Source organism: Artemia sp. Qi Xiang Cuo, chromosome 11, assembly GCF_049724085.1.
Source record: "Artemia sp. Qi Xiang Cuo chromosome 11, ASM4972408v1, whole genome shotgun sequence".
Lineage (NCBI taxonomy): Eukaryota > Metazoa > Arthropoda > Branchiopoda > Anostraca > Artemiidae > Artemia > Artemia sp. Qi Xiang Cuo.
The window spans coordinates 16,284,607-16,406,650 of NC_142804.1; the positions used below are offsets into that span (position 1 = coordinate 16,284,607).

At 36.1% G+C, this 122,044-nt stretch overlaps 1 protein-coding gene across 1 annotated transcript; it reads left to right on the forward strand.

Moving 5' to 3' along the window:
* The first annotated feature begins 6,171 nt into the window (after nt 1–6,171).
* fws (Conserved oligomeric Golgi complex subunit 5 four way stop) lies at nt 6,172–78,245 on the forward strand. The gene is made up of 15 exons (XM_089096396.1): nt 6,172–6,226; nt 9,732–9,856; nt 16,358–16,556; nt 25,157–25,299; nt 33,709–33,865; nt 38,723–38,832; nt 47,815–47,971; nt 53,397–53,553; nt 56,087–56,242; nt 59,333–59,466; nt 64,730–64,967; nt 66,736–66,864; nt 69,225–69,333; nt 70,327–70,530; nt 77,972–78,245. The coding sequence occupies exons 1-15, from the start codon at nt 6,172–6,174 to the stop codon at nt 78,158–78,160; spliced, it is 2,262 nt and encodes a 753-aa protein (XP_088952522.1). The 3' UTR covers nt 78,161–78,245.
* The last annotated feature ends 43,799 nt before the right edge of the window (nt 78,246–122,044 follow it).

Below are 122,044 nucleotides of genomic sequence, written 5' to 3' on the forward strand. Positions count from 1 at the left end.
ATAGTTATAATAGGTTTCCTATGTGTTCTTCCCATACAAAACCCCTTCCCATAAGTTATAAACCCCCTTTAATAAGTTATGCCCCAGGGAATAACTTACAACGCCTACCCCTGGGCCCTGGTGGGCTGTGTCGACACCGGAGTTTTTTGTTATCAGAACTTTGAATTATTTTAACAAAATGTGTATCTCAAAATTTTTATCTGATGCAGTTAGGGCGTGGAGGAGGGAGAGAGGCTAGTTGCCCTTCAATCTCTTTTGACTCTTAAAAAGTGAACAAGAACTTTCAATTTTCAATCAAATAAGCCCTCTCTAAAGTTTATACGAGCATCCCTTCCATAAGAAATAATATGAAGGATTCGGAGAATCCTTAAATCACAACCCTTGCCCTGAGGGCTTTGGGGGAGTTGTAATCCTCAAAGACCTAATTTACAGAACTTAAAACTACGTTTAAAAAAATGGCTGTCTTAAAATTTTGATTGGATGTGTTTGGGGAAAAGGTGGGCGTGAGAGGGGGGTTAGTTGCCCTCAAATCCCTTTCGACTATTACAAAGGGCACTAGCCCTCAGAATTTCCAATCGAATGAGCTTTTTTTGAAGTTTCTACGACACTGCCTTCTATAAAAACCGTATATGCCCCCAGGGCATAACTTAAAACCCTTGCCCTGAGGGTTGTGGGGGAGTGTCCTCCTCAAAAACATATTTTCTATCCGGAAGTCAACTACGCTGAACAAACTGGCTATCTCAAAATTTTGATTGGATGTCTGTGGGGGAATGATGGGCGTGGGGGGGGGGGGCCTAGCTGCCCTCCAATCACTTTCGACTATTAAAAAGAGCACTAGCCCTTTGAATTTCCAATTGATTGAGCCTGTTTTGAAGTTTCTACGACAACGCCTTCTATAAAAATCGTATAAGCCCCCAGGGCATAACTTAAAACTCTTGCCCTGAGGGTTGTGGGGGAGTGTCCTCCTCAAAAACATATTTTCTATCTGGAAATCAACTACACTTAACAAAATGGCTATCTCAAAATTTTGATTGGATGTGTTTGGGGGAATGATGGGCGTGGGGGGGGGGGGCTAGTTGCCTTCCAATCACTTTAGACTATTAAATAGGGCACTAGCCCTTTAATTTCCAATCGAATAAGCCTGTTTTGAAGTTTTTACGACAACGCCTTCTATAAAAACCTTATATGCCCCCAGGGCATAACTTAAAACCCTTGCCCTGAGGGTTGATGGGGAGTGTCCTCCTCAAAAATATATTTTCAATCTTGAAATCAACTACGCTGAACAAAAATGGCTATCTCAAAATTTTGATTGGATATTTTTGGGGGAATGATGGGTGTAGGGGGGGGGGGGTGCTAGTAGCCCTCCAATCACTTTTGACTATTAAAAAGGGCACTAGCCCTTTGAATTTCCAATCAAATGGGCCTTTTTTGAAATTTTATGACAACGCCTTCTATAAAAACCTTATATGCCCCCAGGACATAACTTAAAACCCTTGCCCTGAGGGTTGTGGGGGATTGTCCTCCTCAAAAACATGTTTTCTATGTGAAAATTAACTACGCTGAACAAAAGAGCTATCTTAAAATTTTGATTGGATGTGTTTGGGGGAATGACGGGCGTGGGGGAGGGGGCTAGTTGCCCTCCAATCACTTTCGACTATTGAAAAGGGCACTATCCCTTTGAATTTCCTTTCGAATAAGCATTCTTTGAAGTTTCTACGACAGCGCGTTCTAGAAAAACCTTATATGCCCCCAGGGCATAACTTAAAACTCTTGCCCTGAGGGCTGTGGGGGAGTATCCTCCTCAAAAACATATTTTCTCTCTGGAAATCAACTACCCTGAACAAACTGGCTATCTCAAATTTTGATTGGATGTGTTTGGGGAAATGATGGGCGTGGGGGGGGCTAGTTGCCCTCAAATCATTGTCGACTATTAAAAAGGGCACTAGTTCTTTAATTTCCAATCGAATGAGCCTGTTTTAAAGTTTTTACGACAACGCCTTCTATAAAAACCTTGTATGCCCCCAGGGCATTACTTAAAACCATTGCCCTGAGGGTTGTGGGGGAGTGTCCTCCTCAAAAATATATTTTCAAACTGGAAATCAACTACGCTGAACAAAAATGGCTATCTCAAAATTTTGATTGGATATGTTTGGGGGAATGATGGGTGTAGGGGGGGGGGGTGCTAGTAGCCCTCCAATCACTTTTGACCATTAAAAAGAGCACTATCCCTTTGAATTTACAATCGAATGAGCCTTTTTTGAAGTTTCTACGACACCGCCTTCTACAAAAACCTTATATGCCCCCAGAGCATCACTTGAAACACTTGCCCAGACGGTTGTTGGGGATTATCCTCCTCAAAATCATGTTTTCTATCTGAAAATGAACCACGCTGAACAAAATGACTATCTAAAAATTTTTATTGGATGTGTTTTGGGAAATGTTGGGCGTGGGGGTGGGGGCTAGTTGCCCTCCAATCACTTTCGACTATTAAAAAGGGCACTATCCCTTTGAATTTCCAATCGAATGAGCCTTTTTTAAAGTTTCTACGACGTCTGGGCGTGGGGGAAGGGGCTAGTTACACTCCAAACATTTTCAAATATTAAAAAGGGCAATAACCCTTTCATTTCCAATCGAATGAGCAGGTTTTGAAGTTTCTGGGACAACGCCTTCTATAAAAACCTTATATGCCCCCAGGGCATAAATTAAAACCCTTGTCCTGAGCCTTGGGGGGAAGCGTCCTCCTCAAAAATATATTTTCTATCTGGAAATCAACTATGCTGAAAAAAATGGCTATCTCAAAATTTTGATTGGATGTGTTCGGGGGAATGATGGGCATGAGGGGGGCTAGTTGCCCTCCAATCATTTTCGGCTATTAAAAAGGGCACTAGTACTTTAATTTCCAATTGAATGAGCCTGTTTTGAAGTTTCTACGACAACACCTTCTATAAAAACTTTATATGCCCCCAGGGCATAACTTAAAAACCTTGCCCTGAGGGTTGTGGGGGAGTGTCCTCCTCAAAAATGTATTTTCTATCTGGAAATCAACTATGCTGAACAAAATGGCTATCTGAAAATTTTGATTGGATGTGTTTGGGGAAATGATGGTGTTGGGGGGGGGGGAGGGCGGCTAGTTACACTCCAATAACTTTCGACTATTAAAAAGGGCACTAGCTCTTTAATTTCCAATCGAATGAGCCTGTTTTGAAGTTTCTACGACAACACCTTCTATAAAAACCGTATATTCCCCCAGGTTATAACTTAAAACCCCTGCCCTGAGGGTTGTGGGGGAGTGTCCTCCTCAAAAATATATTTTCTGTCTGGAAATCAACTATGCTGAACAAAATGGCTATCTCAAAATTTTGATTGGATGTGTTTGGGGGAATGGTGGGCGTGGGGGGGGGGGGGGCTAGTTGCCCTCCAATCATTTTTGACTATTAAAAATGGCAATAGAACTCACGATTTCCAATTGAATGATCCCCCTTTGAAGTTTCTACGACAACCCCTTCCATATGAAGTGCCTCTGGGGAAAAAAAATAATAAATAATAATATATAATAAAACATTGGAGCCGTAAGGCCTTTACTATAGGCAACGCTACAGCGTTGCCTCTGATTGAGGGGCACATCAATTGTAACCAGAAAAAGATGCTATTTGTTCAAAATATTCTCAAACATGGGAAATATTTCCACTGGGACTTTATATTAATATGACAACGTAAATGGAGCTTATATAACAATACAAGTATATTTTACTTGGAGTAGGTCTAAATCTCTAATGAGAAAAAATGAAGTAGGGGAACCTCACAATAAAAGAAAAACAATTCATAAACCGCGTCTTGAAGAAACTCATATCTTCCTCTTAAAAAGGGAGCATTTTGAATTTATTATGGAAAGAAAGGACCCTACTGAAGGTTTTGTGATACCATCCCCTCTAACTATGCATAGACAAAATTCAAAGTAGTTTTATGATTCATATCTGTTTGACTTGATTGCTCGCTTGAATTTGTACTCATTTTAGGATTAGTTTGTTCATTTATATCAGTGTCTGTTATCTTTAAATTTTATATGATTATTTATTTTAATCTCTGTTCGTTTTGTATTTCATATACTCATTGATAGAAATTTCTGGTTATTTTAAGTTTGAATTACTACAGGACTCAATTTCTGCTGTAAGTTTTGATATGGTTCTTTACGTTTCAGTGAAAAGCTTCATGTTTTGATTTTTTTTTAACTATTTCTAAAATCACTGGCTACTTCATCTTTTTCACAAATTTTATTTATATTTTTCAGTATCATATCTCTAGCTTTGTTACCATCATCTTTTCAAAATTTATTTACCACACTATTAGCCCCTGCGGTCTTATTTGTCAGCCCATTTCAGAGCATTCTCTAGCTCCCCCTTGCAAAATAAATATTCCTTCACGTTCAAATGATAAAAAAAATCAGGCTTTTCTTGACCATTTTAATGCAACTTCATCGAAATTTAAAACGTTTTCAAAATATTGCCCCCATCACTCCTTAACACCTTCTTCATTGTTTATTAGTGCTCTGATACTCTCATGGGTGCCCATAAGCTGAATTACAGGGGGGGGGGGCAAACCTCGTCAGGGGGGGGCAAACCTCGTCAGGCGGGGGGCAAACCTCGTCTAATTGGCACTTTTAATGCTATATAAAAGAAATCTCAGAACAAAAATATAAAAATAAGGCAGCATCATTCAGCCAGGGGGGCTACGGGTGGCCCCCTGCCCCCCCTCCTTATGGGTGCTCATGGATACTCTATAGCTGGAATAACTCCAAACTGACCACTTCCTCTCGATGTCATGACGTGCCAATCAATATCATACTATTACGTAATCTACCTGCATCTTCCGCCTCCTTGATAATTTTAGCCATGTCATGATCTCTGTTTCACATTTTCAGTCACATGCATTTGATGCCATCTTGAATCACGACGCCATTTGATGGTGTATCTGCTTCTTCAATCTTCTATTATTCTTTTAAAATCTTGTTATGTTACTGTAAATCGAGAACTGCCGGGATCGATGCAGGACACTAGGGTATACAGTAATACCAGTACTGATGTGAAAAGCAAAGATCGCCATCTAGTGCCGAGATTTTATTTCATGTTTATAAGGACAGTCATAATGTTGATAGAGTCCAGGATGACGGTGTGAGGATCTTATCAGTCCTTAAGCAGCGCAGGGGTTTTGATCTCAGCTTGGTAATACGAGATCTAGAGTTCGAGCTCAGCTGTAGCAACACACTCCAGGGCTCAGAAATTTCATTCCGGTGATTAAATTATGCGAAAGTATCGCCATATTAATCTAAACAGGAAGAAGGAGCTTATCCAGACTAGCTAAATAAGAAAAATCCGATTTATCCATTGCACCTACCAAGTCAAATGTCATCCAATTCAAATGTCAAATGTCATCCAATTCAAATGTCAAATGTCATCCAATAAGCGAAAAAAGGTTAATTCAAAACTAACAGTAAATGGCATAATCATTCCAGAGGTTAATCAAATAAATTACCTAGGTCTTATACTTGACTAAAAACTTATTTTCCACCTTCATATCACAAATACAATAAAAAAATTCTATAGGAAAGTCAGAATAATAACAACTACTATCCACACCCTGGGGTTGTAATGAGAAAACTTTAATCCAATTTTATAAATGACATATAAGACCCCATATTGATTATGGGCTCATTGTTTATGGTATTTGTGCTAAGACCCAGATGCAAAAAATTGAAATAAGACAAAATGATATAATCCGTCTCTCATGGTCTTAGGAAACCAAGAAGTACTAAGCTTCTGCTTAGTGAGAGTGGATTATGAACAATAAAAGAAAGACGAAGATTCATTTTAATAAATTATTTGACAAAAATTGAAGTCAATAGCTCACATATCCTAGATAACTGGTTAAGAAATCCATCCATGTATATAGGAATTGCAAATGAATTTGCCAGTACCCAAAAGAAACTCCCAGTGCCAGCAAAGTCTATTGCACCTACATCCCACCCCTTGGAGTCGGACAATCCCCATAATAAACACTAATTTCTCAGAGTGGACTAAAGAACTTACCCTCATTGCTTTCATCCAGAAAAAAATTGCTGAATTTAATACAATTATTTATAAAAACCATTTTCTAGTTTTTGTTGACTGGTCAAAAATGAATGAGGAGGTCACATGTGGAGCTTTTCTCCCACCCCTTAGTATTGGAATGGGTGAGATGATAATGTATCTATAATATCTGCAGAGTTAAATGCCATAATTATGGCATTAGAGCACCTTATGAATAATCAACCTTTGATTCCTAATTTACAAAATATTATAGTTTATTCTGACTCTGTCAAGCCTAGAGCTGCTGTACTCAGCTTCTCAGCATCAGATGGATATAGACACATTATATTGTCTTAGCATTATTGACACTCTTGCTTCAAGAGGCATAAGAACATAGCTTCAGTATGTTCCAAGCCACTCAGGTATAAGTGGTAACCACCAGACAGACAAAATTGCAAATATTGACCAGCCGAGTGGGAGACCAATCCCCATTAGAGACATTTATCGCTGGAGATTATCGGAAGTAATATTAAATAAGAACAAATCAAATTTATCTCCCTTCTCCAATAAGCACCTTTCTAAAATTTGTCATAGAATTCGGTCTGGCTCAAATGGGCTAACTTCTCAGGCGTCTTTGTATCAGTTTCCTAATTCAAGTGACTAAATTACCTCATCCCCTCTTTGCAGACATTGCAGTATAAAAGATTAAACAGTTGACCATTGCCTATTTGAATATAGTACGCTGTCGTCTGCACATTATACCCTGCAATGTAAACTATTAAAGTGCTTCAAAAACCAAAAAATCTCACTATCAGCTAAGAGTCTAGCAGACCATACCTGCACACAGAGCGCAGAACTTAGTGTATATCCTCTGATAAATAAACTCCTAGAATAAAAAGATTTCAAGATATCTAAGCAGATTCAAGATAAATAAGGAGCAACCATTGCAGTAGCTCATTTCAACTCTCAGTGAGTCAAAAGTAAAAGGGCTAAATAGTTTCGACTGAAAAGCTTACGTTTGCTGAAATAGAAGAAGAAACAGGAAAGTTTAGTGGATGGAATAATTTTAGGAAAATAGTTTGCAAAGTTGGAGAAGATATCATAGGGAGAAAATTAGAAAAGCAGATAAGAATATTAAGCCTCTTCTTGATTGACATCGTTCACCCTGCGAGCAGCAGGGCTGGCTTCGACTGGGCAGCCAATCATAGCCGTCGGAATATTTGAAGGCTGTCCAGTCGTATCAATTGTCCAATCATTGCCACCTCTTTAAAAATGATCCACGCACAAAAAATGCGGCTGGCGATGTAAGTTATACCCTGGGGGTAAATATGGGTCTTGTGGAAGGGAGGCTCGTATAAACTTCAGATAGGGCTATTTTGCTTGTAAAGTGAAAGTTCTAGTTCACTTTTTAAAAGTCATAAAATAAAAGTTCAAAATATTGATAAAATCCTTTTTAATAGACAGTGTATAATAAATTTCACAAAAAATACCAGATATTTCGGTCACATATACAGTGACCGTCATCAGTAGTAAAACTCTGACCGAAATATCTGGTATTTTTTGTGAAATTTATTATACACTGTCTATTAAAAAGGATTTTATCCCAATTTTGAACTTTTATTTTATCGTCATGGAAAGGCAGTGTGGTCTACGAAATTATTTAAGAGTCATAAGAGATTGGAGGGCAACTAGCTCCCCCCCTCCACGCCTTTTTTCCTCAAATGCATCAGATAAAATTTTTTGAGATATCCATGTTGTTAAATATAGGTAAAAGGTCAGATAACAAAAACTCTGGTGTTGACACAACCACCCAGGGACCGGGGGTAGGCGTTGTAAATTATGCCATGGGGGCTTATATGGTTCTTATGGAAGGGATGCTCTTATAAACTTCAGAGAGGGCTCACTTGTTTGGAAAATGAAAGTTCTAGTTCACTTTTTAAGAGTCAAAATAGATCGAAGTGCAATTAGCCCCCCCCCCCCAACCCATGTGCGGATTGGGGTTTTGCGAGTTGCTTATTGTTATGTTGATACTTTGTTTACTTTGATACTTTGTTAACTTTGATCATTTCTTTACTTTGATTCTTTGGTACTTTGATATTGTTACTTTGATACTAGTTTTGATACTCTAATAAAAGTTTGATGTTGAAAAAAACTCTTATTTTGAAATAAGAAGTTTTTGAAAAACTTGAAAATTTTTGCAATCAAAAAACGAACAAAACTAATTAAAAAAAACTTTCCGGAACTTTTCCCCCAATTTTTTCTGAAAGAATTGGGGTTATGTACTAATGCATGGTGTCTTCACTACAAACAAGAGTATGGCTACTTCTTGTTTCCCAAACGGTAAAATTATCATTCTCTTACTTGGACAACGGATTTTTTTACTTTGTACTGTTCTTTTCTTACTTAAGTGTACTCAGAGTCTTAACGTATTATTTTATCCTTTCTTTATTATAATAACTGGAAGAACAAAATTAGAGAACAAAAACAGGCGAGAATAGGATTAAGGATTGGTTGGTAGACCGCGGTCGTTTTTATTGAGTAGGAGTTATGTACTTCTACTGAATGGTGTCTTCACTACAAACAAGAGTATGGTTACTGTCCGTTTCGCTAACGGTAAAAGTATGAGCCTTACTGCGTATTTGGTGCTTTACTAAAAGGAATAATATTACAAATATTTTCTTTTGTTCTTATTATAACATTGAAAGTAAAATGAAAATTGCAGTGAAACCAGGCTAGGATTTACCAATAGGCCCACTAGGCCCTGCGGCTTTCACTGTTCCCGAAGTTTTGGGGAAATTCATGCAAAAACGGTGTGGCAAAATCGCTTGGGCCTAGAGGCGTCAAAGCTTTAAATCCGGCCTAGGTAAAACAAAATCTTGAGCTGGTGAGCTTTCAGCAATTAATATCATTATATATCCAATATTCAGTTTAATTTATTAGTTCTTACCAAAATTGTTAATTTATTTAGGATAAAAAAAAATTTTGAAATAGGGAATTTTGAAAAACTTCAAACTTTGGCAATAAACAACGAACGCATATTATTTAAAAAAAAACTTTCCGAAAAAGAAGTTTTCTATACAAAACTAAAGGCCATATAAAACTGAATATCAGAAGAAATAGAAACCTACAATAACTCAAACTCGAAACAACCGGAAATTATTATTAAAGTTTAACCAATCATAGCAAAAAATTAATATTAAAGATTAGATGAAACCCAAAACGAACAGAAATTAAATAAACAATCATACGAAATAAATAAGCAATAGTTACTAATATAAATGAGTAAATAAATCTTAAAACGAGTGAAACTTAAATTGAATATGCAAATCCAGCTTGAAAGGAACAAAATTCTCTACAAAGAAGAGTTTGGGTTTTGTCTCCTTCTTTCACTATAAAAGTCTAAAACCTACTGCATCATTGGTGCTTTTTGCTAACATTTTACATGAAATCTCAAATAAAACGGGCTACATTTTGCATGAAATTAAACGGGGCTTGCATTTAGTCCCGCTATACTTACCCCCTCCCCCCCCCCGTAATGTGCAAATATTTAGCTCAAATTATATATTCTGTCTATCTCTGAAGCGTTTCAATTATTTCAACCCATATACCTGCAAATTGAATCAACTTGGGTGTATTCTGAATAATTAACAAGTGCCCTTTCTTTTGTAGCATTATCTCTCGTTGAAAGTGGTATAAGCAATGAAGTTTTTTCCAATCACGATGCTCTTATTTCGGATGCTTCACGGATAGAAGGCCTTGAAGAACGATTGGAAATGTTGACCCAGTCATCTAAAGTATGTACTTATTATGTCTACCAAATTTCAATCATCCTAAGTTGGCGGGGCTATACCCGTCTATAATCCTGCAACATCGCTCAGTTCCTTTCAACGTGCCTCCAATCATCCCTCTGCTATCGGTATGCACGGAACAACGTATTATTTGAGTCACCAAAACCCCCTCCCTACCCAGTGGACTACTCATCACCACCTCTTATGGGATGTAAAGCATTATATAGAATTATATTGTTTTATTTTTCCTTAGGGAGGGGGGGATAAGATATTTATTTTAAAAGTTTTCTATCACAAGCCCCGAAGGGCTGAATTCACATTTCGGAATCATAAAACAAAACAAAAATCATAAATAAAGCAAACAACTAAAAAACTGGCAAAAGCAATACAAAAAGCAGCAATAACCATTCATTAGTCAAAAATATTAAGCGGCAAATTGTCAGAAAGTTAAAAATGTAAACCTAAAAAAAAAACTAAAAAAGAGGGAAATAAAATATACGTTAAAAAGGTTAAAAGAACATATAAAAAAGGGAACAGTACGTGGCAGGCGGTGTCTGGTTGGGGAGTGTCTTTTGGGGAAAATGTTTTCCGTGTGAAGGTTAGTATTGCATTTTTGGCGAAACGGAGGCACAACGTTCCTTTCCTAGAAAGTATTGGGCTCCAACCCAATGCCAAAAAAGCTGTATTTTATCAGACATTTCATAGTAGAAATTATAAGTTTTAAGGGGAGAAGGGGCCGAGCTCCTACTTGAAATTCGCCTGGAAGCGGTCTTGACCCCTATCAGCTAGATGAGCTGCCTCATGTAGCTGATAGTATATGTGAAATTCCCTTGTTTCACAATTTTGCCCTTTGGTCCTATTTCCACGACTTGATTTAAGAGGAATTTGAAGGACATAACAGAGTGTACACATATGACCCATGGGTCGCTGGGATGCGTTTAATTATCCATGGATTACGTTGACTCGTGACATGGATTGACATTCATTAAATTTTACGAGCGATATGGGTCTACCCTTACAGTTTATATGGTCACCAACTTATAAGGCAAGTGGTTATAAAATCATAAAGATTTATTTAGAGTAAATTTTAATTTTAATAAAATTTTAATAGAATTTAAAAATTTTAGTAACTAAAATGAGAGAATTAGATATTAAAGGAATATCTCTAGTTAGTTGGTAAAATTCACTAAATAAATATGTTTGATGCATGATCTAGTAGATGCCAGATAATGTTATTATGAGCGATCTCCATGCCTCATCTATTTGTCCATAGAATACACTTTAAACTATATTAAACAGTTCGTGGGAACGAACTGTAAGTAAGGAGTGACTCAGGCTAATAGTAACCCAAACTCTAAGAACCGGGAGTTTTGATAACATTTAACAAATCAAAAGAATTTAGTTTTTATGCTGATTCCAAATATATAACATTTATCAAAAACTACGAGTCTTAAGAAAATTTGCTTGCTTTTCGGAAAAGGGCGCGAAACACTTCGAAAAGGGCAAGTGGTCTTGACGAAAATTACACAGTCAAATTTAGCGTGTCAGAGAAACCAATTGTCAAGGTTTTGTGCTCCTATCTACAAAACTGCGGAATTTTGCATTTTTTGGATGCGTAATTGTTTGTTAGTTTATTCCAGGGGTGTCGAACCAATAATCCTAGAAAATAGGGAGAGTGCTTATTCGAACGAAAATTTGAGTTTTGGTCCCCTTTTAAGTAGCTAAAAAGACTGTGCAACAGGGAAGTGGCTTTTCTGCCACTTTGTGGCATAAAACTACAGTTTCGTCCCAAAGAGGCCAAGTTGCTATCGATGTTAATTCCTGAGACAACCAACCGATTTAAAAGTATCAAAGAGCTGTGTATTGAGCTTCTTGTGTGAGAAGGCCGTAAGGCAACACGATGCCGCATTCCTTTCTCGAAAGTCACGTAGTCCATGCGAGATAAACAGCTAAAATAAACATTTATTTTAAAGGCACTTTTATCTAAGTTGATTCACCTTGATGCTTGGTACCATTTTTTGTTGTTATGTATAATTACGCACTAGTGTGCAAGACGTAAGTTACTACACGTTTATTACCACTGGGTAACCTACCCGGTAATGGTAAGTCTTAGGTCAAGCTTACTGGTAAGTTTCACAAGTAGTAAGTTTAAGTTTTTGTTGAACAAAAATGTTCTCAATTGAAAGAAATTTATCCCTAAGAGAGCTACCACTTCACTAAAATCTGTCACAAAAAAAATTTCATTCATCAGATTCAATGAGTGAGTCATACCCCTTTGAGCTTATGCTGATGTCGCTCTGTTGGATTACCTCTTTTTCATCTGAATAAATGAGACGTTCATAGCAGAGGTCAATTTAATTTGGTGAGTTTTTGAATTTTGACTCGAATTTTTTTAACTGGCTATCTTCAACTATAGAATAAATAATCAGTGAATTATATATCCGGCTATAATGCGGATAGTAAGGCCTATTAATAAAAAATTATTTCCGTCCTGCCAATCTTTGTGCTACATGAAAGAGTCGTTGGAACCTTAGCGGTTTATGTCAATCGATAGAAGGTGTGATATAAATGAGGGTATTCAGGTGCTTTTTGATGATGTGAAACTGGATCAATTAACAGCCTGTCTGAAATTTTTGAATCCAATTTCACTTGGCTGCCACTTCTTTGTAGAAGAGGAAGCTCTTGCTTTGTGGGTCATCCCGTACTTGAATTTGCTGCTGCGGCATTTCCAGGTGTCATCCCGTACTTGAATTTGCTGCTGTGGCGTTTCCAGGCGACTCTACCGTTTTTGCCAGTCTCAAAGGCCGAGGAAAGGAAAATCCACAAGTACCTAGAAAATATGTAGGATATCTGCATATGATCCCGCCCTGGCTGCAGCAACTCTACTTGATCCGGTTTTTGGTGTAAACTCACTGACACAGGATGAGTTAACGGATGCAGTAAGTCGCATCAATGAGCTTGCTAAATTTTCCTACCAATTTTGGAAGGATGGTAATCCATTTACCGAAAGATCGAAAACTGTCTTTGTCGGGGTCTTAAACATAGAACTCTGTTGCTACATCTTCAAAAGTGGCCCATTTTTAACATCATTGTACTTTGAGACTGCAAAAGCTGTCGAATCGGCAGCTTATTGGTGTTTTTTTTTTTTTTTTTTTGCGAAGTTGGTGCTTACGGGAGTGGCTGTAAAAATCTCAACAATTTGTGTTACCCTAGCCTCCTGCGACAGACTCTGGTCAGGTTATGGACTAGTACAGACCCACCGTAGAAACCACACCAAGCATGAAACAGCGAACAAAATTCTAATGGTTCGTCAGTCACTCAATACAAAAAAAAGCATCGCTGGGCAGCTTCAAAAATGCCTAACAATCTACGTGAAACCCTTCATTTGGACTGTACCTGAAATATTGGTGATGCGGGGTGATGGCTCCCTTCTTGTTGCAGAAATGTTTTCTTTTGTAACTTAAAATATTTTATTCTTATGCTTACCAGCACAAAATTTAGAGTGTTATGGGGGGGGGGGGAGGGGTTCATCAGTGTCGTTAGCAAATTTTCCAGGAACGGGAGTTACTAGCCTGAGAAATGGGACCCTTCTTTGGAAAAGGGGGAAAACTTCCCCTAGAAGGTGAACAAATAAACTTTCTATTGGGGATAAATCCCTTTATTTAGACAGTGAAAAAATAGGTACAAAAGTCCAGATAATTCGATCACATATACAGCGACCGTCTTCAGTAGAAATACTAAAATAATAGAATTTAAACTAGCATATTTACACACAAAAAAATCAATAACTTTTCGGGTCATTCACAAAATAATGAACTTCCGGATTATTCAATAGATTATTTTCAGAGAGTAACAACACCTAACTAAAGGTGTTACGTCGAAAATACACTAAAAGGCGAGTGATCTTAATGAAAACTAGACCGTCGAATTCAGTATGCAAGATAACTCAATTTCAGAGGTTTCGATCCCATTACACAAGTGTGAAATTTTTTATTTTTCGAGAAATATGATCAAGGGTGGGTATTTTCTTCTTTTTTTCCAAGCATGATCGTATCAAAGCAATGGTCCTAAATTTTGGAAGAAGGTTCATTAGAAAAAAAATTAAACGTTCTACTGACTTTTTTAATTAGCCGGTAAGATGGAGAAAAAAAACAACATTTTCTGCCATTTTGTAGCCTAAAAGATAACTTTAGCCCAAGGTATGCCAATCATGATTGACTGTCTAGGAACCTGTTTGACGCTTGAATCAATAGAAGATTTGAATGACTCAATCATTTTGACCAAAAGCAGTGTGTTAGATCAGCTTCGGTCGAGATTGAAGGTTGATTGAAGCAAACGTCAATCGATTGACGGGAACTTTTGATCAAAATGATTGACCGTCTTGAGCCTCCTTAAAGATGCACTTAGTCCATGTAAAAAATAACCGGTTTATATAAAAAATTGTAAGGCTTCGTTATTTATTTTAGGCTTAATAAAATTATTCACAATAATGTATAATTACGTATCAGCCATTGTGGAGGACGTCCACTAGATCGTTGTGTAGGTGGAGGGAATGTGCCTAAAAAATTTGCGTTTATTCCCGAATTCCCTAATTTTCCCTGGGCCTTTAGATAAATATATAAGAAGATTCAGGGGAAGGGGGAGGTGTAGAAATTGATTTATAATCCCTCTTGATTACCAGTACCTATTCGGATTACCTATTCGGGGATGATTTGGTTCTGTTTGGCCCCCAATGGATGGGCAAAGATTTATTTTCAGATTAATTTTAGTTTATATTACTATTCTGTTATAAATTCAGTTTGTTTTAGTTTCAGTAATTTTTTTTTAATGTTTCAGTGTTTTGGCCGTTAATGACGATTGTCAAGTTTATGATTGAATATTAGTAACTTTTTTTTTAATTCTGTGTCTATATTTCGTAATAGTGGTGGTTCTAGTTGTTTTGAAAATTTTAAGATTTTGAAAACTTGTTTTGAAATTTCCAAAATTAGGAAACATATATGGCTTATAGATGTTGTCAAAATTTTGCAAAATTTATCTAATTGATGAGATAAGATAGAGAAGATATATTTCAAATATAAAACAACAGTCATTCAATAAATAAAACTTGTTTTATTTACTACATTGTTGGCCCAAATAGGGCCGTAATACAAAAAAGCAAAAATTATGAGATATCAGTTTAGAGATGAGATTGGTCTAGAATTAACGAAAAGTTTACTTAGCTTCCCATTTTCAGAGGTAATGAGAGGACTAACTTCTATGTAGTCCATGCAAAATGGACGGCTTTTATAGTCCATTAATACCAACAGCTACCATTTTAATGGTAGCTACCATTAGCTTCCCATTTTCAGAGGTAATGAGAGGACTAACTTCTATGTAGTCCATGCAAAATGGACGGCTTTTATAGTCCATTAATACCAACAGCTACACAATAGGCCTGTTTTTTTCACTCATCAATGTGCTAAGATCTTACATCTTTTGTCAGAAAACGCTTAAAAGTGAAATCTTTGAACAAAGATCTTACATCTTTGGCCGTTTTTGTGCAAACGCCTTTCATCATTCTGCTCTGATCAGTGGTCTGAGAACATTGATGAGTTGATCATCAAAGTTCTCTCATCATTATTCTATATGGCAGAACAATGGAGGCCTTTACACTTTTTGCTAAATCAGTGAGCTGTAAGATCTTAGAACAAAGATGAGTTAAAAAACGATAATCTTTGCAGAAAGATGTAAGATCTTAGATGTAAGATCTTAGTGCTAAAAAACGGGCCTAATATTGCATAGTTGTGGACCAACTACTATGTGAGGGGCTAATGAATCTTTGTGTATGTAGTGGGGGGGGGGGTGAAAATTCCCCGGACACGCTCAAATTTCGTAACTTTTCTCTAAAGATGCTTCCAGTCAGCAAGGTAGGGGAAGGAGATTACCCTCTAATTTACCTTCATTTGGAGGCTAATCACAAGAAAGGCTTCATGACCAGTAAACGAGGGGGAATGTGAAACGCACTTTTAAACGTAAAACATTTAAACACATACCATTTAGAACCTCCACTCATAAACAGAAAAAAAAGACAGAGGGATAGAAGAGAGAGAGGGAAAGGGAGATAGAAAGAGAGCGAAATTTGTCATTTAATAGAGCAAACCTACACCTGAGACCCAAAAGGCGTGTTAATTTTTCGTCTAATTTTTTTCAACAATCATTAATTTGATCAATAATAGCCTTCTTGTATGAATGTTAAAGCTAGTTTAAGATGTTAGTGTGGGAGGGGATAGGATGAGGTCTCTAGTTTCAAAGAAATGGCTTGAAAGTCTTGGGAAAGTTTGGTCACATAAATGGGGAGATGTCTGTTATATATCCTGTCTCACCCCTCCCAATTAGGCTACTTTGAAAAGTGTCTTACCTCATCTTCTTCTCTAAATGCGCCTTGTTCTCAATCTTGTTGATCTCAATCTTGTTCTAAATAATAACTAATTATTTGTATTTATTTTGAATGGTTTCCTTTTTCGCTAGAAACTTCTGGATGAAATTTCTGCTATAAGAAATCGACTGCAAGAGCCATATAATATTCTAAAAACTCAGGTGTTAACAGTGGGTCGACTTCAAGTAACATGTGATACGCTGCGTGACCTCTCTTGGTATTTAGAACTTCTCTTACAACTTGAAAACGAAACCAACTTAGTTAGGCAAGCTGAAATCTTGGCTGAAATTGGTACGTAAATTGAAACATCTAAATCGTAGATATGCGAGTATATGTATATATGTATATATGTGATATGTAGATATGTGAATATAACGCTCAAAATTTAGGACAGATGTACCAGTGTGATCTACACCAAGCCAATTCCATTCATTTATTTATTATTATAAAATCTAACTTAAATGCAATAATATACAACAGAAAACGAAAATGTAAAACAAAAAGGATAACATATACGCCATTAAAATTGCCGTTAAAAATTTGTTTTTTCTTTTTCATAAAGAAGAAAAATTCATAAAAGATTTTAAGCTGAACTGGCCAACAATCACAAAGAACAAAGAGAGAGAGAAAACTCAATGAACAAACAAACAAACGAGACTACGGGCAGTTAAAAAAAAGACAAAAAACTAAAACAAAATTTCAAGCGAAATTTCGCCTGTATAAAACGAGGCGTCTTCAGTGCAGAAGAAACAAAGACAAAAAACTAAAATCAAATAAAAACCACCACCAATATTAATAAAATACAATTGTCGCAACTGATCCACATAGGTCACTGTCACTAATAGAGTTACTTCGATGAGAACACCAAAGCAACATAAGCTTATTTTAGTTTTTTGTCTTTCTTTCTTCTACACTAAAGACGCCTCGTTTTATACAGGCGAAATATTCGCGTCGTTTGGGTTTTTTGGCTTTTCTCTACTGGCCATAGTCTCGTTTATTTGTTTCTTCATTTAGTTTTTCTCTCTTTGTTCTTTAAAAGAATTCATCAAAACAATTCACAGAAATATATGGGGCGGGGGAGAGGGGGATCTTTGAATGCATTTTCCAAAATCTAGAGGGGGATTGAGAATCAAATAAAAAAAAGAATGCAACATTTTAACTCGTGCATTTGTTCCCAAGCATATGCTAACATACATATTTTCTTGCCTCCCCCTAGATTTTAGAAAATGTTTTTCTGGGGTATTCTCATAGAAAAATGCCTTTTCGCCCCTTTCCTCCCTATATTTCGTGAATAGGCGCTGCTGACACCAATTTGAAAACAAAAAACATTTTTATTCTTTAGGGTACAAAAGCAGAATATCTCACTTTACAACCCAAATCTTCTACCCAAATATATTTTAACTTACGAAAATATAGTAATTGTGAACCAAAACGTTTTTTGCACTAATTCGCAAAGAGGAAAGAATTTAATTGATTTTGCGTACGGAAAAGCACAATTGAGATGCTTCAGTGTATAATTGGACCTCCTGTAGATATATCACCTTTTATATTTTTTATTGTTGTTTTTCTCAGATGAAGGGAAATGTTTTATAAAAGTTAAAGGACAAAGAAAAAGGAAAAGGGTTCTTGAGGAATCAAAAACTAAATATAACTCTTTACATGTAATTGGCCCACTCGTAGATACATAACCTTTTTGCTTTTTTTTTGTAAAGCAGTTTGTTGCAAATTGAATGTTCATTGCTGTAAAACGTACTTTCAAACTTCAAGCCGAAATTCAGAAAATTGCATAATTTTGTTTTTAATTTGTTTTAATTGTATTTTTGCTCACTAACTCAGACATGTTGTGTGTGATATTTAAGATATATGGGAAACATGTATATGTTTAGAGACATACGAAACAAACCAAACATAATATGTTATTACTGTGCCGTTTAAAAGTTTTACATAAATTAAGACAGTAGATGGGGTTTTGAATATTGCATTAAAAGCAGTTTTTTTAATGCATGGAAAAAGCGACGATATTTTAAGATCAACCAGAGAACACATTAGGGAAGGGGGAATACCACTTGCTTCAGCACTCCTGACAAGCGGAATTAAATATAGTACACTAGTTACTTGAAACTTAATCATGACACTGTTTTTTCTTCTTTTTTTTCCTTAATTTTTCAGTCTGGTACATTAAGCAAAGGGCTAATTATATATTATTAAGGGGGTAGAAAGGGAAGTACCCCCATCTGCAATTTTTTAAGTTTTTGTTGTTTTAAGTCTTAGTCCCTCTTCACTTGTATCTAAAAAACTTCTTTTCCTCCTTTTTTTTTTATAAAAATTCAAAAAAAGTATTGTAATTTTGAAGAACAGTTAGGACTGCCAAACTGCTTGTTGGGTTGGGGCTTCTAAAGTCTGACGACTAAGACCTACTCTGATGCTCAGGTTTGTCAAAGCATCCTAAAGGGCTGTTGAAACAGATATTTAGGGGGGCTGGAGTAATTCCCTATTCCCTATGTTTCTTGTTCCCATGTATAGTTGTAAATTGTTTTACAACTGTATCAAGTATCTCTTATGTTAACCTAATGTAAAAACATCGCCAGGAATTCCTAATTCTTCCCAGACTCTTTCCCAATTCTTATTACCATCGATTTGAGACGACTATCCCTGAAAAAAAACTACCCCTGACTATCCCTTGCCACCCCCAAACGACGCCCCAGGCAAGAGTCACTCTTTACTTACAGTCTGTTACCACAAATTATTTAATTTCAGCAATGTGAAGCATATTTGAGCTAATCTTTAAATTACAAAAGTAATCAAATGATAAATATTTTTATCCTATATACAATCTATATACAGGATAGTACATTTTCCCCAGACTCTTTCCCAATTCTTATTACCATCGGTTCGAGACGACCATCCATGAAGAGGGGTCCTTATCTGGATAGTCAAAAGGCATGGGATGTATAATATTCTTTTCTCCACATTATTTGGGGGGCAACTGACCCCCCCCCCCTTGCCACCCCCAAACGACGCCCCTGGCAAGAGTCACTCTTTACTTACAGTCTGTTACCACTAATTGTTTAATTTCAGCCATGTGAAGCATATTTGAGCTAATCTTTAAATTACAAAAGTAATCAAATGATAAATATTTTTATCCCATATACATTCTGTATACAGGATAGTACATTCTTCCCAGACTCTTTCCCAATTCTTATTTCCATCGGTTCGAGACGTCCATCCCTGAAAAAAAAAACGAAAAAAGCAAGAGTGATTGCGTAAGAAGGAAAATACAAAACATTCATTATTAGAGAGGAGGTATTGAAAAGTCAAAATGTTGAGAATTTGGGAGACGAAAAAAAGGAGTAAATAACAACGGTAAGTAATAAAAAATAAGAGTAATAACAAGAGTAATAAAAAGTAATAATATAAGAGTAAAAAACAAGAGTAAGAGTGATTGTATAAGAAGAAAAATACAAAAATTTTCGTTATTAGAGAGAAGTCGCTGAAAAGTCAGAGTATTGAGAATTTGAGACGAAAAAAAAAGAGTAAACATAAGAATGCATAATGAAACACATAATATTTTTTTTTGTTTTTTATCCCTAGAGATAAGAGATAGTAATTTTTTGAGTAGATGGAAGGAGGTCGGTTACTAGAGAGCATCCATTTTTTCAAGAGCATTTCGCTTAGTTTGGCATTTGAGTTTTTAGTACTAGTAGGTTCGGTATTGTTTATTTTTGTTCTCGTCGGTGTACAATTGTTTCATGATTTTTATTTTCTTTCTTTATCTTTTATATCCTTCCCTTGATTTTTTCTCTCGAATTTTTTATTTTGATTTTTTTTTTAATTTACTGATTGATTTTTTATTTCCTTCTCTTAATTCCAAGAAGCTTAATTTTGAAACGAAACTGTGCATCCAAATTATTGTAAAAGTTCTGTTTGACTGTCCTATAGAGCCGCGTTTTCAGGCTCAGCGGGTTCGAACACGGGTTGTTCTCGTCTAGTTTCAAGTTTTTCGTCTAGTTTCAACGGGTTCGAAGTTTCAAGCCCGTGTTTGATGCACTGATGCACAACGCTTGATGCACTAGACGAGAACAACCAGTTTTCGAACCCGGGTTGTTCTCGTCTATTGCATCAATCGTTGTGCATCAGTGCATCAAACACGGGGTTGAAACTTCGAACCCGCTGAAACTTGACGAAACTAGAAGAAAAACTAAAAACTTGAAACTAGACGAGAACAACCCGTGTTCGAACCCGCTGAGCCATGAACAACCCGTCTTCGAACGTGGGTTGTTCTCGTCTAGTGCATCAAGCGTTGTGTATCAGTGCATCTAGTGCATCAAACACGGGGTTGAAACTTCGAACCCGCTGAAACTAGACGAAAAACTAGAAACTTGAAACTAGAAGAGAATAAACCGTGTTCGAACCCGCTGAGCCCGAAAACGCGACTTAGAACTCGTGGAAGCTATAATTTCCTGAACCTGTTCTTGTGCTGTGGGATTATAACAAAATATTCCAATAATGACTATTAATTATAAAAGAATATAAAAATATTGCTTCGACTAGAAGTGTAACGTTATAATTTTACTTAAAACCCTTTTGCAAGGCCGTATCCAGGGGGGGGGTGCCCGGTTTGACCCCCCCCCCCCCCAAATTTGTGACTGAGTCGAAAATTAGTCTAAAAAGTACGTGTAAAGACAAAACCACGGGATGTTAGACAAAGTCCACGGGAAAAAATCCGGTAACCCCCCCCCTCCCCCCGAACAAAAATCCTGGATCCGCTCTTGCCCTTTTGTTTCCTTTAATGATTTTTATTTCCTTCCCCTATCTCTTATATCCTTCCCTTGATTTTTTTCCTTCTTAAATTTTTTGATTTTCTTTTATTTCCTACTTGATTTTTTATCTCTTTCGCTTAATTCCAAGAAATGTGATTTTGAAACCAAAATATACATCCAAATTGTAGTAAAACTTTGATTTGATTAGATTGTGGAACTGGTGGAAGGTATACTTTCTCGAACCTTTTTTTGTGCTCTGGGAGTGTAACGACATATTTAAGTAGCGAATATCAATTATAAAAGAATATAAAATTGTTCCTTTGGCTAGGAATTTAAAGGTATAATTTTACTTAAAACCCTTTTATCTCCTTTAAATGTTATTTATTCCCTTCCCTTGTTTTTATTCCTTCTTGATTTTTTTCATTTTCGATTTTCTTTTTATTTCCTGCTTGATTTTTTATTTCCTTTCCTTAATTCCAAGAAATTTAATTTCAAAACCAACATTTTTCATTCAAATTGTAGTAAAAATTTGTTTGACTACCTTATGGAACTCGTGGAAGGTATACTTTCGTGAATCTTTTTTTGGGCTCTGGGAGTATTACGACATTATCAAATGAATAATTATAAAAGAATATGAAAATATTATGTTGACTAGAAATTTGAATTTATAATACTACTCAAAACTTTTTTCCTTGTTGTGTATTTGGTTTTACGATTTTCTATGGAAATGAATCATGGTTAACATGTATTTTTTAGACGCGTTAAAGTATTATTATAGGTAGCGTTGTCTGCAACTCTTCAGATCAATTTTGCAAGTTAATTAAAACTATTGTGGAAGCCTTTCAATGCTTGTCGGTCATCCAAAGTATGTTTCATTTTATAAGTAATTGCGCCGCTTTCATCGATTGCTCGCGTAATTAGAATCAGCAGAAAATATAGCGAATTTTAATATGCTCCTGCAATTTATTATAATTTATTATATGTTATAATAGTCGTTGGGGTCGCGTATGGGGGAGGGAGGTGAGGGTCCCATCTCGAATGTTTTCAGCCTGTCGTAAAAAAAAATTGCGTCGGTAAAATAGAAGCGCCACTTTTTACTGGCTCCAAAAAATTTTGATTAGGGTATTTTTTTGTGTCATTTTAACTAGGGTAATTTTTTAATTATGGTAATTTTCTTATTTGCAATATCAAGTAATTTTATGATATACAATTTTTATGAACCATGTTTTGGGTCGCTTTCGTTTTAATCACGTAATACCCGAATTTGAAAACAATCTATAGCTTAATTTTGCCTCACTAAGAGGAGCAGAGGGGTGCTGCAATTTTTACGGTAAGAAGACTATATTTAGGATAAGTTTTGAATGGCAAATTCAATTATACCTCATTTTTCTTAATTCTATTGATTTTATCTCAGGATTAGCCTTAATACATGGTTAATAATTGCTCAAGTATTAGGCGTGGTGGAGGTAGACCTAGGTATTTAAACAAATCTGTAATGCATTATTGCATTACAGATTTATAATCTGTAATGCATTAATTATATCTATAATTAATGCATAATCAATGCATAATCTGTAATTAATTAATTACTAGAACATAACTGAACAGCTTATACTCAATTAATCAGTGCTGATTCAGGTTCAAGAACAAATACCTCAGATATTGTTTGTTTAGTTTTTAAATTGACAAAAAAAAGTGATGCAATTAAAAGGGATCAATCACTTACATAACGAAATACCAAATACAATCTATAAAGAAGAACTTCATCAGCAACTCAGTTCATGCAAGAAAATTGACAACAGATGACAAAGATAAACAACAATACACAATAACAATACACAAAACAATAACAATAACAACAATACACAATAACAATACACAAAACAATAACAAAAACAACAATACACAAAACAATAACAAAAACAACAATACACAATAACAATACACAAAACAATAACAATAACAAAAACAACAATACACACTAAAAATTCTGGTCTTGGAGTACCCACAGAACAAAGTGACGAGAAGTTTATTTGGGATTTCTTGCCCAAAGAATGTGCCATACAACAGGTAAGCTTTATTCACCAATATCAGCAAAATCAGTCGGTAAAAGTGGCCTACTAGTCGGTAAATTCCATTCGCCCCGCCCCTCCCCCAAGCATTTTGACTATTGACGCATCTTATAATAGCAGATATATTTTTAGTATATTTTAGTTGATTTATTATAGTTTATTTGTTATTGTGATGATTCTATTCATTATTGATAATTATATTTTCGGATAAATTGTAATTTTTCAAATGTTTTGGCAATTTATCAAATTAAATATCTTGATTATGTTCACCATTTAATTATATATTAAGAGTATTTCAGCATATAGACAATTTCATAAGTATTATAAAAAAACAACTTTAAGGTGGCACGATAAGCAACAAAAATCACTGACAGAGTGAAAATCTTCTTAATTGTGCATATACAGTTTCTTAGGCAAAGGGTGCATTCCCGGTTGTAACCTTAGTAGCTTTACACTAACTACAAAAGTATTTTAAGTTGACATCCACCAGGAAGGCGGTGAAGTAATTAAGGGTTTATTGGGCCTGTAAGAACATAAGCTTAAATAGTATCCATCTCTCTTTCTCTTTAATAATATTTTCAACATGTTTTAGTCTGATGCTAATATTGATGATAGTAATGATGCAGATTTTCTTCGCTAAAGATTTAGTACAAAAACAAATTCAAAGCTATTTTTATGTCGTTTCAGCTATTACGGCAATGTTAGCTGGAACAAACAAGTGATGTTTTAGCAACTTTTAGTTTCTATTTGTCGAACCTGGAATGCAATCAAACATATGGGCAAAGGAGCTGGGTTTTTGAAAAATTGTGGTATATTTATATATACATATATGATTTAGATTTAGCTCTGGTTTAGCTGTGGCTAGGAAATACATATTCGATGGTGTACTTATAATTGATTAAATGGATATTCGATGGTGTTTTGTTAATTAAAACATGTACTTCCCAAACCTAACATCATTGGCATGCCTCACCCGGTTTGACACCCGAAATTCCATTGTACACAGTCTGTACTGTATGTATGTCCGATCAAAAACCGAATATGCTTGTCCTGTTTTACCCGCAGGTCTAACTGTCCAAATTGAAAACCTTGAAAATATCCAGAAGTAGGCGTGAATATATTGTAGGCGTCAGATAGCCAGCAGCTATCTGAAAGGCGCTACGATCTTGCAATGCGTTTTGGGGTAAAATTTGCCTAAACTCTGACGCCCATCGTAAAATTTTACTGGATTTCCAAGAACCACAAAACAAATGGAACTTGGGAACTTGGGAGCTTGGTTGGGGAAAAAACTCGCAGATGAGCCCTTACTTTGTCATGCCAATTCCTTTGCCCTCCAAATCGAAAGACAACAAAACGGTAACTATCATCCTCTGTTCCGCTCTTTGTGAACCACTACAATGATGACGTAATACCTTAAATGATGACGTAATACCGTAAAATTTTTGACGTAATACCTTAAATTAGTATATTTTTTTTTTCATAAGACAACGCCCCCTTTCTATGACGAACAAATGAAAGTTCAAATGGCTATAAGTCCTTTTACAAAAAAAATCCGGATATTGCTACCACATACACCAGTGGTCATCATCAGCAGATAAACTAAAGTATTGCAATTAAAACAAACCTCTTTATACAGGAAAAAACTATTACTTTCCGGTCACAAATTACTTCCGGTTCATTCACTAGACCTGTCTGGGAGAATTCATTAACAGGGTTCATTCTAAGTTTTGAGTTGTAAATTTTCTTCTTTAATATTGCCTAAATACGTATAAGTTGAATTTCTAATTAAGGTGGCAGAAACTTCTTCTTCCAATTGCCAAATTTAAGATTTTATTCGTTCGTAATACTGTGTAATGTTTTGATAATTCACTTTTATATTTATTCGGTGTTATATTTTCCTATCGCATGACTTCCGCTGCTAACTGTGTGCTGTTATGGCAATAAAGAGTATTTAATTATTATTTATAAAGCTTAGCTTTAATATTATTTAGAAGTCTATTTAGTTATCTTACTGTGAAAATATTTTAGTTTAAAAATTCTATAAAGTTTATTGTTTTAGACAGTGTTTGCTCAAAGAAGACTTTAGATGATTTAAATGCTTACACAGATACTTGTCAAACTGTTGCTGCTTGGCACACTAAAACAGAACAAGAGGCAATTCAACGCCTAGAAGCAGCGTTGAAAGATGGCGCTGTTAACAAGGTAACAAAACATCAAAGTATTTTAAGACCAAGAGTGATTAATTAAGTAGAATTCATTAAAAACTAATTAGCAAATTCGTTTAGAATTGTCAGAAAATTTGTAAGGATGAAATTGAAAGAATTATTTATCAAAAAAGATTGTATAATATATAGTGGTACTTGCATGATGTAGGCCCTACCTAATGTTCTTCTAATATGTTTCTCTGACGCTCAATCCTAATGATATACCAAAGTAAGATAAAATATGATACTTTAGAAACAAATTTGAGCTATGTATTTGCACATTAGGGGGGGGGGGTAAACTATAGCGGGTCCGCATGCCTAATGTGTTAGGTACAATTATTATGCATATTATGTAGTAAGAATTGTTTTCCAGCTTCACACTGTCAAGATACTTTACCCCCACCCACCTTCCTAATGTGCAAATATATAGCCCAAATTTTATATTTTCCATCTATTCTGTCACTTCTCTTTCTCTTGTCGCATGCTAAGATGAAAGAAACTAACAAAAAAAAGGTTCTATAATGTGTCAATGAATGAACAACTTCAGCGGTAGGTCGTTTATCATACAAGTGCCTATATAGCTGTACAGGGATTCAAGGGACATATGTAAATATATGTCCCTACAGCTTTAAAATTGCTTCTACAGCTTTAAAATCAATTGTCCTATTCCAACATATATTATCTAGTACAAACCTTAGACGTTAAAATTGCATTATGGCCAAACCGCACAGTCTGCAAAATTTTCCATTTATGCTATTTTATTTCCCCCCCCTATGTTTTATAATTACAGCCACAGAAAGATTAAACAACTTTTCTGTTAGTTAAGTTTTGACATTTTAAGCAACACGAGGAGTTGAGTGAAACAGAACAATTGATGCTGCCATGTGAATTTTGGTTGCTATTTGAACTTGCAGGAAATTTTTCTTATCGTCTGACAGAGTTTATCGAAAAAAAGGCTTCTTTCATTGCCCATGCACAAGAAACCCATCTCTGAGGTTAATTCCAGCTGCCGAAGTGAAATCGGATTTCTATCACAACCTAGCTTAAACAGTCTATCGTTGAACCGTTTCCCACCGATATTCGAAACTTAAGTTGATTATTGGTATGGATTTACTTCGAGATACTATTTTTTTTCACGAGTTACACATTGTAAGTTTCATGAGTCATGAATAAAAAAAAATCCCTTTACACCTAATTTGGACCAATGTAGCCATTTTTATTATTTCTCTTTTTTATTATTTTGCTGTTTGATCCTAAAACAATTTAATTACTTTTTAGCATTTTAGTTCTTAACTAAGGATTATACTATCACTCAAGTCTCATACTTTTATAGTTGAAGAAGTTTTAACGTTGGCTTAAGTTATAGCAGCCCTAAATATCCTCTTCGAAAGTTGTCCCAACTTGGTAATATATAATGCAGAAGTGCACATAAAGCTGTTATGAAATTATTATCCCTACCTTTCAACTGCTTCTACCTCCACCTGTAGAGGTAACTGTATCTAAGCTTATAGGACTTATAGGGCTAGGAGAGTCCGTGAGTTAAATCGACTAGAAAATGCAAAAAAGATCGTCATATTTTTAATCTTTGAGTAAATTTGTTTAAGATCATAGGAAACATCTTTGACCAGGCTTTTTTCGCTGAAGAGGCCTGGTTCAAAACCTGATTGGTTCTTTTGTATGAAATTTTAAGCCAATGAAAAGAATGATAAGCTTTATATGATGGACAAGGTCTAATTCCATTGGTCTGGCTACTTAGTATTTTTTGTGTTGCTGCTTGTTGTTGTATTTTTTTTTCGTGTATCAAGTTCTCAAGAGGAGGGTAAAAAATGCTTTTACTTTTTTTGACTTGAATATGAATAAGATTAAAAAATAAAATTAAAAAAAAACTCAAAGTGAGCGTTAGTATAAGAAAAAACCTCATGACTTACCATAACTTAAGTGTTAAAACTAGAATCTTTTATTCGAGTATTTTTTTATAACTCCCGTTCTTTCTTTTTTTATATTCATTTGTATTCGTCTGACTTTACTGATTTCTGAGTATGAATTTGTCATTTGCGAAATTACTGTCTTTTGACAGTAATTGCCTTCGCAAATAATTCTTCATATTATCTCTTCATATTGACACAGCACGTACAAATATTTTTTCGGACTTTTTAGTGGATTGAATCGTTTGATAAGGTTGAAAAACTGGACATAAGACTTAAAAATAAATTTAACAAGTGTCACATGGCGCTACGTTCGTGCAGAAGTGGTTCCATGCACAATAGCCGTTTTCCCATCGGACTCTATACAGTTTCTGTTTTAAGCTCATGTATGATGAAAGTTGAGTGGCTGTGTTGGAATAATTCAACTGAGCTGTTGAAAAATGTATCTGTTAAAAAAGTCTTTCTACCCAATTTCTTGTTTTAGAAGCAGTATATGTTTTTACAGATAAAATCAGGCAATTTGTTGTGAACGGTAAAAAGTGCGTGCGCGGTAATTCCATGCATGTACAATTCATTAAGTTTAATGTCACCCGTCAAAAGTTACGAGCCTGGGGAAATTTTTTATTTTTTGAAAAATCACGGATGTGTGTTTATTTGTTTTCTTCCTCAGAGGCGATCGTATTGAACCAGTGGTCTTAGAAGATAAGTAGACTGCTTGTTCAAATGTAAATTACAAGTTCTAGTTCCTCTTTTAAGTGACCAAAAAGATCGGGGAGTAATTGAACCCCCCCCCCCGGGCCCCATTTTTCCCTAGTGGCATCTGATCGAAATTTTTGAGATAGCCATTTGGCTCAGCAAAGTTGAAAGGTCCAGTATTATGCTTCTGAGAATGACATGACCCCCACAGTCCCCGAGGAAAGAGCTGTAAGCTATGCAATTCGCCCATTGTTTGCATATACTACTTGTTATCGGGAAACATACGAAAATTTTTTGGGCGCGGTGTTTCCTGATTTTGAAAGTTTCTTTTTTTTGGACTTCATGAAAATTTCTGTTTATGGACTACAATATAAATTTCAGATACATTTCTGAAAGTGCGACTGAAATTAAAATAAAACATTTTGCCTCCCATCTTAGGTCGTTATACTTGAAAGTCATAATTTTCTAAGACTTTTTGTTTGGCTGTTTCAAAATTATAAAGCTTTTATGGTAGCATCACACTGTCGTCTGTGTTGATATGTTAAACCATCAAAATAAGTTAGCATAAGTTAAGTATTACTGCATATGGAGGTATGTTTATTCAAATTTGAATTCCTGACTTTTCTAATTTACTAAGATATATGGTTGTGTAATTTTCCACATAACGAATTCGTACAATTAGATTTTATTTCCAATGTCCTTGGTTGTTTCCACTGAAAGAATTCGGACAATTAGATTTTATTCTCACTATCCCTGGTTGTTTCCAATTCAAAAATTCGTACAATTAGATTTTATTTCTACTGCCCTTGGTTGTTTCCACTGAAAGAATTCGGACAATTAGATTTTATTTTCACTGTTCCTGTTTTTTTCCACTGAAAGAATTCGGACAATTAGATTTTATTTCCACCGTCCCTGGTTGTTTCCACTTCACAAATTCGTCCAATTAGATTTTATTTCCAATATCCTTGGTTGTTTTCACTTAACGAATTCGAACAGTTATATTTTATTTCCACTGTCCTTGGTTGTTTTCACTTAACGAATTCGAATAATTATATTTTTTTTCCACTTTTCTTGTGTTTTTTTTTTCACATAGCAAATTCGGACAATTAGATTTTATTTCCACTGTCCCTGGTTGTTTCCACTTCAAAAATTTTTTATAATTAGATTTTATTTTTACTGCCCTTGGTTGTTTCCACTGAAAGAATTTGGACAATTAGATTTTATTTTCACTGTCCCTGGTTGTTTCCACTTAACAAATTCGTCCAATTAGATTTTATTTCCACTGCCCTTGGTTGTTTTCACTTAACGAATTCGTACAATTAGATTTTATTTCTACTGTTCTTGGTTGTTTTCACTTAACGAATTCGAACAATTAAATTTTATTTCCACTGTCCTTGGTTGTTTGCACTGAAAGAATTCGGACAATTAGATTTTATTTTCACTGTCCCTGGTTGTTTCCACTTAAAATTTTTTTTATAATTAGATTTTATTTTTACTGCCCTTGGTTGTTTCCCCTGAAAGAATTTGGACAATTAGATTTTATTTTCATTGTCCCTGGTTGTTTCCACTGATTAAATTCGTCCAATTAGATTTTATTTCCACAGTCTTTGGTTGTTTTCACTTAAAGAATTCGAACAATTCGACTTTCTTTCCACTGTCCTTGGTTGTTTTCACTTAACGAATTCGAATAATTAGATTTTATTACCACTATCCTTGGTTGTTTTCATTTAACGAATTCGAACAATTAGAGTTTATTTCCACTGTCCTTGGCTGTTTCCACAGAAAGAATTTGGACAATTAGATTTTATATTCACTGTCCCTGGTTGTTTCCACTTCAAAATTTTTTTATAATTAGATTTTATTTCTACTGCCCTTGGTTGTTTCCACTGAAAGAATTTAGATTTTATTTTCATTGTCCCTGGTTGTTTCCACTTATCAAATTCGTCCAATTAGATTTTATTTCCACAGTCCTTGGTTGTTTTCACTTAACGAATTCGAACAATTCGGCTTTCTTTCCACTGTCCTTGGTTGTTTTCACTTAACGAATTCGGACAGTTAGAATTTATTTCCGATGTTCCTGGTTGTTTTCATTAAAAGAATTCTTACAATTAGATTTTATTTGTACTGCCCTACATCATTTCCACTAAAAAAAATTCGGACAATTAGATTTTATTTTCACTGTCCCTGGTTGTGTCCACTTAACAAATTCGTATAATTAGATTTTATTTGTACTGCCCTGGGTTGTTTCCGTGTTTTCACTTAACGAATTCGCACAATTAAACTTTATTTTCACTGTCCTTGGTTGTTTCCACTGAAAGGATTCGGACAATTAGATTTTATTTTCACTGTTCCTGGTTGCTTTCGCTTAACGAATTCGAACAATTAGATTTTATATCTACTGTCCTTGGTTGTTTTACTTAACGAATTCGAACAATTAGATTTTATTTGTACTGTCCTTGGTTGTTTCCACTTAGCGAATTCGGACAATTAGATTTTATTTTCACTGTCCCTGATTGTTTCCACTTAACAAATTCGTATCATTAGATTATATTTGTACTGATTTTGGTTATTTCCACTGAAAGGATTCGTCCAATTAGATTTCATTTCCACCGTCCTTGGTTGTTTTAACTTAACGAATTCGAACAATTAGATTTTATTTCCACTGTCCTTGGTTGTTTTTACTTAACGAATTCGAACAATTAGATTTTATTTCCACTATCCTTGGTTGTTTTCACTTAACGAATTCGAACAATTAGATTTTATTTCCACTGTCCTTGGTTGTTTTCACTTAACGAATTTGAACAATTTGATTTTATCTGTACTGTCCTTGGTTGTTTCCACTTAGTGAATTCGGACAATTAGATTTTATTTCCACTGCCCTTGGTTGTTTCAACTGAAAGAATTTGGACAATTAGATTTTATTTTCACTGTCCGTGGTTGTTTCCACCTAACAAATTCGTACAATTAGATTTTATTTGTACTGCCCTGGGTTGTTTCCACTTCACAAATTCGTACAATTAGATTTTATTTCCACTGTCCTTGGTTGTTTTCATTTAACGAATTCGAACAATTAGATTTTATTTCCACTTTCCTTGGTTGTTTCCACTTAACGAATTCGAACAATTAGATTTTATTTGTACTATCCTTGGTTGTATCCACTTAGCGAATTCGGACAATTAGATTTTATTTTCACTATCCCTGGTTGTTTCCACTGAACGATTTTGGACAGTTAGATTTCATTTTAATTGTTCTTGTTACTTTGACCACTATCAACAGTTCTGGATATAGTATTATCCCGATAGTTTTTCTTTTCCAATTTTAGACCATCGACTTTCTTTTTTTTTAATTCATTTTGGCTCCCATTATAAATTCTCGGGAGTTCTGCAACCTCATAAAGATCCATTTTATAAAGATGTATTTTAAGAAAACAGAACAAAAACGGTGTTACCATTAAAATAAATCCATGCACAGAATCTGCTCTATTATGGATTTTAGTGTGCATGCTTAGCCTAATTTTTCTTCTTTATTCTTATCCAAAACTTTCTATGGTAAATGACGGATGCCCTTCCAGATACCTCAATTTTTACAATTTCTTTCATAATTCCCTTTTTACAATTACCCCCTTGCTATGTTTTTTTTTTTTTAATTTGCTTCCCCCTCCTTCAAAAAACAATAAGCAAAACAATAATGAGTCATCTGAAATAAATCGCCCCTTGAAATATATTTATACTGCCTAATTTATGCTTTTAATTTGGCCACCCTAATCAGGCCTCCTGTCAGTGGTGAAATTTATACATTGTTAGACGCTGGTATGAATTGAGGAGGAGAGGGTGAGGATTAAGAGTAGTTTCTCTTTTTTGGGTCAAAATCTTTCAAGGGGAGGGATTGTTTGAGCAGTTTTCTTTCCTTGAGGTTTTAGATTTCTCTTATTTTATTTTTATCGTTTTATCGTTTTTCTGTCTGGAACTAAGATTAGACACTTATTACTATGCTAATTTTGCCAGCTACTTAATTTCAAGTAATTACTCTTATTATTATATTAAAAAATGCCAAATGTCGCGAAACCCTATATGATGCTGAGGGTTTTTCGACACTACCGCCAGTTTCCACTCTTGTAAGTTACCCATACCCTTTGCTTTAGCCCTCTATAGCTAAAGTACGGCTTTTAAAACTAACCTAGCAAGCCTGCGTCTTGATGGCCTCCATCGAAATACCTAAGAGCATTTTGTAAAATTATGTGGCAGTTTGAGACTGAAACTTGGAAACCAGGTACGTCAACTGTGGGAGGGTGAGGGTTTATTTGCTCCCCCGTCTGTTTTTCCTCCCCCTCCCTAGATTTTGATGAATACCTTTTTTAAATATTTTCTCTGATATAATCGACAAAACAACAAAATTTCTCTCTTACATTTAGATAAAAAATTTCTCTCCTACATTTAGCCCCCTCCCCTTCATTTTTTTTGGATTGACGCTCCTGTGTTACCAATATTTATAGGATTTCTAAATTGATTGGCGATTTTAGAATTTTGCCTCATGTCAGTTTGATCTCATTAAGACCAACAATTTTGTTTTAAGATAGAAAACGGTGGAAAGTAATACTTTACTTCCGTCCGATCTGCTACTCTACTTGAAAAAGCAAAAACTGCAAATTTCCGTTTGAACAAGCTTTCCTATCTTTCTAATCCTATCGGTTAAAAACCGATTTTTAAGGCCTGTCCATGGTCATAGGGCAAATAAACACTATCAGGTAACATGAAAAAAAGTGAAATTTTTATTATCCGAGAGAAGGCGTTGAATTATTGAACACCGTGGTCACCTATACATAGAATTCACTGGTTTGACTTCGATAGACATCAATTAATTATGTTGGCGTTTTCTCGCCTACACCCTTTGTCACTCCCTCGCCCTTTGTCGAAAAAGTGAACTTTCACATGCAGATTAGTTTTAGAGATAATTCCTATCTTGGTGAAAGCTATATATTTGGAATCAACCTAAAATTAGGATCTATAAAAGAGAAAAAGATTTTTAATAACCAAACAAAGTGACAACACGCAAGCCATCCTAAGAAATAAAATTTGGCTCAGGGGTTAGAAAAAATATACTAATAAATATGATAAAAAAAGTTTAGCTGATCCTTATCACATCCCTTAATCGGTGCCATAAAATGTACATTTTAACAAACTCATCAAATGTTATATGATACACCGTTAGCTGCTAATACGTCTTTGCTAATGCCTCGAAGCAGGTATGGAAACAGTTCCAAAGTAGCTGAATTTGACAGAATTCCAAAAGCTGCTGAGACTTTAGCTGCACAACTTGTGTTTTGACAGCTTTTCTTTGGGCAAAAAGTATTTTTGTATATAAAAATGGTACTTTCAGACAAAATCTGTCAACAAATTGGAAAACTGCCAAGTAGCATTGCTACTATGCTACCCCACTTTTTGCGCGGCGGTCTCGAAGAAGAAACTAAAAATCATAGTTTCTAGTTAATGTTTGTTTAATAAAATTCATAATGAAGAAAAATTCCCAATATTTTTTATATTTTGCCTTTGATGGCCCGAACCTTTGATTACCCTCTGAAGCGCAGAAAACCTCGCCCGGGCTGAAATAACCAACGTGGTTTCGAATGTTATGCAATATGAGCAATTCAAATTTAATATGTTTCAATATGTTTCTGCAATATGTTCTGCAATATGTTTCCTCCTCTTCTCTCAATTCTTGACTTTGGATTACTGTAGAACGTGGGTTGATATTTACTCGTGTGCAGCTTGATATTCTTTCTATTCTAGGGCGTAGAGTCTCTGCAAGTCTTTGATTCGCTGGGTCTTCTAAACTCGTCTGTATATGGTTTTCTTGATAGAACCAATAAATTAGTGCAAAACCGGATTAAACGTGCAACGAGTGGTGAGCGTTTATCTTCCGTACTTGCAGAGGATAGGACAAAAGGTATAATTTTTACGTTTTAGTATATTTTTTTATGCATTGCTTTTTAATTTTATAATTATAATTTATAACATATTGGAGATTTTTTTGCAAATACTAGCTGTGTGATTAGTGGAATATTTTTTTATTGTTAATTCAATCCATTTTGAGAGGCATATGAGGGAGCAGGCCCCCCCCTAGACCGGTAAACTGTACAGTGTATTTCTACCTATTATTTACTGCTAAAGTCCCAGCAATTCTCATGGGAAGCTAGGGGCTGTTCTTTTCAAAATACCGTACGCTAGTGGTAGATGCAATGCTCTGTTTGGTGTAGTTCTTGATAGTTGGATAATACGCAGCCTGTCAAAGCCATTAATCCCCCTTTAAGGGTCTTCCCCTGATTGACATTCTTCAGTGGTCCCTCTGAATGATATTTTAGGTAGAGGAACAGGTTCTCTTGACACACCTGAACCGGATCAGTTGCTGCCGGATCACTTTGGTTAGAATTATCTTTGTCAGAATTAATGTCCCCAGAGTGATAATCATCAGCTGTTAGGAGACTGCCGAAGCAGAGAACAATATGGACTTTTTCTATTTGCTCACCGTCGATTACTATAGAGGAGGCTTTAGTTGTTCTGGCATCATGTAACTACGATTTTGTTTTTATTGAATTAATCGGCCTATCAAACAGATTTGTCGCTTGACACATTCAACCTGCCTGTTTTGGAGGTTTTGGGCGGTCATAGCTATCCGATCGATATCATCAGCATATGCCAGTTTGTTGATTAGTCTCACCTGTTTTTGCCCCATGCTTGGCGAGTATCAGATAAAGGATGGTATGCAGGAATAGGTTGAAAAGGTCGGGGAAAGGTTTACATCCTCGAAGACATTGGAAGTTGTCGAGAATACATCAGAAAGATCGTAATGTCTTAGAAAACGCAACAAACCTTCCCTCCGTATAAGGTCAAAAGCCTGTCACAAATCAACGAAGTGGTGATAATGCTCTCTATTGAACTTGATTGTTTATTCCAGCAGTTGGTACATGGTAAAGATTTGGTCGATAGTTGATTATTTTAGTCAAAAGCCGGCGTGATATTCCCCACAGGAGAGGTGGTGCCTGGGATTCTGTGAAGGAGGATCTAACTCAGGGCTCTAATATAGTGGCATGTCAGGCTGCTAGGTCGGCCAGTTTTCACATTCTTTCTTCAAGATTTTTTTTGGCTGATTGGGACTATTGCTGCCTTACATCATATTAGTAGGACATATCTAAAGGACCAATTGGCTAATATAACACTAGGGTTTAGCTCAACGACATCTTGTGAGTCCATATTTATTAGCTCTGTAGTGAAACCTTCTGATACCGGGGTTTAGCTTGCTTCTTGGATTTTAAGGCCAATTTGGTCTTGAATCGCCGTGGTGATGGTGGGGTGACAATGTCTTTGAGGAAGAGGCTTATGATGCTTAGATCCATCGCTACTCATGGCAATTGAAAATAATTTTATTGATGACTGCAAGGAATAAAAGGGCAGGTAGTTTCGTTCATAGGGGACAGCCACAAGTAAGTTCGGTCCACTCAGAGCGGATATCATCGGCAAAAACGGATATACTGATTGCCGTTGCCCTCGCAGAAAATCTCTCACTAATAGCATCAAGTTTTTTCTAGCTCCCATCTCTTTTACATTTGTCAGTGCAATGAGGTGCTCTATAAGGTCGAATGCTTTCCTGTAGTCTGCCAGATAAATCGATAGTAAATCGATAACACTGTTTGGGCTGTCCAGCCACTCAACTATCAAATGGTACATCCGCACTAGGTATATTGCCGTGCTACTGCCTCGTATACAGCCATATTGGTAAGTATCTATTGAGGGTGCAATCTGCTGTAATATGGCATGGTGGATAAAACCTTCGGCCAGTTTAGCCAAGTTGGGAGTTATGGATATAGGTCTCAGCTGGTCACAGGACTGGGGTGCCTTTACTTTCGGAATGACCCACACATAGACAGTTTTCCACAATTTTGGGAACGTTTGTTCTGAGAAACACTGATTTATGGTTGATGCCATGGGTTTGGCTAGAAAAGGTGAGTACTCTTTCAGTAGCTTCATAGGGAGCTTGCCTGGGTATGTGGCACAGTTGTTACATAGTCGTTCGATTTCACGGAAGACTGATATTTCGGACGCTTCTACAATATCATCAGCACTACAACTGTTGATGATATTGCTCATCTGTTTGTCACTTATGGTGGGGTAAGAAGTGCAAATTTGTGTAAAAAACTCGTTAACATTCGAGGCTCTGATTAAACCCCCTTCTATGTTGCTGATTCGTACTTCAGTCCCTTTCTGTTTTCCAGTAAGCCTTTTTACTGCGTCGTGCCACTTGTGGGAATCTGACTTGAGGAGTGGAGCTACTTTCTCCCGTATACACCTTTTCCTAGATATGCGGAGGGCTGAAACGACTTTGTTTCTCAACTTGTTCCCCTTCGATACTTCTCCTATGGCATGGAAATTGCATCGTTTTTTGATCATTATTTTGAGCTCTGAGTTCAGTCATTGCTTATCTGTTTCACATACCAAGCGCATTTTTACAGGAAAGAATTCGCTGTATTTTTGTTGCAGAGTCGAATATAGTGTCTCGACCTTTTCATCGATGTCAGTTATAGCACAGATTGCGGCAAAATCGAAGTTCGCAATCCATCTGCCAAAGACTTGGATGGAACTTTCACTCAGTGGTCTCTACAGCATTCTAGTCTTTTTTGGTTTAGGTATATGGTTTCTGTTATTTGAATTCCAGCATAAAGAGTTGTGATCAGATCTTGCAAGTGGTCCTAAGCAAAATGGCGGTTCATAGTACGCTTCGAGATTGGTCAGTATGAGGTCCAGTATGCTTCCACTTTCATGAGTGGGAACATTGACAACTTGTTGAAGGTCCAACACGCGAGTAATCCTTTTTTTGTCGGTTAAGTTGAAGACTCCTGCTAGGATAAATGCTGGATTGCTGTACTGTTTCCGCAAACTGTCAACTTGATATTGCAGATACGTCCCTAATTCTTGCCTATTACGCGCACCTTCTGGATAGTAATCGCTGCTATTATGATGCATGAGTAAGTCCTTGGTAGCTCCTTCGGCTTGCACCAGAGCCAGATTGTCTCGTGGCACGAATCTGAGGGGATACCAAGTTTTTTGCATGGTAAGTCTTCGCGGCAATAGATTCCTACGCAACCTCCACGTCGGTTGTTCTCTCTGTCGCGTCTGGTATTAAAAAAGTTCAGATATCCTTTGATTGCACCCGTTTCGGTTGTCATATCCCAGCATTCAGTAATTACTGCTAATGGTGCTAAGTTTATGCGCAAGACAAGTTCTAATTCTTCAACCTTGTTGGTTAGGGACCGGGCGTTGCAAAGAATCAGTTTGGAAGATATATCTTGGCATTCAGCGTTACAGGTTTTAGTACGGGAGGGGAACTACTTGAGGGGAGGTGATCCACAGGATTATGAGGAGAGTAAGGTCTCAGGGTTGGCATAGGTGCTGAATACTCTGTAGTTACTACACGTGTCAAGTATCGGTTATTTCTTGGCCTTTTGATTCGACCTATGGATATCACCGGTATACAGTGGTCACCACCTTGAAGTACACAGCTCTCTCTACGTGCTTGAACTCTCCTGCCTGCGCGTTTCCCACGCCGTCTCCGCTTCGCTTTAGATTTGCTGAACGGGTGCGACATCTTCGCTAGGTTTGTAAAGTTGGTATGCCAATAAATTTTCGACGATAAATGGCGCAATCTGATATGCGATTAAATTTTCGACGATAGATGACGCCAGCGGTCCAGAACTGAAACGCTTGCTTTTCAAAAAGCTTTTCGGGCGAGCGTCGGCTTCTTTTGCTGTCATTTTTATAAATAAATATAGCACTATAGTCACTGTATAAATGGTTGAAACGATCTTCACTCAGGATGAACTATAAAACAAATGGATCAAACCATGGTGAGGCGACAAACGCCTCACGATGTGTGAAGAATCATTTATTGTGTTATCTATTCCTTTTATACATGGTAGAGGTCGATATAAGTTGAATAAGGAAGTTATGTTTGAATTTGAGGTATACCAGCAGAAATTTGACCTGCCAATTACCTTCAGCATATCGTATTTTCTATTTTAGGTGTCATAGAACATTGAATTTTCCAATGGTACATCATCCTAAGATACTTCAAATATCCTCACATATGGTCTAGTGGCTAGGATTCCTGGCTTTCTCCCAACAAGACCGGGTTTGATTCTTAAACTGATAATGTTCATTTGTGACAATGATAAAAATTAATTTTATCAGTTTAGGAATCTTTTGAATATTAGTTTTGGTTTTAATAGTATGGTTTTAGAAAGGACGCGTAGTCTTGCTAAGGCCCGTTTGCTATTAATGTTTGTAGGAGTTCTTACGGCGATCGGGATCAAATTTGTAAAAAATTTACATATAAAAATATGCAATATTAAGGAGAAAACTATAAAAAATAGTGCAGTTTTTGGAGGGGTTTCTTGCGGCCTATCTTCCCTCTTCTAAGTCCAGGGTAGTGGGCATTAATTTTTATTCCCTCACTTTACATTGTCATCGATGGTTTCTATGGTCCGTATTTGAGTGGAAGCCAAGGGCAAGGATTGCTCCCTAAATAACTGTTTCAAGTAGAAAAATATCAATATTCACAAAAAACAGGTTAACTATTTCAAATGAAAGTTTGATAATCAAATGGAATTTGCTATTGAAAGGGTTAGATAGCCTATTGGGTAACCTTGCCTCTAGGCACATAATTCTATTGTGATAAATATATACTTGGTACAAGTAAACCCCGCTTGCTCTTGCTTACCTTATTATTGATCAAATTTTGCAAATTTTATAGGTTATCCCGGTCGAACGTCTACAGTTCTTAGCAGTACGCCTGCTTTACGTTCTCTACTCTGGGACGAACTAGAAGAAACTGCAGATACTATTTGCTCCTGTTTTGACCAGGTTAGTGCTAAAATACACATACATCTAACGGACCATCAAGAACCGACGCGGCTCTTTGGCCCTCGCAAATATAACCTCGAATATTGTCCTCGCGCTTTGCTCAAGCAGTGCACGGTCCTTCCTGGATAAGTCCTTGTTTAGCTCGTGGTGTTTTCACTTCCCTGAGGTGGGGCTTTGGCTTTCAGCCCCCATACATTCTGAAGCCCTCTATCCTCGTGTCTACTATGGTATGCCCTACAAAACCCTGATTCGCATACTTCAGTTCGCCTTTTCCCCTCTTTTCACATTAGTGTTCGTGCTATCAGCTCTTGCCTGGCTGTTATCCTGATGTTACATTTCATGTCCCATTGAAGTCACTCTGCTTTTATTTAGTTTTAGTAGATATTTAAGATTGAGAAAAAAGAAAATAAAAACACAAATGAATGCTCAAAAACAATGCTATCCATCGGAACAACACACTGAAAAGTATTTTTAGAGTTTAGCTGCTTCTCATTTATTTTTCGGGTATAATCCAGAGGGCTAGTAACTCCATACCCAGACGGGTGTAAGGAGAGGGGCAAACTCCATAATGGGCAGTAAATATTATGGATATGCTAGTGACTGATCCGCATTACCCCCTTCGTTTTTATTATACCTTCATTCCCTTCACCCGGTAAAATCAGCAGGTTAGGTCGTCAGTCCTTGCAAATGTACCCTATTACGCTTGTAATCTTGCCCTCATGTTTACAGCCTTTTAAATGAAGTGAATGTTTTAATATTTAAAATTTAAGGTTATGGTTTTTAAGGGCTTCACGTTTTCCGAGTATTTATGTCTTTAGTTATCGCTTTTAATGAAACTGCAATATATAGCTAATAGACATGGAAGTAGTTCCAAAGCTGCCAGTAGTCGAATTCGACAGAATTCCAAAAGCTGCCGACACTTTAGCAGCACAACTTGTGTTTTGACAACCTTTCTTTGAGCAAAAAGTATTTTCATATATAAAAATGATATTTTCAGACTAAATCTGCCAAGAAATTTGAAAACTGCCAAGTAGCGGAAAAGAATCTGAGAAAACCCAATAAGGTAGAGAATCTGAGAAAAAACTGTTGTCAAAATTCACCTTTTTTTGGTTACTCTTTGGTTTTGGTTTTTTGGTTTTACTTTTGGTTTTTTGGTTACTTTTTTGTTTTTTTGGTTACATTTTCTTGTCTTTTCAACTTTTTGGTCGTAAATACTTACCAGAACTAAAATGTGTATATTGACTGTATAAGGAACTGGGTAAACTATAAACTAAACTGTACGGTAAGTGCCTACTTGATTAAGCCAGGACTGAACCAAACCAAACCAACAACATTATTATTGGCTCATTACATCAACAAAGCGTCAACATTAATTTCAATTAGATTGAAAAAAATTAATTCCTATATGGCTCTTATATATATAACGCATGTATCAATTGCAGGTACATATATAAGAGTTGATTTTTCCACGTAGGGAGGGGGGGTTTGGGTTAAAACACAAAAAGACAATTTTTGAAGAATATGAAAAGTTACGGGAGGAACATAAATACCCATCCCTCCTGCGTATGCACCTGATTTATTGAATACGGTATTTTTACCCACCCAAAAATAAATGAAACTCTGTAATAATCTACTAAAATTGGCCCTCACATGCCCCCTAAAATCCTAAACTTTCCCAAATATCTGGGAACGTCTTATTTACATAATCAACATTTTTTTTAGTGCTTGTCAAGTTCCCCCTACTCCTCCCAAAAAAAAATCATCCGCAGGTGTCAGATCCCTTGTTATATTAACTGGGGTTTTATACACTGGGGTTTGCATATTCCCTAATAGATAGATAGATAATGTATTTAAAAGCCAAAGGCCATATGTTCATTGAGTATTCAATCAAGTAAACAAAAATAATGAACTTCAACTAAACTATTGAAAACATAAATTTATACAAACAACTAAAAGTTTCTTCTCGTTATTTTTTAACTATACATTTTTCCTTAAATTCAAAACTTCCTCAAGGTAGCTGCAAACTGCCCCTATCACGGGTTTTGACCTCGACTGAAGAATACCAGGGAGAGAAGGAGTGTCCTTTCCAAAAAAACTCTCTCTTAGGCTTGAAAGCTCCCGGCACCATGTGAGAAGAGGGTTTATATCTTAAACACCCTGATTACAAAAGGCACAAGAGTACTCCGAATCCGTTAAACCCCTATTTCTATCAAATACTTTCCAACGACCATGCAATGGAAGGCTATTCGCTCTGAGCTGGAACCACACCCCAAGACACTTAGTTGGTAAATCTATCTGAAATAAGTTTCAAGACCAAAAACTAGTTTTATTTCTTTATAGAACCTAAGGCTCTCTGATGACTCTACAGAAGAGAACCACAGCTGTACCTCTTGGTCTTCTATAATTTTGGTAACCTGCTCCGCTATATCTGTAGGTAGGCCCGGTGCACCCAATCCTTCATTCCACAGGTAGGATAGGCTCATTTAATATACGGTGTATCTGGAAAGGCTCTTTTCCTCCCTAACTTAACTAACTCTAAATATGCTAGCTTTAGTAGTCTATCATCCGACAGCTCTAGAACCTTCCTCTAGAACCGGAACATCTGCCCTATTCTATATTTCCTTAGAGAAAATAGCCCTATGTCCCCTCTTTCTGCTTGCGTGTGAGTTGTCTGATGAACTCCGATTACTCTTTTATAATACTGAAGCTGGATACTCTCCAACTGCTTGGCAGCTTTGTAACCCCACAGCTCCGTCCCATAATGCATTACTGGCAGAACTTAAATGTTGAAAATTTCCTTATGCATTTTTATATCTTTAGCATTTATCAAAGTTTTATTCCGTAGTAGTGCTGATGAGGCAGCCTTTCCTCTCCTTATCATTTGTTTTATATGCTCTGTCCAACTTCCATTCTCCATCAGAGTTCCTCCTAGATACTTAAAACTTGATTTTTGTTGAATTTCCTTTCCTCTATAATAAAACTTCTGGTCCGTCTGACAACTCTTATTACCCTTTCCAAATACTACTATTTCTGTTTTCTTAACATTTGAAGTTATTTTGTTTTCCTCAACATAATCGCTTAGAATATCTATTAGCATCTGATGCTCACTGGGGGACTTAGCTACCAAGACCGGGTCATCAGCAAAAAGCAGTACCGATAAAGCATACGTTCCCAACGATGGCCGGCGTTTACCCCCCTCCCCCGGTGATTACCCCACGGAAAATACCCCCACCCCCTCGGAACCCCCCCACCACCGGAAAATACCCCCACCCCAGAAAATAACCCCTCCCCCGGAAAATACCCCCCCCCCTCACCCCCCGGAAAATACCCCCTCCCCCCGTGGAAAATAAGGCTTTCCAAATGTGGGAATTTTATTTGAGTTTATTTTTTTTAATTTCCGTAGGGGGAAGGAATTTGGTACTTGTGTATTATGATAAAACATAAAATCGCGCAGAAAGATTTTATGTTTTCTCATGATTAGCCTGTGTGGTCTCAGAAATTATTTGTGTATTATGCGCCACTCACTCAAGTTTTCTCTGTGTAAAATTCGAGAACACATCGGTTTTTTCGTTAGTTTCTTCGTTACTTTAGAAATAAATTTGGGCTATAGATTTTAAACACCCCCTCATTCACTATATTCATTTATGTTATTTTACTGTGTTCATGGTCGTATGTTTGTCTTCAAAATACACTTATTTATCTAACTTTCTAATGTGCAGAATAATTGTACCAAACAAATTTTGGATGCAACCCGCTATGCTTAACCCCCCCCCCCTCCTAATGTGCAAATCTATAGCCCAAATAACAACACGGGTAGGATTCATAATAAAAATTTTGTATATCCTTTAGTTGGAATCCCATCAATTCCTCGTGACGATCCCTCTTCCATTTTTTTAAGACACTACCTAACCTCTCTTTCTGATATATCCTCTAATAATTCATAATCATACTCCTTCATTGGTAGGACAACCTCTCCATCTTCTAATATCTCTCTATCTAATTCTTGTAGATCACTGCAGTTACCTTCTCTTTCCCTGAAATATGCTGGCCATGAACTAGGCTCTGGTGTTTCATGGCTAGCTAGCCTTCTGTCTTACCTTCCTCTTTCACCATCCTCTAGAATTCTTTTATTCTACTATCCTTATATGACGAGACCAATGCCTGCCTTTCCTTTTCGCTAATCACTCATTTTTTCTTCTTTCAATTAGCCTCTTATATTCTCTTCTACCTGTTCTAGATTGTAGGAAAATGTGGTCCTTCTTACTTGGGTCATTTTCTAAATTCACTAAATCTAACATATTCTGTAGTTCCACTTTCCTCTGTTGACACTCCTCATCAAAAAACCCTACTTTCTTTTTCCTCTTTTTTTCATTTACATAGATTATATACTAAGTCCCCTAAACCTTCTGCTGTATCAACCGAGCACTCCGCCTCATTTAACCTCACTAATTCCATCTGAATACTCTTCTGTGAAAATATTTCCGCTATTCCTAGGTTTTCCTCAGCACCCCATTCCCTAACAAGCTGCTTCCTAATCTTTCGGACAATATTTCCTTCCTTTTGACCACTTATTGCCTCTATCGTAGCTAGACCTAGTGGACGATTAGCTTTTAACTTAATCCCTAACTTCAGTGGCAAATGACCTGAATCCGCCCAGTTCAAAACCCTTAGACACAGCTGCTCCATCCCAAAGCGAACATCCAGCAGAGCGTAGTCGACCACACTAGGGCAGGCCCCGGAGACGCAAGTAAACTCATCCCTTTCCCTATCCTGACCAATCCTCCCATTTCCAATAAATATTTCCATCTCCGCACACAGTGTCAGCAGCCTTCGCCCATAAACATTCAACTTCCTTTTACCGTCACTGCTGTTCCGTGGCACTCCATAAGCTGGGGTTACTAAATCCTCCTCTCCTCTAGCCACCAAACTACTCAGTTCTCGTTCTTTTCCCTTAAATGTATTTAAATCACCAACTAACACAAAATAATAATCTGGGAATTTAATACGGTACTCCGATAATTCACTTTCTAATATAAACCAAGAATCTTCTTACCTATAAGAACTATTCTATGGGGGGATATAAAGGGCTCCTAAAAGTAGATTCACTTCTTTAGTAATCACTAATCTAACCCAAATAATTTTCTCTGATTTGCTTATGAGCCTAGCTATATCTTCTAAAAATACTTTCTTTTTAAGCACCAGGACCCCTCCATATGACCGATTGTTCGACGCTAAATCACGCGAAACTTCCAATATATGAAAACCCCGAAAAGTTGGTACATTTGAAGAGGAATGCCAGGTCTCTATCAACACAGATACGTCAAACTCACTTATATCCCATCGTAGATGTTCTAGTTTATTCAATATGCCCTGCACGTTCCACGAAATGAAGCGCAAGAGTTGTACTTGGCCTGACGCTTCCTATGCTGGTCTGTTTTTGTTTTCGGTTTCACTCCGCACAAATGGTTCTCGTTCAGTCTCCATTTCACGATGTCTATTCGTTCTACCCCATTCAGATGCTTTTTCCTGCTCACTTTCGTAGTTTAGCCTGTAATAACTTCTAGTCATGACGTGAGGTGGCACATCCGAGAATGTTCTCAGTTGGAACGGTGGTCCGCCTCGAATGTTGCGGTAACCAGCGCGACTTTGGTCGTTCGGTCTTATAATCCCGCTGCTTTTCCTCTTATCTGGCGCTCTGGAACTGTTTCCCCTACTGAAAAGTGATGGCGAAGCTTCGGCAACTGTATCAAGGCTATCGTCACTTTCAGTTTCGGAAACGTCTGATCGGTGCTGGTTCACAGCATGCATTTCTGCAGTTACACCTGTGCCTGCAGTCGTTCCCTGTGCACGGCTTTCGTAGCCTGGTCACACCAGATTTGGGGGGTTTAAGTGTTCATTCAGGGCCTAAATACTCCTTGAAAGCTTCACTTTAATACTCTTAACTTGCGTAGTAGCAGCAGTTATAGTAGCATTACTAGCATTATGCGCCTAGCACCTTTGGTTTCTTAAACATCCCCTTGAACACGCGCTGAAAGTTTAAACTTAGTACCACCAACCGTTCCTGAAGCATTTCTGATACGTCCTCTTGACAATCTGTATATTGTTTTTCAATTTAGGTCTATACAGTTTCAATATTTTCCAAATTTTTCGCCTTAATACCCTTAGTTTTAGTAGTAACAGTAATCGTAGTAGCAGTAGAATTAATAGTAGTAGCCTTAGCTTTAGTGGCAGCAGTAGTAGCAGAAGTAGTAATAATAGTAGCAGTGGTAGAAGCAGTAGAATTAGTATGCAAATGTTTTTTTTTGGTTAGTTCTACTTCCCCCCAACAAGCCCTGTTGTGTGAAATTTCAACTTTACACGCCAATGTGTTCCTAAGATATTGCTGTCACGCCCTTTTGATAACCTCATACAGACGGCGTGTTGTGATTAAGTTCACCTCTTCTCCCCAAAAAAACATTCCTTGAAAATATCACCTCCATACCCTTTGGCATAGTTGTAATAGTAATCACAGTAGTAATCACAGTCGCTTTGCCTCAAATTTTAGTTTTTTCATCGCTTCTCCCGTTTTTTAGAATTAGTAATATTGCGCATGTAAAAACCACATTTTTTAAATTTTGCTAAGTTCCTTTGCCGCTTTTCTAAATCTGAATTAAATAATTTTTTAATGAATGCATAAAAAATAAAAAACCCTGTTGATGTTTTGGAGAAAAAGCAAAGGAAATTTTTATCCAAATTAAATGTTTTTTCTCATAATTTATATAGAGCTGCGCACGAAGCTTAATTTATTTTATTTTATTTAATTTTCGAATGAATTGTTAATTTGTTAAGTGTTAATTTATTATCTATTGAATGAAGTGTTAATTTGTGTGGTAATTTTGATTGAAGGCCTTTGTGTATTTGTTGTTATATAGTTTAAAATAATTTTATGGCCTGTTGATTAGCGGTTATTATTTTTATTTTTTTTTTTTTTTACTCTTCGTATTCGGAGGAAATAAAAAGTTTGAATTGAATTGAATATTGTTATTGCTAGTAGTAGTATTAATAGTAACAGCGGTAGTACTAGCAGCAGCAGTAGTATTAACGTATTGCCTTTACAAGTAGTTGCAATAGAAGTAGTAGTAGTAGTAAATGTAGCAGTGATAGCAGTATTAGTAGTACCGTCCACATATTGCCTTTTGGTCAGATACTCTTCCTCTTTTAGCATTCTCTGAAAGAACCAACTTAATACCCAAATCAATTCTTGAGATATTTGACAATGTATATGCACATAGCGTCTTTTGATTTAGTTCAGATTTTCCCTCAATATTGTATATGGAGTAGTGTGGTATCAGTAGTAGTGGTAGCAGTAGTTGTGGTGGTAGTTTTAGTAGTAGTCGTAACATGAAAAAATTCCATTTTTGATCATCTCCCCTGTCATTTCCTGAAAATTCCAAATTTATATACCAGTTATTCCTGAGTTACGCCCTTTTGACAATCCGTATACACATAACGTGTTTTGATTTAGTTCAAAACTCCCCTCATTACTCTGCAAGGCTCACCTGGATGCCCTTCGTCTTCTTAGAAAGTAAAGTTCAAACATGTATATCTTTCTTAATAATGTAAACTATATGTAAACAATGAACGAATTGCCTAACTTAAAGGCTTTACCTTGAGGACTGTGGGGAGATTGACATCCCCAAAGACATGATTACTGGACCTTTTAACAATGCTGAACAAAACTTCTCTTAAAATTTTGATCAGACGTGTTTTTGGGAATGATAGGCTTGTGGGGGAGGGGCTGGTTGCCCTCCATTCACTTTTGACTCTTAAAAAGGGCACTAGATCTTCCGACTTCTAATCAAATGAGCTCCATCCGATCCAAAGTTTATATGACCACATGTTCCATAAAGACGTTATATGCCCCGGGGCATAACTATCCCTTGTCCCTGGGCTCTGGGAGGTTGTATCCACCCTGAAGGCATTGTCATATGCTGTTTAGATTATTTGTGAACAAAATGGCTATTTCACAATTTTCATAGGATGTGTTTGGAGAATCGAGGAAGTCAGGGGGGCTAGTTGCCCTCCATTGCATTTTGAATCTTAAAAGTTAACTAGAACTTTAAATTTCCAATCAAATGAGCCTCCACTAAAGTTCACACAACTACCCCATCCATAAAAACCTTATATGCCTCCGGGGCATAATTTACAACCCTCGCCCTCAGACCTGGGGTTTGTGTCAACCCTTAAGACGTTTTTATGGGATGTTTGGAATGTTTTTAACAAATGGCTATCTAAAAATTTCTGTCAGATGCGTTTGGGAAAAATAAGACGTGAGAGCAGAGGGCTAGCTGCCCACCGATCACTTTGACTCTTAAAAAGGGTACTAGAACTTTTGATTTCCAATCCAAAGAGCCCCCTCCGAAGTTTATACAACCACCCTTTCCATTAAAACCTTATATGCCCCGGGGCATAACTTATAACCCTTATACTGATGGTTGTGGGGGGATTGTCATCCTCAAAGACATAATTACTGGACCTTTCAACTACGTTAAACAAAATGGTTATCTCAAAATTTGATTGGATGTGTTTGGGGAAATGATTCGCATGGGTGGGGGGGGGGGCTGGTTGCCCTCAAACCACTTTTGACTATGAAAAACAGCACTAGAACTTTAAATTTCCAATCAAATGAGCCCCTTTTGAAGTTTCTACGACAACTCCTTCTATATGAAATGCCCTGGTATAAAACAAACAAATAAATAAATAATACATTTTGCCCACCTCGCTCTTTAGTTAGGCAGCACATAGCGCTGGCTATGATCTTTTTCCAGTGGCAACTGTGCTAATGGTAAATTTTCAGATAAATATGTATTTCTTTATAACCTTTGCGTATTATTTAAGTTAATTTAAGGTTATCTATATGTAACAAAATTATTTAATCAAGTAACGAAACTTGACTCTTAAGCTAGCTATGCCATTGATTCTAGTGTTTAATCTGTATTCTAGGTTTCTTGTTTGGACAGAGTTATTGGACAGACATATGTGGGCTCAAATGTCACTTTTGCCACCCGAATTTCGCCGAAAGAGAAGATCTATTTGCTGAAAATCTTCTGGTCTAAAATCATTGACGTAATAAGGAGGGAGCTAAAGCAGAGCTGTACTGGTACTCTTTTTTACTCCTCCTCAACAAATATGTTGCAAAATAAATCTTGATCTCCATTTGAGGGAGAGGTAGTTAAGGGTTGTGAAATGAAGGTCATTATAAATCATAACAGTTACATAAATGCACATTTTTAGGTTGCAATATTTGAAATCTAAATTCTGACGAATTGTTCCTCAACAGATATGTGGTAACGAAATCATATAGTTTCCCAGAGACAGAGAGATGGCGGGATAGAAAGAGACAAGGGAGAGAGAGAAATACAAGAAAAAGGGATCATAAACGTGAAAGCAGTTACATGAATGTGCATTTTAAAGTTAAGAATTTTTAAGTTGCGTGTTTATAAAACTCTATTCACCCTCAAATCTAAAGTTTTTTCATTCTCGTTTTGCTTTTCAACTTAAACATTACAACGGGATCATATAATCTCAGGGAGAGGTGTAGAGAGGAGGGAGACGTGACATGTATGAGAAAATATTTGGAAAGTAAAAGAATGAATTTGTAAAACCATACTGGGTAACAACAATTTTTTTTTAAATCGTCCAGGGTTTTTCAGCTGAATAAGACTAATTTTGATGCTCTGAGCCTGAAAATGACCTTGGTTTTGCTCAATCAGGTCATTTTGTTACAGAATTTTTTTTAAATCTATTTTTTGTAAAAAAAAAATTCTGTGGATCATCAGCTGAGAAACCCCTGGAGATTTTATCCTTTCTCCTCAAGAAATAACAGTCAAGTATCCAAACCAAAAATTTAAGAGTTCACGGCATAAATCGGCGTTTCTTTTATTCCCATGCGTGAGCAGCTGCTGGGCTGTTTCTTCAGCAACCAGCAGAAGTCCACCATCATGACTGCGTCCCACCTTCCCTGGTCTCCTTCATTTGGCGCATGCTCTGATGGAACCTCTCTCCCTGCTCGTCGCTCATCGCCCAAAGTTTTCAGGAAACTTCTCCGTGCATGAGAACAGTAAGTGTATCTTTATACTCATCAAACACCCGAGTTTTTGGAAGGCCTCTATCATGCTGCTGACGAGTATGGCGTGGTTTGCTGCCTTCATGTTCCCCACGAATTTGTTCAGCACCTGCATAAGCGATTTCCACGTGGAGTACTCTAACGTGTTCATCAAGTTTTCGAACTCTGTGTCCTTTATGAGCTTGCCGTATCTATGGGCCATCGAAACTGCGGGTCTCCGAAAATACTGGCTTTCAGCTTCTCAATGGTCAATTAAAGAAAGGCTCAGCACAGATAGTTGAAGCACCTCCCATCCTTGTCCAGAGGGTACGTGAGCTGCTTCATTAATTCAAGCTTCATGCGTAGCGAGGGGATCAATATCTTCTCCCAGTCAACAAGAGTTTCGTTCATGATGTTTCTCGCCCCAGGTACTAACTGCTCTGGTGCTGGCCATTCTTTCTTTACATAGTGCTGGGATCTGTCTCGACTCTCCCACATTCATTTAAAGCAAAGGTACTTAGTGGACCTGGACAACTGATCGAGTAGAAAGTTCACCGTTTTGAAGTAGATGCAGATGATCCAGTGGTGCTGCTCATATTGGATTCTGTCGAGCACGTACTTCGCTACTTTACATTTTTCTTTGAGAATTGTGGAGTGCCTAAGAGGGATTGAGGCGGACTGGTTCCCGTTGGAGAGGAGCAAACACTTCAAAAAGTGCTTGTTGCTGTCAATAAAGAGTCGCGAATCTCTCGGATCGTATTGAGGAGCCTCGAGTTTACCAAGGAGACCGGCGACATCTCGGCAGTACACGAAGTCTTCCTCTTGTCAGAAGTAGTTCGTATAGTCCTCATGCCTTCTACGAAAGCAAGTGATACGCACGTCTTCACCAAGTAGATTTTTCTCTTTGAGTCTGGAGGTCAACAGCTTGGAGGAAGTCTTTAACAAGCTGAGATCCCGAACCAGATCATCAAGCTCGCATTGTGAAAATGGCTGCAGAAAATTTTGTTCTTTGTACTCTTTTTCTGTATATCCTCCCTCGTCTGCACTGGTGGCCTTGTCGTCGGTGTCGTGAAGCTCTGTGAACGCTGGTACAGGGATTTCTTCACAGTCAGCAACTGGACGGCGGGCTGATGGAAGGTCGGGGTACTGGAGGCTGTGTTGATTCTTTCGGTTGATGCCAGTAATATTGATGACACAGAAGTAACAATCCAATGCAGGGTCAAATGGCTCCCTTCAAACCATCTGAATCCCGACCTTCAGTGCATTTTTCGCGTTCTTCGTCCACCACCGGAGGTATTCCACGTTTGTCTTGCAAACCATGTGCGGTGCCCAAGACTTATCATGGTCACCCAGTTTGACTTCAAAGTAAGCCTCGTAGGTGTGCTTTGCAAATCCCGTGATGTTCCTCCTGTCCACGGACAGCGGGTAATCTCCACAAATATAGCAGTAAACGTCAGGATCATTCCTGCATGACCGTCGCGCTAAAGGCATATCAATCAAGTGAAAGAAATTGAAAAATGCAGGTTAATATCAGGCAATGAAATTTATAATCAATTTGATTGGCTAAGGGTCAATTAAATGACCTTGCAATAACGCATACACTTGATACACTATACGTGATAGACTTGATACTCGCATACACTAGTTTAAAGAAATAAAATATTGTTGTAATTCGATATATTCTTCAAGAAAAGTATGATTGAACTCAAAACCCCTGATATTAGCATATATATAGCTCGTCAGGTAGGTTTATGGCTATATCTGAAAAAGTTGACCTGATAGAGCAAAATGAATGCGATATTCGGACTCAGAGAATACCAAGATTAGTCTAAATCAGTTGAGAAACCCCTGGCGATTTTTTGGCTGTTACCCATGCCATAAAGAAAATAGAATATGTTCACTTGAATAATTAAAGTAACTGTAAAAGTCTTACTTCTGTCTTAAAATACACAAACTAAAGCCTATCATACTTTATGAAATAAAGTATATCGTACTTTACGCCTATCGTACTTAAGTATATCGTACTTAAAGCCTATTGTACTTTATGATGACGAGCAGGAGCCAATCACCCTACCAGCAGCAGCAAGCATCGACTGAACAGCCAATGTTAACTTTCGAAATTTTTGAAGGCTGTCTAATCATATTGACTGTACAGTCATAGCCTGCTGTCCGAAAATGATCCACCTACAAAAAATGCTGGTGGCAGGATAAATGATGTCAATCAAGGCGAGGATTGATTAATGCTCAAAGTATATATGTTATATTTTGCTGTAAGTCAACTAGTATTTGGGTAAATTAAGATGTAGCTCAAGCAAATCACGGAACTTCAATCCGTTTATATAGACTGTAGACGTCAAGAGCAAGCCGTATGCCGTTGTGAGCTAACTCGGAAAAAGAGAGCTGAAAGAAATTGAAAAGATATATTGCCAAATATGTTCTGGCTCTCCAGTTTCATCCTTTATCAGACATAGAGTTACCCCTAAAAGTAATTTATATTTGAAAGTCAGTTTGATCAGTATAATGGGGTGAAACGCTCCGAAAAATAATCAATGCCCCCCAAAAATCTAGGGAATTTGCTTGGAAAACTAGGGACAATCTTGGGAAGACTAGGAAATTTGCTGCTCAGAAAATTCTATGTCTCTAATTTTTCCTGTTAAGGAAATGGTAAAACATGTTTCATCCCCTCAATAGATTAAAAATAAATTTAATTTAGATAAATAAATTTTTCTTATACGTTTTTCCAGTAAAGCGTTCCTTCGGACCTTTTTTCCTGAAACTTCAAAAATTTTGTTTAGTTTTGGGCCGTTAAATTTTCTTTGAAGAAAGTTAAAGGTTCGATAAATATGGTGCTTTCTTCCAACATATTAAGAGCACACACGCGCGATCGATAAGTTAGTTTCTTCATAGAGAAAGAGTTTTATTAGCAAATATTTTAAATTACTAAAATGCGGACCCTTAAAAAGAAAATAATCCTGTGATGGCGCAGTGGGTTTAACCCTAGCTTGATAATACGTGACCCAGAAATCAAACCCAGCTGTAACAACACACTGCACGGACGTTAGTAGTCATAGTAGTCGAGAACTGTCGTTAATTTGATTACTTACTTACTCTATAGAGAAATATGTTTAATAAGCATGTTAAAGGAGACTGGATGACCTTGAACTTCAATAGTAAACATTTCTACAAATCTGGTTTTAAAATTATTTCTTTTTGTTTGGGTCAAAGTCCCTAATTAGATAAGTCAGCATGATAATGCTAAAAATGAGCAATATTCAAAAAATACCTCTAGGTTTAATGGTTGTGTAAAAAGTTCATGTATTGATTAAACACGGCCGTTTTTCGCTGGAAAATGCGAATCGATCATGCCCAGTTACCGTGTAACCAGTAACTGTATAACCATGCAAATAGGAAACAGTTACTACTTATACGATTTTCTATTGCTTTATTATATATTTTTACAATTATAAAAAAAGTACTGATATTGTTATTATTCACACGCACAGCCATATATACACCACACAAACTGAGTATCGGTAGGGCCATCAATGAATTTTAAATTTGTTGTTTATATATGTGATGTAACATTTGCAATATTAAAAGTGAATGGTACTTATTTAGTGCTTACGCATGTACAGAGAAACATATATATATATATATATATATATATATATATATATATATATATATATATATATATATATATATATATATATATATAAAACCAAGTTTGTATATATTATATATATATATATATATATATATTGTATATATAGTATATATTATATATATATAAAAACTAAAAAACTAAAACAAAAAATAAAAAAACTAAAAAACAAGTTTTTATATATTATATATATAAAACCAACAAAAACCAAGTGCTGTTGAGAGCCATGAGTGAGCCTAAGGAAAAAATTTATAAGTTAAATGTGATACTTTATATATGTGCTATAATATGTTCAGTATTCAAAAATTGATACTACTTCTTTATTGCTTACGCATACACAGACACACAAGTGCTGTTGAGAGTCATGAGTGAGCCCAAGGGAAACTTTCTTAATCTAAGCGTGATACTTTATATATGTGATAGGATATGTTCAATATTCAAAATGTGAATGTCATTAGTTATTGCTTACGCATGTGCAGACACACATGTGCACAGTCACATGCTCACAACCATATACACAATACAAACTAAATGCTGTCTAGAGCCATGAGTGAGCCCAAGGGAAGCATTTTAAAGTGAAATGTGATGCTTTATATACGACTATGTGCTATAATATGTTCAATATTCGAAAATTGAAAGTATTTGGTTATTGCTTACGCATATACAGTCACACATATATGCACACTTACACACTCACACGCGCCATTCCACATGCAGAATACAAACCAAGCTGTTGAGAGTCATGAGTGAGCCCGAGGGAAACATTTATAAGGGAAATGTGATATTTTATATGTGTGACATGATATTTTGTTTCAGAGTCTGGAGTTGTGAAGCAAGCTTTGGAGGGAGATTTTCCACGATTTTTGAAGTTTGTTGAGAGGATAAGCAAACACGTCCAGGATATTCAGGGTGTTGGTAAATTGGAAGCAGACATCTTCTTGACAAGGGATGATTTCAGTGAATGCTTTTTTGAGTATGTGGCTAATTTCTTTTGGATTTTCTCTGTTACTCCTGTTTAATGACGATTTGTAAACAGGCTATGGATTAGAAACAAAAAGAAACTATAATTAATAGATACGTTTCACCGCTATTTAGAGCCTTCCCATACGAGAAATAAATTAAAGAAATACAGCACACTCTTAGTATAGTCTAAATATTAAAAATCTACTTTGTGTGAAAAGCCTATGCCACTTAACAAAAATTTGGACATTCTATTGTAAATTAAGCTCAATGTCAACCAACGTCAGTGTGAAGAAGTTTTGACAGCGAAGCGGCTTGATGTGCTTCGGTGGCGGGAAATCATAGAAATTCAAGGGAGGGTGGTATTTGGCCTCTTTGCGATCTACAATGTATAGTCACTATTTGAAACTATTAAAGACAGTAACTCCATGCTTTAAACACTCTGCACTGTAAAAAGACTTTATGAACAGTATGTTTTTTGTCATGATTGTCAGTATGCATATATTGTATGTTTAAAGATGTTTTTTTAAAAGATGTATTTCTAAAGATGTTATATTGTATTTAAAGATGTTTTTATGTTTGTCAGTATGTATGTTTAAAGATGAAGATAAGATGTCGACGCGGGATCTTTGATTCTGTTACGGGTATCTTTTTGTGTTGGAGTTGACCATACTGGAGTTGACAATTTAGGCATCAGAATATTTTTCTATCTTGAGAGGGTCCGCTTGTAGAGGAAAGGAAGCCTGGACTGGGTCTTCTGCTAATGGACACCTGCGTGTACTGTTGCATTGTGTGCGAGAGCATGCTGACAATGCAGTGTTTGTCCTAAAGGTTCTTATAGTTTTGTTGTAAAAGACTGTTAACTTAAGATGTAATTAATGAGGTATTACTTTTCAAAACACTGTCCTTCTGACTTGATTCACCTCTTCCAATATTCTTCTCGAAAATAAAACTTCTTGGAAATAAAAAAAAGTCTGACGGTGCCAAATCCCGGCTGTATGGCGGCTGCGGAAGCATACCCATATTCACTAGCAACTCACGAACAATGAGTGTGGTGTGCTCGGTGTATTATGGTGGTGCAAGATTCAATCATCACAAATATCTTTATTGGGTCGTCAAGCTCTGTCCCCTAACCGTTCTAACACTGCAAAGCAGTACTGTTTGTTAACAGTCTACCCCTGGGGCACAAATTCATGCTGCACTAAACCTTTGTTGGCAAAGACTCAATGACCATGACCTTTGCTGGTGATTTGCTCATTCTTACTTTCTTTGGTCGAGGAGACACATTGATAGACCACTTGCTGCTCTGACGTTTGGATTCAGGAATATATTCGAAACCCCGTGTTTTTTCACCTGTGATGACTCTGTTTGAAGTCAGAATTGGTTTTGTAACGTTCAAGCAGGTTCCGACACGTCAGAACAAGTCAGGCCTTTATTCTGTCTGTGAGTACGTTAGGGACCATTTTTGTGCACACTTTCCTCATGCACAAATCCTGAGGTAAAATTTGGTGAACCACTGTTCTCGGTAAATTATCTCTGTTAGCCAACATCCGAACATTCAATCGTCTATCACTATTTAATAGTTTTCGCACATTTTCTACCGTATCATCAGTTTTGGTCGTTGACGGGCGACCTGAGTGCTCATCGTTGTCGACAGACTCCCTACCATCTGGAATCTCCTGTGCCACTCAAAAGTTCCATTCTGGAACATCACGTCATTCCGGTAGGCTTTTAAAGCATTTTGAGCGTATGCGCACCATTCTTACAGAGTTTGACAAAAATTTAGTTGCGTACCGTTTATCTGCATTCTGCGCCATCACTGTTCCGACTATTTTTTTTTTAACACGGTTCAAAAATAAGTTTCACGCAAAGAGAGCTCCTATCTCGACCACAGCCCCCAAGTGATTCAGCAAATCGACTCGCTTTCGCTGAAACCTCCCACAACTATTGTCATCGGGAGTAGTCATGCGTAGGCGCGCTGGGGTGGTGTAAAATATCATTACCAGAACCTTTGGGACAGGCCCTGTACCAGGAAAGAGGTGGGCCCTGGGATGCTATCCTGACAAACCTTAGTGTTTAATGGATGGACATTTGAGGGAAGAAAATCTGTTTAGAACAACACGGTGAGTATGACTGTTTAGAAATCTATCAAAAACCCCGAAGAGACATACAAAAATTCCTTGTGTGTGTTTCTTCAAAAGACCATTACGTGAGATTATCGAATGTTTTGCTTTGCCAGAAGAATGTATTCTTATCTTGTATCCCTGGGTGGGAACTTCGGTCCACATATGGTGTTGGGCATTTAGCTAGACCAATTTTGAGTGTTTCCTGCAAGATGCTTAGCTCACACATGGTATTGGGCATTTAGGCAGACCAATATCTAGCGTTTCCTGCAAAGTCCATACAGCTTATCCTTAGTAAGATTATTATATGTCAATCACTTTAAGAGCCATGGAATTGTGTTATTAGTTGTTTAAGCTTCAGTCAATTTTGTGTACCCTTTCTTGTAGGCTAAGTGTGAAGTATTTACCTTTATTGTTTTTCAGAACTGAACAATCTGTAAGAACTCTATTAGCTCCATTCCAGAATGCATACCTGTCCCGGTCACTATCCCGACTTTTTGACCCGGTTAATTTCATATTTCAAGGAGAAAATGTGCCCCTTGTTGATGAGATTGACACGCTAATTGCTGTTATTTTAAGGTACGAAACAAATGTGTTATTTTTCAGTGATTTCTGTCTTATATGTAAGATACTGTACAGGACACGTGTATAGTTGTGTTTTCTTGGGGGGGGGGGAGGGTAGATTCAGAAACGTAAAAATAGGTAATGGCAAAGTTTCAGTCATTTAGCTTTTCAATTATATATCTTAATAAAACTGGGGGTTATTGGAAAAAAAAAGCGTCTTCTAGAAGACGTTTGTAGATTGGGAGATGGGGCCCCCGGCTCCTCTTTCGAAATATAGAAATCCCTATGACTTCTCTCTTGAATATTTTCCATTCAATTCACCTACTTTTGTGAGGATTAATCAAAGGTTTCTTAAATGCCAAAAATTATAAATAGTATATCTCATCAATATGAACTAAATAAATTAAGTAAACATTAAAGTATTTGTGTTGGTCGTAAGTTTTCTCTTCCTTTTAAATAATCTTGTTTGGATTTTTGTTTGATTCTACCAGGTACATTTTAATGCGATTTGATTTTTGAATGGCTTTATTGTATGGTTTTTGTTAGGTTCCAAAGGACAAAAAAAACTAATTCACAGATAATAAAATATTGACGGTACAGTATAATTGGTAAAAATTAAGTAACCTTGAACTACTGTCTTCAGAAATGTCCTCTTCATCTGTTCTAGCGCAGAGTTTCTTAAACAGTTTTGGTTTTTTTTTTATCTTCTTTATATTTTGTTTCTCTTTAAAAATTCCTATGTTAGTAAAATCCTGGTATTAAGAAAATAACTAAAACAAAGCAACTAAAATAAAACAGGGTGCGATTTCTTCGCCAGAGTTGTTTCTTAATAGTATTTCCGAGGCGCAGTCCTAAAGTCACTACAAGCTGTATTCTAAGAGGAATAGATGTGACCATAATTGGATTTGTGGATGATATCTTGAATTTTTCTTGGCAAATAACATCCCTAGTCAGTAATTTTAATATCCTGTCATCTCAGTATGGTGATATTGGCCTTAGTTTTAATGCGTCAACATCAGAAGTAATGTTGTTTGATTGGAATAAATCTGTTCTACCTCACATTCGACTAGGATCCCAGTCTGTCGAGCCTGTGGAGTCAGTAGTATACTTGGGACTGCCCATCGGTGATAAACTGTCATCTACCCGTTCGCTAATCATCACACATATAGAGCGTAAAATTAGAACTGCGTATGGGGCCACAATTTCTTTGAAGAGAAATCTTAATAGGTTTTCACTGGCTATATTTTATAATGTTGTCGCGGTGCCACATATATTATATATAACACCATTTTGGAAACTTCTGGGTAAAGAAGATAAATTTAAAATCCGTAGAATTTTCTTTAGATATCTGAAGTTTCTGCTGCAAGTTCCACTGAGTAATTCGTACCTGATCCGGCGATACGCAGTAATTGATCCATTTTCTGTAGTTAATCAGTTGCTTGACAAGTATTGTGCTAAGTTGGAGGGTAGCAGCCATCCTTGGCTACCTCTACTCTCCTCACTTTGATTGATGTGTATTTGCTTTGTCTGTGCCATTAAGTGTGTGTTTTTTGTTTTCTCTTTTCTGCTATTTTTCCATCAATTTCTGTGTTTATGATGGGTGTAAAATAAATTCAATTCAATTCAAATTGATAATAAAATTGCAATTTAAAGAAAGTAACTAAATTTACTAAAGTGAAGGAACTAACAAGAAGAAACTAAAATAATTATCCTAAGATAGTAAAATCCTGATGTTGAGAAAGTAACTAAAATAAAGGTCTGGTGTAAAGGATTCCTCTTCAGAAGAATCCTTTTTATCACTATTAGTGCATATTTTTCATCTACGCTAATACAATTTGTGATTAAAAAATTAGGATTTATCCAAAAATTGAAGTGTCACATGAGTATTTTCCGTCTTTTTGATTTTGAGTTTCTCTATCAATTTTTCTTTCACAAAAGGTCCTGATCTGATGTAACATATTTTTAGCATCTCCAGACAATTTTTTCATTTCAAGTGGTTTTCGTAAGTCATTTTAAATGAGTGAAACTGAAAAATGGAAAAATAAAAAGGGAAAACAGAAAACGGAAAAAGAGAAACCGTAAAAATAACGAAACAAGCATGAATAAAAAGGAACCAAAACATTCGGACAGTAATTGAAAATTCTTGTAGGTGCAAAAAAATGTGAAAAAAATTGCAAATATGGTATAACCTAGGAAGTCCTTGGAAGTCCTTGCTTTTATGCATTAAAAATATGTTGCCGAATGATTCTAAGTGGATCTTAAACTTGGAATAAAGGTAAACAATTGTAATATGATTTTCAATTTGCAGCTTCGGAAGGTATTTAATACTAGTCTAAGATTTTGGGTTGTATGTCATCATTTTAGATTTAAATATATAAGAAAGTAGCGAAATTTGTCAAATTTTTCGCACAAAATCATCAAGAATATAAACTATCAAATAAAGATTAAAATCTTAGGAGTGCAATCCGCTAATACTGATTTTGTGGAAGAAACGACCTCAGTACAGTGTTTTTTGCATTTCCAAACTATGTAAGAATAACAATGCTTTTAATACTGGGACATTCAGGCAAATTTGCCACCACCGGTGATTTATCACCAAATTTGGTGATTTTTTGGTAAATTCTGGTGGCAATGCTATAAAAGTAGAATGTACTGTCTTTGGATGGCTAATTGTTACTTATCAGACTAGCCAATCAGGTGATTTATTAGGTGAAAGAAAAGTTATTTATTTTTGCCTTGAGTGAAAACCCTGCATCTAGGTAAATTTAGAATAATTTTTCTACTAGCTGCTAGGTAGAGCTTTCATTCTGGTTCCCTTCAAAATGTCACTGCCTCGGAGGCTTAAAGGTCATCAAAATCTGTCATTTTTCGATGGAATTAATTCTTTTGGATAGTCCAATGAGACATAAAATCGAAACTCTAAGGGCCAATTCATAACCAGTTCTTGGATCGTCTTTAATACCTTGGAACTTGGTAACTTAATGAAATTTTGGCAGTGTTGCCATTTTCCCAAAAACTCGTTTTGGGTTTGGCCAGGTTGGTTCGAAATTTTGTTTAAACACAATTTTAGTGCTGTTTGATAGAAAGAATATGATTGTTTTGCAGTGAGATGAAAGTTTCTGAGAAGAACCCGAGTTTCCATTTGCTGGTTTCAAAGAATATTATTAAATGTTTGAAACTCTTCAATGTAAAGTGTGAAACGCTTATAGTCTCTGACAGTAATGCATCACAAGTTACAGGTATTTGTCCTCTTTTAATTATTTTTCATTTGCACTATTTCTTTTAATTTCTGGCGAGAACCTTTCTCTTTCGTTCTTCTTTATATAATTACTTTCTTCGGTCATCTTTTTTGTGTCACTTTTTTGGCCACATTTACTGGTGTAATGTCTGTAACAAAAGATTATTATCAGTGAGTTCAATTCAAATGTTGGCAATATATCAGAGGGGGAGGTTTACCCAATCTAGGATGTCATCCTCATCCTGTATGTGTTTTTTTTCTTTACTTCTACTGAAATATAATTTAATATCTATGAAACAAATTTAGCATTGACTCTTTCTATTGTGTTGGTTTGTTTTTATTTGCCTAATGATAGAAGAAATTCACGATTCCATAAATGCTGATGCCTTTAAGGGAAGGTAGACAATGTTAGAATTTTCTGGTTTTTCAAGAGTAGGTGGTTTGGAGGTGGTTTTAAGAGTTGGTGGCCGCAGAAAAAAAAATCAAATATATTGGACAGGACAACGTCGAACGTAGGATTTGTTTGCAAAAGTTTTGTTTTCTTTAATTTTACTTAAATCTAATTTAATATCTACCAGACCAGTGTACCATTGTTTTTTTTCTTTTCAACTTCCATTAGACTGATACCTAAAAAAAAAGATATAGACGATGTATATATATATATATATATATATATTAGTATTCGAAAAATTCAAAACGGTCATAAGGAAATCTTTTCTTTTGTCTAATATCGGATTTTTGAAAATTGATAATTTTAATAAAAAAGCCCGATGGACGAATTTCTTTAGAATTACTATTAATTCAAGATGTTATAGCTTGGATATGGAATGTGATTTATTAGAATTTGTTCTATTTAATACATTTATAAGATTTAATGGGAATTTGTATAAACAAACTGTAGGTATTCCTATGGGTGGGAATGCGAGTCCATTCATAGCAGACCTGTTTTTAAGTCAATTAGAATACGAATATATGATAAATAAAAATAGCCAAAGCAAAGTAAAATATAACCTTTCAAATAATAAAAGATATCTGGACGATCTCTTAGTAATAAATTGTGCAGAGTTTATTGAGATTTCAAAAAATATTTATCCACAAGAGTTAATTCTTGAGCCTAGCTATGGGATGGGACACTCCGATCATTTCTGAGATTTAAATATTAATATTTCAAATAATAATATATTAGTTTTTAAATTATATAATAAAACGGATGATTTTAATTTTGAAGTAATTAATTTTCCATTCCTTGAAAGTAATATACATTCAAATATTACTTATTTGGCTTATTATTCCCAATTATTTAGGTATTCAAAAATATGCAGTAATTACACAGATTTTAAAAATAGATGTAAAAAGCTGAGCGAAAAACTGATCTTAAGAGGTTTTTCTGCCAGAAAAATTAGTTGGCAATTCAAAAAATTTAGTTTTATGTATCATGGACTTTTAAGTAAATATACAAAATATTATAAAGAAATACTGAATGATATTTTAATATAATTTCTCTTGCACTTTTCTTTTTTGGAAGTTTGAGTTTGTAGTGGTTTTCAAACAAGCTTGAGGATCTTTAAATTGGTAATTGGTTCCAGATACCAATAAAAGATACATCTGGACATGTCTTCATTTGTTCCAGAATGGTCTCTGCTCAGTGACCTCTGGGATTTTATTAAGGAAACATTGAAACACTTTTTGTATGTAATTTTTAATAGCTTGACTAGTATGCATGTATTTCACAAATTTTACCTGACATAGGGTTACCATATAGATCTTATGGTAGAGGTTCCACCGTGCCGGGTAAAGAAAGTAAAGCCTCAAAACCCGTTAAGGCAGGTGGTATTTCTTCTGATGAGCCCTAAATGGAAGGTTCTACTTGGAAATATTTTGCTAGATTTAAGGTGGTTTTGCTTGTAAATTTACAACGACTTACATTTATTGATGACGACTTAGCATGGACTTGGACATTCCTATTTGGTTGACGGTTAGGGTATACGGTTTGGTCCTAGGTAGTTGGATAGATGGGTAAGGTAAAAGCCTCGTTCAAGTGCACATTTGTCTCAATTGCTGGATTAGGACGACAGTTTTTTTTTTTTTTTTTGCCAAGTAATTACCTCTTAAACATATATATATATATATATATATATATATATATATATATATATATATATATATATATATATATATATATATATATATATATATATATATATATATATATATTATTTATATATATATATATATATATATATATATTATATATATATATATATATATATATATATATATATATATATATATATATATATATATATATATATATATATATATATATATATATAACCGCTGAATCATTTGAGAATGTAGACAATGATGGGATTTTCTTATTATACAGCGGTGGGTGGCTCATAGGTGGTTTTAGCAGTAAGTGGCCTAAAAAGCTCAAATATGTTGGATAGAACAACGACTAATATATAATTTATTTGCAATTTTTTGTTTAAATTTTATTGACATCTAATTTAATATCAGACCAATGTACCATTTAATTTTCTTAAGCTTTCATTTGACTGATAATCTAAAAAAAAATAACAATGGAGCCTTTAAGAGAAAGTAGACGATATTAGAATTTTCTTGTTTTCCAGCAATGGGTGATTGATTAGTGGTTTTAGAAGTAGTTAGCCTTTAGGATAGGTGACCGAAATAATCTCAAATAAATTGGATAGAATAACGTCTAACGTAGAACCTCTTTACAAAAAAGTTTTTTTTTATTGTTATATTCACATATAGTTTAATATCTACTAAATCAATGTGGTATTGAATATTTTTTATCGTCTCTTGTCAGCTTTCATTTGACTGATGGCCCAAAAAAGAGAATTAATGAAAAAAAAAATTAATGCAAAAAAAAACTAATAAAAAAAAATAAAAAATAATGCAATGATGCCTTTGAGAGAAAGTAAACAACGTCCGGATTATTTTTTGTTTTAGCGGTAGCTGGTTAAATAGTGCTTTCAGCAACAATTTAATAAATAATTAACATTTAATATTTACTTATTAAGAAATATAATTTAATACTTAAAAACTACTAAATTAATACTTTAAAATATAATTTAATTTACTAAATCCATCTGGCATTGAGTAGAATTTAATATTGTCAGCTTTCATTTGACCAATGGCTCAAAAGAAAAATTAATGCAATGATGCCTTTGAGAGAAAGTAGACAACGTCCGGATCTTTTTTTGTTTTAGCGGTAGCTGGTTAAATGATATACTAAATTAATACTTTAAAATATAATTTAATTTACTAAATCAATCTGGCATTGAGTAGAATTTAATATTGTCAGCTTTCATTTGACCGATGGCAAAAAAATAGAATTAATGAGATGACGCTTTTGAGAGGAAGTAGATAACGTCCAAATTTTCCTTTTTTTACAGTAGCTGGTTGAATGGTGCTTTCAGTAATATGTGGCTGCATAATAGCTAAAGATACATCAATAAACCTGTAGGGGATGTCTAATGTAGAATGATTTATAGACAAAAGGGATCTTTAAAACGTAACTTACATCTTTTAAATAGTCAGTTGTGATAATTTGTGACCATTATGACAGTTTTTCCAGTAAGTTCTATACAGTTTTCTAGATCACGCTCAGTGGAAATACAAATAAAGATTTACGTTATGAACACGTTAAGCTTTAATAACTTATCTCAATGAACTGTGACTTTTGTCAATGAGTATTTTATTCAAAGATCTACGATAACCACCTGTTATAGGCTTTCTTTCAATAATTTATTCGACGGTTTTGTATCAACCATAGAATTTTAACTAAACAGAAATTGTTTTAAATCGGTATGACGTGCGTCTTGGCCCTTTTGTGACTGTCCAAGTCGCTATCGACGCACTCCTTCACCATCAGGAACTTTCTCTGCCACTCAAAAGTTCTTGTTTCGGGGATATCACATCATTCCCATAGGCTTGCTGAAGCGTATACGCACCATTTCTACTGAGTTTGATAAAAATATGATTGCACACTGTTTCTAGCATTCATCGCCAACACTATTCTGACTGTTTTTTGACGTGTTTCAAAAACACACTTCACACCAAGAGAGCTCCTACCTTGACCTCAGGCAACTGAGCAACTCTGACTCGCTTTCGCTGAAACCTCCCACTACTGTTCCCGCCAGGAGTAGTTATGCGCTGGCGCGCTGGAACGGTAAAAAAAATCATTACTGGAACCTTTGGGACAGACCCTTTACCAGCAAAGGCGGGGGCTCCAGGATGCTGTGCTGGCGAACCTTAGTGTTCAATGGGTGGATATTCGATGGAAATAAACCTGTTGAGAAGAACATGGTGAGTCTGATTGCTTAGAAACTCCTCAAAAAACCCGAGGAGACAACCTCGGGTTGTTTACGACAACCATCTGTTACAGGTTTTTTTCCAGTAATTCATTTGGGGTTCTTTTATCACCCATAGAATTTTAATTAAAACGAAATTATATTTAGTAAATTGTTATGACGTACGTCTTGGCCCTTTTGTGACTCCCCGTGTTCAGTCAACGTTTTGAATAGCCTAGTATTTGGCTGTACATTCAAATTTATCGCCTACAGATATTTTCTGATTTCCATGCAGGAACTTTTGGAAGAAAACTATTTATTTCCTTATATCTTACTCAGTCATTATAAATATTTGATTGAAATTTTGCTTTACAAGACACGTAAAAAAGCGGTATGTGTGTGTATGTTTGTGAGGGGGGAGGATTAACCACCCTAAGTGTCGAGGTTTTTCTATACTTTTGTATGATTTTCTTGCTATATTATTTTTCTCGTATTTCACAATTATATTCATTGTTTTGCCATTTTGACCATTGACCATTTTGTTTTACTTCGACGTTTAACTATTCTTTGCCTTCCTAACGTACTGCAGATTGTGACAATTTAACCATTTGAAATTTTAACCATCATGACATTTTAACCATTCAACTACAGTTGAAAATATAGTTATTTAACATAAATAAGAAAGATGTAGCTTAGCCATCTGTTATTATCCAATAGGATTTATCAGAGGTATGACCTGCTTAACTTATAGAACTAAACTGTTGACATTGTAGAAAATAATGGACAAAGAAGAATACATGGTGAGTATTCTTCTATAAGTTTCTCACCCCAATGCTTTCTTTCTTTGTATCCGTTTTTCATAAGTTGATCAATGGTGCCCCCTTTTTTGTGAAAATTTAGTCTCTTGAGCTTGCTATTTTGTCTAGAATTCTTTTTCTCTTTCAGCCATCCCAAATGCAGTCCAGAAATCCAATGGTTTGGTGTTTGCTTTACTCATTTATTTTCGTGAATCTGTGAAGAAACACATTGATAGTCATCTATCTGAAGAATGCACAGAAGACTTTAATTCAATTCTGGAGATAAGCTCAAACTTGATGAGAGCAACCGTTCAACCGCTGCTTAATTCAATTTCAGATTCAGTGGAAGCAATCCTTTTGACGATGCATCAGGAAGACTTTTCCGCGTGAGAACTTTTCAATCCCTATCTGATAACCAACCTTACTCTTTATACAGCCTGAGAACCAACCTCACTCTTTATACAGCCGGAGAACCAAGCTCTTTATACAAGGGGCTTTTGTCAAAAAGCTGAAGGCACTAACTGTGTAAAGCTGAAGGCACTAACTGAGCTGAAGAACAACCTATATATATATATACATATATATATATATATATATATATATATATATATATATATATATATATATATATATATATATATATATATATATATATATATATATATATATATATATATATATATATATATATATATATATATATATATATATATATATATATATATATATATATATATATATATATATATATATATATATATATATATATATATATATATATATTAAATATATAAATGCTATATATGCTATATATTTTAAATGTAAAAGTTCCATAATCATTCTTGATTTTCAAGCCAATATATTTCCCTTGTTGTTCAAGCCAAGGTTTTACTCGTAGCTGTCCTCACGTTTAGGAAAAACTTTGATATGGTATCATTAACAAACGTGTATTAAGTCAAAAAGAGGTTTCTTCAAATGATAGTAAAGTGACATTAGAATATGGAACAAACAAAAAGTTAAAGAACAATCTGAAATAGCTGTAAATTCCCTACGACACGTGGGATTGAACCTGCATACCGTCGGTCAGAAGGTGCAGCTGTATCAAATACGTCATAGGAAGGCATTATTGACAATAATTCTTCTATAATTTTAATCATTTACTTTAATCAGTAAAAATTTAATGGCTTTGAATGGTGTTGATAGTTTAACTAGGATGAATGTAAATACATAACATGCTGCCTTTTTTTTATCCTCTTTTGTAATTTAATAATTGCTTCTGGAGGAAATTAAATTTTGAGCCCCGAATTGGGCTTCAAAAGATAAAACGGTTCTTAGTAACCCAAAGTTTAAAAATGTATTCCTAAAAAAACTGTTTAGCAGGAAAAATAGCCATTTATAACAGATTCAGAATTGGTAATTATTGTTTCAAGTATTCTCAATATTACAATGCTATTATGGAAACAAATTTGCTGAAATTTTAAAGAACCAGAATCCTCTAAAAAAATGACGTCAGTTTGACTGACATCATTGCTACAGAGTTTTTTTTTTCTTTTTAATGAAGATATGAAGCACATTTTGAAATTCAGGAAAGAAAATTTTCTTTTTTTTATTTTGCTCAATCGAAGTATGAAAAAAAGGACTTTTTTTCCTTTGCTCCTCCCAGAGGTGATTGTATCGAACCAATAGTCCTAGTCTTTTTATAAATATAGTCTTTTTAAGTGACTAAAGAAATTGGAGGCCAATTAGGCCTCCTTTTTTCCCAAAGTCCTTTCATATTAAAATCCGGTGTTGTTCTAAGCATGTGGCGATCTTTTTTAAAATTGTTGACTTGTTTTGAGTACGAAATTTAAAAAATCTGAAAAGTAAAAAATGAAACAATTTATTTTGAAAGTTTACTCATTTTAGAAATTACCACGAATTGTCCATGAGCTTTCTAATTTTGTATTACATTTTTATACTTATTCTGACCTTTGAAGTCCTTCAAAGGTGAAGTCCTTCTTCTTTATTTACATTTGAATTTTGTTTGTAAATTCCACCTAACTAAAACATTTCCGCGAGTTGACAGCAAATTGTTAGTAGCAGCTACCGTAGAAATAAGCCTTAAGTTTTATGTCAAAACACAATGCTACTCTAAACGCATGTTGGTATTTTCAGGCCTGTTAGACAGAACACACGTTCAACACCTCAGTGCTCTCTGTACTTGCGTGAACTACAGGGATTTATTCTTCGCGTCTCTAAGGACTATCTTAGCCTTTATGGAAACAAAGACGGTCTTCAACCTATGTAAGTATAGAATCATCAACAGTTATCTGTGACTATTATGCATCTAATCATGAAAATTCAGATTTTAGATACAAGAGATAGCCTTAATAAAGGGTTCTTTGATATATATATATATATATATATATATATATATATATATATATATATATATATATATATATATATATATATATATATATATATATATATATATATATATATATATATATATATATATATATATATATATATATATATATATATATATATATATATATATATATAACAAATATATAAACAAATTTTGGCTATATATTTGCACATTAGGGGGGTGAGGGTAAAGCATAGCATATATTAAACACGTAACCTAACCTAGGTACCTTCCCCCCCTAAACCCCAAAAAACAAATGTTAAAATATTGTAAATTCAATGAGAAACCACGCTCTTCGATCAATTTAGATAACAATTACCCGCTTTACGGGTCTCCATCACTGCATTCCTTCGATAGTCTATACACCTGTGTACCATTAAGCGCAAAAGTGCCAAAAGAAGTATTTTTGTTAATGATAATCCCCCCAAAAAGGTATTTATTAGAATCTACGGGGGTAATCTTCCGCCCTCAATTAATGCACCTGATTTTATTGCTACGTTGTAGGTTATTTATTGCTTATGTAATCGTGCTTGTACGGATAAAGAGGCAATTAGATATATTTCGTATCTGTGGGTATTAGGGAGCTTGATTTACTCTGGAAACCACTGCTTCGGGACGTGTGAGGTTAGCCTTCAATCCAAACAATTATATTTAGCTTGTTTACTCGCAAGCTCATTTTAATCGTATACGTAAATTTGAACATTATATGTGCTTTTTAATGTGATAGTTAGTAGTTTATACATAACTAACAGAATATCTATTTTATTTATAGTTTATACTTGCAAGCGGGTAAATGAATTTATTAGGTGTATATAGTACTTGGTTATTTTTATATACTGGGTGTCCCGCATAAAATCTTACATATCGACACGTTTTAAAAAGCCAATCTTTAGAACAGGAACATGTTTATTTAATACTAGTCTACCTTAGAGGGGGAGGAGGGTTGGGTGATGGTGATAATAACATGCATTCCAGGGGACACCCTTTTTTTAGTGGGCTTTGGAGGGGGGGGGTAACTTAGGAACTTCAATTTATACTCTTATTAGTTTTAAATTAATAACATCTTAAGTGTTTAGAGCATGGCCGTTTCCAGGATTTGTGCTCAGGGGAGGGAGGGCTATTAAACTATCAAAAATTTGTTTTATGCATTTTCTTTTACTTTTTAAGAGTCAAACCTGGTAATCTCTCCCCTGGATCCGGGCTTGGCTTAGAGTATAAATAAAAAACTGAATTTTGAGTAATTTTGGAATTTCAGATGAAAATATTCATAGAAGCTATAATACCTGTAAATACAATCTACTTTGAAAACTAAATTTCTGTCTCAAAATTGTTTTGGGATCAGGGGGAGGCTAATAGCATGGCAAGTGTTGGAAAATATCACGTTTTTAGGGAGACCGGAATGGAGTAAAACCTTTAGTTTTAAAATGGAAATTTTAGTTAGAATCCATCTATATAATTTTAAATATTTCGAATCTCTTAGAAAACCTAAGTACGTTCTGTCTGAAAACTATTTTATAAATGCTGTCATTTGAAGTTTCAAGTATTTGAGCTCGACCGAATTACCTCCAGGGTGCTCTCTCAATTCCTCACACTCACCCATCAGATGATCCATAGTCTAATCCATATCGCCACGCATAGAGCAAAAGAAAGGACCACCCTGCCCTTGCCTACTCCCAAAATTTTTTCCTTGTCCAAAGTGATAAACTATTTGCCCTGCATTCAATTTGATACACTTTAACTACTAGGCCGTTCTGGCTAAGTGGATGTGCGCTGGGTTGAGAATTCTTTGTTCCAAGGGGCACGGGTTCGATCCCTGGTGTGGCCAGTCATTTGGGTTTGGGATGCGGGTCAGTGGTGTGACTCTGTAAGCTTAGCAATAGTCAACCCAGCTCTAAATGGTTACCTGGAGAAATCTGGGGAAGGTAAGCAGGAAGGGTGTGCGAAAGCACAGGAAGGCTGGCCCCCAGTCCCCCCTCCATTGCACTTCCTGGCTGAGGGCCACGAAACGGAGATTAGCACCGCCGGTTTGGACCTTAAGGGTCTATTTCAGTCATACTTACTTAATTACTTACTACTTTAACTATTTCTTTCTTAAATTCACCTTAAAAAAAATACCCCAAGTGTTACAATATTTAGTTATAACACTTCATAATGGTGCTCTCTGTTGATAAAGAAAATCATGCAATTATAAAAGATAATTTAATAAGTAGTCTAAAATCATTCATTTCAGGGTGATCAACACTGCAAATCGTTGTTTTGATTTATTTTTGCGACATACAAGTTTAGTGCGGCCACTTGGCGAAGGGGGAAAATTACGTATGGCTGCAGATTTTGCACAGGTATGTATATATGTATATTTTTCTTTTTCCCTCAGTCTTGTGTTGATTATAGTTTGTGCCCAAGTAATGTCTGTTTTGCTCATGACATTATATATGCATCCATGAACGTCGAACCACGAATACATGCACATACATACATTGATATGCACATACACAGACGCGCACATTCCCATTTGAACACATGCAGGGGCGTCGTTTGGAGGGGGGCAAGGGGGACAGTTGCCCCCCGTAATAATTTGGAGAAAAATTATTATATAGCTTATGCCCCTTGACTATCCGGATATGGGCCCCTCTTGCCCCCTCCCCCAACAAAAATGCTGGAAATACGACCCTGAACATATGTAAACCTCCAAGTTCGCTTATTTCGCAAAAAATATGATATTGTCTGCTCAAGTAATGTCTGTTTGGCTCGCATACGCATCCATAAGCAAAAAATACGCACAGACAAACGCGTTTGCAAAATACGTGAAGGGGGTACAAAAGAACAGGTTTTTATTTTGCATGGTTCTCTTAAATGGAACTTTCAGTGTGTTTTTTTTTCTTTTATACTTGTTTCTCTTTTTTTTATTTTTCTGTAGTCCACATGCATTGCAGCGTCCACCAGTTTCTTTTAAGTTAAGGATTTATCTTAATTTAGAATTCATCCCATATAAAATAAGATGCGTTTTCGTCAAACTATAAAAATAACGAGTAGATTCTGTCAAAAATATAATTTGTTATAAAACTTAGGTTAATCTGGGGGAGGGGTCAGAATCCTTACTATTAACCAATTTTTTTCTGGAAAACCATTTTTGAGTTCAAGTTTCAATGTTATGGCATGTCCCCTGTATTTAATATCTGAAACAGAATTTTTTTTTCAGTAAACAATCATTCCAGTTTCCACTGATTTTCTTTATAGTTAAGAACTCACGTATTGTCAGGGCTGAAAAAGTGTTACCTCGTTTTAAAGCTAGTTTTGCGTAATTCTATCTGATAGCCTTTTTTTTACATTAGATGGAATTGGCACTAGCACCCCTCGGTTTGAAACTTAACGAATCAGGACAATCATACAAAGCTGTAAAAGCTTTTAAATCAATGCTATTCAATACTTTAGAGGACCTCGTTCAGTCTCCTTTAATTGGTGAAGTAGTGCCGTATAGCGTCGCCTTGCATTTTGCTTTCGCTCAGTCACCGCCTGTCTTAAAATCTCCTCATCAGGTCAGTCAATCGCTTATCAATATATCTTTTACTGTGTCTCTTTATATTCTAATTTCTTAATTTCTCTCGATTTATGAGAGAGATTAAATATAAATATAGACGATTTATAACCACGGGCAATCTATGAGCAGAAAAACAAAATAGTAATTGTGGATTTTGTCAGGGTTTTAGAATAAAAGCTACTGACTGAGTTACCAATCAAATCGGAATATGACCAATTTGAGAAAGCTGAGTCTTTTTTTCTTGACTATTCTAGCTTTGCATAGCTTAAATTAGTGACGTAAAACAGCCTACATATAGCCCACCTCGAAGATTATAAATAACAGAAAATTAGTTCACGATATAAATAAATATCGTACATTTTTTATTCTCGATAGATGGCATTAGCTTTTATTGGCTTAATATAACTGTGATGAAAAACAGATGCAAAATAACGTTTTACTCTCTTTTTTTGTAGTTTTTTTTATAAACTGCAACTTATTGCAATCGCAAGTTATTGAGTGACTGGAAAACTCGAAAAAATCCAAAATCCAGGGAGTATTCTCCTAATCCTGTATTTGTTAGAGCACTTGACACTTTGTGAAGGATTTCTGAAGATTCCAATTAAAAGAAAAAATCTGGTAGAACTTTTAAAGCTGAAAAACATGGACATAGTATTACGTTGGCAGAAACTGTCGAAACTCAAGTCAAAACCTGACGATTTAACGCGTTGCTTGTTCTCGTCCTTTGATGAGCATTTGAATTTCACTTCTGTCAACATGCAAGTACGATAAGACTAGAATCGATTAAAGTAACTCACTTCGGAAGAGTGTCTTGAAATCATAGGAATATCTTGCAAAATTAAATATATTGAAATAAATTATGTATGTTAGATCAGATAGTATAGCTCAAGTGAAAGGACTGGTAGCAAGCAGCATCGGAATACAAGAATTAATGTCTCGAGAGATAAAAATCTCAAGAGGTTTACACAACCCCCCAGAACCCGGGGGTAAGTGTTATTAATTATGCCACGGGTCATAAAAGGTTTTTTGTGGAAGGAATAATCGTATAAACCTCATCGGGGGCTCATTTTATTGGAAATTGAAAGTTCTAGTTCCTTTTTTAAGGGTCAAAAGGAACCGGAAGGTAATTTGCCCTTCTGCCCTTTTTACCCCAAATCCATCCGATCGAATTTTTGAGATAGCCATTTTGTTATAATAAGTCAAAAGGTCAAATAACAAAAACTCCAGGGTCAACACAACCCACCAGAGCCCGGAGGCAAGTGTTGTATGTTATTCCCTGAGGGCATATAAGGTTCTTATGCGAGGGCTTTGAAAATAGTTCAAAGATCAGATATGTCCAACCCCCACCCCCACTCAAAATACTTATGAACGCTGTTTTGTTCCAAAACTTAAAGGGACCTGACTCCTGGCCTGCTCTGCATGGCCCAACCCCTCCCCCACAAAAAAACTTGTTTAAGATATTTTATTCCAAAAATTATGGCAACTCACCTCTGGCCATCCATGGCCCGACCCCCCCCCCCCTCCAAAAAAAAAAAAATATTAACAATATTTTATTCCAAAAATTATGGCAACTTACTCCTGGTCGTCCATGGCTGGATATCCTTCCCTCCTCCGTAAAAATATCAATGATTGATAAACCATGGGAGCTGGCCCCTGATCCTACCTCCATTCCTTCCCCCCTACTTGAAGACTTATTAACGATATTCTATTCCCAAAATTACGCGAACAGTTTATTAGCTCTTTCCAAAACTGTTCAAGACACCTATATTCTTCACTACAAACAAGAGTTTGGCTACTGCCCGTTTCCCTAACGGTAAAAGCATAAGGTCTACTGCGTATTTGGCACTTTTCTAAAATGAATTATATTACAAATATTTGTTTTGGTACTTACTAAAACATTGAAAATAAAATGGAAATTGCATTGAAACCAGACCAGGATGCACCAAAAGGCTCACTAGGCCCTGGCTAGGCCCTGTGGTTTTCCCTATACCCGAAGTTTTCGGGATTTCCCCGAAAATCTTAAAAAACGGAGCGGCAAAAACGCTTGGGCCTAGAAGTGTCAAAGCTTTAAATCCGGCCCTGAGTGAAACAAAATCTTGAGCTACTGAGCTTTAAGTAATCAATATCGTTATATATCGAATATTCAGTTTAATTTCATTAGTTCTAGCCCAGACTGTTAATTTATCTTGGAATAAAAGATAATTTTGAAATAGGGAATTTTAAAAAACTTGAAACTTTGGCAATCAAAAATGAACAGAAATTAAGTGAAAAAAAACTTTCCGAAAAAGAAGTTTTTTTAAGAAAAGTAAAGGTCATTTTAAACTTACGATCAGAAGAAGTAGAAACCTACAATAACTCAAACTTAAAATGACCAAAAATTACTATCAAAGAACAAATGAAACCCAAAATGAACAGAAATTAAGATAAACAATCATAGCAAACGAACATGGTACTAATACAACAGGTACTAATATGCAAATTATTATGCAAAACAACAGGTACTAACATAAATGAATAAATAAATCTTAAAACAAGTAAAGTTTAAATTGAAAATGCAAATCAAGCTTAAAACGAAAAAAAAAATTTTGCTATTGAAGTATAAATGAAACTCTGAACGAACAGAAATTAAATAAACAATCACTGCAAACAAACATACAATAGATATTAATGTAAATGAATAAATAAATCTTAAAACGAGTGAAACTTAATTTGAAAATGCAGATCAAGCTTGAAACGAACAAAAATCACTACAAACAAGAGTTTGGTTGTTTTTTGTTTTTTTTCGGTTCTCCTTCTCTCATCATAAAAGTATAAAACCCACTACACAGTAGGTTTCATTTACCTAAACCTTAAGCGCCAATGACGCAGTAGGTTTTAGAATTTTATGCGAGGAAGCTGTCAGTCTTTTTTTGTGATCGTAATTACGGGACCATAATCAAGCTTTTTTTGCTGTTTGCGGATGATACATGTCTTATGGTGGCACCAAGAACAGAAAGTGAATTACTGACTATGATAAGAAATAGTATGTCAAGGATACAAAAGTGGATGAAGGTTAATCACCTAAAGCGGAATTATAAGAAATCTCATTGGGTAATTTTTTCTAGATCGCCAGATTTCTATCCTTGGTCGAAGGAATTAAATGTCGGATCTTACCATATTGAGCGTGTACCGTCTGGGAAATATCTTGGTGTAATAGTGGATGAGACTATTAGTTTCTCAAAGTACATAAGTACAATATATATCATCTAAAATTGCTCGGAATGTAGGTATTCTGAGAAAGTCGAAATATTTTTCCCAGTTAATATACTTAGATTGATATATTTTTCTATTGTCCACCCTTATTTGATTTATTGTTGTTCGGTGGGGCCATCTACTTTCAAACACATTTGAAGTCATTACATGCTCTCCGAAATTCGGCGATTCGGGTTCTTATTAGTTGTGACAATCGTATATCAGTTAGAGATAGTTATAAAAAAAATTAATATTTTACCAGTTTCAGGTCTTTTATTTTTTATAAGGCTCTGTTTATGTTTGGTATATTGCATAAAAATGCACCTGAATGTTTTATTGGTGTGTTTGAGAGAGATCAACCTGAATATGAGACAAGGAATTCATTAGCAATTAGAAAACCGATTAAAAGGTGTACAAGGTCTGCATTTTCGACTCGCCATGTTCTTCCTCCTATATGGAAGTCTTCCTTATGATATAATTCAAGAGACTGATAGGCCGACTTTTCGTGGGTTTCTTAGGGACCATTGTTTGGTATTTATGTTTTATGTTTTTTTGTATTTATTTTATATATATAGGTGATTTTTAGCTTGCTTTTTGTTTTGTTATTTGTTGTTTAGGGCAATCTATTGATATGTGATTTGTTTTGTAGTTTCGAGAATGTCCGCACAAGCCATAAGGCTTTTTGGCAAATTTTTCTTTTTTTTGTATTGTTATCTCTGTTTTTCAAAATAAATTTTCTCTCTTTCTCAATAGGAAAAATGTAGCTGACAGTTCTAGCGGAGTTCGCTTTGACTGCGAATGCAAAAAACATCCCGGCATATTGTACAAAAAGCAATACAACGTAAGAAAGTACAATAACCCAGGGATTCCTAAGACTAGGCAAAAAAATTGATTGATTTTAGAACTTCGCTTTTTTTATTGTTTCTTATTTCCTAAGGTAAAGCCAGTGAAATTGAACTGTATAAGCTGTAAGCTTTTTTGTCCTTTGAAATATTCCTTAACAGTAAGATGAATTTGTTCCTGAAACTAACTTATTCCATGGTTTTACCATCATTTATTTTCTTGTCTTGCTCTTCTATCACAATCCTCATGAAGGACTTCATTATCAAGCGGATCTTGAAAATATATTGATCTCTGATATCTCTCAATTATTCAACAAGTTGTCTTCATGATTTAAAGTATATCCCCAAATGTTAGTATGCAAATGGTATTACTGGTAGATTTTTATATCTATAACATTTAGTTTTGGGTTTGAAAGAGTTGGGATTCATAATTATTTATCGACAATTCGTCCATAACCGCTGTTTTGCATGGATGTCCATGCCGTCCATAGCTGGTCCATACTGTCATTTATACTAAAAAGCAGATGCTATGTGTGTAATCAGTTTGCCAGGTTTCATCACAAAATCTAATGAATAATTGTACGTTTGCGTTGAATATGATCAACAGATGACAGATGGAATCATCTCCTTGGCGAGCCCAAAGTAGATGTGGAACGTCCATCAAAGATGTTTCAAAACTACTTTGAACTTTTATAACAGGAAGCAAAAAGGGAAAGAAGACCTGGTAACTGCCGTATTTGCATCATTTTTTCCTTCCCCCCCCTAAATTTTGAAAAACACTTTCTGGGGTATTTTGATGGAAAAATACCTATGCTTAGATATTTTGATTGAAAAAAAAAAAAATTGTCACTCTTCCCACCTTTGATTAAAAAAAAAAACTTATTTTACCCCCTTAGAATGTTCGTGAATTTACGCCACTGAACTGCTGACATAGGGATGCCTACTTGGTCCAGCGTTGACATGTAAGTATATTAAGTGAGTACGTCCAAAATCATGGTTGCACCGTTAGCTGCAATCTAGTAAAATATGAACAGGTCCCATAGTAACTACAAAATAGTGCGAAACCCCCTAAAAATGGTGTCAGATCGAGACACAAGGTATACCATTAGAACTACCTTGCCCGAAAACCATATGAAGGAAACTTACAGTCCCCTGGCTTGAACAACAAGGAAAGCCATTGGGTTAAAAAACAAGGAAAGTGGCTGCAACTACGGTTATTCTGCAGCGAAATCATCTTTTTTTCAGTTTTTTTCCATCTGAAACTAGTTAGGTACGGGAACATTATAGAGAGCTGTTAAAGGGCTTATTTTAAAGAAAATTGCTACATCTACGTGCTTTTGTAGTTAACGAAAAAAACGATATTTAAAATAAAATCAATTTTTTACGAAAAACTGCATTTTCGTATACAAGTATAGCACAAGTATATTTTGAAAAGTTGCTTCTCTAAGATAAGGGGCCATATTTTCAATATATGGAACACAAACTGACCCTTTCCCATGCTCAAAACTGAATGGGAATTGAACTTAAGTTAAAATTGAATGGGAATATTGCTTATCATTCCTAATTCTTCTTTGGAGCCTTAGCAATACACTAACTTACGTTATATTTAAAGGCTACATATAGTGTATAAAAACAGTTTCTACAACAAGATAGAATTTTCTTCATATAGTATACAACTAGAATGTATATTATATACTACACAGTACTATACATTAATTAATATGCCCATTTGCGTACAAGGTGCACAGCAAGGACGCCAATCAGGGGAGAGGGCTGAGAGGCAATTGCCCCCTCCTTATATTCTGAAAGACACCATTTTAATATTTTGTTGAAAATAATCAGAATCCCCCCTCCCTCGATTTTTAACAGCGCTTTTCTTGTATCCTCATTAAAAATTGAATAAAAATTTTCCCCCCGCTTCTCCTACATTCTCATGAATGTATACCCATGGTGTATCGGATGTCAAACATCATCAGAACTCTACACACTGTGTGCAAAGTATTTTGAAAACTAATTTCGGCAAATTCTCGGCAAAATTTTTGTAAAATTGCCCGAAATTTAGCAAAATTCTTGATTTCTGCAAAAAAATTGGCTTAAATCAGGTAGCGATTCGGTAAAATTTACGAAGATCGCCCCTCCAATGAAATGAGTCTCGGGACACCCCTGTGTATAGGATGTCAAAACATCATCAGAACTCTACACACTGTGTGTAAAGTATTTTGCAAACTTAGATAGATTCGATCGCGTACACTGTACTTAAATAGAAGGATGTGCTTTGACCAGCCCTATTTGGCTGAGGGATACAATTGTATGAAGGTCTCGAAGAAAAGTTGTGTACTCTGTTGTACTAATAATTTCCTGCTAAAATTTAAAAAAATCATGTACAACTAACAAAAATAATTTATTCAACTCATTTAAGCTGCTATTTGGCTATGCAGATGCTGATGGGGATTTAACCCCGTATTTTTAAAACTTCGAAGTCTGAAGGTTTGTGTTCTTCGACAGAATGTTTCTGTAACTTGCTCGGAAACGACAACACACTTATGTCATTCAATTCATTAGAAACTACGAGTGTACTGTCATCGCTGTAGCTTCCAAAATAATAATCTTCGTTCTTCGCCTTACATTTTATATAAGTAACCTAGTAACCTTATATAAAGTAATATATATTTTAAGTCTTATAATAATATATATTAAGCCTTATAATTATATAATATATAATTAACTTTACAATAAGTACCTTATATTAAGCAACCTAGTCTTCTTAGCATAAATTTTCAAACATATTCTTGCATCCTGAATTCTCAAAATTTCCAAAAATTCATGCACTTTGCTAGCATTTTTATCATTCTAAGGCACTTAAATCATCTGAAAATCTAAGTCTAGCAGGGTTTTACCTTCCCTTTTCATTCCATACTCTTCCATAGCCTTTTGCATGTCAGTACAAACAAAAATGAAACAAACTAAATAATAAAAACGTACTACTTCTAGGTAAACGCATTTAGATATAAAGAAACGATACGTTTTACGAAGAAATGTTTTTACGTTAAAGGTATGTTCGGAAACTGAACTATCATAAATGACAATTAATTATTTGTTATTATTTCCGTTGTAGGCCAGCAGATAATAGAAAATTATGTATTTGTATTTCTATAAATGCGAAACGGAAAACAACGTCCTATAATTTTTGTATTGTGAGAATTTTGGGCTAAATTTGTTGTAATTTACCATTTTAGGCCGAAGGTAATGACAATTAGCTGCAATCAATGACCATTAATAATATTTGAATTTCGGGACACGCTAAATTCTTGTGATTTCCCAAAGAATAGAAATTTCCAAAACTAATTCTGTTGCCTTTCTTTTCAGACCGCCAATTGGTCGATCACGAGATATTCTCAATGGCTTGACGAGCATCAAAATGAAAAAGATCGTCTTCTTCTTGTTCGAGGTGCTTTAGATGCCTATGCGCACAGTGCTAAAGCTAAAAATGCCAAATTACTTCGTGAATTTGAAATTATGCTACAACTTGTAGAAAAGGGTCTTAACACCCTCTGAGCTTAAAATTGCGTTATTACTGGTGAATTGACAGTTTTATTAATATTATTTTTTAATTGTGGTACAATAAACTATTCATAAAAAGGCTGATTTATTTTCATCCATTCACAAAACCTCGTTTAGGACTTTTCATGTCATGTCACTTTTCATGTCAGCGATCGAGATCGAGGTTCTCGATCGCTTGATATGCCTGCTTAACGCTAGGGATATTATTTGGTTATATTTGATGTTAATAATTTTTTGGAGAGGTCAACAGAAAATGAATGTGGGCGCATCTTTAGGTAAGCCATTTCATATTAATGTGCAGCCATTCCATATTAATGTGCAGCTTGGGAAAAATTAATATCTCAAGTAGTCGGTTTGTCACATCGTTTGCTTTTGACAATTATTCTACGCAGTTCCTTGTAGATTCTCTTTTTTCTCGTATTAAAAGAACAAGTATAAATTCATGGAAAGAAAAAAAAGAGGTAGCTTTCGTGTCTCGAGTCTTTAAATAATTAATTAAAAAAACTTTCCGAAAAATAAGTTTTTCAAAGAAAAGCAAAAGCCATTTTAAACTTAACCTCAGGAGATACAAATACCTGTTAAAATTCAAACTCAAAACGACCAGAAATTACTATTAAAGAATAAATGAAACCCAAAACGAACAGAAATTAAATAAACAATCATAGCAAAAAACATACTAGAAGTAATAATATAAATGAATAAATAGATCTTAAAGCGAGTAATGCTTAGATTGAATATGAAAATCTAGCTTAAAACGAAAACAAATATTTTGCTATTTAAGTATAAATAAAACTTAAAACGCACAGAAATTAAATAAAAACTCAATACGAAAAAACATACAATATATATTAATGTAAATGAATAAATAAATATTAAAACGAGTGAAACTTAAATTGGATATGCAAATCAAGTTTGGATCGAATAAAAATAACTACAAACAAGAGTTTGAGTATTTTCTCACTGCAGAAACCTAAAACCTACTGCGTCAGTGGCGCTTTACTTAAAACAATTCTTTGAAATATTTTCACTTTTGTAACTTTAAGAAATCAAAAATTAATTATGATTTTAGGGAATAAATATCAGCATATGTATATTAAATTGACAATGCACATTTTTTTTCAGTAAACTCATTTGATTTTTTTTTCTCAGTAAAGTACAAATTATGTTCTGGCTTTTAGAAAGCATTGGGGTTTTGAAACCTACTCACATTAATGTATTCTCGTAACTCTAATATTTATTTTAATTTTTGTTCGTTTTGGGTTTCATTTATTTATTGATACTGATTTGGGGTAGTTGTATGCTTGGTAGATTATATCATGGTCCGGACGCCAGGTGTTTAAAATGTGAGTTATATCACGACGGAATGGGGCTGCTACGTGAATTAGCCTACCCTCCATCCCCAAAGTTACCATGCAGTTTCAAAAATACCAATGGCACTTGCTTACGAGTTGTGGAACACCCCGAAACTTGACATTTTATTATATTTCGGTGTTTCATGCAAGAAAATACATGTTCCACAAAGTTTGAGGTGCAGTTTTCCGCTCAAATAGAAATGCCTAGAAGCCATAGATTGTTTTCATAACAAACTAACACGATTAGTTAAAAAAAAATGGCACAGTTAAAAAAATGGCAAAACTTTATGAGTCTTGAACAGTCTTGGAAAGTATAAACAAAATCAAATTGAATATTAGATATATAATGATATTAATTTTTGAAAGATCGATCAGTTCAAGTTTTTTTTTCACTGCAATTTTTATTTTCATTTTCAATGCTTTAGGAACTAGAAAATAATAAATTTGTAATATACGAGTAATTCGTTTTCAGTGAAGCACCAATGACGCAGAAGGCCTTAGGTTTTTACAGTTAAAGAAGGGGGCAGTATCCAAATTTTGCTTGTAGTGAAACTATATTTGTCTTGACCTATCTTGAAAAGAACTAATTAATTAAATTGAATATTTGATGCATAATGATATTAATTGCTAAAAGCTCATCAGTTCAAAATTTTACTGTAATTTTAATGTTTATTTTCAATATTAAGTACAAAAGAAAACATTTGAAATATAATTCGTTTTCAGTAAAACACCAATGACGCAGTAGGTTTTAGGCTTCTACAGTGAGACGATACCCAAACTCTTTTTTGTAGTTATTGTTATTGTATTCAAACTTGATTTGCTTATTAGATCTAAGTGTCACTTTTTTTAAGATTTATTTATTCATTTAAATTAATATATGTTGTATATTTTGTTCACACTGAATTTTTATTTAATTTATGTTCATTTTAAGTTTCATTTATACATTAATAGCAAAATATTTGTTTTCGTTTTAAGCTAGATTTTCATATTCAATCTAAGCATTACTCGCTTTAAGATCTATTTATTCATTTATATTATTACTTGTATGTTTTTTGCTATGATTGTTTATTTAATTTCTGTTCGTTTTGGGTTTCATTTATTCTTTAATAGTAATTACTGGTCGTTTTGTGTTTGAATTTTAACAGGTATTTGTATCTCCTGAGGTTAAGTTTAAAATGGCCTTTACTTTTCTTTGAAAAACTTATTTTTAGGAAAGTTTTTTTTTAATTAATTTTTGTTCGTTTTTTATTGCAAAAAGTTTCAATTTTTTTTGGCATGGGGGGGGGGGTGCTTACTGTCCGATTATTCTTGACTTTAAAAAACGGATCTAGAACTTTAAATTTAAATCGAATGAGGCTTTGTTCAAAGTATATACGATTACCTCTTTGATAAAAACCTTATATATGAACAATAGACAGCTTTCATAACTTGTGGACAGCGATTGACAACAATGAATGGATTGAAAAAATAGATCCAATAAGGAGATTTAGACCATTTCACTTGCTGACACAAAGGGATCACGGCTGTTTGGAATTGACCTTAATAGGAATTTGTGTGCCAAAGCAATTTTGCATCTATCACAGAATATGCATTTTAACCTTATAATTGGATAATTATAACAGATTTCCTATGTGTTCTTCGAATACAAAAACCCTTCCCATAAGTTATCAGCCCCCCTTAATAAGTAATGCCTCAGGGTATAGCTTACAATGTCTACCCCTGGGCCTTGATGCGCTGTATCGACACCGGAGTTTTTGTTATCAGAACTTTGAACTATTTTAACAAAATGACTATCTCAAAATTTTTATCTGATGCATTGAGGGCGTGGAGGAGGGAGAGGGGCTAGTTGCCCTTCAAACTCTTTTGACTCAGAACTGACTCAAAAAGTGAACAAGAACTTTCAATTTCCAATCAAACGAGCCCTTTAAAGTTTATACGAGCATCCTTCCATAAGAAATAATATGAAGGATTCGGAGAATCCTTAAATTACAACCCTTTCCCTGAGGGCTTTGGGGCAGTTGTCATCCTCAAAAACCTAATTTCAAGAACTTAAAACAACCTTTAATAAAATGTATGTCTCAAAATTTCGATTGGACGTGTTTGGGGAAAAGGTGGGCGTGAGAGGAGGGTTAGTTGCCCTCAAATCACTTCCGACTATTACAAAGGGCACTAGCCCTCGGAATTTCCAATCGAATGAGCCTTTTTTGAAGTTTCTACGACACCGCCTTCTATAAAAACCTTATATGCCCCCAGGGCATAACTTAAAACCCTTGCCCTGAGGGTTTTGGGGGATTGTCCTCCTCAAAAACATATTTTCTATCTCGAAATCAAGTACGCTGAACAAAATGGCTGTCTCAAAATTTTGATTTGATTTGTTTGGGGAATGATGGGCGTGGGGGGGGGCTAGTTGCCCTCAAATCACTTTCGACCATTAAAAAGGGCACTAGCCCTTTGAATTTCCAACTGAATGTGCCTGTTTTGAAGTTTCTAAGACAACGCCTTCTATAAAAACCTTATATGCCCCCAGGGCAGCACTTAAAACTCTTGCCGAGGGGTGTGGGGGAGTGTCCTCCTCAAAAAAAAATTTTCATCTGGAAATCAGCTACACAGAACAAAAAGTCTATCACAAAAGTTTGTGTGGATGTGATATGTGATGGGCGTAGGGGTGGGGCTAGCTGCCCTCCAATCACTTTTGACTATTAAAAAGGGCACTATCCCTTTGAATTTCCAATCGAATGAACCTTTTTTGAAGTTTCTACGACAACGCCTTCTATAAAAACCTTTTATGCCCCCAGGCCATATCTTAAAATCCTTGCCCTGAAGGTTCTGGGGGAGTGTCCTCCTCAAAAACATATTTTCTATCTGGAAATCAGCTACACTGAACAAATTGGCTATCTCAAAAGTTTGATTGGATGTGTTTGGGGAAATTATAGGCATAGGGGGGGGGGGGCCGAGCGGCACTTCAATCACTGTCGACTATTAAAAAGGGCGCTAGTCCTTTAATTTCCAATCGAATGAGCCTGTTTTGAAGTTTCTACGACAACGCCTTTTATAAAATCCTTAAATGCTCCCAGGGCATAACTTAAAACCTTTGCCCTGAGGGTTGTGGGGGAGTGTCCTTCTCAAAAATATATTTTCAATATGGAAATCAACCACGCTGAACAAAAATGGCTATTCTTAAAATTTTGATTGGATGTGTTTAGGGGAATGATGGGAGTAGGGAGGGGGGGGGGCTAGTTGCTCTCCAATCACTTTTGACTATTAAAAAGGGCACTATCCCTTTGAATTTCCAATCGAATGAACCTTTTTTGAAGTTTCTACGACAACGCCTTCTATAAAAACCTTATATGCCCCCATATATTAAAACCCTTGCCCTGAAGGTTGTGGGGGAGTGTCCTCATAAAAAAAATCTTTTCTATCTGTAAATCAACTATGCTGAACAAAATGGCTATCTCAAAATTTTGATTGGATGTGTTTGGGAAAATGATGTGCGTGGGGGGGGGGGCTAGTTCCACTCCAGTCACTTTCGACTATTAAAAAGGGCACTAGCCCTTTAATTTCCAATCGAATGAGCCTATTTTGAAGTTTCTACTACAACGCCTTCTATAAAAACCTTATATGCCCCCCAGGGCATAACTTAAAACCCCTGCCCTGAGCTTTGTGGGGGAGTATCCTCCTCAAAATGTATTTTCTATTTGGAAATCAACTACGCTGAACAAAATGGCTATCTGAAAATTTTGCTTGGATGTGTTTGGGGAACTGTTGGGCTTGGGGGGGGAGGGATTCTAGTTAAACTCCAATAGCTTTCGACTGTTAAAAAGGACACTAGCCCTTTAATTTCCAGTCGAATGAGCATGTTTTGAAGTTTCTATGACAACGCCTTCTATAAAAACCTTATATGTCCCCAGGGCGTAACTTAAAACCCTTGCCCCGAGGGTTTTGGGGGAGTATCTTCCTCAAAAATATATTTTCTATCTGGTAATCAACTATGCTCAACAAAATGGCTATCTCAAAATTTTGATTGGATGTGTTTGGGGAAATGATGGGGGTGGGGGGGGGCTAGTTGACCTCCAATAAGTTTGGACAATTAAAAAGGCCAATAACCATCTAATTTCCAATCGAATGCGCCTGCTTTGAAGTATATACGAAAACGCCTTCTATAAAAACCTTATATGTCCCCAGGGCCTAACTTAAAACCCTTGCCCTGAGGGTTGTGGGGGGGTATCCTCCTCAAAAATATATTTTCTATCTGGAAATCAGCTACGCTGAACAAAATGGCTATCTTAAAATTTTGATTGGATGTTTTTGGGGAAATGATGGGCGTGGGGGGGCAGGGGGGCTAGTTACACTCCAATCACTTTCGACTATTAAAAAAGGAACTAGCTCTTTAATTTCCAATTGAATGAGCCTGTTTTGAAGTTTCTACGACAACGCCTTCTATAAAAACCTTATATGCCCCCAGGGTGTAACTTAAAACCCTTGCCCTGTGGGCTGTGGGGGGTATCCTCCTCAAAAATATATTTTCCATCTGGAAATCAACTACGTTGATTTTGATTGGATGTGTTTGGGGGAATGATGGGCGTGGGGGGGGGGCTAGTTGCCCTCCAATCATTTTCGACTATGAAAAAGGGCAATAGAAATCTCGATTTCCAATCGAATGAGCCCCCTTTGAAGCTTCTACGACGACCCCGTCCATATGAAGTGCCTCAAAAAATAATAATAAATAAATCAAAGGCAACGCTGTAGCGTTGCCTATAGTAAAGGCCATACGGCTCCAATGTTTTATTATTATTTATTATTATTTTTTTCCCAGAGGCACTTCATATGGAAGGGGTCGTCGTAGAATCTTCAAAGGGGGCTCATTCGATTGGAAATTGAGAGTTCTAGTGCCCTTTTTAATAGTCGAAAATGATTGGAGTTTAACTAGCCCTCCCCCCACGCCCATCATTCCCCCGAACACATCCAATCAAAATTTTGAGATAGCCATTTTGTTCGGCGTAGTTAATTTCCAGATATAAAATATATTTTTGAGGAGAATACTCGCCCACAACCCTCAGGGTAAGGGTTTTAAGTTATGCCCTGGGGGCATATAAGGTTTTTATAGAAGGTGTTGTCGTAGAAACTTCAAAACAGGCTCATTCGATTGGAAATTAAAGAGCTAGTGCCCTTTTTAATAATCGAAATTGATTGGAGTGTAACTAGCCCCCTCCCCCCCACGCTCACCATTTCCCCATACACATCCAATCAAAATTTTCAGATAACAATTTTGTTCAGCGTAGTTGATTTCCAGATAGAAATTACATTTTTGAGGAGGACACTCCCCCACAACCCTCAGGGCAAGGGTTGTAAGTTATGCCCTGGGGGATATAAGGTTCTTATAGAAGGTGTTGTCGTAGAAACTTCAAAACATGCTCATTCGATTGGAAATTAAAGGGCTAGTGCCCTTTTTAATAGTCGAAAATGATTGGAGGTCACCTCGCCCCCCCCCCCACGCCCATCATTTCCCAAAACACATCCAATCAAAATTTTAACAAATCTATTTTGTTCAGTTTAGTCGATTTCCACTTAGAAAATATGTTTTTAAGGAGGACACTCCCCCACAACCTTCGGGCCAAGGGTTTTAAGATATGACCCGGGGGCATATAATGTTTTTATAGAAGGTTTTGTAGTAAAAACTTCAAAAAAGGCTAATTTGATTGGAAATTCAAAGGGAATTGCCTTTTTTAATAGTCGAAAGTGTTTGGAGGGCAACTAGCCCCCCTCCACGCCTATCCTTCCCCTAAACACATCCAATCAAAATTTTGAGATAGCCATTTTGTTGTGCTTAGTTTATTTTCAGTTAGAAAATATATTTATGTGGAAGACAATCCCCCACAATCCTCAGGGTAAGGGTTGTAATTTATTCTCTGGGGGCATAAATGTTTTTATAGAAGGTGTTGTCGTAGAAACTCCAAAAAAGACTCATTCGATTGGAAATTCAAAGGGCTAGTGCCCTTTTCAATAGTCGAAAGTGATTTGAGGGCAACTAACCCCCTCTCACGCTCACCTTTCCCCCAAACACATCCATTCAAAAGTTTGAGACAGCAATTTTATTTAATGTAGTTTTATGTTCTAGAAATTAGGTCTTGGAGTATGACAACTCCCCCACAGCCCTCAGGGCAAGAGTTGTAATTTAAGGATTCTCCGAATCCTTCCTATTATTTCTTATGGAAGGGATGCTCGTTTAAATTTTGTAGAGGTCTCATTTGACTGAAAATTGAAAGTTCTTGTTCACTTTTTAAGAGTCAAAAGAGATTGGAGGGTGACTAGCCCCCCCCCTCCTCCACGCCCTAAATGCATCAGGTAAAAATTTTGAGATAGACATTTTGTCAAAATAGTTCAAAGTTCTGATAACAAAAAACTCCGGTATCGACACAGCCCACCAGGGCCCGGGGCTAGGCGTTGTAAGTTATGCCCTGGGGTATAACTTATTAAGGGGGTTTTTAACTTATGGGAAGGGGTTTTGTATGGGAAGAACACATAGGAAATCTATTATAATTATCCAATTATAAGGTTAAAATACATGCTCTGAGATAGATGTAAAATTGCTTTGGCACACAAAATCCTATTAAGGTCAATTCCAAACAGTCGTGATCCTTTTGTGTCAGCAAGTGAAATGGTCTAAACCCCCCTATTGGAGCCATTTTTTCAATCCATTCATTGTTGTCAATAGCTGTCCACAAGTTATGCAAGCTGTATATTGTTCATATATAATGTTTTTATGAAAGATGTAATCGTATATAATTTTAAAAAGGCATCATTAGATTTAAATTTAAAGTTCTATATCCTTTTTTTAAAGTCAAGAATAATCGGACAGTAATCAACCCCCCCCCATGCCATAAAAACTTGAAACTTTTTGCGATCAAAAACGAACAAAAATTAATTAAAAAAAACTGTCCGAAAAATAAGTTTTTTAATGAAAAGTAAAGGCCATTTTAAACTTAAGCTTAATACATACAAATACCTGTTAAAATTCAAACTCAAAACGACCAGAAATTACTATTAAAGAATAAATGAAACCCAAAACGAACAGAAATTAAATAAACAATCATAGCAAAAAACATACAACAAGTAATAATATTAATGAATAAATAGATATTAGAGCGAGCAATGCTGAGATTGAATATGAAAATCAAGCTTAAAACGAAAACAAATATTTTGCTATTAAAGTATAAATGAAACTTAAAACGAACAGAAATTAAATAACAATCAATGCGAACAAACATACAATATATATTAATGTAAATGAATAAATAAATCTTAGAACGAGTGAAACTTAAATTGAATATGCAAATCAAGTTTGAATCGAATAAAAATAACTACAAACAAGAGTTTGGGTATCACCTCACTGCAGAAGCCTAAAACCTACTGCGTCATTGGCGCTTTACTGAAAACGAATTATATTACAAATGTTTTCTTTTGTACTTAATATTGAAAATAAATATTAAAATTACAGTAAAATTTTGAACTGATGTGCTTCTAGTAATTAATATCATTATGCATAAAATATTCAGTTTAATTTATTAGTTCTCTTCAAGATTAGTCAAGACAAATATAGTTTCACTACAAACAAAATTTGGATACTGCCCCCTTCTTTAACTGTGAAAACCTAAAGCCTTCTGCGTCATTAGTGCTTCATTGAAACGAATTACTCGTATATTACAAATTTATTATTTTCCAGCTCTTACAGCATTGAAAATGAAAATAAAAATTACAGTGAAAAAAAAATCTTGAACTGATGGATCTTTCAACAATTAATATCATTATATATCTAATTTTCAATTTGATTTTGTTTATACTTTCCAAGACTGTTCAAGACTCATATAGTTTTGCCATTTTTTTTTAACTCTGCCATTTTTTCTAACTAATCGTGTTGGTTTGTTATGAAAACATTCTATGGCTTCTAGACATTTCTATTTGAGCGGAAAACTGCACCTCAAACTTTGTGGAACATGGATTTTCTTGCATGAAACACCAAAATATAATAAAATGTCAAGTTTCGGAGTGTTCCACTACTCGCAAGCAAGTGCCATTGGCATTTTTGAATCCGCATGGTCAATATAGGGGGTGGAGGGTAGGCTAATTATCGTAGCAGCCCCATTCCGTCGTTGTATGATTCACACTTTCAACACCTGGCGCCCGGACTATCATATAATCTCCCAAGCATACAGCTATCCCAAATCAGTATCAATAAATAAATGAAACCCAAAACGAACAAATTTTAAAATAAATATTAGAGTCAAACTCAAAACAAGCATAAATTAATATGAGTAGGGTTCAAAACCCCTATGCTTTTAAAAAGCCAGAATATAATTTGTACTTTAATGAAAAAAAATTCAAATGAGTTTACTGAAAAGAAATGTACATTGTCAATTTAATATACATATGCTGATATTTATTCCCTAAAATCTTAATTAATGAAAGAATTGTTTTCAGTAAAGCGCCAATGACGCAGTAGGTTTTAGGCTTCTGCAGTGAGGCGATACCCAAACTCTTGTTTGTAGTTATTTTTATTCGATTCAAACTTGATTTGCATATTCAATTTAAGTTTCACTCGTTTTAAGATTTATTTATTCATTTACATTAATATATATTGTATGTTTGTTCCACAGTTCATATAATTATCCAGTAAGCTTATCGCAGATCATTTCTGGTCTTCGTTCTCGGTGCGAGCAAAAAGCTCCTCCCACTTCTTTCTGCATTAGCGGGTTAGTCTGTTTCCGATTGTTTCCAACAAAGTGCATTATTCGTAATAGCGGGTTTCCACTTGTTTCCGATTAGATCACAGTCTGACTTGTGTCCCCGTGAAAAGATCTGATGCCGCCTATGTTTCTATCTGCAAAAACGTTCTCTGGAGCACTCGCACCTTGGTCCGGGTGTTTATAATGGGTGAGATAGGGAAAGATCATACTGGATAATTATATAAACTGTGGTTTGTTCGTATTGATTGTTATTTAATTTCTGTTCGTTTTAAGTTTCATTTATATTCTAATGGCTAAATATTTTTTCTGTTTTAAGCATGATTTTCATTTTCAATCTACAAATTACTCGCTTTAAGATCTATTCATTCATTTATGTTATTATTTACTGCGTGTATTCTGCTATGATTGTTTGTCTACTTTCTGTCCGTTTGTGGTTTCATACATTCTTTACTATTAATTTCTTGTCGTTTTTATTTTGAATTTTAATATGTATTTTTATCTGCTTAGGTTAAGCTTAAAACTGCAATTATTTTCCTCTTAAAAAATCATTTTTCAGACAGTTTTTTTTTTAATTAATAATAATAAAACATTAGGGCCGTATGGCTTTTACTATAGGCAAAGCTATGGTGTTGCCACTGATGAAACTCAGGCGCTATTAGGATTGCAATAATAATTTTAGTAATAATGCATCTGTTTGTATATTGACAAGAGGGCTCCATACTCTTCTGGGAAGGTAGATTGTGCAGCTTTTAGCAGGATGCGTAATCAAGCCCAGCAGAGAACGTTGGGATGCATATCTCTTTTTTTTTAATTTAAAGACATTGAAAATAAAAAAAGATACAATTTTGGCCAGTTTCGATGCCATTTCTATGTATACATCTTGCGACATTAAAAAATGTGAACTAGCTCTTCAAAGGAAATTAGAAGATAATATTGATCAAATAGACTACAAAACACTGGATATAGAGACTATTATGCGTCTCGTCTGTCTTTGCAATAGTTCCTCCTCATATTTTTTCAGAGTTCCTCCTCATTCTTTGTCAGAGTTCAACCTGTCTACACCTCTTTAAGTTCAAAGCAATACTGAATATGACCCTTTGTCCAAATGACAAAACAAAACAATACTGTACAAAATGCAGATTACGAGTTACTTCTAACTCAATTAAATGTGCCAATTGTGACTCTCGGTTCCACGCAGGGGCCGAAAAGTGTGCCAGGATAGACATTTACTAATTGGAGTAACTCCTGGATGTGTCTTGACTGCTCCACTAAATCCAAGGTAAACCTTACTTCTTCTCCGGGTCTTTCTGTACCCAGTTCTGGCTTTCCCCGAAAGCCCCGTACCCCAGTTGAAAGAAAAAGAATTCTTAGCATCCTAAGTGACCTAAGCAGTCCTACTCATTATCATGACCCTCCACACAGCCAGCTTTCTGTTTCAACAGAAAAATCAAACAAGCCCCAGGAGGCTAGTTCAGTTGGTCCTACAATTGTCCTTGCCCCACCCCAGTGCCAAGTTCTTGAAGTTCTTCCCGAAGGCCCAATGCATGTATCATGCCAAACTACTGAATGCAGCATGGATAGATATGTTCAAACGGACAGCGTCACGACATCCCCCTCATCACAAGCAGATTTTACAAAAATTTTGACTTTAAAAGAAAAGCTAATGGATGTGTTAATGGTAATTAGAGATTTTTTGTCAATTTATGAAAATGATTCAAGAAGTAAACTTATAAATTATTCCATCTCATACAAGATAAATTACTCCTTTGATTTGCCACGTCAAACCAATGGATTGTCTCCAAGCTCAACGAATATTAATAAAGAAAGCAGAGGATTAAGTTCACTCACTTTAGCCAATACCAACAGCATAAACCTAAGTTCAGAAATTGTACCTTACCTCAATACCACCTACTTTCAATCTAATTATAATCTTGCCCTTGAGAACTCAATCAGAGATACCCGAATTTGTTTTGAAAGTACTGAAGTGATTCTGACTAATAAAAAGAACTTCTCTGCAAATAATCGCAAATGTGCTAATATAATTTTGGCAGGTATTTGCAAATTAGGTGATAAATGTCATTTTGGACATGATCGTTCTCTAAGCAAGCTGCAGGAAGAAAGTATTCCTGATAATAGTGCTATAAAAAATTGAAAGTTTTTCAAGCAAGGAAATTGTAAATTAGGTCCAAAGTGCCCCTATAATCATGGATCTATTACCCGTAACTTCAAAAAACAAAATGAAGCTAGTCCAAGAGTTTGTTCTCGATTTTTATGTAACAAGTGCGACCAAAAGAAGTGCTCGTTATTGCACTTATGTCGTTTTTACCTCACTGGCAAGTGTACTAAAACAAAGTGTAATTTTGACCAGGTTCCTTTATGTAAGTTAGCATCAAGTGGGCTTTGTTTCGGGTGTGATAGCCTACATATTTATGTCCCCCCTTCCTTTTTACGAAATAAATCGAGTTGCAAACAAAAAACAAGTGCACTTACTTGGGCAGTCCCAGCTGTTACCAGTCAAGGATTCAACACTGGAAAGCCCCTTTTTTAGGCAGCACTACGGACCCCATTTCTCCCTCATTAATTACCCCTCATTACCTACCTCCCTATCCTCTACAAAGCAACATGCCCCAGGCATCCTCTACCCGAAACGCCCCTCCAACCCAAAATTTTACTCACGACCCGTCAAATCATCATCACAAACGTTACTGCACCAAAACCCTCCCACAATCCCCTCTTACTCATATCCCTCCCAGTCACAAGCCCCCTTGCATACCCTACCCACTCCATGTGCCCAAGATGCTGTTGACTGGTTCTGGCCTCCATCCGTCATTTGCCAAAGCAAAACCAACCTCCCTCCTCCCAGAAAGTTCCCACCCCACTTCCATTTCCCAGCACCTTCTTACCTTCCCATCTCCCCCTTTCCTCCCTACCAAAAATCCTCCCGATTCAACTACTTCTTACCCTTTATCCACGAAACCACGCCTCTGACCTATTCGTTTTACCCCGCGTGCCCACCCTACCAGTGTGAGTCAGGTCTGAGACCTTTTGCATTTAATAATTGCCTTGTATTAAATACTAATTGTTCGCACTTCCAGACAACTGAAAACAAGTCGCACCTTCCTCATCATGCTTCGTCTGTATCCTCGCCCTTCCCTTCACCTCCAAATCCCAAAGGTAAATACTTCTCTAACCCTACTTTTCTGCAGGATCATGATATTAAATTGAAACCCCACCCAGGAAATTCTCAAACACACCAAGTATCCCTGTCGAGATTCCCCAATCGGTTTGTTTTTCCTAAAAATTTAGTTACTAATGCTGAAAGTCTTAATTTTGAAAAGCTTACCGAACTCGAGATGGTTTCAGAATCAAATCTAATCGATATTATAGCTATTACGGAAGTACAGTCCCATGACCCAGGGTCTCTGCCCCTGACAAATTATACGGAGTTTATTAAACTCCGTTCTTTAGACCACCCACTTGCAAAAAAAGGTGGCGGTGTTTTGTTCTTTACTAAAAATAACCTTTACCCAAAGCTTATTCGAGTCACTAGTATCTCTGAGTAGAATGAAATCCTCTGGCTAAGTATTAAACCAAAAGTTCTTCGGTATCCATTTGATATTATTGCAATAGCTGTTTTCTATTACTCCCCAAATCAAAATATCGAGTCAAAACGTAAATTCATCCAGCAATTGCAGACAAGTGCTGATTTTGTTATTTCTAAATACCCCAATGCTGGTCTATTTTTAGTTGGCGATGCAAATGACCTTAAAATGGATTCTTTTTGTTCCTCACTTAAAGTTAAGCAAATTGTTAAAATACCCACGACTCGGGGAAATACTTCTCTTGATGTTATTTTAACTAATATGTATAATTTTTACAACCCTCCCTCAGCTTTGCCTCCATTAGGTGGGAGTTATCATCTTTTGATTCTTTTATCTCCCACCTCAAATTTTCAGCATTCTTTCTCAATAACTCATGACAGTTATTGCCCTCTTCGAAATTCTTGTCTTCCTTATTTTCGTATGTGGCTGAATACTGAAGATTTGTCCGATGTTTATAATTTAAAAAATCTTGATGAGAAAATGATTTTGTTCCACAAAAAGCTAATCGACAAACATCAAATTTGTGTCCCTGAAAAAAAATTTAAAAAGTGCTCCAGTGATAAACCCTTTATTAACCAGACTATAAAAACACTAATTAGAACCAAATTGAAGCTTTTCAAAAATGGTAAACAAGATGAAGCCAATAAACTAAGAAAATCAATTAAAAGAGAAGTTCGTAAATTGGTAAAATGTTACTACAAAAATGGGGTCGAAGAATTTTTTACCAATAAACCAAAAAATTGATATTTAGAGGTTAAAAATCTCTGTGGCATGAGACTTGAATAGCTTAGCTTCAATCAACCCGAGTCCCCTGATATTACTGCCAATAATCTCAATAAATTCCTCGCTTCCATTGTCCAGAGCCTTCCACCACTGTCCGACCAATTACCATCAGGAGCCCTTTCCCCTTCTTTACCCACTGTTTCCCCGTCTGAGATAGAAAGAAGAATTCAAAAACGAAGAAAGACAAGTATTTGTCCTTTGGATACCCCCTTTCCTCTTATTAGTGCCTTCGATTATTTCTTGTCTAAACCCTTGTCTTTCCTGTTCAACAAAATTACTGAGTCTGGGCAAATGCCTGCAATTTGGAAACAGGGTTTCATAACCCCATTGAAAAAGAAAAACGGAAAGCCTGGTTTTGAAGGTGTCCTTCCTATAACTCTTACTCCTATTTTCTCGAAACTTTATGAAGGATTACTTGAAGATTGGCTAAAGGAAAAAATCCTACCTCTTACTGTCTTGAAACAATGTAGGAACCTAAAATCCACCTCTACTTCCCATTACCTCGTTTCTCTTATTGATCACATTGGGAAAACCCTTGAAAAGCCTAATTCCTTGCTAAATTTAATTTCTATTAACATTCAGAAACATTTAACCTTCTTAACCACAATATTTTAATTGAGAAACTTGTCAACGAGTTCAATATTGATCCCTTACTGGTGAAATTAGTTCCCTCCTTCTTAACAAATAGATCGCAAGTTGTCAAATACCAAAACCATTATTCAAATCCTCTCCCTGTCCACAACGGCATACCCCAAGGTACTCTTCTAGTTCCCCTTCTTTTTTCAGTAATGATCAACAGCCTCGCAAAGGAATTTCCTGACCGATGGAAATTTGTTGATGACCTAACGGTTGTTGAAACTTGCTTCAGAAATTTAATAAGTGACCCTATGAGTATCCTCAATGAAATTGGAAACGAGGCCTTAGACTTAGACATGACAGTAAACGCCTCTAAGTCCGTGATAATGCCCATTTGTTTCCTCAAATCCTCGCCCTATTTTCTTAATCCTATCTCTCCTTATATTTTTGTGTCCTCCTTTAAATTACTTGGCGTCACAAATTCTTCCAATTTAAAGTGAGATATCCTCGTTAAAGGCCTCATCCATAGAGCTCATGTGTCTATTGCCCTCCTTAAGCTCCTAAATAAATTCAGCGTCCCCCCTTCCCATTCCTTAAGAATTTACACGTATTTTGTCTGCCCACATCTAGAATACGCTTGTCCAGTTTGGCACCCTGATATCTCTCGTAAAGAATCGTAAAAAATCGAATCAATTCAAAAAAGAGCCTTGCAAATAATTTTCAAAGAAGGCAAGGTACCATACTCTCTGCTCCTAAAAAAAGCTAGTCTGAAAACCCTGGAGCAAAGGAGGATTTCGTTGTGCTTCCGTTTTGCAAAAAATGCCATAACAAACCCTCGGACGGCAATTATTTTCCCAAAACGTCACTCCCCATCCAGATTAAGGCCGTCTGGATGGGGAGCTGTTTCTGTGCCCATCCCTGCTTTGTCCCCCATTCGCTGCGTTACTTCAAGATACGAGAGAACTTTTGTCCCCTTCATTACAGAAAAAATAAATAAAAGGTCTCAATAGTTTCTCCCCCCCCCTCTTTTTTTATTAGCTGATGGTACTGCCCAGGTTCTTGCACTCATTTGCTTCCCCCCCCCCTTTTTTTTCTTTTTTTTTGACCGGTTTTTATTGTTTTTAACTCTTTTATTGATTTACTGCAGTTGAATTATTGACATTTTCTTAGTATCCTTTTTAATTTAAATGCATTTATTTCTTGCTCTAAGTTTAGTTTGACCAGTTTTTAATGCATTTGTGTCTCGCTCCAAGTTTAGTTTGACCAGTTTTTATCTTTTTTATTTTTTAATTGACTTTTTACAGTTTTAATTATTGACTTTTAAATGATTGTTCATTATGGTTTTCTCTATTTTGTTGTTGTTCTTTTGCATTTTTAGTGTAACCATTTATGTTGTTGACTCCAAAGTCCGAATTCGGCCCTTTGTGGGCTTGTGATAGCGATTTTAAAAAAAATAAATATCTTATCTTATATTTCCGATATAATAATCAATTTTTCACCCAAATTAGGGGTTTACCCATGGGTACAAGTCTTTCACCATTTTTGGCAACTTTTTATATGGAATTCATTGAAATCTCTGCTCTGGAAAATTTTCCGATGAAACACCGGTTCTGGGGTCGGTTTGTGGATGATGTTATTTCTGTGTGGGAGCATGAAGAGGAGTCACTTAAATCCTTCTTAACTCATCTAAACACTTTGGACTCTAACCTTCAGTTCACTATAGAACTAGAACATAGCCAAAAACTTCCTTTCCTAGATGTTTTAATTTTCAATAAGTCTCCTGGCCTTGAATTTTCTATTTATAGAAAGCCTACGCATAACGATAGGTATTTGCATTTTTCCTCCAACCACACTCCCTGCATAAAAAGAGGAGTTGTTATTTCTTTGGTTGACCGAGTAATAAGAATATGTTCAGAGCCTCACATAGACTCAGAATTGAATTGTATTAAGGACATTCTATTTTGCAATGGCTACCCTATAAAATTACTTGAGACCATTATAGACAGAAGACGAAAAAAGGCAGAGGGGAGTGCATCAGGTCCACAAGCTCCAACAGATACCGTCCCATTGGTGGATGATAAGAAACTTTTCACTGTTCTGCCCTACATTCCAAAATTGAGTGACAAATTGAAAAGAATCCTTAAAAAACATAAACTTAGCGTCGCCTTTAAAAATTCAAATATTAAACAGAACTTTTTTAACAACGGCAAAGATAAAACCAGCCCCATTCTGGGTAGTGGTGTTTATAGAATTGCTTGTTCTTGTGGCTGTTTTTATGTTGGTAGAACCCAACAGCAATTGGGGGAGAGGCTATCTGAGCATAAGTCCTCAATCGACAAGGCAATGAGGTTACGCTAAAGGCCTGAGGTTTTTGATTCCGCCTTGGCGCAACATGTGTACGAGAGTCCACACCATTTCATTTTGTTTGACGAGGCCTCCATCGTTGCCCCTGTTAAAGGTCTCACGCAAATTTTCAGGGAGGCAATTGAAATAAAAAGGCACATTCACCAAAAGGTAGCTCTCAATAGAGACATTGGAGAAATTTTTCTAAGCCCCATTTATGACAAAATTATTAATTCTGATCGTTTTTACATACATCCACAAAGTTATATTGTGCAATCGAATAGATTCTCCAATAACAATCAAACTGGAAAGCGATCAACCTTTAAAAGTGCTTTACGCAGAATGAAATTCTGAAATGCTATTTAAACTTGTTTTTTATTCAGTTACCCTTTCACCGTTACTAGGAAAGGATCGTCCAATTTTAGTTTTGTGTTTTCATTTTAGGGTTTGATTTTTCTATTTTTATCAGTTTTATTCTTCACTAAGGACGATCAAGCGGAGGTCTTGACCGAAATATTTGCATAATTTTTGAATTTTTTCACTGGCTGTTAATTATCCTCGTTTTCTTCATTTCTTCGTGATATTTTGTTTTATATTGTTCCTAATGGGGACCCAGCGTAGAGAGAGATGTGACTCTTCGTTCTAGTCCTAACGGCAAGCATGAATGCTTCTTGGAGATCAGTATCAACCATGGAAGAATACTTAGTGAGGTTGTCTCTCCATCTGAACCGGGAGTACCTCCAGCCATGAGCAGAAGGGTTAAAATTGAATAGAGTGCTGGCATGCGTACTAAATAACCGAACCACCGTAGGGTTAGTGCGGTGAGCTGAAGAGAATTGGGGATCTCGTGAACTTTGTTTGGATTACATATAGAGCATCACGAATATAAGCAGTAGCCGGCACCGTATAGTAGTCTCAGCCCCGTATAGGAGAATTTGATTTATACTGGTGCTGTAGATTCGCATATTGTTCGTCGGCTGATTTTGGGCTTCAAACGCACGGAACGGCCTAATCGCGCCACGATTAACGTGGCTTTAGCGATGTGCGACTGAGCTTTCGTTTCAATTAAGCCGTTACTCGTGATGACAGATCCAAGGTAGTTGAATGACTTGACAGCTTCAACAGAGTGCCCAAATGCTGGTGAGTTGGTGAGTTGGAATAAGATGCCTGAGTCAGCTCGAAGTTGCCACTCGCTTAGCTCATTCAAAAAAAAATTCAAAAAGTTTTGTCTTCTTATGTGTTTTTCTTTCTTTTTTCCTTCTGTTTTTTTGTGTAGGATTGATTGGAGTTCATTTTATTTATTCATTTTAATTATTGATTGAAATCTATTTGATTTAATCATTGAAATTTTTAACTTTCTTTATTCCATTCATATGGCTGCATCTTCCAGATCTTCAGCAATTTTTTCCATTGCCTCCACTTCACACTTCCTTGATTCATACTTTAACGCTTTCTCCACTTTGCTTACATTCCTTTTTTTTCATATCGTCTATCCCTGAAACACTTCTTGTACAAGCCCCTCCTTTTCCGAACTAAACATAAAGCGTTTTCACTAAATTTTCTAGCTAAGTTTCTAATTTTTTCTACTTAAGGCACCACCAGCGACTTCACAAACTTTTTTCCTAAAACTATTCCATCCTTCTTCTACATTGTCAAATGTTAGACTGTCCATTTTAGTATTCATCTGTTCCTGGAATGTTCCCCTCAAATTCTCATCCTGGACTCTACCAACGTCATAAAATTTCCGAAGGTAGTTATTCTTTCTATATTGTAGCTTTAGATTAGCCCTAGACGCTACTAGATAGTGATCTTTACTTTTTACATCAGTAACAGCACTCTTATATACCGTAGTATTTGGTATCGATCTTGCCAGTCTTCAGTTTACAAAAATATAATTAATAAGTATAGGCGTCTTACCATCATGTGAATACCATGTGAACTTATGGGTCATTTTATGATCAAATACTGTATTGGCTTTAACTTCATTTTTATACCAAAAAAATTGCTGCCGTTAGTAGAAGGGGGGGGTACCAGCCCTGTCACTCACCTCTGCTGCCACCTACAACTTTTTTTTACATAATTTATGTCTGTTTGTTGTCAGTGAGAATGAAAAAACAGGAACTTTGTCACATTTATGGATGTTTTTATGGATGGTTATGTGTGTTGGTCGATTTATTTGATGTTTTTCATGGATGGTTATGGATGATTTATGGTTTTTGTCAGTGAGAATGAAAAAACAGGAACTTTCTCACATTTATGTCTGTTTTTTTTGGATGGTTATGTGTGTTGGTCGATTTATTTGATGTTTTTCATGGATGTTTTATGGTTTTTGTCAGTGAGAATTTGAAAAAACAGGAGCTTTCTCACATTTATGTCTGTTTGTTGTCAGTGAGAATGGAAAAACAGGAACTTTCTCACATTTATGTCTGTTTTTATGGTTTTTGTCAGTGAAAATGAAAAAACGGGAACTTTGTCACATTTATGTCTGTTTTCTTGGATGGTTATGTGTGTTGGTCAATTTATTTGATGTTTTTCATGGATGTCAACAGCAATTTATGGTTTGTTGTCAGTGAGAATGGAAAAACAGAAACTTTCTCACTTTAATGGATTATTGAGTCTAATGGGGGCAGGTCAGTAACACTTCCTTCTTGTTGTTGCTCGATGCAAATGTTATGATCCAGAAATAGTATTTGTTGTTGTTGCTCGAGACAAATGTTAAGAGTTTCCCGGAAACAGTTAGATCACGTGTTTCCTTCTCAGCCAATCAGAGGGCTTGCTTAAATAACAATTCGACCTTGAGATTTTGTATATAACGGGCATGCAATGTGATTCAATTATCAGAAAGTATTTTGACACAATGGATAAATTTGATGAATTAGAAGCCTTGGCAACTTCAATTTACCATGTAAGCTCCGTTTTTATCTTCAAAATAAAATTATTTTCCTTGGTCACCCTCCAGTATATTTAGGTAAGTACCCCCCCCCCTCAAACCTAACCACCTTGCAATCTTTATACTCGATGGAAAACGTAAAATATATTCTTTTACCCTCAAAACCTACCCCCCCCCTATTGTTTTACAACCAAATTCTCGCAAAAAGAAATAATTCTCATTTCGTTAAATTCCTTCCTTCTATATTTCCAGCTAAAGCGACCACTGACTTCTCTCAATTTTTAATGAAAATGCCGGTCTGTTTTGACACAAGACTCCAGTGCGTGGTTAAAATTAGCAGTCACCCCTTTCCATCTGTGTTTACAAACGCGGTGGCCAAAGTCAATGGCCCCCGCCATTCGAAAGAGGTAACGTCACAGAGTTACTCCTCTCTCCATTCCTCCACCTTGAATTTATCCGTCGGCAGGGACGATCAGTTTCGTTTTAGCTGTGAGAGAGTCAAGTGACATTGGAAACCAATAATGTTCTATACATGTCCATTGTGCATGTACACTCTTGGCAGTTGGATTCAATGTGAGAATTGTACAATTATTGATGACTATAGTGAAAAGTGCAAATTATGTAATCCTTGTAAATTACATAGAGGCTATGCAGTACAAATTAAAGGATGTAATTCATGTCTTGAGGAGGTGTGTGACTCTCACCCTATAGGGCACCTGTGCTCCAATTGTCACTATGATAAATGTGATCAGTGGGAGAATACTTACCCCGCTATGATTGGAAAGAATCCCAAACGTGATTTTAGTTTATTTCTACGAGATTGGTATAGTCTTGGATTTAAATTATTCTGAGAAGAATAGTCAGGTATACGATTCAACTGTTGGACTAGCATGACAGTTTGGTTTCTACGTCTTTGTTGCGACAACACTACCTATTATGACTATAAGCCTAGTGATCTTTATTGGAAAGTTACTGAATGTGATTCACGACTTGAAAACACTATATGTGGATATTGCTTCATATAGTCAGATTGAAACACGCGAGTTTCACGATATGAAGGCAAATAGAATCGTTGACTATGCAACGAGATATGACAAGAGTGAAGTTACATTGTACTGTAGAAAATGTGACCCTGACTTTGCGGTCAATCAAGATCAATATATAGTGAATCCAAATGATTTACCGGCATTAGTGGTTCACGATAGTTGCCTATACATCGAAAAAGAAGAAATCTAAAGTGAAGATTTAAAGACATCGTTGTATATATATGCATTTTATTAAAAAACAAATTCACAAACATTTTTTAAGCACTTTACTCTTGGGGCACTGAAATCAATACTGTATAGGTCTGAGAGGATATTTTCCACTAGAAAGTCGGTCAGACGGGGATTGTCACTATAAATGTGGAGAAATTGCTTGTGAATATAGCCGCGACATCGAAACACAAAATATAGTAGTGCATGGAAGCCGCAGATTTTAGTAGTTAGATACTGAATCCTCTTTCAATTTTGAATAATAGTTTTCCCACTGCTCTCCATATAGTTGCTGATGTGGGGTGTGTAAAATGTATAGGGTAGACCATAAGGATCTAAAAATTCAATCGTCTTTATTGTTTGAAAGATGCACAGCCAAACACCCATCAACACAGTCAATGGACTGCTATTAATAATAATCAAGGTATTGCAGACACTTTGAATTTTTCCAAGAGAGTCCAAGGGTAGACAATAGTATTTGTACTGGGACATGTTGGGGTCCATATTAAATATATTGATTATTTGACTGGTGTTCATGGCACCAAGTCTAGTAGAACACTGCCTTTGGGATTGATTTCCCAATAGGTTTCATATTGATTTAGTGAGATTAGTGCAATACTCTCAGCCAATGGGTCGGCAAATGTACACTCTAAACGCACACTCCCCGTACGTACTAAACTCATATCCTGTGTGCCCGACAAATCCAGTACAATGATACCATGTGTTTTAGCGAACATATCTTCGGTTATACCATTTTCAAATAGTTGAGAGTCATGATCTAGGGTTTGCATGGTCAACTCATACAATGTTCTATAGGATTTATCAAAAGATAGATTGTAGAGTGGGATACCGTTTACTTTGCGCATAAGAGATGAAAGTCCAAACATCTCGAATTTATGTGGGCATTCAGTCCACGATCCTATTGCACTGGCGCATTTTACAAATGCCAAAGCGAGTTTTGACGGAATTTCGCCATTGATAAAGGATGAATCGGTGAAGGTGCGTGAGCCCATGGCAATATGACGTTGATTGGTGATTGTATGAGGAACAAGTAGTTTAATATTATTTCCATTGGATCTCAGTTTTTCCACTGCCAAAGCAACAGAACTCATGACCTGTTGTTTGCGTACAAGAAGTATTGCCGATGTGAGGGAGAGACTTACATCAGGATTGGCAGCAAGTTCTTTTCTCAATATGAAATTGGAGGGTGCAAGCGTCAGTTTTATATCCACTTTAACATTGGGCGGCAGCCATTGGGGTATATTAAATATTTTATGATATATTTTTCCAACTAGATGTAATTCACTAGTTGTAGCATTTTTAAGTGCATCTGTACTATCAGTATTAGTAATATATTCATATCCATTGGAGGTGCCTCTCAATTCCTTGTATGACTTGGGTGTCATGAACATGCATTGCATATAGCTTGTATAATTTGAGAGATTGTTGCTTGTGCTCACCAACATGCCATTTATGTAGACACTGATTTGACGAAATAGATTATTTAATATACAATTTTCATAGGATATTCCATCTCCCAGAATTGGCATTTTATTATAGGATTCCAGTAATTTCATTTGTAAATATAAAAATGTCGAAGACAAGTCCATAAAGTAGTCTTCATTAGAAAAAATTTTAAAGTTGATCTTATAGTTGAGGGGCTTTAGAGTATAAAATTGTTCACAGTATCCGTGATTTACACTCACATCAAAATTTTCATCATTAAATAGATTCAATGAGTAGTTGATTGAAGGTTGAGAATCCTTATGCGGTAGGAGAAGAAAATCTAGTTTCGATCTAACAATTTTCTTCCTGGGGCTGCTTCTTCTGTTTACACTACGTGTCGACTTTTTTCTTCCTTTCTTCGACAAAAGGAATGATATCTTTCGTTTCCTACCTGAGTGGAGACTGATGAGTGGTATATTGTTTCTTGAGATTTTTAAGCCTTTACCATTTTTTTTTAATCTCTCGCCAAGGGTTCGCGCACTGGACCTAAGATTTTCCGTAGCACTTTTTTTTAATCCTTGCCAGAGCCCCAATTGTATAGTGTAGGGGATGCAAAATCTGTCGCAACCGGTAAAATATGTTTTTTAAACAGAGCTAGTGAAGAGCGAAACAGCTTACCAAACCAGCTACCAATACCATAGCGAAACATTGACGAGCGACCTTTATAATAGTCCATTCCGTTGCCATGTTGTCTCGGGCCAAGAGTATTTGCATAGCAGTCAATATCAGGACAAGTGAATACCACTTTTTTATTAGACATCTTGTTGAACGATGGGACGAAAATGGCATGTAATCACAGTCAAACCTTTTGAAATTGCTATGGGATTACCCAATTTAGTTCTTAGTGTTAACTGACAGAGTTCCAAATAGGAAGTGTTTACGGGAATATACTAAAGATGCTTTATATTGTAGTGGTGAATATGTTCTTGATTGGTTTTTCGTTCAAGAACCCGTAGGAGGGGAAAATTTGAATTACCAACCCGAGATGTTTCCCCAAATGAAGCGTAGATAAATATACAAATGTCTGTGGAAAAGGCAGGTGGATAGTCAGCAAAAATGAAATTAATGTTTCCGGCACTTTTACCACTGATTATATTGAGCTTAAAGCCAAAAACATCCTTTAGATTATCATTGAGAATAACCTTTTCACTGGCAATAGGTGAACTAATGTAGATCTTGCCCTCCTTCTTCGAATAGTTGCAATGAAAAGCTCCTTTTTTACAAGCAGAAATTCTTTTATTAATTGAACGACATAAATCATTCATACAGGTTAGTTCCTCGTAAGGTAATTCAATGTACGGATAATTCATTGAAATAATCGTTTGAATTTGTTCTTGATTACTTAAGGATGATGATGGCGGCCAATCATAAGTTTTAATTCTTAGATTATAGTTACGATCCCTTCTATGGATTTCATAGGAATTTTTGAGAATATAGTCAACAAGAGCCACTTCATACTTTCTGTCTTCGAATTTGATGGTGGGGGAGAGTTTCGTCCAAAAATCACATATTCAACTCATTGTAAAGAGGATCAGAAACATTGGACATGAAAGTCACGTAAAAATAATTGGGGATTGTTACTGGCTTCAGCAATGACCCAAAAATCAAAGTCTGAGTTGTATCCTAGCCAGCGAACAAGCACCTGTTTCTTGCCCCTACGAGTACGAGTCATTAATATCTTTTCAATTTGATAAATTTCACTAGTGTTTCTATTTTTTTGCAGTTCATATTCATAAAAACCCCCGAGAATCTCATTATCTTTGGTGTCTCGCAGTCGATATGTCGTGGGCTCGGTGTCCAGGATTTTGGACACTTTAAAAAGTTCGGTGCTCCATAAATAATTCCCCTTTTCAAAAATATTGGTGGTTCTATTAATTCGAACAGTATCACCAACATTGAATTTCTTCTTCACATTTTTTTTCTCTTTTTCACCATTGGAATATTGCTTTAGAAAAGCATCAAATGTATTTTCATTGTAGTGAACATCCCGAGGGCTCGAGATGGAAAGAGATCGATGAGGTCGATGGTTGTATATCCGCATGATTTTATCTAAATCATGAATAAAAGCCGGTCTATTTTTCAAGGTACAATATCTTGAAATTAATAGACGAATCGTTCTTATTAATCGTTCAGCCAATGCAGCCTTTATCGGGCTGTGACTATGATATAGTGTTGTATTATATTTCAATAGAACCTTTTGCACATGGGAATTAACAAATTCACTACCACGATCCGATTGAATTTTTCTATACAAATCCTGTTCAAGAATACTTTCAATGGCCTGAGCAACTTCAACACCTCTCTTTGATCGCAATGGAATGGCATGGGCATAGCGACTAAAGGCACTGATTGCCACCAGAATATATTTGTTGGGTGCATTGTGACGCCGTTGAATTGTGTCTAAAGTTAAAAGATCCGTTTGCATTATATGCAGAGGGGAAAAGGCTTTAGTTTGTCGATATTGTTTACCGCGAAGCCTGTGATTCCGATGCAGTGTGTAACTCGGTTCATTCTCTAGATACTCTTTTGCTTTTTTCAATGTGGTGCCGGAGACAACTTTAGAAAGCGTTTTAGGAGAATTTAAACTTCCCGCTTCACCAATATTTTCATAGACACCTTTCGGAACTTCATCCATTTTGAACGCAAACACGTAGTGTAATGTCCACTCACCTTTTGCACACTGGAGGATGAATCAATTCGTCTTCGCTTTTGACTAGCAGCCACAGGTGTTGTAAAATCATTGCTGCTGCTGCTAGTATTTTCAAATATTGAATCTTCTTCTTCTTTTTTAAATGATGGTGCTGGTGTTGTTGGAGGACTATATTCTCTTAGTTTCTTTAGAATTTGCTTATTGCCAAGAAGACTTTTGGGGAAGTTTGATACACTTAGAAAGGTGTATAGATTATTGTCATAGGATAAAATTCCTTTACGATTCGTCACCATATCACAAATTAAATAAACTAGATTATAACTTTTTCCCTGAATTATAATTCGTTTCCCTGTGCTGTCGACTTGAAATTGATATTCATCAGTTTCCAACATAAGATATGATAATACTCTTTTACTATGTTCACGATAGGTGAGTGGCAATAGGTTTCCAATTTTCGATACAATTGAATTCAATTCCTTCTCCTTTGATTGTGCAGAATCTTGAGGAGATGTTTCCTGTTTAGAGGGATCAGTGGCGACAGCGACGGGTCTCTCACGATAAGATTTATGTTTGTCAACACGTCGCAATGCATCTTGAAGTAAAAGCAGTTTTTTCTCATCGGCAATATTCTCATCATTAATGAATTTGCTTTGATTGTCTTCAAAATGTTCAATGAGCGAGAGGACAAGTTCAAATGGTGTGAATTTATAGGGTTTTGCCATTCTCTCTCTAGAGAAAACTGTTTACAAGTCCTGCAATTATTCGCAGTAAAAGTGTGAAAAAGCTACCACCTGCTTGAAGGAGTCGTTTTCTTTCAAAAAAATTCACCTTATTTTTAAAATCCAAGGCGCGTACAGTGGAACGATGTTGCGTTGTCTGTTGTCTAACACCATTTGGCAGTTGAGCATTGCTCTCAGTTAAATTTAAACAAAGATCAGATATTAGATTAATGAAATCAATGTCAACACCATGTTTGAGTATGGCCTTCCTAAGCAAGGGTTTTGAAGTGCTTAAAACGGAAAATAAATGCCGTTGTTCGTTTAGTTTCTTTAGTGTCATAATGCAAACTAATAGCCTTTTCTACTGTTCACCGGTAGATATACTGTAATTTCATTGTTGAAAATGTCGGTGACTACACGTAGATCCTCGGGTGTGCTCTGATTAAGATCCAGCAAAATGTAACCGTAGGGCTTATTAGTCGCCTGAGTGTACGATGACAACAGAAATTTAGGGGCGCCGGGGTATATCTGTTTATTGAGAGTTATTAGCGAGCTAGAATCACGAACAACTCAATAGATAATATAGATAGTGCAATTCAAAGCAAGGGTTTGCATACATTTGCTCTTATGAAACAGATTGTGTAGAACTAGTCTTATGGAAATGTTTTCATGATGGGAGCGAACAGTGAACAGTTGTAGCATTTCCTGTGAGAACTGTTCAATGGATTCAGCCAAATCATCAATAATCAGCCACGAGTTCGATTCATTACTATTGAAAACATCAAGTCCCCGTATGAATTGTATTGGTATGGTTGTGTCAATAGCTTTTATTTGATCATAGGACTCCTGCCAAATACTATAGCAATAATAAATTTTTTTCGGCTTTTCCAAAAACATTTTATCGCAATGTTGAATTATTTTAGCTAAAAGTGTTGTTTTCCCCGACATTGAGGGCCCACACAGAAACGATCTGAAGGGTGTTTCAAATCGACATATGCTGCTGCTGTTGACAACAGTTGGACTACAACCAAATGTAAATCATAGATGTCCAATGAATAAGTAGTAGTAATAATTTTCTCACAGATCCATCTGGTACATTAACAAGAACAGTTGACAAATTTTTATGAAAGTATTCATTTCGATAACATGAATACAAATATATTATCAACGTGAACTGCAATTGACAATGATAAAAATGACACTATACGTACAACAAAAAATAAAAACACTTTTTGTCCATGAACATCAACACTTATTGTCTTTAAAAAAAAACACTTATGATCCATCAACACTCTTTTGTATAACACTTTTTGTCTTTAAACACTTTTCCGTACAAGAGCACTTGAAAAAAACACTTGAAAACAACACTTGAAAACACAGAAAACACTTGGAACATGAACTAAGCACAGTTCAACATTACAGTGAATTTAAAAGTGCGATCCCCCCCAGGGCCGCGGCCGGGCCCCCCCCCCCGGGAGCTGGCCGCGGGACGGGCCCCCCACCCCCCGGGAGCCACGGGGCGAAAATGGACTGTACACAATAGTTGTCGTCACTGCTGCTACAGGTTAGTGGTTGGGTTAGTGGTGGTTAAGGTGGTTAGTTGAGGTTGGGTTAAGGTGAGGTTGGGTTAGTTAATTTATGAACGGGTTGGTGGTGGTTAGTTAATTTATGAATGGGTTGGTGGTGGTTAGTTGGTTAGTTGATTAGTCAGGTTATTTTAATTTATCCAGACCAAGTTGATTGCGATAGTCTATGCATTCAACTCGGTCTGAAATATGGTAGTGGCCATGAGGCAGGACACTCACACCATTCTCGAGCACATAGACTTTGTCAGATATACACGACATTGCATTCTTTTCCACTCTCACAGTATAATTTCTATACGGTAGAGAGCGAATTGCAAGCACTTGTGCTCTCGGCACTAGGCTACTTTCTAAACAGTCTCTGTACACGCTCATGTTGAAATTGCTCTTTACAAAGTGTGTTGGCACCCCTTTACACGCCTGCTTTTCATCCCCACTATAAGTTTTAGCGCAATAAACTTTAGAACCTGGGAACACCCCCGTGGATATCAAATCACTCCCTGTCTCTGATTTTAACATGAGAAGCGGGTTGGGGGCTTGAAGTTTCACCAAATTGGGGTAGAGGGACGGATTCCAGTTATTGAAATCCATCCGCGAGCTCATGTATTCCCCCTCTTTTAGATAAACCAATAAATCCTCGGTCCCATTTACCTTTAGCAGCAGAGGATCTGAATCCCCATAGTAAACTCGAGCCTCCCCCTCCCGTGGCCATGGCACCTTGCACACATTGTAAAAAAACGACAACATGAGCTTTTTGGAATTTCCAGTACTGAACTGCCGCCCGCTATATTCTTGTTCAGTACCACATTTCTCTTTCGCCTGTGTAGAAGAACCATGTCAGCCTCTATGCTCGTGAACGATGTAAAATTGGGATCGGCAATAATTCGAGCAAGCTTTAGAGGGTCAGTCACAACATTGCAGTAAGATCTATTACGTATATTTTCACACATTTTGCCAAACGCTGAATTTAGAATCAGTTTATACATTGCCTTCTCCACCTTGGAGATTGCCCCAGAGCGTTTATCGACAAAAGTGTCGATAAACGTTTTCAAATATGATCGCTGATTGAACTGCAGGACCCTATGTATTTTGGTGATTTTGAAACCATTGCTCACCATCCAGTGCAAAAGCACATGGTGAACAACGATATTCTCCTTAGGGTCCAAATCAGCAATCAGTTTTTGCCTAGAGGGAGTCCAGTGCATCCCCATATCCTCAACAAATGGTCGATTGTAGGGACTCAGTGAGTCCCTGCTCACGGGTCGATTGATACAGGGAAAGACAAAATCTTTGACTGAGTCGTGAAGTGCTAGAGGAATGTGCCCGTCAATTTCAAAGAACCATCCTTGTGGCCTATTGTCCTCAACGGTGGTAATGTCGGGGAACTCACAAGAATTATCTAGCCATTGATAGTTCCCACACGGCAAAGAGTAGTGAGACATTCCCGATGGTTACAATGAGTTCATGTCCAGGAACACTGCAATTGACTTTGCACCGGTGCTTTGTCCGCTCGGATCAGTTGACAAGACGTGGTCCCCATGAAAAACATACCCTCTCCTCATTGAACGCTCTACAAAAAGGTGTTGGTCTACGTCGGTGATTAGGCCTATTTCCTTCCTTCTAATTTTTAAAATCATATCGATCACCAAATCGGGTGTGGAAAAATAAAAGCCTATATATAACCCGAACTGAATAGATTTGGTCTGTATTCTTACAGACTATATCCAACAGAGTTAAAACGTCACTGGCCAAGTACAGTCTACAGTAATGCCACCCATTTGTACAATTCCCCTTAGCTCACACCTTCTTGGCAAAGTCATACTCCTCGGCTGTGCATTCACTGCTGGTCAGTGAATTGTAAAAAGCTTCAATTGGCGGTAGTTTCAATTCGCTTAAGCGAGCGCCAGAACAGTAATAATCGTATGCATATACACCTTTGCAGGTCAACAAGTCATACATTTCACTGTCTGGAAAGTGCTGTTTAAGCAAGGGAAAGCTATTAAAATTGTCGCTTTTCTGCACTTGAATCAATTTACTCAATGCCTTGGGAAAAAAACTAAAGGAATCTAAAAACCTGATTTTATTCCAACACGTATGCCCATTATCCACTACCTGCTATTTCAATTCAAGAAGCAACAACTTCTCAGCCGATTTGGGAATAATGTTATAGGTAAATGAACTGTTTACCAATGGACTGTCTACTCCCCTTCCCTCTCTCTGCATACGTGCCAGTGCCGGTAAAATAAATTTTAAATCATAATTTGAGTTGTGGATAAAAACAGGGATAAAAAACTGCTGGCTAACATTTAAGTTACACGATTGATGCGCTACCCCTCTTAAATTACTACCCCCAGATGATATTTCCTGCCACAAGTGATTATGATCTCTGATTTCCCCCCTCCCACCACCACCTCTTTTCCCTTTAGTCCCCTTATCCCCCTCTACAAACTCCCCCTTACCAACCCCACAAATTTTTTTATTTTTACTCACGAGACGACCCTCTGCAGACAGTATCATGGGATAATGGGAATTTCTCAAAAGACAAATAGCACCATTAGCCTGGCCCAGTAGGTTAGTCATTGCCTTAACCATGAACTCGTGCCCCTTATCCAATGTTTCTACTATTTCTTACAACCACATTGTGTTAGAACTATCTCTTTGTGCATGAGCATAGGACACTGCAATAGCCTGGTGTTCTTTGATTTGATTTGGAAATCGGGGATCATTCACCTCCACCAGCTTAGCTTCACAGTCTAAAGATATTTTGTTGCACTGGAGGGAGTTTTGAAAATTTTTAAAACGTAGAATGGACCTATCCCCTGAAACCGTTTCCACTGTCTGATGTCCATGCCGTCTACAATTCTTCATGTGATCCCGTAGTTTTATATCGCTACAGACTTGTGAGAAGCATTTTGGGCATTAGAAAAGCACCACCTTATGCTTGCCACCCCCCAGAACTCTACTGATGTCTGTGATCGGGTTAAAATGGCCAATTGAATTGGCAAGGTCACTAGGTGGTGTATACAACAACCAAACCCAATTTTTGACCAAATAAATTGACGGGCCCCTTACGGGGAAGACCACCCCCTTCTTTTTAGAACGAACCCCATCTTCAAATTCAGTTTCATACTGAGCCAGAGTAACGCCGATATTTAAATGGATATTGGCCCTTTCAGAAATATCAATGAATCTTAGTGTTACTGGGTATTTTCCTTCTAAGCATGAGACATCTACAATGGGGAAATTGGACCCTTCCTTCCCATGTACAGCCCAATCGTCTTAATTCGTCTTGGTAGCGTCACGTGCTAGAGGCTTGTATCCTGATATGAGGAAAGCATACCTGAAACATTTTTGACCTGTTTCAAAACAGATCCGCTGGACACCTTTATAACCTTCTAGATCTGGATTATATTTTAAAACTGTATCCATTTCATGCCCACCTGCCCCCCCCCCCTCTTAAAATAAAATCTTTCTTAAATTTACAGATATTAACACTTAAATTTTCAACAAAAAGAACTAGAGAGCCGCTCCCATTTTCGTTAAAGTTCTCGAGATGCGAAATAATTTGACCTACCCACTCGCTAAAAACACCCTCAAAATTTTCTAAATTCGGATAAATTAGGCGCATCTCGGAATGTATATAATGGTAATAAACTTCGCTTTTTCCCTCATTTAAATAGAACACCTTTAAAACAATAGAAACCTTAATTGAATCCCTCCCCCCACCCCACAATTGAATTTGGTTCTCCAGTAGTGCACGAATTTTATCTACATAGACATGCACAATTTCTACGGGGTCAAAAACAAAATTTCCCCCCATAAGTGAATTAAATGGATCACCAAAAGTCGCAGGGTAAACAACTATTGCATTTAAAATTGTGTTGGACAGCTGAAAGTCTGGAAAAGTTGTACCCGCCGCCCCCTCGTTTATATTATACCCACCCCCTCCCCCCACGTGTTCAAAACAATCGGGGGTATGTGAATTCTCCACTTCAGTTGTTTTAAGTGGATTCGTTAGGGTATTGGAGGCTGGAAGAGGAGGAGGAGGATTCCCTGTTAATTCCCGAGTAAAATCGTCCAAAAGATGTAGCGAGTTTGGACTTAGCAAAGGTAAGTCCCCCTGCTCAACTGCATCTACATTAAAATAATCAACTAAAAACTCATCAATATTTAACGACGACGACGGTATTTCCATTGAATTGTTGGAAAGGTCCTCTCCTTCTCCATCTGATAATGATGGTGATATTGAATAAGGGACCAATGGTCGTTCAACCTATAAATGAAAAATAGATTATTTTCAAAGTGTTCAAATCATCCCTAATGTTTTTAAAATTTATATTATTATTTAAAGTCGGCGGTTAGTAGTAGTAGCAGTATGCACATAGTATTATTAGGTTAATTCAACTGAAAGTTCCAATTTCCAACTTAATATAAGATATTTACAATCTAAAACGCCGCTTTACATAAAATTGACAATTTGATTTTGTTCAAAAAATAGCTTATTTTCAAAGTGTTCAAATCAGCCCTACTTTTTTTTCCGCGGCGCTTCTCGGGCCCGCGGCGCTTCCCACGGCGCTTCTCGGGCCCACCGGCGCTTCCCGACCGCCATCCCGCAGCGCTTCTCGGGACCACCGGCTCCCAGCCGTTTACATAATGTTCAAAAGTTGAAATATTCGCTTAGATGGCATAAGTCGCTATTTCTCTCTAATTCCCAGTTCTACAGGTTCGGTGAACTCCTCACTAGTTCACAATTATTGTAAGCCGCCGCGCGAGTGTTCCGATTTCCAAGACTGAACTTCAACAGCTAGGAAAATACACAATTAAATGCTGTAAACCATTAACTCAGACATTGTCAGAATGTTTCCCCTCGCTAAAATCTTGGCGGCAATGGTTTGTAAGATTGAAAGCTATTTTAAAAATATTCAGTGCAAATTAGAACGCCGATATGTGACAGATAGATAAATGGGAATAATCTCTGTTCTTCTTCTCTTAAAACTATGGAATATTCAATTGTGAAAAAATAGCATTCACACACTTTCAAAGGCGGTGAGAATTAATTAATTAGAGATTACCCATGAAAAATATTCGCTTATGATATAGCGGCGAAGATATAGCAACAGTGCAGTGGGGAATTTAGAGAAAATAGCAAAGATTAGAAAAAAGAGTGGCGGTTTCTTTTGACTAGCAAGCAAAAAAAAACATTATATTTAGATATCTCTGAGGGGGGGCAGAGAAAAAAATGGTTGGGGGGGGGGGGCGTGGGGTTAATATTTTAATATCCCGCTGAGATAAGTTTATATTAGCTTGAAAATAAAAGTTTTGTTTTTATATATTTCTATAAGATAGTTTGAAGAAAAAATGCTCACATTTGCAAAGTCCGAGGGCAGTATTTGAATGCCCGAAGGCTCAGGCGAAACATGTTGTACCATCGTCGGCGGGCCTTGTGTAGACGGGGCAGGTATACCATAGAAAGCAGCTGTCCATTTACTCTTTAGTTTTTGACCTGGTTGCATTGCTGTCTGCACAGATAGTTGCACTTGAGCAGTCAACACTTGTTTTGGGGTCGGGCCAGCATACTTAATAATATATAGTCTTGTCTCATCCACTCTCCTTTTCTTAGTGGGAGGCACCATGCATTCTTCATAATTGTCCTTAAAAAAAAGAGAAAAACGTTAGTATGGAAAATAATTTCTCCCTTTTTTACAGAAGGAAAATTAGTACCCCCATCCCCCCACACTAACCATAATCACTTGTCTAGAAAAGCATTTATCTCATTTCAGTAAAGCAAAAAATTTCGTGAAATATACTAGTCACATCTTTTTTTGAACCTGAGAAAGATGAATTACGGCTCACTAAGCCGTTCAAAATTCAGCCTATAAAAGTCGGCCTAGTTTTTTTCTAAGCTGTTTGAAGAAAATCTCTTCAATATTTAAAGTTGAAAATGTGAATATTTAGTCTTTACTTATTTAGCCAAACATCGAAGCATTGATCAAAGCTATGGTTTTTTTTCAGTTATCCAATAAATAAAAACAAGTTTTTTCTAACTGAAAGTAAGGAGCATCATTAAAATTTAAAACGAACAGAAATTATTCCGTATATGAATGGGGGCTAAATAAAAGTTCAAATAAGGGATAATTCCCCCTGTTGTACAGAAGGAAAATTAGTAGCCCCATCCCCCCCCCCACACTAACCATAATCACTTGTCTAGAAAAGCATTTATCTCCTTTCAGTAAAGCACAACGTAAACAAATTTCGTGAAATATACTAGTCGCATCCTTTTGAATCTGAGAAAGATGAATTACGGCTCACTGAGCCGTTCAAAATTCAGCCTATAAAAGTCGGCCTAGTTTGTTTCTAAGCTGTTTGAAGAATTTCATATTTTTATGCGTTTCTGTTCTTTTCTGGTTTTAATCTGCATTGAGCATGTCTTGTTTGATGTATTTAAAGTATTATCGGTATTTTTTTATCTTTCCTTATACTTTTTCGGTAGATTGTATTTACCCCCACTTCCAGAAAAACAGCCAGAGGAAAATGATCCCCACAGACAATGCCCCTGAGAAAAGACATGAAAAAATACCCCCTCCCCCCGAAAGAACTCGCATCCTGTTGAATCTGAGAACGAAGAATTATGACTCACTGAGCCGTTCAAAATTCCGCCTATAAAAGTTGGCCTAGTTTGTTTCTCAGCTGTTCGAAGAATTTCATATTTTTTGGTGTTTTTGTTCTTTTCTGGTCTCAATCTACATTGAGCATGTCGTGTTTGATGTATTTAAAGTATTCTCGGTATTTCTTTATCTTTCCTTATCCTTTTTCGGTAGCTAGTATTTACCCCTCCACCCCCAGAAAAAACAGCCCGAGAAAAATAATCCCCACGGAAAATATCCCTGAGAAAAGACATGGAAAAATACCCCCCCCCCGAAAGATATCATCCCATGCAGCAGATTGGTCTCCAATCTCTTTGAAAATAATTCGTTTTACTTCTCCAAAATAGAGCATTACATAGGACTATGCTCAATTATTGCAATTGTCTGAAAAATGTGTTTTAATTTTTATGGAGAAACAGTTCCTTTGACTTGGCACGGCGTTCATAAACACATAGGAAAAGGGGGACAAAACTCATTATGTCAAACCAGAGCGGCATATTGCATTAAGAATTGGTAGAAGTCAGTGGACACATTAAATCACAATAGAGAAAAGCTAAATTTATCGAAAAGATAATTATTTCTATTTGCTAGAATTTTGATTGTAAAAACAATGAGGGAGGGGGTTAGGTTTTGAGGGTAAAAAGAACATATTTTATGTTTTCTATCGAGTATAAAGATTGTATAGTGATGTTTGTACTAGAGTGGGAGGGGCAAGGGGATTTACCTGAATATACTGGAGGGTGACCAAGGAAAATAATTTTATTTTGAAAATAAAAAATGAAAATGTATTAAATCAGAACTTACATTTCAAATTGAAATTGCTAAGGCTTCTAAAGAGTCAAATTTATCCATTCTTGTGTCATCAATTATGTCAGTTGTTATATCCATTGTGTCAAAATAGTTTTTGATAATTTAATCACAATGCATGTCCGTTATATACGAAATCTCAAGGGTGAATTGTTATGTAAGCAAGCCCGCTGATTGGCTGAGAAGGAAACACGTGATCTAACTGTTTCCTATTTCTGGACACCTTGACATTCGCCTCGAGCGTGCACTTACAACAACAACAGCAAATAAATCGACCTTTGGAAATTTAGGTCATTGACCCCATTAACCACGTGGTTCGTACCGGACTATAAGCCCTTATTTGGTGTACTGACAGAGTTAGACTAAATTGTAGATGGCAGCAGGGGTGAGTGTCACGAGTAGCACCTCCCTTTCTACTTCCGTATATGAAAGGGTCTGCCCCCTCCTAAACGCCTCGCTATTTACGGTAAAGTTTTTTATTATTTAAAAAAATAAAGCTGTGAGTAGAGTGCTAATATGGAATTCTAGCACAGCTCTACACCTTTTCAAAGAGATTCAGTACTCCCTCACACAGTTTGACGTGGACATTGCAAAAAAAAGTTGGCAAGGTATAATGTGGTCTAACATGTTTTGAGAGTATGATCGAAATTATATAACTCAATCAGACTAGTTTTTGTTATTGTTGTCAAGTGCACAAGGAGTTGCACTTCAGCTTCACTTGCACATTTTTTTTTAAAGCTGGCAAGGTATAATGTAGTCAAACATGTTTTGAGAGTATGGTCGAAATTATATAACTCAATCAGACTGGTTTTGAGTCAACATCCGTTTTTAGGAGCCAATCAGAGAGAGAGAGAGAAAGAGCGGAAGTTGCTCAATATGTGATAACTTGATTGGTGGTTGGGATTTGAATAAAAAGAATGGTTTTTTTTACAATTCATATTAGAAAGATAATTGAATTCAAAGAGAATAGTTTATTTGAGAGGATATTAGTAGAGAAAAATGAGTGGTGAGTTTACATTATTGGAGATTAATGATGGACCCGACAGCAGCAGCAATGATATACGAGTACCCAATGTGGCTGTGGAAATAACCGGAGGCTGTAGACTATGCCTTGAATGGGACAATATGTATGCTAGATACGTGATATCATTAAGCAAATTTAAGCAGGAGGAGCATCTATGTTTTGCTGGAAAAGTGAATATTCTCCATATAAATAAACTTCGGGCAGCATTAGATGTGCTCTCGAAATATAATTGTTTCACGAACAAAACGCATCAGTGAATATTATTCTTGTAATTATGCTCAATAAAATTGTTTCTAAATCAATGGTATTTTTCTTTCTATAGTAGACTAGCGTATATTTTTTAGAGTAGAAACAGATCTGGTTAGTCTGAAGTTGGTTTTGAGAGTGTTAGGACTCTAAAAAATGGATAGATTTGAGAAAGAGCGAATCATGGGGAATCTTGTGCTTATGGAAAAACGTTTGATTCTAGATGAGGATTTTCTAGAGCTGTCTATTCAAAGGAAGATATATTCTCGGGGAATGCTTGTCGATATAATGAAAACTGATTCTTCATAATTGTATATCTTCAGTCAGCTTTTACATTGCGCCTAAGATTTATTTACGCTCATTTTCGATATATGAATCACAAAATGGCAAGAATATATTACTGATAAGATTTTGAAAACTAGTTTAGAATCGAAGTACTTTTTTTCACAGGACAGGTGGTCCAGAAGGATGATGTACTCCTCTCTCTCTCTATCTCAAACAATTTTTTTGTTATTGTTAGCTCAGTTTTATTTTGGCGGTGAGAGTGTCAATACATGAAAAAATGTTCCATACATGTCCGCTATGTATGTGCACACTGGGCAACTGGCATCATGTGAGAATTGCACAATGATTGATGAGTATGATGAAAACTGTAGATTATGCAACCCGTTTAAATTGCATAGAGGATATGCTGTACAAATTAAAGGTTGTAATTTCTGTCTCGAAGGGGTGTGTGACACACTTCCTAGAGGGCATCTTTGCTCCAACTGCCAGTATAATATATGTAATCAGTGAGAGAATACATATCCCGGTATGATTGGAAAGAATCGTAACCGTGATTTTAGTTTATTGCTACGAGATTGGTATCTTCGTGGTTTTAGATTGTTCTGGGAGGAGGAGCCAGGTCAACGATTCAACTGCTGGAACAACTAAAGAATATGGTTTCTACGTCATCGTTGTGAAGACATTGGGTGTTATGATCATAAGCCCACTGATTTTTATTTGGCTGTGACAGAATATGATTCGACACTTGGGGTCACTGTTTATGACATTACTTCAAATCAGCAAATTGAAACATGTGAATTCTATAGAATGAATTAGAATAGTATCATTGACTATACAAAGAGATATGACAAGAGTGAAGTTACACTCTACTGTAGAATATGTGACGACATTGTAGTACATCAGGATCAGTACACTGTAAATTCAGATAATCTACCTACATTAGTTGTTGTCGACAAATACCTATACCTAGTAGAATATGAAATCTAAAGAGTAGAAAAGTCGTTTTATCATGTATATAAATTTTTATAATTTATTAATAAACAATTTCACATAAATTTTTAGAACATTTTATTCGTAGGGCACTAAAATCAATATTAAATACGCTTGTAAGTATATTTTCCACTTGAAAGTCATTCAATCGAGGTAAGTCAACTTAGATGTCGAGAAACTGCTTGTAGGTATAGACACGACATCGCAGGGGTAGGAAACAGTTACTTGTTCGGTGGCTAGGATACAACTCTGATTTTGATTCTTGGATCGGTGTTGAAGATATTGACAATGCCCAATGATTTCTATGTAACATTTATGTCCAACGTTTCCGATCCTCTCTACAACGATTTGAATACGACAAGTGATTTTTGGACAAAACTCTCCCCCGCCATCAAATTTGACGGTGCGTATGAAGTGGCTCTAGTCGACTGTATTCTCAAAAATATCTATGACATCCTTAGAAAGGACCGTGTGTATGATATAAAAGTTATACCATTTGATTGGACACTCTTTGTCGACTATGAATGGGTTGAAGCACTTAAATCTAGCGAATATCCACATGCCAAATTGAAATATGTTGAATAAGATGATATGAGAGATTTGTGTTGTACAATCGATAGAAAAATCTTATAATTCAGAAGGGGTAAATTACAATTTGATTATTCAATGGAACATAATAGGATATACATTAGCTCACTTATTGACACTGAAATCTTTATTCTTAGTAACGATTTGAGATACGATCTTGGCCTTAAGCATAATATAATCGATTGGGAAAATGCCGTCGCCATTTACGGAATGGATGAAGTTATTTTTGCTAATTATCCACCTGGTTTCGCCTCGGACTCTTGCATATTTCTCTATGCATCCTTTGTGGAAACATCTAGAGTCGGTAATTCAAACGTCCCCCTCCTACGTGTTCTTGAACGAAAAACAACTCATGAACTTGTTCATCACTATAATATAAAGCATCTTCAGTATGTTCCTGTAAACACTTCGTATTTGGAACTCTGTCAGTTAACACTAAGAAGTGAATTATGTGATCCTCTAGCAATAACAAAAAGCCTAGCAGTGATCATATGTAATTTTTGATCCATTGTCAGCGACAGTACAATCACCTAAAATGAACAATAGAAGAATTCCATTTGTCTGCCCCGATATCGATTGCTCTGTTGGTGCTTTGAGTCCACGTCAAATAGGCAATGGATTGGACTACTACAAGGGGCGTACTACAATGTTTGTCTATGGTCTTGGTAGCTGGTTTGCTAGGCTATTTCGTTCTGCACTACCCCTTGCCAGAAAATATCTTGTACCTACTGCATCAAATTTTGCTGCCTCCAAACTACAGGACTGGGGGTCGGACTAGAGTTTCAAGAAGAGTGTTAAGGAAAATATTAGATCTTCAGCAAGAGCCGTTGGTGAGCAATTAAAATCTCGGCAAAATGGGGAGGGATTGACAAGGATGCGTGCACGTCATTCACTCATCAGTCTCCACCCAGGCGGGAAGCGAAGGACATCAACAAGGACTTTGAAGAATAAAACAAGGAAGTCCAATAAGCAGAAGAAGAAGAAGAAATACATTGTTAGATCAAATAAGGATTTCTTGTCTTGAGATGACTTATATCCCCCACAAGGAATCATTTCCATTAATTAGTTCCTCATCGAATCTATTTAATGCTGAAAATGTTGATGTCAGTGTCAAGTATGGCTACTATCAACAATTTCATCCCCAACAACCCCTCTCGGAAAATATACACTTTCAAATATTTTCCAATGAAGACTGTTTCATTGATCTGTCTTCAACATTTATGGATTTAAATGTTGCTGTGACGCAAAAGTCAGATAATACATCTCCAACTGCTGCCAACGGTCTCTCCTACGAAAACAGTATTCTACACAACCTATTCAAACAAAGTAATGCATTTATTAATGGAACATTGGTGAGCACTAGCAATAATATTTTAAACTATGCAAGCTACATACAATTTATGATGATCACGCCAATGACGTACAAGGAGTTGAGAGGACAGTAATCAGGCTATAAATATTGATCAGGTGTTGATATTGACGGTGAGTTCACTACAGCAGTGAGCCAGGAGTATCATCTGGTTGGAAAATTAAATCATGAGATATTCAATGTATCTCAATGGTTACCCCCCAATGTCAAGATTGACATAAGGTTGCAACTGGCCCCATCGAGTTTCATTTTCAGAAAAACACTTCCTGCAGCACCCGATGCAAATGTCATTATCACATCGGCAATTCTCCACGTCCGAAAACAACAGGTTATGAGCTCTGTTGCATTGGCAGTGGAAAAACTAAGAGCTAATGGTAACAACATTAAACTTCTTGTCCCCCTTACGATCACCAATCAACGTCACATTGCCACCGGCTCTCGTAGCTATAGCGGTTCATCATTTATCAATGGAGAAATCCCATCAAAATTGGCTTTGGCCTTCGTAAAGAGTGGCAGTGTCGTTGGATCCTGGATTGCATCCCCCCTTGATTTTAATTTTTTGGTCTATGTAGCCTTGTGTGCAAAGTGAATGGAATTCCAATGTACACTCTATCATTGACAAAAATTCTACAGAACTCTGTATGAGTTGACCATGCAATCCCTAAATCATGACTCTCAACTATTTGAAAATGGAATAACCGATTCAATGTTTTCAACAAATCATGGGGTAAGTGTTTTGGACTTCTCGGGGACTCAGGATATGAGCATAGTACGAACATGGAATATATGTTTAGAGTGCACATTTCCCGATACCTTGACTGAAAGTGTCACGCTAATATTATTAAGGCAGTTTTGAGCCAATTGGAAAATCCGCAACGGGAGTGCTTTACTAAACCTATAACCATGAGCACAACCCAAATAATCAGTGTATTCAATATGGATCCATAAATGTCCCAATACAAGTCCTATTGCATACGTTCAGACTTCATTGAAGAAATGTCAAGTGTTAACAATAGCCTAATTATTGTTAATAGTAGTCCGTCGACTTTGAAGACTGGCAATTGGCTATGCATCTTTCAAACAGCGAAAAATGTTGAATTTTTTGATCCTTTTGGCCTATCGTATAAATTCTACACTCCATACATCTGCAACTTTATTGAAAATAGTGGGAAAACCATTATTGAAAATCAACGAAGAGTACAGGATTTAACGACTAAGACATGTGGCTGTTATGCACTACTCTTTTTCATGTTCAAATGTCGTGGCTATACCTACGATCCTTTTCTCGAAATCTGCATTGACTTAACTCGATTGAATGATTTTTTAGGGGAAAATATACTTACAAGCGTATTTAATATTGATTTTAGTGCCCTACGAATAAAATGTTATAAAAATGTATGTGAAATTGTTTATTAATAAATGATAAAAATTTATATACATTATAAAACGACTTTTCTATTCTTTAGATTTCATCTTCTACCAGGTATAGGTATTTGTCGACAACAACTAATGTAGGTAGATTATTTGAATTCATAGTGTACTGATCCTGATGTACTGCAATGTCAGGGTCACATTTTCTACAGTAGAGTGTAACTTCATTCTTGTCATATCTCTTTGTATAGTCAATTATACTATTCTCATTCATTCTATAGAATTCATATGTTTCAATTTGCTTATTTGAAGCAATTTCACAAACAGTGTCCTCAAGTGTCGAATCACATTCCGTCACAGCCAAATAAAAATCAGTGGGTTTATAATCATAACACCCATTGTATTCACAGCGATGACGTAGAAACCATATACTTTTGTTGTTCCAGCAGTTGAACTATTGACCCAGTTCCTCGTCTCAAAATACTTTAAGACCATGACGACACCAATCTCGTTGCAATAAGCTAAAATCATGGTTAGAATTCCTTCCAATCAAAGCTGAATATATATTCTCCCATTGATCACATTTATCATAGTGACAATTGGAGCATAGGTGGCCCCTAAGATGAGAGTTACAAACCTCTTCAAGACAGGAATTACAACTTTTAATTTGTACTGAATATCTTTTCCTCTACTCACGTGGGTTGCTTAATCTATACTTTTCAGCTCGATTGTCGATCAGTGAACAAGTTCTACATGTTGAACTTCTGCCCAGTGTCTGCCGGTATATTAAGTATGCAAGTAACATTTTTTTCATGCGTTGGCACCCTCACCATCGCATAGACTCAAAGAAAGCAACAACAAAAAATCGTCTGGGGGAGAGAGAGAGGAGTAAATCATCCTTGAATGACATCTTTCTCGTGAAAAAAGTCCTAAATTTCTAAACTAATATTTAAAAGCATATCCACAATATCATTTTGCCGCGTTGTGATCAATATATCAATAAATTGTGTAAATGCATGTGGACCACGACGTAGAAGCTTCATACATTAGTCTAATGATGGAGAATCACTTTTCATTATATCGACAAGCATTCCCCTAGAATATATCTTTTTTTGAATAGACAACTCTAGAAAATCGTCATCCAGAATCAAACGTTTGTCCATAAACACTAGATTCCCCATGATTCGCTCTTTCTCAAATCTATCCATTTTTTTAGAGTCCTAAGACTCTCACAACCAACTTCAGACTAATCGGAATTTTTTCTACTCTAAAAAATATACGCTAGTCTACTATAGAAAGAAAAATACCTTTGATTTGGAAACAATTTTATTTAGTTTCATTGCAACAATACTACTCACTACTACGTTTTGCTCTCATCAATATATTTTTAGAGCACATCTAGTGCTTCCCGAAGTTTGTTTATAAGGAGAATATTCACTTTTCCAGCAAAAGATAGTTGCTCCTTCTACTTAAACTTGCTTAATGATATCACGTATCTAGCATACATATTGTCCCATTCAAGGCATAGTCTACAGTCTCCGGTTATTTCCACAGCCACATTGGGTACTCATATTTCATTTCTGCTGCTGTCGGCTCCATCATTAATCTCCAATAATGTAAACTCACTACTAATTTTTCTCTACTAAGATCCTCTCAAATAAACTATTCTCTGAATTCAATTCTCCTAATAATATGAATTGTAATGAAAACCATTCCTTTTATTCCAATCCCCATCACCAATCAAGTTATCGTATATGGAGTAACCTCTGCTCTCTCTCTCTCTCTGATTGGCTCCTAAAAACGGATGTTGACTCAAAAACCAGTCTGATTGAGTTATATAATTTCGACCATACTCTCAAAACATGTTTGACTACATTATACCTTGCCAGTTTTAAAAAAAAATGTGCACGTGAAGCTGAAGTGCAACTCCTTGTGCAATTGACAACAATAACAAAAACTAGTCTGATTGAGTTATATAATTTCGATCATAATCTCAAAACATGTTAGACCACATTATACCTTGCCAACTTTTTTTTTGCAATGTCCACGTCAAACTGTGTGAGGGAGTACTGACTCTCTTTGAAAAGGTGTAGAGCTGTGCTAGAATTCCATATTAGCACTCTACTGCTGTGAGACAGAGTCAAACTTTAGCGTAAAGAGCGAGGCGTTGAGGAGGGGACAGCACCTTTCATATACAGAATAATTTCTGTTTGTTTTAAGTTTTAATGTCTCTCCTTACTTTCAGTTAAAAAAAACTTTTTATTTTAATTTAATTTATGAACGTTTTTGAATTAATACAGCTTTGATTTTGGCTCACCGTACATGAATAATTGAAGCGAAATTTGCATATTAATTTGCTTTTTTTGGCTAAATGGCTTTCTCGAAATTTTAAGTCATCCTCAAAGACGTATTCATTAGATTTTCGACAATGCTAAACCAAATGGCTATCTCAAAATTTTGATTGGGTGACTTCGGGAAAAAATGAGTGTGGTAGGGGGCCAAGTTGCCCACCAATTTTTTTGATCACTTGAAAAGGGCACTAGAACTTTTAATTTC

Bases quoted from the DNA above. Each gene is read 5' to 3' on its own strand.
- fws (XM_089096396.1), top strand. From the start codon at position 6,172: ATGAATGAGGAGGTCACATGTGGAGCTTTTCTCCCACCCCTTAGTATT. The intron at 9,857-16,357 runs GTATGTACTTAT...CTTTTTCGCTAG, and splicing joins TGTTGACCCAGTCATCTAAA to AAACTTCTGGATGAAATTTC. The intron at 66,865-69,224 runs GTAAGTATAGAA...CATTCATTTCAG, and splicing joins AAAGACGGTCTTCAACCTAT to GGTGATCAACACTGCAAATC.